This window comes from Sprattus sprattus (assembly GCF_963457725.1).
Source record: "Sprattus sprattus genome assembly, chromosome: 14".
NCBI classification, from domain to species: domain Eukaryota; kingdom Metazoa; phylum Chordata; class Actinopteri; order Clupeiformes; family Clupeidae; genus Sprattus; species Sprattus sprattus.
Window position 1 is genome coordinate 32143761 of NC_137912.1, and position 144179 is coordinate 32287939.

General features: G+C 40.0%; 3 protein-coding genes across 3 annotated transcripts; all 3 read right to left on the reverse strand.

Annotated features, from left to right (window-relative positions):
• Nucleotides 1-6283: 6283 nt before the first annotated feature.
• Nucleotides 6284-54405, reverse strand: LOC308375226 (neurocalcin-delta A). Its single transcript, XM_080851318.1, has 4 exons — nucleotides 54293-54405; nucleotides 10497-10891; nucleotides 9854-9959; nucleotides 6284-6421 (listed from the first exon to the last, which is right to left on the reverse strand). The coding sequence occupies exons 2-4, from the start codon at nucleotides 10872-10874 to the stop codon at nucleotides 6324-6326; spliced, it is 582 nt and encodes a 193-aa protein (XP_080707444.1). The 5' UTR covers nucleotides 10875-10891; nucleotides 54293-54405; the 3' UTR covers nucleotides 6284-6323.
• A 1778-nt stretch (nucleotides 54406-56183) lies between these two features.
• On the reverse strand, nucleotides 56184-79269 carry cep76 (centrosomal protein 76). The gene is made up of 12 exons (XM_080851553.1): nucleotides 79115-79269; nucleotides 78747-78908; nucleotides 78590-78659; nucleotides 78239-78463; nucleotides 77852-78037; nucleotides 77307-77404; nucleotides 74310-74438; nucleotides 73274-73462; nucleotides 72123-72289; nucleotides 68103-68433; nucleotides 57188-57405; nucleotides 56184-56672 (listed from the first exon to the last, which is right to left on the reverse strand). Exons 1-12 carry the CDS (start codon nucleotides 79175-79177, stop codon nucleotides 56534-56536), a joined length of 1977 nt encoding a protein of 658 aa, XP_080707679.1. The 5' UTR covers nucleotides 79178-79269; the 3' UTR covers nucleotides 56184-56533.
• An 18993-nt stretch (nucleotides 79270-98262) lies between these two features.
• On the reverse strand, nucleotides 98263-121896 carry proser3 (proline and serine rich 3). The gene is made up of 9 exons (XM_080850892.1): nucleotides 121838-121896; nucleotides 112444-112517; nucleotides 112205-112338; nucleotides 107389-107597; nucleotides 106664-107166; nucleotides 105089-105230; nucleotides 101564-101735; nucleotides 99924-100005; nucleotides 98263-99811 (listed from the first exon to the last, which is right to left on the reverse strand). Exons 2-9 carry the CDS (start codon nucleotides 112476-112478, stop codon nucleotides 99763-99765), a joined length of 1326 nt encoding a protein of 441 aa, XP_080707018.1. The 5' UTR covers nucleotides 112479-112517; nucleotides 121838-121896; the 3' UTR covers nucleotides 98263-99762.
• Nucleotides 121897-144179: the final 22283 nt, after the last annotated feature.

Genomic DNA, 144179 nt, shown 5'->3' on the forward strand with positions numbered 1-144179 from the left:
TCAAGTGCAGTTATATTGGAAGCTCATTCTGTGAATGCGTTAAAAACAATAACGAATAAATCCTGTAATTTAACCGTTAACGCTTTATTTTTCACAGCTCTAATTAGTGTGCTTGCCCGAAGGGAAGCACAGTATTGTTATCGTCAAGTTTTCTTTATTTATTTATTCTCCCCGTTTTTCTTGCAGCTAACTACTCCTCGCCCGTTTGAGCTAGAGACGCCATTCAAACACCGAAATGTACGGCTCGATCAGGTGCAAGCCGCTATGACTTTTCGTGGCGGTACCCCTTGCCACTCCTTTTTTATTCCTCTTTTTCATCCCCTTTTTTCTCCATAGACTTGCATGGCAGAGCTCTGCCATTATGACATCATAATAGGGTCATTAAACTGGCTTGCAGCTGTGCTTCTCACTGACGCCTCCGCCAAATCCAAGGAACCGCATTTTCTCTGTCCCTCTCAATTCAACTTTGAAAAAGAATAAGAGGAACCGTATTTCTCTGTCCCTCTCAATTCACCTTTGAGAAAGAATAAGAGTAACTACAGTTTCTAACCTAGCTACCGTATTTCCACTTCGTTAAGGTGAGTTGAATGGCAGCATTTTCAGTGTACTGACTGAAATTTTAATGGAAACTGATAGTTAGCCGTAGCAGCTAACATATAAATTAACGTTACGTTAACGTTGGAGACGCCATTTTCCTTAATTCAAGTTGTGAAGTAAACCTTTGAAGTAATTCATGAATTTAGTTGTGTGGATATAGTGAGCTAAGGCTTGTATTCCACCTACGGTAACGTTAGCTGTGTTAAGCAGAGCTATCCTAGCTGTGTTAAGCAGCTGTAACATCTGAGTACGGGGCTATAGGCTAACTAACACTACGTAACGGGAGTATCCACTGGCAGTTTCAGCTAGCCGTAACGGGGGATAATTTTCCTTAATTCAAGTTGTTAAGTAAACCTGTGAAGTAATTCATGAATTTAGTTGTGTGGATATAGTGAGCTAAAGCTTGTATTCCTACTACGGTAACGTGAGCTATCCTAGCTGTGCGGGGCTATGTAAAAGTTGCTTATACTGAAAGAATCGTTAACTTGTTGTGGCCGATAGCGTGAGTTAACATTAACCCGTGTCCTGGGAGTAATGATTCATGAGAGACCTTGAATCATTAGGTTAACTGAAAAACGTTTGAGGATGTAGCTGTTGTAGTGTGCTCAGTTTTCGAAAACTAGACTGAAACTAAGAAGGATAACTATGACTAAATGTGACTAAAACTAATATGCACTGAATCTAAAATAGCTGCTGAATCTAAAATAGCTGCCAAAATGAACACTGAGATGTATTAATTTTGGCAGCTATTTTAGATTCAGTCTTAAGACAAAAATGCATATTAGTTTTAGTCACATTTAGTCATAGTTATCCTTCTTAGTTTCAGAAGAGGTTTTTCATGGTTGCTAGCTCTAATCAGATGTACTATAGGCTTATAAGAGAAGACTAACTTTTTATGCCAACGAACACCAATAACTAGAGCTAATTTGACAGACTATAAACCAATGTGATACACGTGCTCTCTAGCTATACAGTAAAAGTGTTGCTTACGTTTGATACTAGACCTACAGTCTAACTCTAACTGCATTAAGTCTAACATATAGGCCTATCTTACAATAAACTTTAAGTAAAGCTGGCTATGTAACCGCATTCATTCCAATATTGTTGCAGAGATGTTTCCTTTTACCAAGATAGCAATTTCAACAATTCACTTAGCTCAGTAAGTCAGTATAACGAAACTCTGAGATACCCTCATATGTCTAAACGTCAGTGGAGCCAAAATATAATGGTTGAGCTTGGTTGCTTGCTAAAATATATTGGAAGAAGGCCCCACTTCACTGATTGAGTAGATGTAAATACATGTTAATTCATAGGCACTTGTTCTCTCTGTCACAGAGCAAGCACACTCTCGCAGTTCGTTCACGAAACGCATTCTAGTTATTATACTTATTCAAATCCGAGGATGTCTGTAGAATTGATGTAAAAGCAATCACCAATGATCTCACAAATTCCGAAATTCATTCCCTTTAGAAAGATCTGCCCGATTTACGACTGCTATTTGGCGTTCTTAAATTGTGGTCAAAGTTAGGAACGAATCCCAGATGAGAAAACTTTAATGAATGCCAGAGTTGTCCCGGAAACTTCATAAGTTCAGCTAAGAGTTCAATTCAATTCAATTCAGTTCAATTCAGAGCCTGAACCCCCTTAGTGCAAGCACAATGGCAACAGGGGCAAGAAAAAACTCCATTAGTTAGGAAGAAACCTTAAGCAGAACCACGGCACATAAGGGGGGACCCATCTGCTTGAGGTCGGCCGGGTGGAGATAGGAAGGGGAGAAGGGGGTTGGTTGTGTGGCAGAAGGGGAAGGGAAACAACAGGGGTTGTACACAGCCAGCACGAGGCCGATTAATATGAGGTATAAGCAGCCCACAAGAGGAGAGGTGAAAGTTAAACAATGCAGGGGGCGAGGACAGTCTCTTGTAGGGTTAGGGTTAGGGTAAGGGCGAGGACAGTCTCTTGGAGTTATTAAACAGGACCTTTAACCTAACCCTAACCCTAACCCTGACCCTAACCCATTCATATGACGTATAAGCAGCCCACAAGAGTAGAGGTGAAAGTTAAACAATGCAGGGGGCGAGGACAGTCTCTTGTAGGGTTAGGGTTAGGGTTAGGGCGAGGACAGTCTCTTGGAGTTATTAAACAGGACCTTTTATGCTTTGCTGGTTCATCCCTTTCCTCCAAGATGATGCACTCTTGGAACGCAATTCGTATTACCCACACAGCTGACCAATCAGGGCTGGAGCTCTAACAGGGCATTTCAAACAAAGGGCGACTACAGATAATAATGTGATTTTGGAACATTGAAGCATGTAGATCTATTCTAGTAGACCCTAAAAATAACATTGAAAATGAACAGTATAGGTCCTCTTAAAAATACATTATTTTGTACTTGTAACTGTTACATCTTCCCTTTCAAACAAACATGACACAGGCTAGTTTATCTTGTGCACATAACAATTGGGAGATTTAATCAATACTTGACAGGATACCCACTACAGAGTACAAGGTTTCAAATCTAAAAAACAGGACCATACAAACTCTACAAAAGATAACAATTACAAACATTTTGTTAAACAAATGACTATTGTACAATGTACAGTTCTATAATACTGTTTCATATTTGGCACCAGATGATGTGTGTAATACAGAATTATACCAGATATTTCAAATAATAAAACAAAAGCATACACAATAAAATCACTATAGTTTCTGATCTGTTCTTTTGTCATGCTCTTTCAAAGTTACACAAGCACCAGCTCAAAATAGATCATTCATATTTGTCCAATTGAGACCATCAGAATATTTAATATCTAGTCTCTCAGTCACAATATATACAGTTGTATGCATACGTTTGGGCACCAAAGTTTGCACACTCAAGGGCAGAATACATATTTTGTTAAAATGGAAAGAATCAAGTATACCCCCTGAATCAAACAGTCATATACTCACATATTCAAAAATATTCAAATGTGTATGCACATTAGACTTGTTAGGACTCGGAAGGATGGTGAACACTGAATGGTCCGCTCATGACTGATTCATTCTTGAACTCTTCAAACATGGGTCACTTAGCAACTGAACTCTGAACTCTTCAAACATGGGTTCCTCTAAGCAACTGACAGAATGGCCAAAAAGCAGCACAGAGGTCAGTCAAAGCATCTCTGTCTTGCCATGACCAAAGACCTAAATGTTATTAAGAAATGGCTGTGAAGGGTAACTATGATCGTCAAGGTGAGATTTGGAAGACTAAGAAAACTGCATTGGATAAGCCAGGAATAGATCAGAAAAAGAAATGTCATGTCATTTTCACAGGGAAGCCCAAAGTTTAGCATACAACCGTATGTACGACATTATCCCCTAAAGAGTTAAATTGGTGATATAGAGTTGGTGTGCAGAAATTTGCCTGTTTTTTGAGAAAACATCAGGACATATCTGAAAAGTAGTGGCCATGGGAAATATCTGGCAATGAAAGAACAAAAATGAAAATGAATTGGCATGTATCAGAGATATACTGGTACTAAATGCAAATGTATTTCGATCTTGGCTCTTTAGAAGCAGTGCTCAACCCTTTATATATGTTTAAAGGATTACAATAAAACTTGTGTTGAATTCTTTTCATAAACAATGTCAGATGAAAATACTCTATTTTGACAAGATATTTGTGACCACCAAAGCAGGTTCTGCTTTAACGTTTCACTGTGTCATGTTTCGCTGTGAAACAATAACCCCCCCCCCCTTTCAAATATAGGGGCTGTCATTTGTTTTTGCTGTTTTGCTGCCAATTTTCCCAGCAAACTGGTTGGGATTCTGAGATAGTGATGTTGAAGAGTGACATGTCAGCATATTAACCTCCTTTACAATCAAAACCATTCAACATCTCCTTCTGTTACTTTACAAAAGCAAACCTGCAAAAAGAAAATTTCAATAGCACATGCAGCACATGCAGCACCACAAATGAAGGTGATTTTGTCTCTTCTAGGTGTCCTCTGGTTTGCATACCAACATCTGATTACAACAAATTAGCATGAGCACACATTTACAACCATACAAACTCACATGAGTTCGCATCCTCAAATTATTTCAATACATACTTCAGTTTTCATACTTAAAAATAGTATGTTTAGTATGGATAAAAACATCCGGTGTTTTGCCTAAGCATGTGTTCTCAGCATCTTTACTAGAATCACAATGTCACATTCTTCAGACAGGATATCTAAGGCTATATTTACACTCTATGGTAAATGTAACCCAATTCCAACTTTTTGCTCACAAATGGCACAAATCCGATGAGTCATGCCAGTGTAAACAGGACAAAAGAGCATGGCTTGAATATCTCAATATCTGCTGTGCCACATTCACATGAGGTAATGAATTGGATAGAAATCGAATAACTGCTCATGCAATTGTATATCCACAGACAGGAATTTATAAAGTACACGGAATTCCTATGTCATTTGTGTCAGTGGTAGAACAAGCTTTTCTATGTGTATGAATAACTGCTTCTGCAACATTTAAAATGTTTCCCTTCACAATTTATGGTTTGTCACATTTGTCACATCAAGGTTTTCTATACCACTACTGACAACTTGCCCTCTATCCATGGACATCATTCGCAATGAGGTTTCAGAAATCATTGCTACCCACTCCCAGGAAAAAACTAGGAGTTTCTTTCTCTTGTGCTGCAACATTTAAGAAATGCACTGTTTGTTACCTACAACTTGCAAACCAACCAACTTGATGAATGTTACTCCTGATTTTGGCTTTTGTGTCGTTTTTGTTATAACCCCCTTATGTCCAACCAGTGCCATCTAAAACATTTGAGCACGTATGGATGTTTCAAGGGTCAGTTTGGACTTGTATGAAAATAGAAATCACCTTTGAGTCACTCATTTTAGTGGGTGCACCAAGGCGGTCTAAAAAAAATCAGATAGAGGCAAAACATCCGCCTTGTAAACATTACCTAAGAGTCTGTGAAAAAATTCTCTCCATTTTATAATCCCTACAAATCTACTGCTTTCTCTGCATCTACAACACATACTCATGTAGGGTCATGGGAGTATACTAATGTAGCTGACTGAACAGACTTCATTAAGGCATTGACACATACAAGATATACATACGTTTGCTGGACCACATCGCTAATTTCCTAATCTATCCCTGCCTCGATACCAAAAAGCTTGTAATCCTTAGCTGGAGTCTTTGCATTTGACCATTATATGCTTAACTGTAAGGCCTTCTTTCCTTTTCTGTTTATACTTCCTTTACCATTATATGCTTAACTGTAAGGCCTTCTTTCCTTTTCTGTTTATACTTCCTTCGTAACATTTCATCTCAAAACAATTCCTATAAAGTCACCTTGTTAGACTAGACTAAAAACTCATCAGGCGACTTGGTTGGCGCTTCTAATCTTCAACAGTGCTTGGCTGTCATTCACATTCATCTAAGGATCCCATTCTAGAGTGTAAACACAGCCAGTTAGCTTTGGCTAAAAGCATGTCTTCATGAGTGTGTCTTAAGGTTTGCAAGTTGTAACACAAAGAAAAAGTTTGTGTCCATTAGAGTGCAGTTGGCCGAGACCCAGACATAGGCATAGACAGACTTGAGGGACAGCCCTCAGTTATACAGTCTGGAGAGAAGAGAGGTATAGCAGTTTTAACAACTGAAATAAAATACATAAATACATTTTAGAATTTGGGGTGAAGGACGTCTGAGATGAGGCCTCCTTATCAGAACTGGCCAGCACTGCTGGGGTCACACTGCAGCAGCCGCACAATGGATGGGTCACTCTTCGCTCCCTTAATGAACTCTTCCAGAGAAAGTTTGCCTGAGAAAACACACAAAATATAATGTTCAGTCTCTGGTTATGTCATTATAATAGGGAAAACATCACAAAGGGGACGGAAGTTCTGCCTTTTGAGAGAAAAAGCTCATGAACGTGAATGATATGAAAACAACCAATGAAGGGCACAACAGGTTTTGTGGTCATGAGATCTTTCTTAGGCTGCATACAACTGAACAGAAACTCTCCTAATCACAGCCTGGTCATTGAGGGGTACCCCCCGTACCCCCCCCCCCCCCCCCCCCCCCCCCACACACACACACACACACACATATGAAGCTTTGAGGGCCCATCATTATCAATCATACATTGGGGTTGAAACTTCATGAATCAAGTCACATTGGTTTTACTACTTAAAAATCAAGAAAGATAATAATACATAAGTATAGGTCTCTCTTCAAATAGGGAAATCAAAATGACCTTATAGTGCACAAAGAACAGACCATGTGAAAAAAAAAACATAAAGACAAACGACAATTCGCCAGACCACATCATTTGGTGAAGGCTAATGGACTCAATTATCTTAAATCTATTAATCTAATGAAAAATGAAAACATAGCTATGCAAACACATCTTTGTGTTTAACTGCACTCCTGTATTCCGATATCCTTATCTTTTAGTGTCGTACATCAACCTGTCTCAAAGCTTAAAAGATGAATCAACGGGACAGACATCAAAATATACAATATACAGCACGGAAAAAATTAAGAGACCACTTTAAAATGATCAGTTTATCTGGTTTTACTATGTATTGGTATGAGTTAAAGCAAAGTTAACATTTTAGTTTTATTCTATAAATTACTGACAACATTTCTACCAAATTTCAAATAAAAATATTGTCATTTAGAGCATTTATTTGCAGAAAAATGACAATTGGTCAAAATAGCAAAATAAATGGAATGTTTTCAGATCTCGAATAATGCAAAGAAAACAATTTCATATACACTGTAGATTCTTAAACTACACAATACTAATGCTTTAACTTAGGAAGAGATCAGAAATCAATATCTGGAAACACTGCATCTTTTTTGTTATTTTGACCAATTGTCATTTTTCTGCAAATAATGCTCTAAATGACAGTATTTTTATTTGAATTTCAGTAGAAATGTTGTCAGTAGTTTATAGAATGAAACAAAAGTGTACATTTTACTCAAACACATACCAATAAATAGTAAAAAAAGAAAAACTGATAATTTTTTAAAAGTGGTCTCTTAATGTTTTCCGCGGCTGTATAATATGTGCACACAACAACATATCAGGGTACAATACAACACACATCACATTTCATTGAGATTCAAATCTGTAAAAGATCCCTGTGAAAGAGTGAAAGTGAAAATCTTATTCCTGAGTGACACTGGAGGATCTAGCAAGAGATACCACTTATTCTTTAACTCAAATGATATTATTTACTTTATTGATGATGGGAATTTCGTAAAAAAAAAAATTGAACAGACAGAGCTTACTTTTCTTCCATATTTTCCCGACTATAAACCGCACAGTAAATAAACCACATGACAAAATTTGATGTCATTTTATAAAACAAACAGGTATCTTGATCACGCAGTTTCTATAATGTTCCATGAAGTGTGTGAAGCTGCAAGGAGAGGGTGTCCCATCCCATGGCATTTTGTTCTACGTGTCAGGATGATGGAACATTGAATAAACTGGGGTTCATACACATGTGCAGTGGTGTCAAAAGTAAACACATTCGTTACTTAAGTAAAAGTATTGATACTGGAGTTTAAAAATACTCTGGTAAAAGTTGAAGTATTGACGTAACCTCTTTACTCAAGTAAAAGTAAAAAAGTACAGGCTCTAAAATGTACTTAAAGTATAAAAGTAAAAAGTAAAAAAAAAAAAAAAAAAACATTTAAAGATAAACTAGTTCGACTTAATATAATTGACACGACTGTGAGAAAAAAGAAGCTTAATTTAATAGCTGATGAGTGCTACATGGAGCCCAAGACATGGTAAAAAACTTTATTGGAATTCAAGTAGACCTCCACCCCATTTGCACATTCGTCTCTCATCAAGGGCCTTTGCAACTAGGTTCATAGTCTTCGCATATTCTGCCAGAAATTCAAGCTTGACAGGAGTCAAATAAAAAACTCAAAATGTCATATTTATTTCATGGAACACTTTCAATTCAATAACAAACCAATTATGTAATGCTAATCATCTGTAATGAGGGTTAGTAAATATACTGTAGCCTATAGTGTTTTAAAGCTTTTCAATTCAAAGTGAAAGATATAGTTCAGCTTTAAAAATTAAAAGGGGCAGGTACATACATGGGTATTTTTAGTGCACTGTAAACAGCTGTAATGGCCTTGTTGTACTTGTTCCCTTAATTTGTTTTGCTTTGATTTTTAGAAAGTTACCGAGTTACACTGTATAATGTAAAAACCCCATTATTGTAACTGAAAAATATGTCTGAGGATTTGCACGGTGTCTGAGCCACCTATCTAATGTAAGCATGCTACTAGCTGTTAGCAATTCCTACGTGGTTCTTGGGTTCGAAAAGTTTGCACCGCATGATCCTTTTTGCACCCGACGATTTCGAACAATTCTTTGAGGTAGGGCCAGGGATGTGGACGGTTTTGCTGTTCTCCATCGCCACTACTGTCTAGCGTCTTCAGACCCTTCAGACATCTTTCTGTGCCATCTTTCTCTGACACTGCCATTGACGCGCGTTGTATCATTTGTTCGCCTCCGTTGTCTTGTTTGCGTCATGCGTAAAGAAGATGGATAGCCCTAACCAATGAGTGTTATGGGTTTCTATGCTTCATCCAATTACGCTGGATAATCAGTATCAGTATCTGGATTGCGCCATTGAACTGTATTGGATGGCGCACATTTGAAACTTTTAAAAACAAAACCGGAACCAAGAGTAACAAGCCTGATTTAAAAATGTAAGGAGTAGAAAGTACAGATAATTGTGTTAAAATGTAAGGAGTAGAAGTAAAAAGTTGCCATAAAAATAAATACTCGAGTAAAGTAAAAATACCTAAAAATTATACTTAAGTACAGTAACGAAGTATTTGTACTTCGTTACTTGACACCTCTGCACATGAGTGACCTACACACCTGTTTGTTTTATAAAATGACATCAAATATTGTCATGTGGTTTATAAACCGTGCGGTTTATAATCGAGAAAATATGGTAGACAGGTAAGGTCTGTCTGTTTAAAAATAAATAAATGAAATTCACTTCAGAGATCAATAAAGTACATAATATCCTATCAATTATTGCGGTATTCAGTCCTCATGACAAGAACAGCACGATGAGAAATTTGGACACACAGACTGCATTTTCTTCACAGGTTGATAAATCACCCTCAACCTACAATGTCTCTTTGGTAAGTGCTAATAAGGTTCAGTTCAGATATAGGAAGAAAAGTTCAAAGAGAAAGCTTTTACCATCTCGATTTGTGTCCATCTGTCTGAAGATTTTCTCTGTTCGCTTCTCTGGTGTTGATTCATCTTCTGGCATCTTCATTACAGAGGACACCATCTTGTAGATGGCCTGTCACAGAATTATTTGAAAAGAGTTGAAAAAGCTATTCAAATTATAGCTAAAGGGAAAAATATTGTTTACAAGATTTTTTTCATTGCCCCAATAGTCTGTTAAGTTTTATTAGAGTATAGTTGTTTTATTTTATTATTAACTATTGTCAGTGATGTCCTATTGTTTGTACTTTATGAATTATATTTTATCATAGGTATGTATGTACACAAAATGTAGTGTTTGCTGCTATCCACAGTTTGGGCTAACTGTCGTAGGTCTTGGGACGCACCTCTGGCAGATAGTGGGGCACCGCTGTGTGGAGTTGTTGTACAATTGCAACTTAATGTCTATAAAACAAAACTGTACTGCATAAAAATCCTTCTATAAAAAGATGGTATGTCTATATATATATCCAATATCCGCCTTGTAACAGTAAATCTTTTTTGTGTGGTTTAGAAATCTATTTCCAATCTAATCTATCTGTGCAACACAGAATTCCCAAGAACATCGTAACACATGAACTTTTTGTATGAAAGCAAACATTCATATTGATACCTGTACAATTTCCAGCATCTCCGACTTGCTGATATACCCATTGCCATCCAGATCGTACATACTGAAAGCCCATTTCAACTTCTGCTCCAGCTTTCCGCGTGATGTCACACTCAGAGCAATGATGAACTCCCGGAAGTCTATTGTGCCATCGCCATTAGCATCAAAGGTGCGAAACACATGTTCAGCAAACTTAGAGGCATCTCCATAAGGGAAAAAGTTGCCATAGATCTTCTTGAACTCTTCCATGGAGAGATTTCCACTGGGGCAGTCCCTCAGAAAACCCTTGTACCATTCTTGGATCTCATGCTCAGTGAAGTCGGTACTTTCCAACAGGTCCTGCATCATTTCAGGCCGCAGCTTGCTGTTTTGTTTCCCCATGATGATCTCTGGTCGAACTACAGGATAAAAAAAAAAAAAAAACATCGTCATACCACTTATACAATAACTACAGGTTAAGTCTTCAAATGTCAGATTCAATCCAACCAGATAAAGCAAACTTGATTTCATTCTGGTAATGGAAGTTTTGAAATAAAGGTGGATTCCCCCAATGGCCTGTAACACTTCCAACAAGAACTGAATGAACCTTCATGTTAATAGCCAGCCCAAAATGAATCTGGTCTTTCACATTGTCTCCACTATCCTCAGCCTTAATGAAATCAGTAGAGTGACACTGTAGATGCAATTCGTTTTAGAATTGCCAAAGAATTGATTGTGGAAGAACTTTATCCTACTATTCTAGAGCAGCAGAGTTTAAAGATCTGGTGGTTAAAACTAGGAATCAAGTTCTGAACGTATGAAAGAAACACAGGGATACTACCGAGTACATAGGTGGAGGGGCCAAGTCTGGAGCAGGTGTGAAATGGTGCCACCTTGTGCCAGAGGACATTTCTTAAGTATCGTTCTTTTCACACAAACATCGATAACTTGCAAACAAAACACACAACATTCATTCACGTCTATAGCACAGATATGCAGGCAATACTGTATATCATGTTTGTGGAATTGTGTTGTCTGGAGCATGCACACATGTTAACAGGTCGAAGCATGTACAAGACTGATGTTAACCATGCATGCCATGTATTGCTTGTTCTGTGCTATTCTTAATTTGTTTGTTTGTTTGTTCAAACTGTTTGTCCGGAAAGGCCTGCTGGCTGCTTTAGATTAAAAATCATGCCGCTTCCATTTTGTGTGTGTTACTAATACTCATGGGGTCACAGGGAGCGGTGTTTCAGTGTAGTCTATTTGATATGCAGGTATGCACCCCGCGTTCATCCAAGTGGTCCAAGTGGTCCAACCTCCAATAGCACCATAACAAACCAAAGCTAGATAGTAAATGATCACACAAAGATGCTCAGAGATGAAAAGCTTGGCATGCATGGTTAACATCAGTCTTGTGTCCTTTGTGTTAGTGAAAGTATTAGTGTATTTATCTAAACGTTCTTTGAATTGGTCCTGTAGCAGTCCGTGTTGGACACAGTCCTGGAGCTGTGAAGTTGTCTACAATTCTTTTGTTGTGGGGTGAAGACACTAGCTGGTTTGCATGTTCACTTTACTAGATATCGCAGCAAGACAGTATAGCTCATGAAGATTCAAGTCATTCATTGAATTCTCATAAAGACCTTCAGACCATTCAGACAAAAAGTTGTTCAGGAAATATATTTCACCAAGTTAGGCCTGTTGACACTGGCAGCATTGTGTGTGCATGACTGCAGCAGCTGGGTTGCGTGTCTATTCACACTGCCCAAGGTGCTGCTGCGGCGCTGCTCCTGCCAGCCCTATCTTTCTGCATTCAGTTGGAGTTTGTCAATACTCAATCAGTTTGGCATCATCCATTGCTGACGAGTCTTCCAAAAAGTTAAGACCGGTTGTTACCAGAAATCAGTCACATGAATTGTATTATCCTCTTTCAGAGCGAGGGCAAGCGAGAAAGAGCAAAAAAACTACTGCCCATCTAATGTTCTGTTACCTTATCATACCACTTGACAAATATAATTTCACTTGACCAATAGTGCAGATATCAAACCTGCTTATATAATGTTGCTGGTATGTCAATATGAGTATTAAAACATCTTTTAATTGTCTCCTTTCGCTGAGAATAGCTTACTTATGCTTACCTCACGCATGAAAAATAGGTTACAGGGCGAAACTCTACATGACTCATGCTGCAGCGGCTTGAAACGCACCTGAGACACGCGTCTCATTCATGCAGTGTGCATGCTGCGACCTGTTAACATGTGTGTATGCTGCGACCTGTTAACATGTGTGTATGCTGCGACCTGTTAACATGTGTGCATGCTGCGACCTGTTAACATGTGTGTATGCTGCGACCTGTTAACATGTGTGCATGCTTCGACCTGTTAACATGTGTGTATGCTCCGACCTGTTAACATGTGTGTATGCTGCGACCTGTTAACATGTGTGTATGCTGCGACCTGTTAACATGTGTGCATGCTCCGACCTGTTAACATGCGTGTATGCTGCGACCTGTTAACATGCGTGTATGCTGCGACCTGTTAACACGCGTGCATGCTGCGACCTGTTAACATGTGTGCATTCTTCGACCTGTTAACATGCGTGCATTCTCCGACCTGTTAACATGCGTGCATGCTGCGACCTGTTAACATGTGTGCATGCTTCGACCTGTTAACATGTGTGCATGCTTCGACCTGTTAACATGTGTGCATGCTTCGACCTGTTAACATGCGTGTATGCTTCGACCTGTAAACATGGGGGCCTAAATGAAAATCAACAGGTGACCAACAGATGCAGTTGCCACGCACATCAAGCAGGCCTTAGCCATCAATCGAAATTCAAGGTGTGGCCCATAATGAACAATATCCTGTGATGTAAAGGTAAAAATTTGACAAGACTTACAGTCATATGCATCATAAATGAGTACACCCCATCTGAAAATGTGGGGTTTCTATGTAATGCAATGTTTGCACTGCAACAGTGGTTGATCAACTACCAACTAAACAGGAAAATTGGAATTTCTTGTTAAAATGATAAAAGGGCATGTTGCAAAAATTAGCACACTTCTCTCTTATCTGTTTTGACTTCAACTCTCAGACACTCTGTTTTGACTTCAACTCTCAGAGACTCTGTTTTGACTTCAACACTCAGACACTCTGTTTTGACCTCAACACTCAGATTTGTAGGATTCAGAGTCATTCTAATTCAATTTGGAGCACTCATGCCATCCCAAATGTATGGTGTTGCACTACAATGAGAAGGGCATTATCCCTCGCAGTGAAAAAGGATATATGGGTAGTATGAGTGTGGGGGTATCATGCTTTGAGATCAATATTCATGCACTTTCTTTCAAGGCCAGAATTGCATTATTAAGGAAGGCAAAGGTGAAAATGATGCAGTGGCCAAGTAGGCCTATACCACATGATTTCAACTCTATTTAACTGATTGGGAATTTTAAAGAGAACATTTCAGCAGCACTCTCTCTAAAACATCAAGGCACTGATGTTGCTCATCCTCAAAGAGTGGAACCGGCTAGACACGGCAGTATGTTGCTTAGTGTCAAGAAGGGTCAATGAACTTGCCTAATTTACTACTTTCAGTTATTAATATTGTTCTGTGTCTGAAGTACGTATATGTTTACTATATTTCAATGTTGTCTTTGTAACAGGTCCTTCAGTAATACCTGATTAAATTTACTGATGGAGGTGTAAGGAATGACAATAGGAACACAGGGTTGTAAAGTAAAAACGTTTGGTGTATTTGTAGGGATTGGTGTATTTATATTTTCAGTTAGGTTCAAAGGGATGGATTTCACTGGGTTTCATCATCTTTCAATTATTTGCGAATCACAAAACATATCTTCATGTTTAAGGTGGGTGTATGCTTTAATGCTGTACAGTGTGTACTTATATGTATATAACATATTGTGTTTCCAATGTTCTTATTATGTGTTTTTGTCATTTTTGTTCTATTTGAATAGCTGCTGTAACACTACAATTTGCCCTTGGGTAAAATAAAGGTCTGTTTGTCCATCTATATGTCTGTCTAGGTGTAAAATTAAAAAAATGACATTTTCCATTTGAAAAATATATAGATAAGACCAATCCTATATGACTCCCACACAACCACAAACTCTCCCTTGCCTAAACCCACACTCAATATAAATACACAAGCACTGGGACACAGCTCTCAAGCTTGAATAGGACAGATGATAGGACAGACAACACATGAAAGCAGCTGTGGAAGGACTAATCGCCTCCTACACACACATTCTGTCAGTGACCACCCTGTACATTTGAACAAGATGAGCACTGAGACTTGCATCACGACCAGGTGGATACCCTCGGGATGCTATATCATTTTCCTCCACCAGAGTGCAATATCGCTTCAAACAGGCTCCTGCATGCTGTGTTTGTATACATACCCTCACAATTCTCTATAGGAACTATGCTGTGTTTGTTTCCATATAAATACCCTCACAATTTTCTATAGGAACTATGCTGTGTTTGTTTCTATATAAATACCCTCACAATTCTCTATAGGAACTATGCTGTGTTTATATAAATACCCTCACAATTCTCTATAGGAACTATGCTGTGTTTATATAAATACCCTCACAATTCTCTATAGGAACTATGCTGTGTTTATATAAATACCCTCACAATTCTCTATAGTCACTGTTAGAATTATGAACTGGACGTAGAATTATGAACTGGACGCTTTTCAACCCCCCATCAAGCTGCATAAAGAGTGTTCACTGAGTGTTTTGAACGTCCACTATGAAGTTTGATGTGGGGGGGGGCTATTTGGTTATGTTGATTAAGCAATGGTGTACAGTATCTCCTCGTGTTCCTCTGCATCTTTCATCATGCACTTCAGGTGTTAGGCATTTGCTCATAATTCCTTCTGAATTCAATCACTCGTTTACAAGTCTACAAGCATGCTTGTTTTGCACAATAGAGACCACTACCAACAAGAACCTTGCTTGTTGACTGCTTATTGAAATGGGTAAGCATCTTTATGAGAACACATACGCATGTTGACCAGAAGCAGGAAGAACATCCGTTGAAAATGACTCTTGGGGTGAAGCCCCTCTTTCATGATATGTGTTGCTGACATCATTCGACACAATATTAACCAGCAGAAAACTGTGCTTGAATCTCCAAGCCCCAAGGGACTGAGTGCATTTCCCTCTTATTTCCTGTCTTCTTTTGGAGCAGCAGTGGGTGTGCCTGCGTGTATGTGGGGGATGGGGAAGGGGGGTTAAAGATAGCCGGGGAGGTCACGTAAGTGTGTATAAGACGGGAAAAAGAGGAAGAGCGAGCCATCTCCCCCAAGGGAATGGCAATCTACATCATCTCCATGTCTGTTTGTTTATTTAAACTGGCTGCAGAGGGACACAACAGCAGCCTACTTTCTAAGCTTGCAAATGACTGTCACCAACACAAACACCAATTTGTGAATCGGTTAATATGTCATCAACAGACGATAACCACGTTTGCTTTCTTTTGTTATTTTGTAGATTTCTTTTTGACAAAATCAGCTTAACAAGACAAGCCTTACCTCTTTGCTGATTTGTTGGTTGATGTGTTCAACAATCCATAACCTGATTGTTAATGTTCTGGCTGTAGAAGCTTCAACAGTGAAATAAAACAGAAACAGGGAGGTATAGCAACAGGCTGCAAGACTCATCAAAGTCCACAAGATTCTTCTAGACTCTCTCTCAGCAGCTGAAGAGCAGAACTCTGCCTCCACCCCCTCACACACTCGAACGTCAGAGCCCCACGGTCACATGAAAAGAAGCAGCAAGTCTGCGTTGCCTTGGAAACAGGAGCACTGTGCTGTAGTGATTTCAATGGGTTATCTGTCACACTGAAAAAAAAACTCTAAACCTTGACTAAATAAGAGTGGGATGTTTAAAGAGAAAAATGAAAAAAGACTGATGAACATGGGAATTTCTAATTATGTCAGATTATGGCTTCTTAGACGAATAAACAGCTCATTATAACAGCAGTTGTCAACAAAGGCTTTTATTGGATTAGCAGACTGCAAAAAATCACAAATTTTGCCGTAGAGATGTGAAGACTTCAAATGTGGCCGAATAACCTAATCCCAAATGAATGAACCGTAGACCAAAAAGAGTGTGTGAACTAAATGCTCACACACTCAAGTAAGGATAGGGCAATACTGATGTGTGCCAAAATAAATGTAGAATCTCACATGCAGCCTAAATACATACTAAATACACAAAAGCAAATCGCCGAGATTACATTGAGAAAACACAGAAGCTTTCTGCTGGCAAATGACTGAGCATTAAGTGCTTCAGCCCTTGTGATATTGAAACAATGCCATCAAAAAGGGTGCATGACATTCGATGTTACTGGGTAACTGATACACATTGATACTCTACCCTTAGTTTTGCAGAGCTGGATGCGCATACACACCCCATACTGCTATACACATCTAAAGAATGGAGGTATATGGTCAGATGGTGGATGAACTCAATTCATACATGCTATGTGCTTAAAGTGGTGCTTTTGTCAAGAACTCAGTAAATAAAGCTCAGAAAAGCTGCAAAACAGCATCTTGTGCAATCACGGGTTTGTTTTCAAATCAACTGCCATCTGAGTGTGTACACATTCTTGGTGTGTAGATGGGATACTGGTAAAGATACTCTTACTCTCAATGTAGGAAAAACTCAACTGACTCACCAGTCATTCAACTAAAAACCAACCCCAAAACACAGCTTTTAAAATGACTCTCATATAGAATTTTAAGCAGTGTTCCCCACTTACTTTCATGAAATGGGAATCCAGAGCATAGGTAGTTCTATTCAGTATTCAGTAGAATAATCTACATTCCTCTCCACAGAATAGAGAGACCTTAGGGGTCATCATATAGTAGGCAAACCCCCTGGCCCTCTCTCCTCTTCCTCCTCCCCCACTACTCTCTCTCCTCTCTCTCCTCCCCCACTACTCTCTCTCCTCCTCCTCCACTGTGGGAGGAACAATGGCTTTTGTTGAATTCTATCTGCCAGCCCAGCTGCATGTAGGGGCCCCAATGTGGCCCCTGAATATGGAAGGGAGACTGAAGAAAGACCAAAGTGATAGAACTGGAAATACTGCTATCCTGTTCACTTTGGATGTGTTCTCTGTCTGTCTCTCACTGAGGTCCAAATGCAAATGACATGTGACCCCCCTCCTCCCCCTCTTCCTGCTAGAACCCTCTGTAACTTGGTATCAACCCCCTCCCCCCCCTAGGTGAACCCCTCACTGTTCTCCCCCCCTTTCTGTCACCTAAAGGGTGTGGCCCTCCCCTCTCCCTTTGTAATGTAACCTGAACTGTATAAATGCCAACACATTTCTGCTAGGTAAGGTAGACCTTTCTTGAACCAACAGCTGAGAGGGGTCTCCACGCTGAAATACAACCTCCAGAAAACTGACTCTGCCTCCGGTCCATTCTTCAACTTTAGCGTGCTGTGCTTATTAATATTCTAACAGATGGTCCTTCGAGACAGAGTATTAACTCTCAGAATCAGCAAAAGAATACGAGCCAACGCTTCAAAAACGGGAGACGGGTAAGCGAATTACGCTAATTCTATGTGCAGAATTTTTGAGAGTGAGAGACAGAGAAAATTGTGTGTGTGAAGTGAGAGACTGTGTGCGAGAGAGAGAAAGAGAGAGAGAGTGAGTCAGAGACAACATTTGTAGTTTATATATGAAGAGTTTGGTTCCAAAACGCGATAAACGCCATTTTTGAATAAATTGAGTTCTCACCTAAATCAATATTGTATTTTGTCGGTATTGAAAAGTCCATATTCGATTTTAGGCAAAACGCGATATCCGCCGAGTTATTGTACCTTGTTTTCTCCCTTTCTTTCCAAACCGCGACAAACGCCAGTCTCCCTTCTCTGCAGAATGCTATACATCCGCTAAACCAATCACAGCGCTCCATTCCACGCGCACCATTCCATGTAAACAGTAGACGTGGCTCACTGAATGCAGCTGTCATCCTAGTGCTAGTCATCTTCTTGATAAACCGACAATTATTACTTATCAAACAATACAACATGAATCAATTTGACGGAATGGATGAACCTGTAATGGTTTCTGGGGTGGGGAAAAAACGTAAGCCATCAAAAGCAAATCATCAACGCAAAAAAAAAAAAGAAAATGAGGCACTCGGGAGGAGGCAAAATGCCGGCAGTTACCTGTTCTCACAAGAAGGCCACTAGCTTCTGTCACGCAGACACATTGACTCCAGGGGATCTATTGAAAAACTTTCAATCTTTTTATTCAGCATCTAGCAAAGTCGAGCAGGATCAAGTTATTTAACAGCTGATCTCTGTCAAAAAAGTTCAGCGGCGACGTCCAAAGGTTGGCAACAGCGACATTCAGAAGGATAGGGAGATCACTAATGAATATAATTTGCTGACCGAAGATCACCCGACAAAGATTCCTGTCTGCAAGGCCACCTTTTGCAGCGTATTGGGTGAGTTTCATTTAGATTTTTATGAATTATATTATTCATACACGACTTTTGTTTCACACGCATTGGTGTTTCCATGGCAACAGTCTTAATAGCTTACCGCTGCCCCTCAGAGCAGAGAGGGACAGCGGAGAATGTAGAAACGCCACTGCTCTGATGTATTGCTTGGGCACAAATGTCCTAGCCTAGTTGGCTGGTCATAAGCCATTGCTATTTGATAAATAACAAGTTTACTGCAAGTTGAATGAATGCAGATAAGTAGGTTGTAGCCTAAGTAGGTAGGCCTATAGGTTTTCCTTTTTAAATGTATGAATGACTGCCATTTAGTTGTCTGATGCACTGCTTAATCACAAATGTCCTTGTTGGAGATGTCTAATGTCATTGTGAATGGATTCTGTGAATTAATAAATTAAGCAATGGATGAATTAATGAATAAATATGTAGATAGATAGATACATAAATAAAAAAATACAAGACATACAGTAGGCTACATACTACAAACACACCTACATACAAACAAATAAATGGAATTTTTCTGTCATTGCAGGTATTGGCAAGGATCGTGTGTCTCGAGTGGCAAGGTATTATGCACTCAATGCCACAGCCAGACCAGAACTCAGGGGTGGTGCTCGCAAGGTGGCAGAAAGTGATGCCAAGAAGCAGCTTGTGATGGAACACATCAAAACATTTACATGTAGGGCCAGCCATTATGGAAGACGGGGAGCACCAGGCCGTAAATATTTTCCCAGTGACCTCAGCGTGCAAAGAATGCACAAGCTATTTGAACAACAAGATCACGATGTCATCAGCTACTCACTGTATTACACTCTTTTCAGACAGCACTTTAACCTTGGGTTTGGGCATCCTGCAACAGATGCCTGTTCGTCATGTGCCAGGTTTCAGACGAGAGTTAAGGACCCCAGCTTGACTGAAGAAGAGAAGCGAAGTGAGTCTGCATCCTTCATTCTACACAGGAGACGAGCACGGGTGTTCTACGATTTACTGGGGAAGGTAGATCATGATGCAGTGACTGTGTGCTTCGACATGATGCAGAATTTGCTACTCCCTAGAACCCCCATAGGTCAGGCATACTACTCAAGACAGCTTCACATGTATGTCTTTGGTGTTGTTACTCACCATGGGAAGGGAAGTAGGCAAGTAGTGGAGGATGTCAATCTGTACAATTGGATGGAGCATGAGAACAGGAAAGGTAGCAACATGACTGCTTCAGCTCTGGACCACTGTTTACATCAACAGTTGAGTGGTGCTCTTGGCCGCGCTCAGAGGCTGCGCTTGTTCAGCGATTCTTGCTTTGGTCAGAACAAGAACATCAACCTGCTGTCCATTAGGGTGCATCATTTGCCCCAATGTTGGAAATTGAACTTGTACCCAAATTTAAAATGTGACAATACTAATGAAAAGAAAATCTGTGGAATATTTGCTGGATTGAATAATGTCTAAGGGGTCCACCAAGCCTCTAAAGTTGTTACCTATACGGACATAGGGAAAAATCAGTTATTCTCAAGTAACTTAAAAAATAATGCATTTAGCCCTATGGTGTCAATGAAAGTTGATTATAAATGTGGCTATTACGCATCTTTTGATACCGGTTTTATATCACTTGCTTCATTGGTTTTTGTGATATTGCATTTTTGTCTAAATTTTCTGCATTTTGTCATCGCAATATCCATAAAAACCAGAGGTGAAGGTAGTCTCGGTGTCATAAAAATAGAACAGAACAGTTTACTTGTCCGTCAGGTCGCCAGTTGTTCAAGTGTTCTCAAAGGATTTCAGTTTATACAACAACAGTCAACAGGTCAGGTCAGGTCGCCAGGTGTACAACAACAGTCAACAGACTTGAGTTTCATTAACTGGCTTTCACTGGTTGCAGTCTTTTCAGCTTGAAGTATCTTTACGTCTTACATCTTGTCACACAATTATCTTACATAGTCCAGATATTGTATCCTGTGGTACTTGTCAGTACTTTGTCACTATGGCAGATAAGCCATTGCAAGAAGAAAGATGGCAAAGCAAATATCAACATCCAACAAGGACAACTGGGAACCTCCTAAGATGCTTACTGTCCATTGGGACCCAAAGTTAACACCATCTGTGATGACACCAAACAAGTCTGGAGAGAGGTTAGCAGTATCTGTAGGGAACACCCATGACAGCAAACTTCTGGGCGTGCCCTTTTACACACCTGGCAGTGGTCGAGGCTGTGGAATCATTATCAGTGAGCTGACATGCAACCTGCTGGAAGAATGTGTGCAGACAGAGTGGTCAACATTGCCTTTGACACCACAGCATCCAACACAGGCCATTTATCTGCAGCCTGCATCAGCATCCAGGAGAAGGTGGGTCGCGCTCTCTGGTGGTCAGCCTGCAGGCATCATGTTGGTGAAGTTGTGCTGGACCATGTCTTCACAGACCTCAAGATTGAAGTATCTAAATCCCCAGAGGTGGCTCTCTTTTCAAGGTTTAAGAAGAATTTCTCTCTCTTACGTGAGAGACAACCACAGGACTTGTGCAGATTAGATGTGACATCTTATTCTGTGGCAGCCCGGAAGGTGATTCACAATCTACAGAATGATGTGGTTCAAGTTGCCCAAGCAAGTCTTCAGGAAAAGCGTGATGACTACCTGGAATTCGTAGAGCTGTGCCTAGTATTCCTAGATGCATATCCAGAGGAGAGACCATTCTCTTTCAAGCAACCAGGTACTATGCACCGGGCTCGCTGGATGGCCAAGGTGTTATATTCAATCAAGATCTCTCTGCTCCAGGATGAAATTGCTCAGCTCCCAACTGGCAAGATCACCTCCAGACATCAGTCTGACAAAGTTAGAGACTTTGTCACTTTTGTGACACTTCTCTATTCATCTTGGTGGCTGCAGTGTTCCGTGGCCATTGATGCACCATGGAACGACCTGCAGTTCTTCAAGAACTTACTTGAATATTCACATGTGTCAGCTGTGATCTCAAAGAGTGCAGTGAAGGCTTTCGGGAGACACCTGTGGTACCTCACAGCTGAGATGGTACCACTAGCCCTCTTCAGCAACAAGGTACCTGCAGAGCACAAGAGATCCCTAGCCAATAGCTTGTTGGCTGTCAAGCTATCTGGCTCCTGCACACACCCAACTGATAGAAATGGCTCCGGTTTCGGTAAACCAAAGTTTCCAGGAAAGATCACACAAAAAACAACTCTGGCAGACCTAGTGGGACCTGATGCATGCATGGTATCTCTTCCATATTCTATTTCCTCACCACTCATGTCTCAACCTGGCCTGCTCACCCAGCCTACAAGGAAGCCTTGATTAACTTGGAAGCCATGAATGTTGTCAATGACAGTGCAGAGCGTAATATAAAACTCAGCACAGACTTCATCACCTCTGCAAGAGGAGAAGAACATTACCAGAATGTTATGCAGGTGGTGGAAGCAGACAGAAAGGAAACACCAAATCTGAGAGATAAAGTGTGATGTTCTTTAAAATTGATTTATGTATCAACATTTTCATTCATGTATTTAAGATAGGACCTACTATTTGTTGCTTTTCCTGCAAAAAGTTATTTTGATTAGTTTCTATTTCATAAATGTTTATTGTTTAGTGTTCACTGTTTAGGATTGTTTGCTTTTCTGTTGGTACAGAAGTTATAGTAATATAGTAAGGATTTCTGAATTATCATAATAAATTATGCATTCTCAACCCCTTGTAAAGTTCTGACTGCCAGAGTGTACTTAGCTATTAAGTATTCTATATGTTCTCATTGATGTTTGTATTGAAACCTATTCATGAGTTTCCTCAGTGTTATTGTGGAAATTTCTGGCAAGGGCAATTTTCAATGCGTTTTGAAAGAAAAATGTACTTGATATTGTCATATCTCGGAAAGTTATGACGATAGAGACATACAACTGGCACCAAAAGATGCGCAATGTCCATATTTATATTCAACTTTTATTAACATTATAGGGCTAAATCCATTATTTGTGGCGTTATTTCAGAAAAACTGATAATTTCAGCCTAGCTTTATGGGCGTTGTTAGTAGGAAACTTCAGACCCTCGGTGGACCCCTTAGATATTCATGGAATTTGATACAATTTCTCATGGAAGTTTATTTTAGTAAGTGTAAAAAAATGAGTCTAGGTACAGATTGATTTTCAAAAGATTTGAAAAAAGTGGGGCAAATGATGCACCCTATTGTCCATGCTGTTTTCCTTTATGAAGGAGGCCTTACCAAGAATCAGTGCCGAGTAGGGATGCAACGGTTTTCGGTATTTTAGCGAACCGTTCGGTTCGCCCTGTTCGGTTTCGGTTGACCCAGGTGAACCGCGATATTACGGTATGGGTGACATTAAACTTTTAATTTAATATGTGGTTATAATGAATGCACGCATGTATTGGGCGATAGCCATGACTGCTTGGGACCCAGGGGATGAGTTCTGCGCTCCACAACCATGCAACAACCAATCAGAATTGTACTGACTTTCCCAAGAGCCAATCAGCGCTCTGAATGCAGACACTGGAGATCCATGTGAGGAGAAACGAAACTTTCCCTGTTGCAGCACGATCATGGCGAGTCAACAAGAAAAGGAGAAAATACAATTTGAAGAGGCACCGTCATCTTACAAATCAGCTGTATGGGAACATTTTGGGTTCAGTGTGGAGTATGATGACAAAGGGAAAAAGATCGTCGGCAAGCATAGCACGGTGTGCAAGCATTGCTTTACTACGATCGCCTACTCCACAGGTAATACATCCAACATGTTGAGCCACTTGCCCCGTCATCACCCGGCTGTAACTAAGTGGAGCAGCACGGTTTGTCGCCGAAAACACAACCATCCATTGCTGCAGCATTTCAGCAACAATATGCTTAAAATTCCGAAAAACACAAGGCAATAACCAACTCAATGGGCGTCTTCATGGGGATAGACATGCAGTCCTATTCAGTAGTTTTAGGCACGGGATTCCGTCACATGATAAAGACCATTGATCCTCGTTTTAATATCCCCTCCCGCACGCATTTTAGCAGCAAAATAATTTCAGAACTGTACGAAGTGACTAGGAGAGAGGAGGTTTGTTCTGTTGTTCTTTAAGGGTGTATTTATAACAGTTAAGTATTTTCTAGGGTTTAAGTGTGTGAATGACAATGTTTATTGAATAATGTCAATGTTTACATTTCACATTACTTTACAGTATACTGCATTTTACTATATTTAATATTGCCTGTTTTTGACAGAAGGCCAGAATAGTGTTCCTTGTTTAAAATACATTTTGTGATTTGACTTAACATGTGCCCTTTTTACATTTAATTGCATCTTGCATTGTCTCTGCAAGTGTGAGTAGAAGCACCTTGTTGACTTGCAATAGAAAAGACAAATACAACCTAATGCGTGTTAGCGGCAGGATAATATTGATATATCGAAACCGAACCGTTACCGTGGCCCAAAAACCGTGATACAAACCGAACCGTGGCCACACTGTACCGTTGCATCCCTAGTGCCGAGTATGTGTTTCCTAACTATCCTAAGCCGCCAAACAGGAAGTGAGCTCATATCTCGGCAACCCTGTAATGTATCAAAACCAAACTTGGTACATGGACTGCTGACCCCATCTGGGGGACAATCAATACATTTGGTGACCTTTGACCTTAATTTAATCCAAAACACTAAAAAGTTTGCACAGGTCGCGAATTTGATCCGATCTTCACCAAAATTGGCACGGACTTTCTAAAGACCATGCTTTATCAGTAGATTGCGTTCTGAAAGCATTCGCCTTCAACAGCCAATCGAATTTGGCCGATTCGCTGCATGAACCCTCCATTGCTGCTTGCAGCTATATTTATTATTATTATTATTATTATTATTATGTTTTCTATATTTAATTCAGGCTGCTGAGTTTGGCAACTTTTTGATATGATTTTTTTGTACAGTCTGAAGTACTGTGCGTTTTGTGCGAACATGTTGTGAATCTGTGCCCCCTTAGGTGCAGCTCACCTGTTACCCTTCACCCTAAAAAGCATCCATTCTGGTGTTCACACTATACACTGATCATGGCTTAGGCCCAAACGCGTCTGTAGATAAACTGTTCAAAATAAATAAGCAATGAGACAAGCTTGCGAGTGCGTTTTTTTGTACTTTAAGCATCTTAAACATCCAATAACATCCTAAAAGAATCCTCTCACCCAGGCCACCACCTGTTTACTCTCCTACCCTCAGGCAGACGGTACAGATCCTCTAGAGCAAGGACCACACGTCTTAGGAACAGTTTTTTCCCTACGGCCATCAGAACACTAAATACATGCATTAAACTTTCACTTTATTGACTGCAAGTCACACATAACATCTCTGTTTTTATTATTATGTGTACTGTTGTTGTATTGTTGTATATATATATATATATATATATAAGTACTTTAATCTATTCCACTGCACTTTGTTGTACTCTTAATATTTATATATATTTGTATGCTATTCCTACCGTTTTTAGATATGTAATATTGTTGTGTTATATGTTGTCCCTCGTCGCACCAACAGGAGAAGCACTCCAAATTTAGTTGTATGCAAATACAATGACAATAAAGGCTTTTCTATTCTATTCTTATGGCCACACCGTTAGCGTCTTATGGTCACTTCCTAGGTTAAAGGAATAATGCCTGATACCTACATCATTCTTTGTAAGAAAGCTATTAAAGAGAGATTTGAGAAGAATTAGGTATATGCAAGCAAATCCACAATCTTGGCATTTCATGCTTAGTCATGCTGAAAAATCAATTATATTTCACACCATTGATGCCTTCTTCCCTCTTTCCATGTCATTATCCCCAGTGCAAAATGATCCATGACCAGACAGCAGCTGGTCAGGCATGCTGTTGGGCGTCTCCTCTTAAATACGAGTTATTACAAAAGTTATAACAAAACAACCTGAATGATAAAACATATGAATAATTATTTAACATAAAATAATGTCCAAATGTTTCCTTAAAACCATACCTAAATTAGTTGCCATTTCTAGCAACATGGTAGTGCAGATTTGTGCGAATAAAACTTGTTTGAGTCTGATATAGAAACGTAAATAGTTAAAAATTATGAATAGCCTCCATGTAAATACATAGGAATATTATTTCTACTATACACATGGAAAAGTTACATCCATTTGCATGATGGCAAGAATCAGGATAGAGTGCTTTCTGTCATCGTTCTCTATAAAACATCTTAATAGACTTTGATGTGTGATCTGTGGGGGGCTAGAGGAGAGCTGGACTGTGGGGCAGCTGCCATGCTATTCTGAGCAAATGTACTTTGGGCTTTAGGGAGGGCTTTTCCACAGGAGGTCCCAGTGGGGATCATCCAAGATCATACCCACTGACTCAACTGACCATTTACTGCTTCCTGTAACTGCTCCAGGGGATTAAGAGAGTCATACACAGCAGCAGGGGCCCTTAGATTGTGTGCTGACAGGGGTCATTGGTGCTTTGTGTAACCACTGACCTTCATGCCACCCTACCAGCCAGTTACTCTGGAGCCATACCTCTGTCCTTCACTCAAGTTAAATAAGGACTTAAAAAGTCCTTTGTTTGGCTGTTTCCATACTTGTCCACACCCAATGTTAATCAATCCTCATAGTCACTGCTCACACAAGTCTTTTCTGACATTACATTATTTATTTATGTTTTCAGCAGAGCATATGAGGAGCCATACCCACTCTAGCTAATAGTGCAGGGTTTTTCCTGCATAGAGAAAATGTAGGCGCGCGCCTAAGCAGTTTTGCCAAGCGCCTATAAGGCAAAAAAAGTGCCTTATACTTAAACATCTTCTAAACATCATATATGCATCACGCATGCAATGCCTGTCAGGGAATAGGTTCTCAATAATATGTTTCAAGAGTCCTACAGCCGAATCATCGTCCTGTTTTGATCAGTAAACGAGTTGATAAGTGTGTTTTCTTCTTGGCTGATTAATACGCAATACGCTGTGAGTTGCGCGAATGGACAGAGCGGCAAGCTGCCAATCACTCAATCTGCGTATGCATCCTATCCTGACTGTCAGTTGTCGGTGATTTTGAGCATAACATTCCATTTTCGGTATTCATGGCTTTCAATTTAATAAAAAATATCTGCTATGTTGAGGACCTAATTGATTTGTCTATCCGTTTGAACGAGTAACAGTAGACCGCGGGACCTCGGGAGAGGCAGACAACCGCATTCGTTTATCAATGAAAGCTCAGCTTTCAGGAGATTAGTGTTGCATCTCGAATATAATTCAGGGCTCTCAAGTGACACGCATTGAGCGTGACAGTCACTCATTTCGGTCTTTAATCACGCACTCCCGCCACACATCGTATTTCTCACGCTGAAAAAAACTCTAGGCTATCTAATGTGCCGGAGCACGCAAACATGACCTGGCCGCGCTGCCCTCACCATGGAGGAATTAAGCACGTCTCCCCGAATCCCCTGTAGTTCTGCCGTGAGGTGCCACTTATGAGCCAATCAAAAAAAAAGAAATGGGCTACACAATAGCCAATCAGAAAAACCATATATTTTGTATCTGTTGTATCTGGGTAAAATTTAAGCCAGCAACCAATGAAAATAAAGCATCCTGGAATTGCGCGCGATTGATCTTCTTTAATGTTACGACAAATTCACAATGGTTGGACACAAGCCATGACAACTTGACTGCAGTTAGAGACTATTTCCCAGATAATTACCATCGGTTTTTAATGAGTGTTTGTAGCCAACACACTTTTAGGCTACACCCTGCCTTTTCACTATAGCTTTGACTCTGAACTTCGTTAATAGGCTTTAATAGATTTGAGTTGGCCTATTAAAAATATATGTAGCCTAAAATGACCGTGAACTTGTTAAATAATTTTACCTAGGGCACCAAAAGGCAGAGGGTGAAATGTTCACAGGCTGGTTGTGACCTCTGTACCTGACTTTAAAATAAAATTAAAAAAATAATATTTTTCCGCAATTGAGTCCTCCTTGGTTTACACACATCAGCACTTTACCATAGCCACCATTATTTCTGAAATGGTGAAAAAAAACTACATAGATATCTACTAATAAGATGTCACGTTAACACAGTCTGTGCACGCAAAGCGCGCAATTTTTTTGGGGGGGCAGCACCGAAGACCCATTTTGACCCAGGAAAAACCCTGTAGTGGCTAGGAAAAGAAGCAGTAGCATGGATTGAGAGGATGCCAAAAGTACCTTTTATGCATTTGTCACAATTACAGCCTGGCATAGGCTTGTCCCCAGTTTGAAATGACAATTTTGTGCTTGAAACTTGATCATTGACAACAATTACAAAGTGTACTGCATTGCAGTTGACCGCTTCATCCCTAACAAGGGCTTGCATCATTTTGGTTCATAGGCCCCAAGTAGGATGAAATGTCTTATTATGTACAACTTTCCCAGCTCCAAAACACCCTCAGACAATCCTATTTCCTCCACCATGCTTGACAGATTGCTTCAAGTACTTCTCTAGCCTCTTTTCATATGTTCTACGCCTCATGAAGATTTGTCACCTGAAGTTAGATTTGTCTGTCCATAAAGTTGTTTCAATTATCTTCCACTCAGTGTTTTCATTAGGTCTAGGCAATAAAACAATAGCAATAGACACTTCCTCGACAGCCTTAAGAAAATAGTTAGATAAAAGTTTTGATGAATTTGATTGGTTAAACACAGCTTCGTGAAGCACGGTGAATACGTGATGTTTGGTTGCACTAACAAACCTCAAAAGAGCTCCCACCCTGACTCACAATTAGATCACTTGATTCATTTGCGTGCTACAAATGATCAATAGGGAATGAACAATAAAAGTTGTCATGAGTTATTATAATGATAATATAGATAGAATATGATTTATTATAATGATAAAGAGAATAGGATTTAGTATACCGGTAATGAGAGATAGAGAAATGAAATGAGTTGCTATGGTCAGATATTGCTGTCTGTAGCGTAGGGTAGAGTAACAGCCTCAAATAAACCTACATTTGTATGATCGTTTTTATAGCCATAAAAGGGAATCTACTGTAATGACAATCAAGAGAGAGATTCATCAAAAACAGATTGGATGTAGAAAATTAGTTCCCGTATCCCATAATAGCTGCAGATAGATGGAGAAGGTAGACTACCATAGTTGACAAAGCTAAAACTAGGCTACGCTGTAGCCTATATGAGGTTGACCATGACTATGGCCAGAGACTATAATAAACGGTGTGCACTGTGGCACTTTGGAGAGAGTGAAACACATTTGCCTAATTTTAGCCTGTGTGTACCAATCACACAGTTGCAGAGCTTATATAACCTAACCCTAACCTATGGGCTATAACAGCATAACAAGATAAAGAGTGTATCCTATAAATGATCTCCTAGTGTGGTATTCAAATACTCAAACTTACTCATCCAGTTCCCCCTCAGATAGTGAGGTAGTAGATCAAGCTGTAGCTCCATATCACATTATGGTTCACTGTGCTTGAAATGTAAAGCTTGGTAAGAAATGTATTTTTTTAAATGCTCCTGTTCTTTCCATATCTCCACTCACACATGCTCAAGTGGAAACGTTTCTCTTCTACCAATTAGTTCCAAATGGCATGGCTCGCCTCAAAATAAAGGAATAATACTTGGACCGGAGTACAGTTTTGTTTACAATTTACTTTCTACTGCGTGGTATTTTTCAAACCGTAACTTTTTTTGTCAGTGTATTATTTGGAAGAAAAAGCCTGTAAGGTTTATGGCAACACTATTATCGCGTATTATCGAGTGTGACTTTTTTAACAGATACAATATTGTGGTACGTACGTTTCAGTATTTTCTGAAATGTGCATGTATAAGGAACAATATGAGCTCCACTGTATAACTATGTTAGGAATGTATTTAAAAAGTTTGGATAAATACGCATAATATAAAAATATCGATTATTAATTGAAGACAATAAATGTCTTTGAATACAATACTTAATGTGGAGTAACTGCTACATATAGGCGTAGAAGTATCAACATTTATAATAGGACAGGAGTATACAATACAATAATAACTAGAATGCGTTTCGTGAACGAACTGCGAGAGTGTGCTTGCTCTGTTGCGGCCATGACCGAGAGAACAAGTGCCTTGGAGTTGGGGCAGGTGTCAGCTCTCCAGCTCTCCCTGCTGGATGAGCATGCACAAATGAGTATGCATGACTGAGTATGCATGAGTGAGTAAACATGAGTGAGTATGCATGAGTGAGTATGCACGAGTGAGTATGCATGAGTGAGTATGCATGAGTGAGTATGCATGAGCGAGTATGCATGAGCGAGTATGCATGAGCGAGTAAACATGAGTGAGTATGCATGAGTGAGTATGCATGAGTGAGTAAACATGAGTGAGTATGCACGAGTGAGTAAACATGAGTGAGTATGCATGAGTGAGTATGCATGAGTGAGTATGCATGAGTGAGTAAACATGAGTGAGTAAGCATGAGTGAGTATGCATGAGTGAGTATGCATGAGTGAGTATGCATGAGTGAGTATGCATGAGTGAGTATGCATGAGTGAGTAAACATGAGTGAGTACCCATGAGTGAGTAAACATGAGTGAGTAAACATGAGTGAGTATGCATGAGTAAGTATGCATGAGTGAGTATGCACGAGTGAGTATGCACGAGTGAGTATGCATGAGTCAGTAGAGCCCTGGTATGGAAGGTGTCTCTTAATATTCCTAGTTATACAGTTGAATGGAGAGGGACAGAGAGAGAAGAGGAGCCGTGCGCAGGTGTCAGTGAGAGTTGTCAGTGAAGCACAGGTGCAAGCCAGTTTAATGACCCTATTATGATGTCATAATGGCACAGAGTTCTGCCATGCAAGTCTATGAAAAGGTGATGGAAAAGGTGATGGAAAAAGAGGAATAAAAAAGGAGTGGCAAGGAGTACCGCCACGAAAAGATATAGCAGGTTGCACCGGATCGGGCCGGACGTTTCGGTGTTTGAATGGCGTCTCAATCTCAATCGGGTGAGGAGTAGTTAGCTGCAAGAAAAACGGAGAATAAATAAAGAAAACTTGACAACAACAATACTGTGCTTCCCTTCGGGCAAGCACACTAATTAGTTTATCAGCAATCATCGGGGTCCAAGATAATTGTCCGAACTGCCCCAAGTTGCAAAAGGTTTAATGATTTGACTGCTTTAACAGGTGATAGAAGACCAATTGAATTTTGAAAATGATACATAAGGATTTAAAGTAAAAAACTAATTTTGAGGATTAAGATATTGAAATGTGTCAGTTGTCGGTGCTCAATATGGAAGAAACTCTTAATGTTTCTGCATTGAACATTATTCACTTGGTGACTCTACTCCACAAACGAGTCGTGATGAGCCAGGCCCATGCACCTCCTAGGTCAACTCGTCATTCACATTTTGTATTATTTTGATAAAATGGTTGTCGAGCTATTGCCCCAAAAGTGCTTTCAGCCTACCCACCTTTAGGGGGCGCTAGCATGAAGGAACTCCCCCACCTAGGGACACAAACCTTAGGCCGAATCTCAATACTTCCCCTTGCCCCTTATCTTCCCCCTTACCCTTGAAGTTGCGCGTTCATGTGAGAGCTAGTTGTGTCTCAATACCCAATTTGATCAAGATTAAGGGATAAGATTGAGGGCTATATGGCCCTTGGATTTAAGATGATCGGAGAGCTTACTTGCTCCTCCAAGGGCCATCCCAGAGCACACAGCGAAACCAGCTAGGGAATTTTCGAAAAAACATGGCTGCTTGAAGCGAGGAATATTTTACATGAATAAAGCTATCTACCCAACTTTTTATATGTTTATATGTTCGGTTTGATCTGAAATGTGCTACACGAACGATGCAGAGTATTGTAGGTCTTAACTGAAGCTTTCAGACAGTAGTTTTAGGTTACAGCTAGCGCGTATGCCACCACTCCATTGGATTATATGGTAGCTTGCTTGGACTAGCCTGACTCCATGCATGTGTACAGATAACTTTATTATCCACGAATTACGTTTGATATCTGTGAATGACAGCACTTGCTTTGGAGACATCGATCCGTGCTTTACATGTACCGTCCACAAAACAATTACGACAGTCTAGTTTTGTGCTCTATACAGTCGTATATATTTGCAACCATAATTGAAACTTTTTTTAAATCGCTAGTTTCATAGCTCATACAGTCACGCATGTCTACAGATAACTTATCCGCAAATTCCGTTTGATATCTGTGAATGACAGCACTTGCTTGAAGACATCGACCTGTGCTTTACATGTACCATCCTGTATTATCCAGGGACGCCAAGTGACGTACCCGAAACCGAGTGGCGTCTCATTTCATAGGGGAACGTTTTCAGCCCTTGGCCCTTACACTTGCAAGTGCTAGGGTCAAGACAAAGACAAAGACAAAGAAAAAGGGGCAAGGGGAAGAATTGAGATTCGGTCTTATATTCGTATCAACCATGTGGGGCTACAATCATCTAACTTCATTTGGATGGGTGAAGTCTAAGTATATGATATTGTTGTGTCAAAATTATTTTTTTTGCAATAATTTTAATTCTAATTATACTATGGAAGCAAGCCAAGTAGTTCATGCAAAATCCTTTCCACATGAGAAACAATTCTCATACCATGACACACCTCTCTCACATGGACACAAAGAGAAAGGGACTAGAAGTATTGAAAAACATGGGAATCTCTGAGCCTCACACCCATCAAAGCCATGGGAACTAGCACAGCACTGCACTGACCAGACTATACATAGAAACTCTCTAATTTACTTACATTTCTATAGATGATATTCCCGAGGTACACAAACATTCCAAAGCAACCAATATTGTAACTGTTTACAGGCAGCATCAGAGTTTAACAATATGCCCTTTTCTGCTAAAACAGGACATTTCAGATCTAAAATGTAGGGAGCATATAAACAAATACACATATAAACATACCCAATCACATGTATTCCTTTCTTTTGATTTGATTTTTTTTCAGTTTGTTTATTTACACCAAAAACTGTTTCTTACATTAACAGGAGATAGAAGGTGTCACAATTTCAAATTATATTTACAAACAGATACCAATCAAATGAAAAGAAGCTGGAAGAGTGCTGGCTCGATCGGTCAAAAAATTAGTTTTCTTTAAAATGACAATATTAATAATAGAGATTCATGATAGTTATAAAGGTCATTAAGTTCTATGTGGCCCCCTGTCAGTGCTTGGCCCTTGGAATAGTCCTTAGAAGCCTCCGTGTGGGAAACTACGCTTTGGGTCATAATCTTACTGGGAGACAGCTGGACGAAACTAGGGCTGAATGATTAAATGCATTTGCGATTAAATTGCAATATGATAAAACGCAATTTTCTAACCGCAACGTCAGCGATTACAAAGTGGTCTTAAAAAAAAAAAAAAAAAATAATAATAAATATATATATATAATATATATATTTTTTTAAGATGGTACATTTTGCACACAGTGTTTAAAGCAGCACAACGGATCAATTGCTAATAGCTAGCGAGATGCTAGTGGCTCAAACTAGCGAAATCTCTTCAAATGTGCTTTGTGTACTTTGACACTATGACAAACTAGTTGGTCAACAACTGTCCTAACACAGTCAAACATCAAGCAAGTGCAACACAAGACAAAGCAAGACGGCAAATAAGCTACTTACTAGTTCGGTAGACAGTAAAAACCAGGCGGCTTCAGGCAAACCTATATAACGCAGTCATTTGCCTATGGACCCAGATATGGCAATGGCACGGAGGCGATTCTCCATGTTAAAAGTCATTGTAGCGCCCCAATTTTTTTCAAAGCTGTTTAAGTTAAAACTGCTTATCCTAACAAAACTAACATTTTAAACCCCCAAAAAGCTGCCTCCGTCACAGGTACTTTTTTGATGATACATTCAGGTTTTTTTGTGGAGGGAAAACCACATATTGACTTCAATTTTAAACAGACTCACGAGCATGAGCATACACTTCAACACTACCTAGGGACTTAGTGATGCCATCTGATGCCCTTTTATGAAGCTCAAGGAGAAGAAGGGGTCAAAGAAATAGAAGTTTCCTATGACTATTTTTGAAACTCACTGCATCAGCATGGGCATTTGTGTTATATGATATTACAAATGCAACAACAAAGGGCCCTCACCCCCTATAACATACCTCCACAGACCACTGAGAACTATGGCATCTGTCTACATCAATCAAGGTTTACAACCTGCCACTGATTCTCACCATGCATGGAAAGCCTGTGTCTGATTGTAAAGAACAAGCAAAGCCCTCACTGCCCATAATGTAGCCAAGGCCAGCAGATGTGGAAATCTGCAATAGTACTTAGTAGGCTTAGAGGGAGGAGTAGAGGGAGGGATTTTGCATGCGGACCCTCAAACAATACTCACTGAACACCTGACTTGCCAAGCCATGGATAGTGATATGAAGACTCAACTCCAACTTTGCTTCTCTACAACCTCCACTTTTTGGGGTTTTCTCAAGAGTTTAAACCTAGTTACAGGGCTTTGTTCCAATTCATCTATAAGGCCTAGCCTAATAGATGTGGGAGAAAATATTTTGTAGGCATGATATATGGATATGGTGGTGCAAAGTATGTAATACTGTGATTTGTATTGGTGGCCAAGCAGCGAATAATTTATTATTATTATACATCTTCTTCTGCAATGGAAGTCTATGGCAGCCCCTAGAACCGCATGGTCGAAAGTTGTGAAATTTGGCACACTTATTGGGACCAGTTCTCTCATCAATTTCACCAAGTTTCATGTCTCCCACTCAAATCCTCTAGCGCCACCAATGGGTCAAAGTTGAAGATGTGTTTATACATGTTACTTTTGAACCATATGCTGCATTTTCCAGTACGAGGTATCTTTTGATTCCCTGGATCAAGACGAGTTGAACGTACTCCATAATATCATAAACAATTATATAGATTCTCAAGCTATTGTAAATGTTCAGGAAAAGTGTTTTTCGCTACTCCTCCTTCAATTCTTGACGAATTTTCTTCAAAATTGCCACAAATCATCTTCAGACCAAGCCTCACAAAAGTCATCCCCTGGCGTTTTGATTTTCGCAACCGTTTGTTAGTTACAGTCAATCAAATTGATGTGGCCAAATTGATTTGGCTGCCATTTTGAATGAATGAATATTTCGTTTTTGGTGAATATCAAATAGTCACCAAATTTGGCACACTCTTTGGGACCAGTCCTCTTATCAATAGCACCAATTTTCATGTCTCCCATTTGATCCCTCTAGCGCCACCAATGGGTCAAAGTTGAAGATGTGTTTACAGACGTTACTTTTGAAGCGCATGGTCAAAAGTTGTGAAATTTGGCACACTCTTTGGTACCAGTCCCCTCATCATTTCCACCAAGTTTCATGTCTCCCATTCAAACCCTCTAGGGCCACCAATGGCTCAAAGTTGAAGATGTGTTTACACACTTTACTTTTGAGCCATTTGCCGCATTTCCCAAAATGAGGTGTCATTGGATTCCCTGGATCAAGACGAGTTCAACACACTCTATGACATCATACCCAGTTATATAGATTCTCCGCTATTTAGAATGTTTAGGAAAAGCGTTTTTTAGCTACTCCTCCTACAATTCTTGTAGAATATTCACATTCATATTCGCAAAAGCTATCCCCTGGCGTTTTTTGGAACAGATTACCTTCAGACCTCAATCACCTCGACTTGTCAAAATAGGACTGAATTGCAGCTGTTTAAACTATTTAAACTTGGTCCAAATTTGACAACCATTGCCACAGGAAAAACCGCTTGTATTTTGAAACAGTAACTGAACTCTGTGATTTCCATCACCGACAATAGCTCACTAGGTAAATTAGTTGGTGATTGGTGTCCTGTAGTTGGCAGCCTCATCGGTTCGAATCCAGCCTCTGCTGAGTATATCAAAAGCCTCTTCTGAGTGAATGGAAGGCTTCTTCTGGGTCATCTGACCAGCTTGGGCACCACATCGCTGCTTGCAGCTATATTTTTATTTCTGTTTGTCTATTCTTCCTATGAAGTCAATAAGATAGCACAATGTCTTGTTACCGTGCCAACATGGCTGCAGAGACCTCCAGCATACAAACCGTAATACATGGGAGAAATCACTCACTCGCAATACTTCGCCGTATCATAAAATGTAAAGATTCACAATAAGCTGAATCATGGCCCAAATATCGTGATATTATCGTATTGTCGCCTCAATTCTCTCCCGTAAGGCCTAAATCACAGTTAAACTTCCAATTAATACAGACGATATTTAATCTTGGGATACAATCAAAATTCTTCTACTTTTTTAATTTCCTAAAACTTTAATTTTGTGAAGAACCTACGCTTTGTAACTCATCTCAAACTACTGGTCCAATGATTAGTAAACCTGACTGGAATATACTGTTAATGGAAATAGAGTGAGCATGTATCATGAATATACTGTAAATGGAAATAGAGTGAGCATTTTTCATGAATATACTGTTTGAGGGTCCACATGCAAAATCCCTCCCTCTAATCAAGCCTCCTAAGTATTATTGCAGATTTTCACATGCTGGCCTTGGCTACATTATGGGCAGTGAGGGCTTTGATTTTTCTTTTCTTCTTTTTTTTGCTATGATGCATATATATATATATATATATTTTCCTGTGGTTAGGGATGCATCGATACCGATACCAGTATCGGGTATCGGGTCGATACTTTGTTAAAATACTCGTACTCGTTTTAAATTACCGATACCAAAAACGATACCCAGTGTTGCGTCTTAACGCGTGTGTTTTCTTCTCCTCTACTGTCTATGCCTGCCAGGTGTGAGAGCACCGAGTTGCATAGAGGCTAAGAGCGGTATTGCAGACAGATAAGTTGAGGTTGAACTTGCAGTTTAAATCAATTCAATAACAGCTTGGATACGATGTGTGGAGGTGGCTTGCGTAAGCTAACCGTTTCGCTAGAGATTTTAAACTTAACACGTACGACCTCCAGTAAAGGTAAGTGCTATCTTCGGCAATTTTATGTTTTGCAGTTAACTTAGAACTGCTGTTACATAGGCAAAGTGTAGGGGCTAGCCTACTGTCTGTCTTTAGCGACGCTGCGCCTAAAACATATTATTGCCATTTGCTACGGTTGATTTACGGGGACGGGTATGTATTTGTTTTCTCCTCTTTTACCCGGACGCATTTAGGTCTCGAAAGGAGGACATGTGAGGGTAAAAGAGGACGTCTGCCTTGTCTTGTGTTTCAGGAATCTTGTTGACTTGCTAGTTTGTCAAACACCCGCTAGCAAGTAGCCGCTAGCAAGACATCCCGTTAGCGATGTTAGCAAGGTTGTTTTAACACTCTTGGACATTGATGCTAGTATTACGTTTTTTTTTCGTTTTTCCGCCTGATGCTAATATTAAGTGCTCTTGCGTTAACTTATTTGCAATGTTATTGTGATAGGGAAGTTGTTTGCAACCTAGCCAACATAGCTAACACAGTCACACATCAGGCAAGTGTCAATTTGGCTGCAAGAACGTAGCCCAGTTCATTGTCAACATTAAACTCTAGTAAGAAATCGCTAGGGCGTTGCTGCCTTAACGGCGATTTGGACTCATTTTAAGATAAATTATGACAGGAGTAAGGCACAGTGTAAGATCTGCACTGTTACAGTGTCGAGGGGCGGAAAGGAAAGTACTTCGTTTGACACAAGCAATTTGATTAAACATCTGAAGACGCACCATAGTGCTAAGCACACAAAGTTCACTCATGCCAGTGGCGCAAGAGACCAAAGCAACCAATCTTTACTGACGTCTTTCAAAAGAAAAAAACGCGCATGCACACAGACAGAGAGAGAGAGAGAAGGGGAGGAAGAGAGTTGTTGATCCTTTTGTAACTGAACTGTGCTCATGTTCTTATTCAGGATAGTTCTGTTCACTTTTTGTTAAGCAGACTGTGTTATTAACTATGCAGCAAATTAAATTGCCATCTGTCTATATTTACATTTTGTCTAATGTTATGATATTGATTTTTTTTGTTTAAACCAGAAAGCTCTGTTTATTTTTGGCTTGGGATAGCCTTCTGTTAATGTTGTACTATAGGCTTGACATAACCTGCAGAGGATAAAATAAAATCTTTCATGGAAACCAAATCTTGGAAGTATCGGTATCGGTACTCGGTATCGGCAAGTACACAAATAAAAATACTCGTACTCGTATCGGTTTGTAAAAAAGTGGTATCGGTGCATCCCTACCTGTGGTATCAAGAATGGTTGAATATCATTGGTACTGCTATCAGCTACTAAATATCTGGTATTGTGACATCCCTAGATCAAAGTATCAATAATGTTCTCTATGCCTACAAGGTGACCACCTCATATCCCTGGTTACTCCCTCATCAAGAGCAGCTTTCATAAATCAGCCTTTACCCTGCATAAGGTTCATATTCCTGAGAGGGTTTCCCCCCAACCCCACACGCCTGGGGCATGCCTGTGTGATCTCTGTTAGGATTAGAAGGCAGCTGATGAGTTTAGGGATAGGCGTAAGTGTCAGAGGAAAGAAGAATATATCCACGTGGGAGGTTGCACAATCCCAAAATAGGGATGCCCAAACAGGGATGCACAAACAGTATCAGCCATTAAAGGATTACTATTCAATACCATCAGCTGCCCAGCATGAATCTTGCCGAAGCTGAGAAGAGTTTGTTTAGTGTAGAATCTCGAACCCAATCTTTGAACCCCGTCATTACACCAATGTGATACAAGCCTTGTAATAAGCCTTAAAAATAAAATAGAAAATATTTCCGATTAATGCACTGACAAATAACATGACTGTTGAGATAAATTAGATAAATATTCAGGTATGTCACAGCACCATTAGGACAGGGTAAACACCCACCCTATTGTGGTCCTATTTACATGCTAAAGACTTTGTCATTACTTGTGGCTCTAAGTGAGGAGCTAGATCACATGGGAGAAAGTTCATTGTAGACCACTCAAGTCTCATTATTAGGTTTCCTCCGTCAGGGTCAAAGTTGGACTTGTGTTAACACACGCAACTTTTGAACCGTATGACCGATTTTCAAAAATGAGGTACCATTGGATTCCCTGGATCAAGACAAATTCCGACAAAAACCTTTGAAAGCCTACTCCACCTACAATTTTTCAAAATCACCAGAGATGATCTTCAGACCGAGCTTCACAAAAGTTATCGAAAATAATTTTGATCCTCACAACCATTTGTCCGGTACAGCCACTCAAATTCAGCAGAAAAGCCGCCAAACAGGAACAGGAACATCTTAGCAAATATTTGAGATATCAACACCAAATTTGGTATGTCACGTGGAAGACACTACAACATGTTTCCATGTTTCCAACTTCATATCTTCAAAAATGATTGATATAAAGCAAATTGATATTATAACGCTTTACACATCCGTAGGTCAAAAAGTGATACTCTGATTCAATCACAAGTTCATATGAAGACACTTGAGGATGTTCAGTACACAAATCTGAAAAAAAGTTGACTGTAGGATGAAAAGCAAAATGTTTTGTGAATATTTGAAACACACATGCTTGGCTAATTGCTAGGGTGATTGTCAATGTAAAGTCTCCCTCTGCTCCTCCGCGCCTGCTCCAAATTCTCACACACACAAAAGGACAGGGTCCCTTGACCGAGCAAGCACACACACAACATTTAAGGAAATTGTGGGATGACCAAACCCCCACTGACTCTTAGCTTGAAGCCAAGGCCCTTGTGGATCTTCACAGTATTGCATTTGAAATGTAATATCCCATTGCTAAGTCTGCAGCATGGATTTTTCTATACGGTGACAAATTGTCAAAAAAATAAATGTTTCCCTGGTTTGCAATGTTTGGAGGAAACCGCCATTGCTGCTTGCAGCTACATTTATACTAATTATTTGTGGTAGTACATATGGAATTTCATTGAAAGAGGTCCACATTCACTCTCAAGTGTGTAAATGGAGATATGGAGAGAGAGAGTTTTTTTTTCTTACTCAACTTTTAAATTCCAGGAACTGGATGAGTAGGTTTAAATATTTCTCATTTCAAACTAGATATACATTTGCATATTATATTATTCTCTTCCCCTGTGAAAAGGCTTTGTGTGGGTTGGGGAGGGGTGTTAACAGCCCCCCTTCTGCCTATGCATGGTTCAAGGCCATTAGTGACGAGGTCATAAGGGTCCGATGGCCATTTATTTGTTCGTATGAAGGGAGTGACTAAGAGCATTTGCAATCTCTGCACCAACTGATTTTGCAACTGCATTGTGGAAGCACACAAAAGTTTTGAGTTTGCGATATTTGCAAAGCATCAGTCATGCAAGAAGGTTTGAATGCCTCACATTGAATAGCACTTAAGTATAAGCAATGGGCCAAATTTAGTTTGAAAACACCAGAATGTCAGATATAGGCAAAAAGCCATTTTTGGGCACCCCTAGCTCAAACGTCATGAGCACATCAGCTCAACTTTCACCTGTTGGTGTCTCTAAAGTGCTTAAAGAGGGTGATACAAATATATAAATATCTTCATGCACTCATGTTTTTATGCTCATTCTAAATAATAATTATTATTGTCAGTTATTAAAATTAGCATGACACAGTGAGAGAATTTTAACATTTTCCCTGTGTACGTCCTAAATAGATTATATTAAATTAGTATGAGCCGATATGTTAGCCTAATAAATGTGTCATTTTTCAACTGAAGCAAATGATGTCTTTTCCCTTTATTTTCATCTTGGAGTATACCAGAATGCTACATTTACATGTAAAAATCACAAACAGTTCTAGGGGGTGTGAGTGGGTACAGGGGTTTGGTTTGTCACCTTTGTCAGCCCCTCTATGTGAGATAGTACTATTAATATTAATGTTCATTTTGCACAAATATGTAATACATTTAGGTGTAAGGGGGCCTTAGCCTTTAACTAGCTACGACTTTGCACTATACGTATATATAATATAATTGTTTTGTGACACTCCATCACTGTTATTATGCTAATTTGAATAATAATTTGTATTTTTATGCACTAAATTCTAGTTTTTATGTTTATTTGATGTCTTTTGTTAAGTGGATCACTTTGCATGCTTTTTCTTAGTGCACGTACTGTTTGCTGTTAAGCACTTTAAGCTGCATTCTTTAGTATGGAAGGTGCTATATGAATAAAGTGCATTATTCTTATTAAAACGTTTTCTTATCTAGCTATTTAGCATAGAAAGGAAACACAACTTTAGCTGCAAAGTAATGAATCTGTATTGACAAAAGGTCAATAGCGCCACCCACCCTTGACCCTTCTCAAACAATGTTAAAACTGTGGCCAAGCAGTGAACTGCAACCAGTCTAAGTTACAGTGCAACTCTACAAATATTGGCACCCTTAGTGAATGTGACCAAAACAGGATATGAAAAAATATGTCTTTGCTGTTTATCCTCTTGGTCTTTCACTCAAAATATTCACAAAAATCTTACCATTTCATTGGATTAAAATTATTGAAAGAATTATTATTTTTTTTGACATTTAATACATATTATTCTCCAAAACAGCTGTGCCACAATTATTGGCACACCTTAATTTGATGTTTTGAGCAGCCTCTCTTTGCCAAGAGCACGGCTCATAGGCCCTGTCCTAATTATCTTCCCTTCACCCTACCACTAAATGGAAGTGTCCTTCACTGGGGAGTGCCCCTTCACCACGGAGTGAGTTGTGTTAGGGATTGAAATCTTTACCTGTGACATGGGACAACGTTAACGTTACTCAGCTACTCTCATAGAGACGTTCATTTGTGAAAGACAGACTTTTTACTAACAATCATATTCTACTCAACTGTAAGGAATATTATTTTGCATAATGATCAGCTAGATATCCTGATGTGTTTCACATTTTCTTTAAAGTTATTTGCGAAGATATACTTACATTTGTAAACTTCTTTTTCTACACTGGCAGCCATCTTTCTTCAAAATGTTTGGAGTCAGTCGGTTACCAAGCAGTTCGCAAGGCATCCTGGTAAATGTAATCTTTCCCTTCAGCTGAGTCTGCCTCTGGTCGCACTCCGTTTGAAGGGGTAGTTTGAAGGGGTAGTTTGAAGGGTTGAACAACACTTCCCCTTCCGTCTAAAAAGAATTGGGACACCCTACCCCTTCACGCGAATGCGCAAACGAAGGGGAAGGGCGACGTGCTAGGGTGAAGTGGTAGTATTGAGACAGAGCCTTAGTCTTCTCCTATAATGCGTGATGATATTGGTGAACACATGGCATGAGATCTGAGACCATTCCTACATACAGTATCTCTCCAGATTCTGAGGTCAACGCAGTAGGCTCGGCTTCAGCTCTTCCCACAGATTTTCTATGGGGTTTAGGTCGGGGGACTGTGATGGCCATGGCAAAACCTTTCTGAGGTCGGTGAACAATTTTTGTGTTGATGTTGAGGTTTGCTTCGGATCATTGTCCTGCTGGAAGGTCCAACCACTGCCCATTTTAAGCTTCCTAGAGGGGGCTGTTAGTCAAATACAAGCAGATATTAAATGAAAACCTGTCCATGATACCATGTATCCTAACAAGATGTCGAGGGCCTTTGGAAGAAAAACAGTCCCACCATATCAAAGATCTGCCACCATACTTAACAGTGGGTATGAGGTGCTTTTCTGTATGGCTATCTTTCTGTAGCCTATATCAGGGTTTTTCCTGCATAGAGAAAATGTAGGCGCGCGCCTAAGCCGTTTTCCTGAACGCCTATGAAAAATCCCAAGCGCCTAAAGGCAAAAAAAAAAAGTCTGCGATAAAAAAAAAACTGTCCTCCAATTCAGCTTAATGGTGTTTTAAGCGCTCACGTTGAATTCAAGCAGCAGATCCCGCCTCCTACCCCCTCAGCCAATCATTGAACAGAGGCTTCTCCAAGTTTGCCAGACGTTAGTCACTTTAATTTTTTGTATAAAGCAACTAGCAAGCAGTTGCCTACATTATCTTAAAAAAACAATACTTTGATAGTAGGCTTTAAGTTTTATTTAAGCAGTATGTGCGTGAACCTATATATCCTATGTGTGATGGTAAGACTAATATTAATGCCATATATACAATAACTGATTTATGAGAGCTATCCAAAGACTGGTGGCTGCCGATTTAGCAGTCAACCTACCTTACTCTGTACGTTTAGATGCTTTACAGGTAGCTGTAAGCCATTAGATGCCTGGGAAATATTTAGTATCTATAAAACCCAGCTCACCTTTATCTTTTTAACCAGATTTTTAAACAGGTCGCGATCAACAGGCTCAATAGGTACAATAGGCTACCTTGGTTAAAAATCGAATTACGGTAGTCATGCTAGCATTGCGCTAAATAATTAGGCAGCTAACATTAATAAGTGGTGTTTACATAAAGTCACTTATTGTATATGGCATAAATATTATTCTAAAACACCTTCACTAGTTGTTTTAAGCAGATTTGTGAGCAATTCATCACGTATGCAATGCACGTCAGCGAATATGTTCTGAATAGTATGTTTCAAGTAGGCTACAGCCAAACTCTCGTTCTGTTTTGATCAATAGTAATCGAGTTGATAAGTCTGATCTATACGCAACTGTGAGGTGCGCGAATGGACAGAGCCAATCACTTAATTACTCAACCTGCGGATGCATCCTGACTTCATCAGTCGGCGGTTTCAATATTCATGGCTTTCAATTTATTAAAATATCTGCTATGTTGAGAACTTACACAGGTGTAGGCTATTACTTGATTTGTCTACGCGTTTAAACGAGTACCAGTAGAATGCGGGGCCTCGGGAAGGCAGACAACAGCATTGGTTTTGAAAGCTCAACTCGTTTGTGTTGCATCTCGAATATAATAATATTAATATTATTATTGATAAACCGGTGCGGTTGAAAACTGTCGTTCCACTGCGAGGACCAGCCCGACGTACACGAATACACCTGTACAAATGCACATTACATTTCCACTCAAAATACTGTCAAAAGTTTGATTATTGATTTCCAACGCAGCCTCCATTGGTGAAAATAATGGTATGTAGGTTTGTGAATAGTAATAATAGATAAACTTGACTTTCATAATTCGTGTGTTCCGTTTCTGACCACTGGTTAGTTCTAGATTCTATTGATATAGATTTCAGTAGTAAACCTTGATCTTGAATCTTTGAACCATACATGATAGCACCATGGGGCTTGGACTATTGTCAATATATTAGCCTATCTATTTTAATTTAAAGTGGAAGCAAAATGATAGCCTCCATTTTTTTGATAGCGCCAATTTTTTTTTGGGAGCACCGAAGAGCCATTTTAACCCAGGAAAAACCCTGGCCTATATGCCAAACCCACCATTGAAGTTTGTTGCCAAAAAGCTTTATTTTGGTCTCATCTGACCATATAACTCGGTCCCATTGAAAGTCTGACTTACATTTGGCAAACTGTATGCGCTTTAAAATGTTGTTGATAGACAGTAGGGCTGAACGATTAATCACATTAGCGATTAAATCTCGATATGGTAAAACGCAATTTTCTAACCGCAACGTCCGCGATTACAACGTGGTGTAAAAATTATTATTTTTATTTTTTTGAAGATGGAACATTTTGCACACAGTGATTAAAGCAGGATAACGGATCAATTGCTAATCGCTAAAGAGATACTAGAGGCTCAAACTAGCAAAATATCTTGAAATGTGCTTACTTTGACACTATGACCAACTAGTTAGTAAACAACTGTCCTAACACAGCCAAACATCAAGCCAGTGCAAGACAAGACAAGACGAATAGTTCGGCAGACAGTAAAAAACTGTTTGTGTTTATACTTAAAACTTTAAATTACTTAAATGCACAGTGGCAAAGCCACCGATTTGTTTCTGTAATGAGCAGTTAAATACAAATGTAAAATGAGGGAAAGATTATTTCACACTTAATGTATCTAATATTGTGTTGGTCATATTTAAATCATTCAGTACATTTTGTTGGAAAAAAAGAGGATAAAATGAAAAAAAAAATCGCATATCGAATCGCAATCGCAATATTTTGAGGAAAAATCAACTAACCTCTGCAATACTCAACTAACCTCTGCAATACTCCAGCTGTGACCCTTTGAGATTATTTTGCCAGCGAACCATCCTCCTCACGGTGCGTGGGGTCAAATAACAGACAGGTCTTTTTCCGGGCTGATTCCATTAATCTCCTGACGCTTTGAACTTCTTAAGTATTGCCCTGATTGTGGAAATGGGTATTTTCAACTGTTAAGATATTTTCTTATATCCTTTTCCGGATTTCTGCAGCTCAACCTTTTGTCGCACTTAGACACTGTGTTCTTTTGTCATTCCATTCTTGACGAATGGACTTAGGGTATTTGGCCTGTGTCACCTCATATGTATGATACCCAAGTGAAACAGGAAGTCAGGGTTGACCACTTAAGATTTTAATTCAAACAGGTGAACTAAAAAATTGGTAATGACAGATAATATACTTCAGTTAGATTTTAATAATAAGATTTTCTAGGGTTAGGGTTAATAATTGTGGCACCCATGTTTTGGAGAAAAATATTTGATTTAATGTCAAAAAAAAAATAAAAATCTTTCAATAATAATGATTTTTGTGAATATTTTGAGTTAAAGACCAAGAGGATAAACAGCAGACACATTTTTTTATAGGCTGTTTTCCCATATTCACTAAGGGTGCCAATAATTGTGGAGGGCACTGTCAATAGAATGATGAGACAAAGGCCCTGTTTGAAATGGGTTAAAATGCTGTCTAACGAATGGCGTTCTGACTGATTCTGACCGGAGCGCGGGCCAAAATAATTTGCAGGCCCAAAATTGGGCAGCCTAGCACTAGAGAATAGTATTATACAAAACGGGTATACATGTAAAAGGTTCGCAATGGTGTGTTTATTGAAATTTGCAGTGAGATTTTAAGTAACATGTAACACTCATTTAGCAACCTGATTATTATCTACTTACTCATGACAATGAAATGGAGTAATGTTTTAGGAGTGACTTCTTGTTTTACCACAAGTTTTCTGCTCCATTACTCTCCTTACCCTTGTAATAGTAACCTTACAAGCACACTGTATACTGAACACACTGTATAGGGAATCCAATGGAACCTCATTTTTGAAAATCGGTCATACGGTTCAAAAGTTGCGTGTGTTAACACAAGTCCAACTTTGACCTGTTGGTGGCACTAGAGTGGTCTAATGAGAGCCATGAAACTTGGTGTGAATAAAGAAGGGACTGTCCTTAATGAGTGTGCCAAATTTCACAAAAAGTTACCATATGGTTCTAGGGGCTGCCATTGACTCCCATGGTACAAGAATTCAAATAATAATAATACTAACGATAACAATAGGTCCTTACGGAGGAAACCTAATAATAATACCCACAATAACAATAGGTTACCTCCTGACGGAGGAAACCTAAAAAGCTTTGCAGGTGGGCGCGAGCCTGAGGCCAGGTACTGTCTGGCACACCGTCACTGCTGACAGTTAACTTGCCTGGAAGATGCCAGAAAGTGCAAAACAAAGCTTGACCGGAGCAGAGAAAGTGATTGTAACCCCCAAAACTAGTGATTTGGGGATTTTGGTCAGTTGACGGTAAACTTGTTGAGCCTACAGCTAAAGTAGTGTTTACACTATGTAAGCTAGAGTAAGCTTAGCATTCAACAACTAGCAACTTGAGGCTACATCTCCAAAATGTGCACCCAAATGAATATGGCATAATATGTGGAACTTCAGCAAAACAGCCACGTCTGGATACATATTTTGTTAAGTTCGTTGTCTGCGCACGACAGGAGGCCTGCACGCAAAAATATATGTCGTTCAGTTGCAAGGACATGAGGCCGATCACTGTGGTTGATGGGAAAGGCTTCAGGGAGTTCTGTGTAGCACTGGAACCAAGGTACCGTGCGTACAGTATACACCAATAGAATCGTATAATTTTATAACAGGGTGTGCCTCATTTATTTAACGTTAACAGAAACATTACTAGTGTGGGCTAGTCGCGACTGTAGTGACGGTAAATTCCATGAATAAAATAGACTAGATACAACAGCTTCATGCACTGGTTTGAATATTTGCCGTTTCATGCCAAGGAAAAGTTCCATGTTTACCACAGCTCGCTCGGGGCGTTCAATGTCGGTTCTATACTGTAAAACTTAAATTAATGTTAATAATATTTGTTTCAATCTCTGAATGAAGCCTGCCATATTTGGGACAAGAATCGCAACCTTAAATTGCTCGCTCAAAATCTTGATCAGCACTCAGCATTTGTTTATTGTTGTCGTTCATTTAAAAGGCACCCAGTGCAACTTTATGTAAACATTCAATGAAAAATAAACATTCAATTTCTAGTCTTTTTTACACGTAGTAAGTTTCAATAACTGACATAGCGATTGCTGACATAGCGATTGCTAACATAAAGAAAAACCTGCAACACAGCGTGGTCATGGCGAGCGGAGGAACAGAAAAACTTGAACGCCCCACATTTAAATCCCCTGTTTGGGAGCATTTTGGCTTCCCTGTCAAATTGAATGCAGAAGGAAAGAGGTTGGTGGATAAAACCGTGACGGTGTGTAGGCAGTAGCACTGTGGCACAAGAAAGCCATACAACATGCAGTGGAAACACATCGAGCACGGCCACGCATTTACAGCGACATCACCCCGGTGTTTCACTGACAGGAGTGAAACCGAAAGCGGCTCAACAACCGCTCATCACCGCGGCATTTAAGCAGCCCCTTTCTACACAATCAGACCGGGCTAAAGCAATCACAAGTGTTAAAGGCACCCAGTGCAACTTTATGTAAACATTCAATGAAAAATAAACATTCAATTTCTAGTCTTTTTTACACGTAGTAAGTTTCAATAACTCCATACCATTACATACCGACATTCAAGGAGCAAAGATGAGACGTCGTTGTGTGGTGAGAACTGATAGAAAATCGATAACAACAACAATCGCCGCCATTTTCTTTATTTTTTTTAACCTGCAATAAATAAAGCAGGCTTCCAGTCAATGGAAAAATGGCTTCTCCCCACCGGCGATTGTTGTTGTTTACGATTTTCTATCAGTTCTCACCACACAACGACGTCTCATCTTTGCTCCTTGAATGTCGATATGTAATGGTATGGCGTTATTGAAACTTACTACGTCTAAAAAATAGTAGAAATTGAATGTTTATTTTTCATTGAATGTTTACATAAAGTTGCACTGGGTGCCTTTAATAAACAAAAAGACAAAACATGTTTATTTGTCTTGTCTATTTTTTTTATTTTTTTTTGCTGATCCGAAAAATGATCCGATCCGTGACTCTGATCCGAGGAACGATCCGAACCGTGAGTTTTTTGGTCCGTTGCACCCCTAGTAGGTAATATGTTGTTAAATATGTTTAAACTTAAATAAATTACCTATATAAGTAGTTATGTCTCGTTGTATTAATTATTGTCCTGTTATTGACGTGCCTAATGCGCAACCAGAGATTCAAATATGTTCGAATATATATGTTTTTTTAAATGGAATATTCGAACGTCATTTCTGAGCAATTTTGACAGCCCTACTTGTGTCAGAGATAAAGATCTTGCTTTCAATGTGCATAAGCAGCGAAAGGTTTACATTCAGTGCGGTTACATGGACATGGCTTAGTCGGACTGAAATAGAATGATCCTTTCTTTTAAACACCTTAATTCGAATAATTGAGGTCCGACTACAATCTGATCTACACCCCGAGATAACTCGGTCCGGTTCGGTTGTTAAACGGACATCGCGCGCATGAAAACGGTGTATTGGACTATGAACTGTGCTATGTTCCGTTTCCATACCTCCATGAGTATACTTATACGCAGTTCACAGTACACAGTACACACTTACTAGGTACGCAGATTCTCAGCAGGTGAGTGTTGTTCCAAATCTAATACTCCGTGGTGCACTTACCGGAAATTAACTACAGTCCCGGGTGGGGGGATAGCCAGCTGCTTAGCATAACTGCCATTCAGAACCAATGGTAATGCTACCAAGCTAGGCTAGCTAGGTATGCTAACTGTCGGTATACATCGTTAAAAACCACCAAAATACTCATGTCCCTGGCTTTAATTTGAGAATGGCATGTTAGTAGTACATTTAATATCAGTACAGTTGTTTAATTACTGCTGATATTGACATTTACGGTCTGTAGCCTTGTGGTCTACTGACTCTGCTATCGTAGCCACCGTAGCCATTATGTCCGCCATTGAATTCTAAATAAAACGAAAAGCTCTGCCTGGCTCCGTCTCTTCCGCTACGTAGACAAGATGGCGGCCGTTGAGAATGGAAAGTGTACCCTGGTTCCACACTCAGCGTTTTGTCCGTTATGAGTACACATACGGGTCCTTTGGGCATACTTCTTTTCGCCGCGATCAAAATCGGAACACCCTACATACTCAACCTAAGGATGGTAGGTGGGTCAATATCACTATAAGGTGCCTTTGAGACCTACCCATTTCTAAAAAAAAAAGTTGAGATTTTCATATTTATTTTATTAAGTAGATGTTATGTTGTAAGAAATGCATGTTGGTCAAGCTCCCACACTTTTTATGAATTATCTGTAAGCAGACACTGTACATGAAAATGGCAATATGTCCACCCTGTCATGGACAAATTCAAAGGCTTGCTGACAGGGTGGACAATGACAGGGTGGACATTTTTGGCTAATGTTAGCATTTAATGAGCACATGGTGGACCTTCAGTTAGCAACATGATTCAGTTAGCAAGGTGACATTGTACTGTTTTACAAATATATTTTGAATTTCTGAAAAGTTTTTATATTAATTGATATTTCACTATGACAGGGTGGACATGATAAGCTCCGACTACACACAATAACGTCCGACTACACACATACTGTGATGAACATTAAGAAATATAAGTGTAAATACTTAATCTGCAACAAGCCACTGTTTCAGCCTTGATTGAAGAAAGATAAAATGATGGTAGTGATGTCACTGAAGACATCAGGTTTTTTTTTTTAAAGGGCCAGTTACAACATAATGACAGGGTGGACACCGACTTGAGGGACACGTATTAACACTAGCAGTGGTGGTCCGTCAGGGCCTTCAAGGCCTTCTCTGCTGGCCTAAACATCATCAGAAAATAAATGTAATAAAATAAATTTAATTTTAATATTTTCTTTTCATAAATATGTATTAAATTATTCCCCATAGTCCATTATCTTCATTTCATAGCTTCCAGCGTTGTTAATTTATGTTAGAGCTTTCATCCAATCATATTTCAGCTATCATGTGTTGCTACGCTCCGAGGAATCTTCCCCGAGAACAGAAATCTTCCCTGAGGCCTTCAGAATTCACATTGAAGGCCCGTGTACATCTGATTGGTTATCACAACTGGCTGTTTCAGTTCACTTAAGTTGAATGAACTGAAACAGACAGTTGTGACAACCAATCAGATTTCGAGTTGGCGACACTGGGCCTTCTAGAAGGCCCGGAAGATTTATTTCCTCGCGTTGAACGTGACACGTAAACGTCCTTTGATTGGACACTGAGGCAGACCGGTGCAGTGCTTCAGTGCTCAGTTTAGCTGGCTAATGCGAAAACGACGTACATCGGTTTCAATGCTTATTATGCTAGTTGTTTCAATTGGTTAGACTAAATATAATAACATTAACCAACTCAAATAAACTAGTTTACACTAACTTGATAATTCCAGTTTTTGATACAATTACAACGCCATTTTCAAGACGGAACTTTCAAGAAAAACTGGATATCGTGAGGATGGGAAGTTTAATGAAACTGCTTTGCAGGTGGGACAATGCGATGTTTAGTGGACAAACTTGTTACAGCTCACGGCTACTTTCGGTGGACTTAATAAAACTTTGTAGACTAATCCCTGAAAATCGCCTTTTATTTTAAAGTTGTGACAGTAATATCCAAGCGATCGTAACTGAGAGTTTACTACTCTTAATGTATTGTTAATACGGGTGTATTGATTTTAAATGCTCCGGAAATATTAATAAAGTCTGTTGTACTCGACTATGTTAAGGTGATGCAATGCTCACTTATACTGCCTTTCTGTATAAATATAATGGTTCGAGAGCCATGGCGTCATCATAATGATGGTATTAGGAGGTGGATTCACACAGTTTAACATCGTGTAGGACATCGCTGAAGGCCTAGTCGTGAAATGCACGGACCGCCACTGAACACTAAGGATGCACCGATACCGATACCAGTATCGGGTATCGGGTCGATACTTTGTTAAAATACTCGTACTCGTTTTAAATTACCGATACCAAAAACCGATACCCAGTTTTGCGTCTTAACGCGTGTGTTTTCTTCTCCTCTACTGTCTATGCCTGCCAGGTGTGAGAACGGCGAGTTGCATAGAGGCCGAGAGCGGTATTGCAGACAGATAAGTTGAGGTTGAACTTGCAGTTTAAATTAATTCAATAACAGCTTGGATAGATGTGTGGAGGTGGCTTGCGTAAGCTAACGGTTTCGCTAGAGATTTTAAACTTAACACGTACGACCTCCAGTAAAGGTAAGTGCTATCTTCGGCTATTTTATGTTTTGCAGTTAACTTAGAACTGCTGTTACATAGGCAAAGTGTAGGGGCTAGCCTACTGTCTTTAGCGACGCTGCGCCTATAACATATTATTGCCATTTGCTACGGTTGATTGACGGGGACGGGAATGTATTTGTTTTCTCCTCTTTTACCCGGACGCATTTAGGTCTCGAAAGGAGGACATGTGAGGGTAAAAGAGGACGTCTGTCTTGTCTTGTGTTTCAGTAATCTTGTTGACTTTGTCATAAACACCCGCTAGCAAGTAGCCGCTAGCAAGACATCCCGTTAGCGATGTTAGCAAGGTTGTTTTAACACTCTTGGACATTGATGCTAGTATTTCGTTTTTTTTTCCGTTTTTCCACCTGATGCTAATATTAAGTGCTTTTGCGTTAACTTCTTTGCGATGTTATTGTGATAGCTATGTTGGCTAGGTTGCAAACAACTTCCCTAACACAGTCAAACTTCAGGCAAGTGTCAATTTGGCTGCAAGAACGTAGCCCAGTTCATTGTCAACATTAAACTCTAGTAAGAAATCGCTATACCGTTGTGCTGTCTTAACGGCGATTTGGACTCATTTTAAGATAAATGATGACAGGAGTAAGGCACAGTGTAAGATCTGCACTGTTACAGTGTCGAGGGGCGGAAAGAAAAGTACTTCGTTTGACACAAGCAATTTGATTAAACATCTGAAGACGCACCATAGTGCTAAGCACACAAAGTTCACTCATGCCAGTGGCTTAAATGACCAAGCAACCAATCTTTACTGACGTCTTTCAAAAGAAAAAAACACGCACGCACACAGACAGAGAGAGAGAGAGAGAGAAGGGGAGGAAGAGAGTTGTTGATCCTTTTGTAACTGAACTGTGCTCATGTTCTTATCATCCAGGATATTTCTGTTCACTTTTTGTAAAGCAGCCTGTGTTGTTAACTATGCAGCAAAATAAATTGCCATCTGTCTATATTTAAATTTTGTCTAATTTGATGATATTGACTTTTTTTTTTTTTTTTTTTTTAAACCAGAAAGCTCTTTATTTTTGGCTTGGGATAGCCTTCTGTTAATGTTGTACTATAGGCTTGACATAACCTGCAGAGGATAAAATAAAATCTTTCATGGAAACCAAATCTTGGAAGTATCGGTATCGGTACTCGGTATCGGCAAGTACACAAATAAAAATACTCGTACTCGTATCGGTTTGTAAAAAAGTGGTATCGGTGCATCCCTAATTAACACGTATTAAATACTTAATATTTATATTAAATATCTGTTGAAAACAACTAGAAATACCCATTTATGAAAGTTCTTGTCAATACTAATGAGACCATGAAAAAAGTATTTTGTTTAATTTCATGACTTATTACACTCATAGTTGCTTCCACTATTGTGTGAGGGACATGGCAAAATCGCCTACGCACACTTAAAGAAAGTAGTAAAAATTAATAAAAAAGAACTCCTGGATGGTAAATATAGTATAGATGTATGTATTAATGGTTGTACATTGGTAATAAAAACTCAAAACATAATTATTTTACATTAAATTGAAAATAAAAGTGTGATTCTGACTGGGACCTTGAAAGGCACTTTATAATGATAATGAGTAATGACCCAGGTACGGAGGGTATGGATAACGGAACAGAGCTCTGAACTTTGTGTCTTTGCGCATGCTTGAGATCCTGCCGCCCTCCCCCTCCCAGGTTGTGACCCGGAAGTCAAAAGAGACAGACATGTATGTCTACACAAGAGGTCCGAAGATATGAGCACCTTTACAACCCCTACTGTAGAAAACGATTACAGGCATCACTAAATGAGGTGCCATGTCAGAGACTGGAAGAAGAGAAAGCTAAACTGTACAGACATTTTCTACAGGTTCAGTGGAAGATCCCTTTAATGTAACAAATGTTAATTGATGTTGATGGGGACACTAATGGTAGCCTAGAAACATACATCTTTCAATCATGATTTTTTTTTTTCATGATACAAGCTTCCGGCTCTTCCGCCTTGGTCAAACTTTCTGTTTGGGAGAGGTAGGGGTACAAACGTTGTAATACACTGCCCTCAATCTGTTTGGAGTGGTGAGTATGAAATAGTTAAGCTCGCTAGCCGACATCTAGTCATGCTTACATTTAGCTTCTTGAATGGGTGTTACAAGGAAATGTATGATGAATGTCTTTTTTAGTTTTTTAGTACTAGCCTAAATATGTGTTTGTGATTTGAATTCTGATTGAGAGCGAGCGGTACATTGATCTACGTTTCACACCTGTAGAGGTACTCTACACATATCAAAACCAAAGTCCATTAATATTAAACATGTATTATTTAAGGTTATATGGGAACATGTTTTGAATGTGGCGGAGAAGATGTCAACAGGCCGCGATTTGCCAACCTAACCAAGATTAATACCATCATCAAGTGATGGCTAGCTATGCCTTTGTCTTTTATGAAAGCTTTATTTTTCGAAGCCGAAGGATATAAAATAAGCTCTTCGGTCCCACTAGTAATAGAAGTGAACAACTTAGTGTACAACGACGACACAAAGGCCGGAACTTTGTATTCCCGTCGAATGTGATTAAAATTTGGTTTAACACCGAAACACCGCTGCACGTATATTGCAAAGACTTCAGGCTGTAGGTATATGGGAAAGACTAGGGGTATTTACAAACGCTTCAGCAAAGGCAATCTACAGCTCACGGTTGATAATACAACAAATAGCCTACTAATGCCAACGTTAATAGCTGGTAGGCTACAAGTGCACAACCAACTGCATGGAATCCTGAATGAATCACAACTGATCTGTGCAAATGCTTCAAGCATAGTTTAGTTTTGAAGCTTAAGAAACTTACCGCGTAAACAATGTCGTCGGAATGTTGTGAGTATCAGGCGTTGTTGTGAGTTTCAGGCGTTGTAAGCTGAAATATATTCACAGAAAACTTTACACCAACAAGTTACAAGGTAAAGCAACTGAACCGTATGCCATAGGCACATACAGAGGAGACAGTTGATGACGTACCATGATTGTGGACCAGTTTAAGGAGGAGCATATCCCAAAAAAAACATTAGCCTTCTATCATGACATCTGCTGGCCATCTTAAACAAATCACAAAAAAACATAAAAACAGAGATGTGAACATCAGTTGAACGAGAATAAGGTATCAGATTAGGCCTACTTTTAATTTCCTTCAAATGACATTAAAAAAAAAACTATTCAAAAAAACCGAAACGTCTCAATTGACATATTTACGTGGAAATCAAAAAGTGACATTGTACTTATACGATTACAAATGTTTCTTCGTCAGAATTCCAAAAAGTATACCTAGGCTACCACTGTGGCTAACATTAAATGTAAAAACATAATTTTTGGCACAGTCACCGTCTATAAACCGCTTGTTTGAATAGAAAATGGCTGTCAAAAACAACAGTCGCAATGTTACAAAGGGAAAACACAAAAGGAATTTCCAACCTCGGCAGCTCAAATTTGAATTAAAAACATTCCGACGACATTGTTTACGCGGTAAGTTTCTTGTTATAGACATTTGAACTAAGTTGACTATTTTACTTTTGACCTTTAAAGCACTAAATGGGCTGCCACCAAACCACAAACCTTTTAAGACACTGGGCCCTAGTTTGAGGGTGAAAACAGGTGGTTGAAATGACAGTGCATGTGCACTCTTGCACAATGCTTCAAAGAGAGCAGTAAAGGTTTTAAGTGGAAAATTATTCCATAATAGTGTCTATAACACTATGGAAAGGCTGGCTAACTGGATATGAATAACCCAAAGTCTTTGGCTGGACATCTGAGTGTGTGTGTGCGTGTGCATGAGTGTTCAAAGTCTTTCTCCTGCTCTCACAGGGCGATGCCAGTCAGACCTCATTCTGGCGGGAGTGAGAAGAGTGATTTTAAAATCTTTTGGTACACCAGCTTACCCAAAGAAAGAATTTTGTTGAGCTGTTGCTATGTAATAATCTTCCACTTGAAACCAGACATCCAAAATGTCAATGCACATGTTTTGTAAGTTGCAGGCAACCACCATATCCAGTTAGCCAGCCTTTCCATAGTGTTATAGACATTTGAACTAAGTGAGGGTTGGCACGAGTTCAGGTGCATGACATGTAGTGCGGCCCCAATTATTTCCGAAAGAAAGAATTTTGTTGAGTTGTTGCTATGTAATAATTTTCCACTTAAAACCAGACATCCAAAATGTCAATGCACATGTTTTGCAAGTGAGATGTCCCCCACTTCAAGGGTTGTGTCCAACTAGGTCTGATTAGACCAATTTGGCTTAAAGGGTGCCTCCTTTCTTCAGAGGGGCGTCAAAGAAGGGGTGCTTGCCTGCTGTTGGGTTGAGCAAATTATGCATAGACTGAGTTGATGGTTCAGAGATTTGACGTAGTTTTTATTTCACCTATTCCAGTCAGCCTACATCCCAACACGTTATTAAAGTTTATGCCTTTGTAACCTGTACTTTGTATAGTATAATTTCCTCTCTAGTACAGCCAACTATTTTAAGATTATATTTCCTGTAAAGTGTCTTATTCTAACTAAATAATAAAGATTATTTCACTGTACATTTGTCATTGTGATCTCTTGGTGTGGTGTGCTGTAGTGTAGAGGCAGCGCCACCCTCTGGTCACAAGGAAACTGCACAGTTTCTGCGTGTGAAGTGTTTGAGCCAGCTATTGGTCACACTTGTCTAAAATGACTCTCATGTATTGTGCCAACTGTGAGCCTCCAGAGTTCGGATGGCATTTCGACATGCCATTCTTTTGTCATATTTGTTTTTCCTGTTTTCTTTGCACGTGTTTCAAAAGACATCATTGACAAATAAGGCCTACAAAAAATAACTATGATGACATTTTATGCTGTAAGGTTTGCTGTTTCAGTTGTATGTTTTGACAATCTGGCCACAATATACGCATTAATACTTAATGTTTTTATTATACAAACTTATTGACATCAAAAACTCACTAAAAAAACATCCATGTGTAAATGTATTTATAAAATAAAGGCATACAGAGAAAATACAAACAAACTGAGCTAGCCTTTAAAATGGATGTCAACGACGAATGTTACAGTTCTGGTCGCATCACAGAACAGACTGGTACTTGCAGGCATACATGACCCAAGTAGCACAGGTTGACTCAGGATAGGCAAACACCCGGACTCGCACTGCCAACCGCACTTGGTCTCCACGACAACAAACTATCTCCTCACAGAAATGTGACCTGTTCAAAAAGACAGCATTCATTTTATGGATTGTCTTATAAACAGAAGAGTCAATTCCACTAATCATCAAATGTTTTTGCACAGGCCAGGTTTTTACTGCTTTTTCAATTTTGTTCTTGTAAAGCACTGAAAAGCTGATGAGTGAACAATCAATGATGAATGTCCATTACATTAGAATAAAAGAGTATTTAGAAACGTATATAAGAGCCACCAGTTTGGGAAATAGAAAAGTGCGTTAGAAATTTGTGCACAGCTTAATGAATGCCTATTTGTGTCCAGAGCCAGACTGAACTAAACTTTTCAGAGGCAACTTTCCAACATTACAGCACATGACAAGAATACAAATGAGAAAGAAGAGAAAACAAACAACAGGAATTCAGACTTCAGAGTGTAAAAAAAAATCACTTCCAATAAAATCACATTTTTAGTTCTCACCAAATATAATGTACATTTCTTTTATTTTACGTTTGAATACACTGAAGCCTGCTAACATGATGCACAGAAGGTTACGTACCTGAGGCTGGTAGCAAAAGCGCGATGTGCATTATGGTGCAGGAATTGGATAGGGAATCCTTTAAAAGTGTGGCCATCAGGGACCGCTCTCCTCACAGCATCCTGGAACTCCTCATTGCCACACGAGACACCTGTGCATCGCTCAAGCTCGTAAGCTACCAGTGCTGAAGAGAGCAGGTATGACAGGTTGTCGTCCCACACTGTGGCCAAACCCAGGTCCTGCGACACATATAATATCATTGCAATATCAGTGCATTGGTGTACTTATCAATAACATGTAATATCATTTCAATATCAGTGCATGCTTGTACTAATCAACACATGTAATATCATTTCAATATCAGTGCATGGCTGTACTAATCAATAACATGTATCAGTGCATGGGTGTACTAATCAATAACATGTAATCTCAGTGCATGGGTGTGTGACGGACCGAGCCTCAGTTGCCGTCGAAAATGTGTGGGTTTGGCCCGAAAGCTCAGAGACAGAGTGAGGGTTCAAATATAAAGTTTTATTAGGTTTCAAAATACCCAGGAGAACTGCTAAGTCTCACAAATATATGGAGGACAAAGAGCAACAGTCTCCAACAGTCTCACCTGCTCAGCCTCTAAATGGAGTAGAGGACAATATTCAGCAGTACAAAGCTAAATTAAAAAATACCTGCTTAGCCTCTAAAGGTAGTAGAGGTCAATCTCAGCAGTCAAAAAGGTTATACTGTACATACCTGACAAGACAAGACTAACTGAACTAGACAGAACACTGAACATATATGGCGGCCAGCACCATTTCCACACACTGGGGTAGACACAAAAACCAAACAATTCCACAATGACAAAACAGACCCTGAGACGCAAACATAGTATATCCTCACTATCATCAATCAAATAAATAACTATGTAATACATAAATAATGTCTCAAAGGTTTGTTAAAAACCACCTTATCCAAGTGGTATGGCCCCTGCCAGTCTTAGCAATTAGCAGTGTCCATGAGGTTGATCCATTTGTAAGCAGTGGTATGAGTGTTTGTGTGTGCGTGTGTACGTGCAAACCATGTCTGTTGGGTGCGCTGGTTGCAAATATGGGGCAGGAGTGTGCGGTTCATGTGTGGTCGCTCCACGACCGTCACAGGGTGTACTAATCAATAACATGTAGTATCAGTGCATGGGTGTACTAATCAATAACATGTAGTATCAGTGCATGGGTGTACTAATCAATAACATGTAATATCAGTGCATGGGTGTACTAATCAATAACATGAAGTATCAGTGCATGTGTGTTCTATTCAATAACATGTATCAGTGCATGGGTGTACTAATCAATAACATGTAGTATCAGTGCATGGGTGTACTAATCAATAACATGTAGTATCAGTGCATGGGTGTACTAATCAATAACATGTAGTATCAGTACATGGGTGTACTAATCAATAACATTAATGTAGTGGCTAAAAGTTCCCTTCTTTTGGTTAGTATGTAGTTCTTATCATATTCTTAAATTAACCACTCTTAGACGGAAAGAAAACGAGTCTACGCGTGTACTGTGTTTCAACAACGGTAGAAAACTGTGTTCGCTCCGTCTTTTACTGATGTTTCAGAATTTTCAGAAACAAACTCGAGCTTCTTATGGGCTTATATGACAAGCTAGCAATTAGTGATGGGATTTTCGGCTCCTTTGCGAGATGCGGCTCTAATGGCTCTTCTAACTGTGGAGAGCCGGCTCTTTCGGCTCCCAAACGGCTCCCCATACACATGTTTTACATTATTAATTAATTAATAGCTTAAACCTAATTTTATAACATTTTGTTTCATTATTGACATTGTTAAGCACTTATGAGTAAAAATGCAGCATTACAATGCTTTATGAATAAAACCTTTATTATAGCCAATTAAATTATCACAAAATAGCACCACTTCCAAAAAAATAACTTGAAAAAATGTAACAGTTAAATATAAATACAAACACCCACCACAATACAAAAAAGTAGGCAATCTACGAGTCTGACGTAGCATTAAAATGAGTCCAGATTTTGCTCTGTTTTCTGTCACCACTCATTATCACACAGGCCTATTCAATTGTCCCTTGCGCGACTTTTCACGTCTTGCGTGCGTCGGCCCCTTTTTCTACACTTGCGTCATTTTTTACGTAAGGTCTTACGCGAGCCTCGCAGCCTGCATTCTACTATCAACGAATGTTACGAGATGAGGTTACTAAAATATTCTGCATGTCTACTCAATTTTACAGTGCTTCCCAAGTAAAGGTTTGAAAAGAAATTCAAGCTTCAGACTTTCTGTTAGGGAACCTGTTATCTATCTGCAGAGCAAATGCCAGGCTCATACAAAAACATTAACGTGAATTAATTGATGCTAATACCTAGCGCGGTCTCTATAGGATTTCCCATATACGTTAGCATTAAGCTAACGTATTTTCTACCACAGTAAAACATGCAATACTATGTGATTGTTTTAAAAAAAGGATGTTACGTGATGAGATTACTAGTCTGCATGTCTGCTCAGTTTAACAGTGCTACCCAAGCAAAGGTTTTAAAATAACTTCAAGCTTCAGACTTTCTGTTAGGGAAACAGCTTTCTATCTGCCAAGCAAATGGCAGGCTTATGACAACACGCGCAAGCATGAACTGTGCACTGAGTACATTTTGCGTTACAGAGACAGCGAGGCACCGCCGGAGAAAAAGAACGTAAAACAGAGCACAAGCACAGCGACAGGGAGGCGGAGAGAGCGAAAAACTGAAGAAAAAAAAACGGCTCCCAAATAGGATCTTAAAACGGCTCCCATCGTAGAGCCGGTTCCAATCGTTCACTTCAAAGAGCCGGCTCTTTGAGCCGGATCGTTCGCGACCGACACATCACTACTAGCAATAGCACTTTTTCAAATGTCCTGAGTGGCCAACGGCAAGTAGCACGTCTTGAAAGTTCTAATATGTTTTCCTTTTTTACTTCGCAACGTTACTTGGCTACGTTGATTACAATGACATATCATCCTTATTTCGCCAGCAAGATCTTTAAATAGGCTTATCAGTTCATTCAATGGTTCTTTGGGTACTCATCCATCATCATAGAAGTCGTCTGGAAATCCGGTCGGCTGCAGTTGTAATTGCCGCTAGCTAATGCTTCAGCTGGCTAGCTTCCTTCATCAACTGGTGTCCAGAGCAACGCAGCTTTCCTCGGCTTCCGATGATCCTCTCTCGCCTTCGGCGACAGTTTTCTACTTAATATAGTGGCTTAAAGTACCATTCTTTTGGTCAGTATGTAGTTGTTATCATATTCTTAAAATTAACCACTCTTAGACGGAAAGAAAATGAGTCTACGCGTGTGCTGTGTTTCAACAACGGTAGAAAACTGTGTTCGCTCCGTCTTTTACTGGTATTCTGACAGTGCAACAAAGTGACAGTTGATACATCAAAAACAAACAGTTGATACATTGATTCGCGAGCTTGTTACGTCACAGCTCACCGCTGGTTATTCCAAACAATGCAACCTCTGATTATTCCAAACAATGCAATGCATGAGCACTAAACATATTTTAAACTGAAATGCAAACTATAAATACAAATATGCTATCACTATAATTAACAATCACTAAATATGAATCTAAATGATATAATGTCTAAATTTGAACAACAATATGCCGGCCCCTAATTGCTCATCCTGGGGGTGACGATTACCTAACTACACTAAAATAAATGTCTACATTCTAAGATTCTTCCATCTCAAGCAGGAGACACAACTTATTAATGTTAAGTGTTGGTCTTCGTTTTTACAAGGACCCGACGGACGAACCCTTTGGCATCTGGGATTGTCTTCTCCACTTTTCCCATTAACCAGGACCCTCTTGGAGCCCTCTCATCCACGATGAGTACGACGTCTCCCTCCTTCACATTCCTCTTCTTCTCCAGCCACTTCTGCCTTTCTTGCAGGAGGGGCAAGTATTCTCTGGACCAACGCTTCCAGAAGATGTCGGAGATATACTGCACTTGCCTCCATCTTTGTTTGGTGTATAGACCCTCCTTCTGAAAAACACGTCTGGAGGGAGTGCTGTTTTTCCCTTGAGAAAGAGAAGATGATTCGGTGTCAGTGGCTCGAGGTCATCCACATCATCGCATGACTTGGTAAGGGGTCTGCTGTTGATCACTGCTTCTACTTCACTCATCACGGTTTGCAGACATTCGTCGTTGAGTGATTGAGAAGGTTGGTAAGTATCTTCCATACTGTTCTTATCTGTTGCTCCCAGACACCACCGTGGTGAGACAGCAGTAGGGTTGAAGATCCAAGTGAGCCTCAGAGATCTGGGACTGGTTCCATTCTTTCATCGCCCGGCGGATCTCGTGTTCTGTAGCTACCAGATTCGTTCCATTATCGGATCTCATCACCTCGATTTGTCCTCTTCTGGCTATGAAACGTCTCACTGCGTTCCGTCGGTGTCGAGAGAGTGTGCAATTTGTCTGTGGACTGCTCTGACTGTAAGGCAAGTAAACAAGACTCCATAACGCTTTACTTGCACTCGTCCACGCTTTGCTTCAAAGGGGCCGAAAAAGTCTACACCAATGTTAGTGAATGGTGGATGGTCAGGCAGTAGACGATCAAGCGGTAGATTCGCCAATTTCTGTTCACTCACAGCTTGACTCTTCCGGCATTTGACACACTTTGAAAGCACACTTCTCACCGCTGCATTTCCTTTACATATCCAGACCCTTTGTCTCAGCTGAGCAAGGGTATGGTTTCTTCCTCCATGTCCGATTTCCTTATGAGTGTTCCTGATGATCAAGGTCGTGATGTGGTGATCCTTGGCCAGGATAAATGGATGCTTTGTGTGTTCTGGCAAGGCTGCCTGGGGCAATCTTCCACCAACCCGGAGAACTCTATCGTGAAGCTGGATCCCTTCCTTCAAGATGGAGCTGCTTCTCTTGATCTTTTCACCTTTCTGCAGAGCGTTTGGTTTGAGAGGTTTGACTTTGGCGGAATGAATGATCACAGTTTCTGCTCTTCTGATATCCTTGACAGACAAATGGGTTCCTTTCAGGGTAGATTTCGATTTCTGCATGTGGTTTTTAACTGTCTTGATTTTAGCATCTGGACTCTCTGAAGACTGGGCTTGAGACTGTTGGTTCTTCCTTGTTTCGCACAGACTTGAGTGACTTTGAGGTCCATCCGAAGCTCTTGCTTCATGAGCTTATCCATTTTCACCACAATGGTAGCCGCGGTTAGCTCAAGGCGTGGAATAGTGACTGGTTTAAGCGGCGTCACTCAGGATTTTCCTAGAAGAAATGAGCAGTGGACTTGACCGTGGCTGTTCTCGATGCGGAGGTAGGTGACAATGCCATAGCCCTTCTCGCTAGCGTCAGAGAAATGGTGCAGCTGTGCTGACATCACTGGACCAAATCCCTCTGGCTTGATGCACCTTCTGACGGAAAAGCTGGTAAACTGGCTCAGATCAGACAGCCAGGCGAACCATCTGTTTGCCACGTCTTTTGGAATTTCTTCATCCCAGGTCAGTTTCATTTGACAGAATCTCTGGACGATGGTCTTCGCTAGAAAAATTAACGGTGACAGGAATCCAAGGGGGTTGTATATAGAGCTTATGGCCGAGAGGATACCCCGTCTGTTGATGGGCATGCTCTTCACATGGACCCGGAACTTGAAGGAATCTGATTCTATGCACCAGTCCACTCCAAGGGCCCTTTCCATGGGTAGTTCATCCTTGTCCAGGTCTAGATTCTTGATCTCCTTTGCTCTTTCTTGTTCGGGAAGTGATGACAGAACTTCGCGGCTGTTGCTTGACCACTTAGTCAAGCGGAATCCTCCACTCTCACACAGTGCAATGAGGTCCTTTGTCAAAGCTGTGGCCTTCTTCTCGTTGGAGGTCGAGACCAGGCTGTCATCGACATAGAAGTGGTCTAGGACTGTAGCTACTGCTTCAGGTGATGACCTGTCTTTTCCATCCTCTGCAGTCCGTCTTAGAGCGTAGTTGGCGCAGCTCGGGCTCGACTTGGCCCCGAACAAATGGACCACCATCTTGTACCTAGCAGAGGCTGGCTCAGATCTCCCTGTGGCCACCAGAGGAATCGTAGAAGATCAGAGTCCTCATCAGGGACTCTTACTTGATGATACATCGCTTCAATGTCAGAGATGAGTGCAATGTGTTCATGTCGAAACCTCGTCAAGACTCCAACCAGACCATTAGTGAGGTCCGGGCCCTGTAACAGTTCCTCGTTCAGTGACTTCCCCTGAAACGAAGCGGCACAATCAAAACCAACCCGCAGCTTTCCCTTTTGTGGATGGGTCACGCCGTGATGGGGAACGTACCATACTCTGCCGTCGTTGCGATTGCGCTCGTCTTCAGGAACTTTCACTGCGTAACCTTTGTTCAGCAGGTCTGACATGAAGGTATTGTAGTCATCGTGGAAGCTGGAGTTCTTAGCGAGTTTCCTTTTCAGGTTAGATGCCCGTTGCTCGGCAACACATCTGTTGTTTGACATTACTACATTTTTGTTTCTGAGAGGCATCCCAATGCTGTAGTGCCCATTGACTTTCTTGATTGTCTTGGTCACAGACTTCATGAACTGAACGTCTTCTCGTGACATTTCTGATTTCTCTTCACAGGCTTGCTCAGGATAGTCGTGGTTGTATTGCTGCAGCAGCATGCTGTCCACGCCAGTGACTGAGATTGTGTTGACTGATGCCCTTTGACTGCAGTGACTTGACTTGAATTGTCTTGACTTCATGTTTCTTGAGAGGGCCATTAACGACCCACCCGAGTGTTGTCTTTACTGCGTAAGGCCCATCATCCTGGCTGTGGATTATCTTCCACGGCTCCATCGCAGAATGAGCGTTCATTCAAGTGAGTATGTCAACATCTGCGTCGATCTGTGGTAACCGTACTTCTTTACGCAGATACGGCCATCTTTCTAAGTCCTTCTCAACAGGAACGTTGTCCTTAGTTACAGGTATGTCTGTGTGGGTGTAGACATCTGGCAGGCTGGCAGGCTTATTTTTCTCTGTCAGACCGCACACTTCCAGATCTGAGAGCACGTAGCAGGACACAGGGTTCTCCTGGCCCATAGTACGGAGCAGCAATCGAGTCTTCTTGCCATGGATGCCAAGCTGTCTCATCAACCTTTCGGAGCAAAACTTAGCGGAACCATGAAGTCCATGAAGGCATACGTCTCTTTTGTTGTGTTGCTCCTCCTGGATTTGATTCGCACAGGCACGATAGACAGGATGCTGTCATTGCCTCCGGCCCCGGTGACTGCCGTAACTTCACTCCTAGCTGGGGCATCTTTTTGTTCAGCTGAGTGTCTGCTGGCAGAGCATTGACCTTTCTCCTGCTTGACGTTCTCTTGGCCGGTGTTCTCGGCCCTTTGGCTGTGAAGCAGGCTTGGGTGTTTCTTGCTGCAGATTTCACAGGTGGCTCTCCGAACAGTGGGTCTGAAGTTATCCTAGCTTGTCTGTTGATGTACGTTGTTAGATCAGAGAACTTTGCTCTTCTTCCTTCCCTTTCTTGTATGTCGAAAGCTATGACTCTCCAACTTTCACGAAGTCTGAAAGGCAACTTTGAGAGGACGATCCGAAGGTTGCTCGGGCTGTTCATCTCCTCGAGGTATTCCATGTTCTTCATGACATTGTTACATCCGGTGAGAAAGATGGAGAAGCTGTGAAGTGATTTGGCATCTTCTGCTTTGACTTGAGGCCATTTTAGAGCCTTGTCAACATAGGCTGCAGCTATTTTGTACTCGTTGCCATAGTGATAGGTCAAGAGCCTTCTCGCTTCATTGTAGCCTTGTTGTGCGCTCATGTGTTGGCAACTTCTCACAAGTTCTCTTGGTTCACAGCTGGTGAATTGCTCTAGATAGTACAAGCGGTCTTCATCGTTGTCTGTACGGCTGTGGATGATGTGCTCAAAAGCCTTCAAGAATGGCAGGAACTCGAAAGGATCGCCACTGAGCACAGGGACTTCTCGTTGAGGTAAGTTGGCTAGTCTCTGTTGTGTGACTAACATCTCTGTGATATCCTTCTGTTTCAATATCACTTTGCCAAGTTCAATCTGCGTTCCATTGGAATTTGTACTTACGAAATTGTTGTTGTTGTTTTCTTCCTTTACTTGCACATAAGACTGGTGAGCAGTTCGAAAGTGAGAAGCACTGTTGTATTGGCTAACTCGAAGACTGCTGGTCAAGTTTGGTCTGACATCTGGAGTATGATGTTCGATGGTTGCTGCTGTAGGCATGTTCTTGAAGAGGTAGGAATTCATTCCGTCGTTGACCATGTTATCATACTCTTCCAAAACTTGTAGCTTTGCTGTTGACTCTGCGATAGCAGTCTCGACATCTAGTTCCTCCATTTGAGCCTTCAACTGAATATGCTTGGCTTTCATTTGAGCCTCCAACTGAATCTGATTGGCATTCATTTGAGCCTCTTCCAACCTCAGTGCCCGTTTCTTCTTATGTGCGGCTGCGCGTGCGAGTAGGGCTGCGCGGTTAACTTCCCCTTTTCTACGCAGAGATGAAGCAGTAGATGACACTGTGGATGACTTTGAATGTCTACTGCTTGCAGTGACTGAACTGTATTTTTCTCGTCGTCTGGATCCACATATTCAATGACAGACTCACCTTGCTGTGTCGTCGCGCCAGTCATGTTTTCAGAAACAGCCTGTTCATAAGCGGGGTTGGAGTGCCGTCTTGCTTCTATTATCCAAAGCTCTATATAAGTCAAAAAGTTCTCATACTTCATAAAGTTTGGCTCACTCCAATACTGCTGATCAGCTTTCCTTTCTTCGTCTGATAACAGTTCACTTACTGTATTATTCACTTCAATAAAATCATTCAGAAATTTGGAGTAATCACTGAGATGAATCTTTTCCACTAAAAGTGCATTAGAATCATTTATCATGAGGTTTTCAAGTTCCTCTGCTTTGGAGACAAGGCGTGCTAATATATGTTTCTTAAGTTTCATTTGTTCATCACATTTCTGTTGTAGGGCCTTTGTGGTCAACTTGATCTTTCTTTTTTTGTCTACCTCCACATTGCCTTCCATCCTGGTTTCATCCAAATCAGACATTTTAAATTGGCTACTAATGTTAGACAAGTCTCTTATAGCAAGCTCTTGCAAACTTCTGAAATCCGGTTTAACAGTCCTTTCACCTCAAAACATGTAAATGCTTTCCAGAGAAAGATTCCAGGGCTGTCTTAATTTTCAGAAACAAACTCGAGCTTCTTATGGGCTTATATGACAAGCTAGCAATAGCACTTTTTCAAATGTCCTGAGTGGCCAACGGCAAGTAGCACGTCTTGAAAGTTCTAATATGTTTTCCTTTTTTACTTCACAACGTTACTTGGCTACGTTGATTACAATGACATAATCATCCTTATTTCGCCAGCAAGATCTTTAAATAGGCTTATCAGTTCATTCAATGGTTCTTTGGGTACTCATCCATCATCATAGAAGTCATCTGGAAATCCGGTCGGCTGCAGTTGTAATCGCCGCTAGCTAATGCTTCAGCTGGCTAGCTTCCTTCATCAACTGGTGTCCAGAGCAACGCAGCTTTCCTCGGCTTCCGATGATCCTCTCTCGCCTTTGGCGACAGTTTTCTTCTTAATGTAGTGGCTAAAAGTTCCCTTCTTTTGGTCAGTATGTAGTTGTTATCATATTCTTAAATTAACCACTCTTAGACGGAAAGAAAACGAGTCTAAGCGTGTATGTACTGTGTTTCAACAACGGTAGAAAACTGTGTTCGCTCCGTCTTTTACTGGTATTCTGACAGTGCAACAAAGTGACAGTTGATACATCAAAAACAAACAGCTGATACATAGATTTGCAAGCTCGTTACGTCACAGCTCACCTCTGGTTATTCCAAACAATGCAACCTCTGATTATTCCAAACAATGCAATGCATGAGCACTAAACATATTTTAAACTGAAATGCAAACTATAAATACAAATATGCTATCACTATAATTAACAATCACTAAATATGAATCTAAATTATATAATGTCTAAATTTGAACAACAATATGCAAATGGCACTAACATGTAGTATCAGTGCATGGGTGTACTAATCAATAACATGTATTATCAGTGCATGGGTGTACTAATCAATAACATGTAGTATCAGTGCATGGGTGTACTAATCAATAACATGTAGTATCAGTGCATGGGTGTACTAATCAATAACATGTAGTATCAGTGCATGGGTGTACTAATCAATAACATGTAGATTCAGTGCATGGGTGTACTAATCAATAACATGTAGTATCAGTGCATGGGTGTACTTATCAATAACATGTAGTATCAGTGCATGGGTGTACTAATCAATAACATGTAGTATCAGTGCATGGGTTTTCTAATCAATAACATGTAGTATCAGTGCATGGGTGTACTAATCAATAACATGTAGTATCAGTGCATGGGTTTTCTAATCAATAACATGTAGTATCAGTGCATGGGTTTTCTAATCAATAACATGTAGTATCAGTGCATGGGTTTTCAAATCAATAACATGTAGTATCAGTGCATGGGTTTTCTAATCAATAACATGTAGTATCAGTGCATGGGTTTTCTAATCAATAACATGTAGTATCAGTGCATGGGTGTACTAATCAATAACATGTAGTATCAGTGCATGGGTTTTCTAATCAATAACATGTAGTATCAGTGCATGGGTGTACTAATCAATAACATGTAGTATCAGTGCATGGGTGTACTAATCAATAACATGTAGTATCAGTGCATGGGTGTACTAATCAATAACATGTAGTATCAGTGCATGGGTTTTCTAATCAATAACATGTAGTATCAGTGCATGGGTTTTCTAATCAATAACATGTAGTATCAGTGCATGGGTGTAATCAGCCATTTCACCCAGTGCTGTGCATTGCTTTCCCCCTTGTGATGTGTGCTGCCTACCTTCCTGTGCTCAGCCAACACATGCCGCAGCTCCAGCTCCATCTGATTACTAGCCTGGGCTGGATCAAGTGAGGACGCGCAGAGGGCGGGGACTGGAGGTAGGGAGGTTGTGGATCCAGAGGCACACACAGAGTTCAGTGCCTCCTCACTCATAGCCTTCCAGCAAGAGTTGTCTTGAAAGTCAAAAACACACAACTGGACAGAATCTGTAGGTTGGCAGTTTGCCAGGAAGGTCTTGTGGTTAAAGACACAGCCAATCGTCTGATAGGGGTAGGACGGTTTAGGCTGGGGTGTCAGATGATCATCTGGATCAATTGGCCGATGGAGGTACCTGAGGAATGACGAACATTGGTTATGGAGGGAGATGTTGAGAAAATAAACACATAAACAAACACACAAACACACATAATATACAATGTCAGTCAAAAGCCTGGATACACCTTCTCATTCAGTGTTTTTTCTTTATTTTTATATTTTTTTACATTCTAGATTCATACTACACATCAGAACTATGAAAGAACACATATGGATGTTTGTAGTAAACAAAAGGGGTGTTTTAAAAATAAATAAATAACAATATTCTGGTTTGTTTGAGTCTTCAAAGTAGACACCGTTTGCTTTGATGACAGCTATGCACACTCTTGACATTCTCTCAATCAAATTCATGAGGTTGTCATGTGGTTTTCAATTAAAAGGTGTGCTGTGTCAAAGAGTTCATTTGTGGAATGTCTTGCCTTCTTCATGTGTTTGGGACCATCAGTTGTGTTGTACAGAGGTAGGGTTGGTATACAGTGAATAGCCCTATTACCATTACTACTGTACTAATCCATATTATGGCAAGAACCACTCAACTAAGTAGAGTAACATCAGTCCATCATTACTTTAAGACATGAAGGTCAGTCAATGAAAATGTCCGGAAAATGTCAAGAACCTTAAATGTATCCTCAAGTGCAGTCACCAAAACCATGAAATGCTATGATAAAACTGACTGTCATGAGGAAGGCCAAGGACAGGAAGAGCAAGAGTTACCTCTGCTGCAGAGGATAAGTTCATTGCAGTGAACAGCCTCAGAGACCACCATTAACAGCACCTCAGATTAGAGCCCACATAAAAGCTTCACAAAGATCAAATAGCAGACAGATCTCTAGGGTTAGTCATCAACTGACTCAGGCCTTCATGGTCCAATTGCTGAAAAGAAGCCACTACTGAGGAGGATGACAAGAAGAACAGATTTGTTTGGGCCAATAAACCCTAGGAATGGACATTAGACCAGTGGAAATCTATACTTTGTCCAAAAATTTCAAGGCACACTTATCCAGCATGGCTACCATAGCATTCTGCAGCGACATGCCATCCCATCTGGTTTGCACTTAGTTGGATCATCTTTTGTTTTCAAGAGCACAATAACCCCAAACAGACCTCAAGGCTATGCAATGGTTATTGGACCAAAAAGGAGAGTGATGGAGTGCTGCGTCAGATGACCTGGCCTTCACACTCACCTGACCTAACCCCAATTGAGATGGTTTGGGATGATTTGAACCGCAGAATGAAGATAAAGCAGCCGACAAGTGCTCAGCACCTCTGGGAACTCTTTCAAGACTGTTTGAAAACCATTCCAGGTGACTACCTCATGAAACTGATAAAGAGAATGCCGAGAGTGTACAAAGCGATCAAAGCAAATGGTGGCTACTTTGAAGAATCTAAAATATGAAACAAATTCTGGATCGTTTAACACTTTTTGGTTCTTACATAAATCCATAAGTGTTCTTTTATAGTTTTGGTGTCCATTAATGCAGTGGTTCTCAACCGGGGGTACGCGTACGCTATTTTTCAAAGATATATTAAAAATTACCATCCATTCAAAAATCCTTCGAAAATAGTTATTATACAGCTCTTCAGAATGTTCCAAAAGATGGTGTGTATGGGCCATATGTGGGTTAAATGTCTACGTTTGCAGGTCTGCAATTTCTTGATATTCACCGCTGAGAAAAGTTTATGACCGCTGTCATTGGCAGCGGGTTTTGTGCTTCTAATTAACATCTTTCATATCATTCTGCAAGTAGTCTGGTCATTTACCGTAATGGAAAGTCATTGTAATTTGAAGTCAGAAGGTGGTTTGCTACACATTTGCGTGAATAACTATTTTTGCTTAACGGAAATCATGAAATGGCATCAAAATCATTAAAAAGAGGTATTTCGGAGGAATGCAAGTATCTGTATAATAAGCGGGATAATGTATAGTCCGTTGGTCATTATCTTAATGAGCCTGTTGTCGCCGCCTCTGTGAAAACATGGGAGCTGAACACACACAACTGCTGCTGCACACAGAAGTGTGCTGGCTCTCTCTCGAGGGGGGGAATACTCAACCGGCTGTTGGAATTACGATCTGAAGTACTCACCTTTCTGATTGAGCACAGATCTCCCCATGCCACCTTGTTCCAGGACACAGACTGGCTTGGAAATATGTGCTTTCTGGCAGATGTATTAGCAAACTGAACGAACTGAATATGTCTGCAGGGATAGGACACCAGCATTTTAAACCTGTATGACAAGGTAGATGGCTTCCTGAAGAAAGCAGAGCTGTGGAGAAGTGCCTCTGCACTGGGGATTTCACCTGCTTTCCTCAGGTGGATGATTTTCTCTCTATTGAGGATGTGGACAGAGCTCCAGTCAAGTTGGTCATCATGGGACATTTGACCAACTTGATTCAAGATTTTCATTCCTACTTTTCTGACATGGAGGAGAAATCTACACCGCTGGATTGGGTGAGAAACCCATTTCTCTTGTGGCCTCCAGATGAAGTTTGCCACATCCACACTCACACAGTTCTGTGTGTGAAGGAGGGGCACCCTGACCTGGGACAGAAAGCTTTGGGGCAGCTACTACCCTTCGCCTCCACATATTTATGTGAGACCTCCTTCTCTGCAATGACTGCGATCAAAACAAAGCAGAGAAAAAGACTGTAGCTGGAGAAGAGCTTGATCACAGCATTTGCCTCCCTGCCACCAAGACTGACAAAGATTTTCAGTGAAGCACAAGCAAAAGTTTCTAACTAAAATGTAATTGCAAACGCACTCAGTTCAATGCAACAATGTTGTATGTACAATCAGACAATGATGGCATAGTGCTGTGTACTGTATTACATACTTTTTTCAATCAAAAATGCTTTGCACTGGTTAGGGGGTACTTGGCTGAAAACATTATTCACAGGGAGTACATCACTGAAAAATGGTTGAGAACCACTGCATTAATGTTAGCTCAAGCTTGAGCTCTTCCATTTTGAGGCAAACAGTAATGATGTCTTTTAAAAATGTAAAAATGTGCTACTTGTAGCATTTCAAATGTTTCCCTTCATAATTGAAAATTGGTAATGAATTACTCATTATTAAGGGTTTCAGTCCAACTCTTGAGAACTCCAACTTGATCCATTCATGTCCATTTGCACATTTTGCAGCCTGCCACTAAGATCAGAGGGGTATTCGTCGTACGTGGTTTAGTGATAAACCTGGATAAGTTAACTCAGAGTAAGTGGTAAACATCCCAATAAAAGAACCCCCATTGGTTCATTCTCCTAGCAAAACAAGGTCAAAGGGCTCTTCTATTAGGAGGTTTACCACTTACTCCGAGATAACTTATCCAGGTTTGTCACTTATTCACGTACGACAAACACCCCCCAGTTCTTTACGCAAATAGAGCTTTTAGATTTAAGGTGTTGTGTAGCATCATATTACTTGTGAGTTCAAGTTACAATTAAATTCTGTTATGATAAGTGAACGGACATCTTGCGGAATAATATGAGATGTCATTCAGAAGCATAAAACCCAATGCCAATGGTAGTGGTCATTATAGAGAAATATTGGACTTCCGAACCTTAGGGTGGCCCATTCAAATCAATGGAATATTCTGAAGAGCCATATAATAAAACAAATTACTACAGCCCATTCACATACAGAAACAACACAGTGTCACAGTCAGTAGGCTGTCTGTCCTGTATCACAGCTGTCTGAGTGTTTACCTTACCTGTTAGCAGTCAGGCTTTCCCAAAAGGTGACCGAGCCATCTGTGCCACAGGTCATGACCCACACATGAGGAGTGTGTTTTGCCTTGGTGCCGACACATACGTAGGCATCCAGGCCAAAACCTAGGAGCAGGCTGCACAAGAGGGTAGCATGGTCCTCACAGTCTCCCTGAGAAGAGGCATACATGTCATCAGCTTAAATGCTTCAACACAGCAAGATGTAGACTGCAGGGCAATCTGCAATGTTCTCATATGTGTAAAGGCCATGGATGGTGAGCATTCTAAACGGTAAAAACGGTACCAAATAAGTTTAAGTGTTTTCTTTGATACCGTGGGGAAACTGTGTCACAACCATGTAATGGAGTTAGTGCCTCACTTTTGTCACATAGATAAAAGTCCATAGCAGTATTGAAAGGGAGGCTAACTGAATGTGCGCACTTGAATAACCCTGTTCTATACCATGAGTCTATTAATTGACATATGTGTGTGTGTGTGTGTGTGAGTGTCTCTCTCTCTCCCGCTCTCATGGGGCATTGACCCAATTCTGGCAGGAGTACGAAGCGATTAAGAAGGGGGGATTTCATCTTCTCACTGCATATGTGCAGTGAAAACCAAAAATGTCAAAGCTATTAAACAAACTTAATTTCCCACTGTAGCTAGGGTTGATCATTAGTACAACGGTCCTCTCACACATCTATTTCAGCACACTTTTGCTAAAGATAGTAGATAATGGTATTAGGTTAATGTTTTGGCAATTCATTTTTAAAAGGTATTTGTCATTTGATTAGCTTTACCTGAATGTTCACTTTAAATTAGTACACTACATTTGCATGGTTAAAATGCTTGAAATAACGGTGTACTATTATACTGGATGACTTGACAGCATATTGCCATCGTTATATTAAGAACATAAACACCTGATGGGTTTTGCGCTGCTTAAACTGGGCTGAGCAGCACATCTATGACATCACACAATGCACAAATCTGCCTTCCATGTTCTAATTACAGCCTTAGATTAGAGTTGGATTTCATGGCCATCAGTGTTTTCCTGCCTTTAAGACTTCTCAAAAACATTCATATAGTGTAGGTATTACACATGAATCAAATGTAGATGGTTGTTCCATGGAGGAAGCGATAGTGTGAGAAGTCAGACCTTGTTCCTGCACAGGAAAGCCATCATAGTACACCACTGCTCACGGTAGCTGCCACCGCCAACCATAGGTGCCCTTTCCTGGGCCAGTAGGCTTACGAAACGGGCTGCCTGCCGTGGAGATTCTAAAAGCCGACCTCCCCGAAGAACACATACATAAGAGGCGACGGGTCGATTTATGCCATTTTCATCCTGTAATACACAATTACAATGGCATATACCAACAAGAGAAACTTGAGACAAACACATAGCTGCATGCATGACAAGCTCAAAAAAAACTACCGGTAGCTCAATTAATTGTCACTTACTTGAAAAACAAACAGCTTATCAATGAACTCTTCATTTTTTAATTTCTGAATTTAAACCATTGTAAGAACACACATATTCTAAATGTTCTTCAATTCTTTAATAAGGCTACTGTAACATTAGCCTACACAATGCATGCATCCAAGCCAATACTATGGGGCAAAAAGCTAACGCTAGCCAGCATTCAGATTACGAGTGTGTGGTTTATTCTAAAACTGATGAACATATTTTGTTTGCTGAAAGGCTAGCCTACACATCAGTGTCTCCTGCTTCAGGCCTACCAGGGATTCAGACATTCTGAAGTCCTGACTCAGACATACACAAATGATCATATCAATGTATGAAACTCTAGTCCATTGTAGCGCTTTTATAGACAGTACTGTGCACAAGTTTTAAGCATGTCTGAAAAAAGGCTGTAAAGTCAGATGATTTCAATATTACTTGAATAGTTTTACCTTTCAATCAACATAAAAAGTGAATATAAAAGAATATTAAATAGGCATACTAATATAAAAGAACAAATAACTGATAAGACCAATCCTTTTGTAGAAGTACTGCCTGAAAGTACAAAATTATTGCTCTCAGAGAGTGACAAATATCTTCAAACAGAAACACAAAACTAAGATACACAACAGCCAGCATGTAGCCCTCCACACCCACCTGAGCAAAGATCTTCAAACAGAAACACAAAACTAAGATACACAACAGCCAGCATTTAGCCCTCCACACCCACCTGAGCAAAGATCTTCACAAGCTTGTTCTGATGGGATGGGCCAATCTCTAGAAATTCCCTCCACCACTGCTTAGCATACACTAGAAATAAGCGTTCCTTTTCCGCAGTCTTCTGCCTCTCCAGAGATTGCTGAAGAAAAAGGTATTCCAAGTATTTATGGAATAAGAGCAAAAACCATCCTTCAACCATCCTTGTATAAGTTAAACCAGAGGTGGCTTAAATGAATATCTTATTTGTGGTTCAACCGTCCTTGTATTAGTTAATATCAGAGGTGGCTTAAATGAATATCTTATTTGTGGGTAGAAGCCGTGTATTTTGTTACACGTCCTGACGAATGGTTACATAATCCGTCCATGTGAGTGTGTCCATTGCAACAACATGAAACATGAAATCACTCCAAGCAATATACTGTACATTTGCTGACCTTAATAAGATGCTATTTGTTATTACTTGAGGTTATTTCAATAATTGCCATTTTAAGCTTGGCCTACCATTTTCTGGGAGCGATGAGGGACAGGTGGGGCTTTACCCCAGATGTTAAACACCCTTTTAGTCAGGGGTCTAAACTCAGGCACACGGGCCAATTCCGGCCCCCCAAGCGATTCCATCCGGCCCGCAGTTTCCTCAGAATTTTGCAAAAAGTTCCATTGATTTAAATGGGCCACCCCAACGTTTACCGCTGCCATTCGCAACGGGTTTTGTGCTTCTAATTCACGTCTTTCTTATCATTCCGCAAGTAGTCCAGTCATTTAACATAATGGAAACTGAATTGATGTCAGCAAGTAATGCGTTGCTAAGCAACACTTTAAAGATCTATCTGTGTTAAGAACTATTATGTCTTTGCGGAAGTCACGAAATGGCAACAAAATCATTTAAAATAGGTATTTTGGGGAATGTCTTCTATCGTTATTGACAAGTGCCCGAATAATAAACGGGATTATGTATAGTCCAGTGGTCATTATCAGAAAATAAATCTAGCTGCGAGTCAAAGGCAAAAGTTTCAGTGCCTATTCTGTGGCTCTGGAGTACGGTCATGAATGATAATGCTTAGCTGGCGATTTTTTTTCACGGTGTTAACATCCACCAGTTTGAAGTGACAGAGGATTTGTGTAAGAACAATACAAGGCCATACCACAGCCAAGGATGTATTTGAGCAACTGTGGGACGCAATGGAGCATAATGGTCTGTCATTGAAGTTGCTCCTAGGAATAATACATTTATTTTATAAAATACAAATATTTAGTTTTCTGCTTTGTTTTGGTTGTTTGCAGCCTTGTTACCAACTATACAAAAGTGGTGCAGTACAGAATTTGCTTTGAAATGTGCATTTATGAAGGACAAATATAGATGTAGTTGTTGATGAAGACATTATCCCACTATTACTGCTGTATATGTAAGTCATGGGCTATCAATGGGACAAAGTGATCCTAAAGAGCAACTTTAACAAACACCTTTATCCAAAGAGCATCTTGCATTGCCCCAGAATTGAAACTCAGGTCAGCTACTTGTTATTCAACAACACTAACCATTGTACCACTGATCACACATGGTAGATTTGCCAACTCAAAAGTGGCATCTACAGTACTGTGATAGGCAAGCCAACAGATACAAATAATACGGCCCCCCAATGACCAGACTGGACGCTCATCGGCCCCTGTAATTTGAGTTTGAGACCCCTGCTTTAAGTGTACAGACGACAGAATCACAAAGTATTGTCCTTAACATTTTAGGAAACCTATGGATCTTTCCTATTTAGTGGTGTTTGAGTAAATTACCTTGGTTTATTGATTCAAAATATCGGGAGGGACTGAAGTTTATGAGAATCAAAATGTGGGAAAGGTAGAAGGTAGTTACTTTAAAACCACCTAACACTGAAATATGGCATAACAACAACATCTCAAGGTTAGAGTATTTGGGACTAGAAGCACTAAGTTTTGCCAATACAGCAGCTACTTTTGGCCTCTGACACTTAGCAGTCCATATTAGTGTCAGACTTCTCAAATTGGTTTTACCAATATCAATGCAAATGCACTCTCTCGCCATCATGGCCTTTGACAGGAAGAACTGTAAATGTGTCCATCAACGCCTGGAAGTGATTAAACCTCCCAGCTGGTGACATGCTGTCCCCTCCAGCCCATTCAAGCCTCTGATTCAAACGGTGTCAGGCGTTCATGTTTGGGTATAGTTGCTAGCTGCTGTGCATCCCCAGTCCTCCTTCCAAGCATGACGATTGCCTGCATGTTTTGCAAGATACTTGCCACTACCGATGTCTATTGAGACAGATAAACTTGTGGTTTATTACGGTCTCTGCCTTTTGGTGAAGTCTTACAACTATTGCTCGTTGACTGATCTTTTTTTTTTTTGAGTGGCTGAATATTTTGGTTGCATTTCGTCACCTATGCGATGGATAATTTGGACAGTACAGCATGGACACAGAATCAAAGGTCTCTAACATTAAGCTCCAGGAGACTGAAGTGATCTGAATAAGCCCTGTCGTTCTTAGCAAAGGGATGACCGGTTCTGCTGTGGTGACCTGCAGACAAAAGGCATTTGGTTTACCATAGATTTCCTCAATGTCTGGATGTGCGTTCAATTTACTCCAATTTGTTAAAAATGCAGGAATCTCAATTGTGCAGTGTGGTTTGACCCGCTGTGAGTGACATTATATTTTACAGATAGCGGGGTACTACCTCAGCTGCACGTTTTGCAGCCCAATCTACCTCATCTACACACTAGCCAAGGATATCCCTCCTAACCACCACATCTGATTCTGTAGACCTATTACACTGCACAAAATAGTAGAGACAGAGGACTTGGCCCACAATGTTACTTGAGATAATGACTGTACAAACTGTTTTTAAAGTGTAACTGTCTCCCCTCAACACAAGGCCATATGAAGACAATACACCTAAATAGTGTGTAGATATTAGACGTTTATTTTACGCTCCTTTATTTCAGACCAATATTTAGTGTTTTCATACCAAATCTGGTCCTTACCTGAGTATCAATGACATCAATAGACAGGTGGTCCACCAGAGGGGGATAGAGCTCCAGCTTCACATTAAGAACTCCAACTGGCACTTTGCACTCATTCCCTGCAGCCCCCACACACAAATACAAAAAGACAGTCATTTAGCTGTTAACAGAAGCCAGTTCAAACAATTCAGACAAAATCATTGAAAGCCGTTTTATAAAGGTAGTATTTTGTAAAGTATAATTACAGTACTAACAAAAAAAGCTGTTCAGACCACAATCTGAAATACATATCATTGAGTCAAATTCAAAAGCTGGCAATACTTGAAGAGCAGTTACTGACTAAGGTGACTAGACTACTGAAATTAAAATGGATTTCTAAGGATTTTTTTGGCTGTTTTTAAATCATTGTTAAAAACTGAGACATTCCCAAAGACATTTCCAGCTGGGCATTGGTCACCAAAAACGGGGACTGTCTCTGGCAAATGGGGCCATCTGGTCACCCAACCACTGACTGTCACACAGTCTCATTTTGGTGGTGATTAGGGTTCTTGTCAAATGATTCTCACCAACTCCAAGAAGCTCAATGGCAATGCTGGTCCTTCCGTGGGGACCACAAAGCACCGTTCGCCAGTCCAAGAAGTGTGAGGACACGAGCACAGTTTCCCCTGATGTTTCTGTTTTGATAAGCACCATGTGGATGGGATCACACATGGAGAGCATTGTGGAACACTCAGCCATTTTGTTTCCATTACCTGGGAAAACATCCATAAACTACATGAATACTACAATAAAATGCCTTTATATAGTATTTATGCTTTAAATAGTAGCAAGCTTGCCGGGCACATCACTGTGAGAGTATTTTTATTTGTTTTGCTTTACATTCACAATTTTTTTAAATGTCTTTTGTTATATCAGGACAAAATACAGCACACCTTAGAAAAACTACATCCTACCTGTTGCACCTTGATGGACTTCTAATAAAAAGCCCTCTTGTAGATTTGGTTCACAGGCGCAAGGTACAGGTTTGGAACGAAAGCGCTGGTTACGGAAGTTCACACAGAGTGTTAAGGTAGACCAGATCACACCAGGACTTTTTTCCGGCTCCTGCAAATGCTCAAGAAAAGCCTTTCCTCCCAGGACTTGTACATACAGGTATCTTCTTTTGGGGTCAATGTTAACTGACAAGAGGAAAGAAATCTCGTAAATCATCCAAAATCCATACTTAATGAGTCTGTACAGTAAATAAAATGAAAACCAATTGCCTCGCAGTTTATGATGCGGTGCGCAGTTTATGGTTTACTCACTTTTCTCGGCATGAGTCACACTGAAGTTTTCAGGCTTGCTTGAGCGCTTCTCTGAAATCTCGGTTTCTGTCTAGTGAAACAAAAACAATAAGGCTGTTGATGGGAGAGGTAGGATGATGTAGTTTGTATTAGGACGTATCTAGGCAACTAGCTTTACCACGCTGCCAAGGTGTAACGTTAAGTCCTTCATAACATCATCTACGATTCCCCTCTGCTGCAAAACAAGCATTAATTCCTCTTCGGATCCAAGACGCCGTCCAGGATCAAACCCCTCTCTTGGTTCTGCCAGTATATCACGTAACTTGTCATGGATATTCAGCTGATGGACAGATGGGACATCCACATTAGCGTTCCAGTTACGTTCTACAAACTTAGCAGCTAAGTATTTAGTCCAACATTGCTATTAAGTCATCTGGTTAATCAATGGACAACAAACTTAATCTCATATTTCCAATAAACGATCTCATAATTCCAAGTAGGCTACTCATGCAATCCTGTAATTTAAGATTGGCCAACGTTGTTCACCTTAACTAAATGATCGCGGATTTTCCGTCTCAGATCAGATGCGTTATCGGTCGGTAGAGACATAGCTTGATGTAAGCCTGACCTCAGCGGAAAACTCCAGTAGTAGCCTAGATACTTTATCTAACATCAATCTACAAAACTACTGAACTCCAGCGGGTTGCGGATTTATCGGATGCCTGAAAGTGCCATACCGGAAGTGACGTAGTGTTTCTGCGTGTCAGTATGCTAGCTAGGCTATTTGCAGATTCTGTTCCGTTTTTCTCAATGATGGTCAATTATTAGTAGTTAAAGAAGCACCATTTCAATCTTTTAGATTTCGTTTCAGTATTTTAAAGTGAATAAGCTGTGGGATCCCAAGAACAGTGAACCCTCCACCCAGTGGTGGACGAAGTAAACCAATTGTGTACTTGAGTAAAAGTACAGTTACATTGCATTGAATATTACTCAAGTAAAAGTAAAAGTATTCACCTCATTTTTTTACTTGAGTAGAAGTACAAAAGTATCTGCCTTCAAAAATACTTAAGTATTAAAAGTAAAAGTTTTTTTTTTTTTTTTTTAACTGTCACATCAAAACCCCTACTTGAACAGGTGAACAATGCTTTACATTTGCCTAATCAAACCCAAAATACTCAAAACTATATTATCTTTTAGTAAGACCAAGTGGTTTTGAAGCAACAACACAAAAAGCATTCCTTCAAGTTTCATTATTTTATTTTCCATTCATTTCACTTGTCATAAACAGAGTAGTCATAGGAATGAATTGCGAAGTTCACTTCGCTTGGCCATGAATTCGACTGTGTCCCCGGCGTTAACGTTTGGTGAGGGAGGCTGTATTAAACTGGCACTTAGCATCTCCACAGATAATTTGGGTGCTAGCATATTGCTTTGGATAAAAGCACCTGTTAATGTAATGTATTTCAATGTAATATAATCAACCGGGGCATATTTATAACCACTCTGTTAGTAGTAGTCATGTAATGGCGAACTTACATTGATGTGCTTTTTTAAATTTGATGGCGAGTTCCAGAATGCCGACAGCGTAGTGTTCTTAATGCAGAGGCGACACTTGAAGTAATAGGACTCTTTTTTCTTTTCGATGAATTGAAACAATTCGGCTAAATAAGGCCAGGGGTGTTGGGCACCAACTTCTGTTTCATCCGATGATGCTGCAGTCAGCTCCTCAGCCATTTACCTGACAAATAATATTAATAATCTCTAGGAGTAAGAACTCTCAATGACCACAAGCACGTACACCACCTTATGCTTCCAGCTCCAGCGTGACTTTGCAATTCTTCAATCAGGAGGACACCTGGTGTTAACTTCAGCAGATAATCGCGCGCTGTGCGCTGCCGATGATTGGTTATAGTCGCGATACACTTTGACCTTTTGGTATTTTATTAAAAATAAAAAAGGAACGAGTAAGGAACGAGTGTTTCTGTAAATGTAAAGAAGTGAAAAGTAATAATTTTCGCTTTAAATGTAGTGAAGTAAAAGTATAAAGTCTTACCAAATAAATGTACTTGAGTAAAGTACAGATACATGGAAATGTTACTTAAGTACAGTAACGAATTACATGTACTTTGTTACTGTCCACCACTGCCTCCACCCGGCGATCACATTCCATTCCATCAGTTGTTAAAGTCCTGGCAACATTTGCAAATATTGGCCTCCGGATCATTTCAAACAGTTAGCATCTGCAGTTGGTATATCTCTCAGCCTTCACTCAGCCAAATATTCACCCAGGTAGCCTAGGGCTGGGCGATATGGGAAAAAGTTATATTTCGATTTTTTTCCCCAAAAAAAATTTCGATTTCGATTTTATATCACGATATGAACAAAATCACCATTTTTGTATAATTTTTTTTTATTTTCTGGTAAAAAAGAAAATGTAATGCACAAATACATTCTGGTGCATTTTACCATGTTTTTCTCTGAGATGTAAATCATGTTATCCGCATATCAAATTCACAATTGATATAGGTTTGGTAGCCTGATAATTATGTTGGCTACATTCAAATTGACCACCTCATTAAAGTATGACTGTTCCGGTCAGAAATGGCCAAATGTGTATTGAAACCCATAGTCTTTAAGGGCTCAGATACACATACGCGTTTTTGTAAAAACGCGACGCTAGGAAATACATTGATTCCTATGGTACGGCGCGCTTTCACGCAAAGCGCCCCGTACCATAGGAATCAATGCATTTCCTAGCGTCGCGTTTTTACAAAAACGCGTATGTGTATCTGAGCCCTAACGGTGGGTGTCCACGGGGCGACAAATCGTGTCGCTCTCATTGGGATAGAATGGAAGCGTCTTGTTGCCTGCCGACAACGGCTGAGGAAAAAGTCGGCTCTCCTGGCTGCAGAAAGTTGGGGATTTTTTAACTCTATGCAAATGAAGGCGACTTGCTGCCTGCTGAGAGCCAATCAGTTCGGCGTGTGGGTGATTTGGAAGTCAGCGTAGCTCATAGGGGCGGGAGTAATCAAACATTTTGAACAAAGATGGCGGACATCGGGACTCATTTACCGGGACATATTTTATGTGAATAAAGGTTATCTACACGACTTGTATACGTCTAATCGACTCGGTTTGTTGTTTATATGCTACACGAATGCTGTGAGGTCAAACATAATATTGTAGGTCTTAAATTAAGCTCTAATTAAGCTCTCAACTATTAGTTAGCTTGCCGCTAATACTTTGACCGAAACCCCATTGAAAAGCCATTGTAGCTAGCTAGCTGCTAAATATGTTACAATACCATGTTTTCGTGATTGAACTGGCTGATATATATGGTTTAGATAGAATAAATTCACAAATTACAAATTAAAGTAATCAGCGCAACATCTTAACTGAACTATTACTGTTAGCTTGCCGCAAAAACCCATTGTAATTAGTGGCTAGCTAGCGAGCTGCTAATAAGTTTCATATACTTGGAACATTTGCTACAGCCAAACTGAATTTTCTGACCACGCCCCCCAGGCAACTAAACGCATACCGACTAAACGCAAGACATGTCGCCCCGTGGACACCCACCGTAAGGATGGAAGCTGCCAGAAGTAAACGGTTAATGTAGGGGAAATAGTTTTCATACATGGCAAAGCTTGACAGCATGCCCAGCACACCAATGTTCATTTTATTAATTGTGGCAATGGCATTGACATCATCTTTCGTGTGTGAGTCAAAGAGAGGTATACAAGTGAGTGACACATAAAAAAAAAAAAAAATCTTCTTTGGTGAGTGTGTGTTTAGTCGCTGCTGTCGTTAGAAAAACTGCCATTAGCTAGCTAACGTTAACGACAGATTAGCTCACGGTTGTTATGGCAATAACAATACGATTATAGCCAGATAATGTTCATTAGGTGGTCCTTAATTGTCCACTACAGGTAAAACTTGGGCAACTCTGACTTACTTTCCTCTTCTTCGGAAAAAAAAATCCGTATGTCCATTTCTGTGGTCTGCTTCTAGCGCGACGCTCCGATCAAATCAGAGAATGAATGAACATGAATGACAGTTGAATCTGCGTGCGTGATGAGGCTGCGTAGTACACCAGGAAAACGCGGAGTGGATTTATATTGCTGTTGGTATTCCCCACTGATAAAGTGGAACGGATTTAATTGTGAAGCAATGGAAAGAATAATGGACTAGTAGACCAGCAGTCACGCACGCACTATTTTGACTGCAAAAGTGGGGGGGTCGAAACGATTTGTTTTGAAAAGTGAGGGGGTCTTGTCCCCCCCCCAATTACATTGTCGCGACGCCCATGGGTTACGTGCGGCGCTGTATTCGCGGGTCTGTGAAAACATTGATTTTTCTTTTTTTTGAAGGCGCCGTCTAATCGAACGTCTCATTTAACACTTCCAACCCCAAGGGCTTTTTTTGACTCTGTTAGGTAGTTTGCCATGCCTCAGTGGCGTGCACAGACATTTTGGGGGGCAGGTGCTCAGACCAAAAAAAAGGGCACCCATCGCCAAAATGATTTATAAAATTAAAAATAATAATACATAAATAAATAAATATATAAACACAGAAGGATATTTTCTCCCTCATTTGCTTTTCTAGTTGATGGCCTGATCCAAGATAAAAGGGAGCTGCTACCCTGAGCTGCTTGCTGCAGTTCCCTGTACTTATTCTGTACTGTTTTCTGACAGAATTGAAGCATAAGTAGCATTACACTAATATTATACCACAACATACCTCACCAGACTAGCTCAACTTAAGAACTACCTCACATTTCAATAATAACGATTATTATTATTTTAAATTAAACAAAACTAGTGAACTTGTCTATCTTGTAGAACAGTAAAACTGCCTGCCTGCCTCTCTCCCTCTTCCTCTTCATTAAACATGACTGTAATGAGCAGGTTTTGCTATGTAATGAGTGCGCGTGCGTGAGTGTTCAGACTTGAAGTTATACCTAGTAAATGGTCAACCTTATCCCTTGGTCTCTGGTCCATTCATTACTTATATAAGTACTATAAAGTACAAGACAATGACAAACGTTGGTAAACAGCTGGACAAGGACTTGAAATCACGGATTTCGTGAGTTTTTTGTTTGCTTCTTTTTTAGGAAACGTCGGACCAGTTGCAACGTAATGTTTTCATCTGCGCTAATGTTGTGGTTAATTTATCACCAAACAACGTCGGGGGATTGCACAAACACCGTCATTACCTGTTTGTCTGATGCTGCGGGTCAGAGAAGAAGTTTAGGCCTGGCGGTCAACACTGCATGAGCACTAGAAGGAGGAGGGAGGGGCGCGGCGGGGCTTGTGAGCGCCGGCGAGCATGTCGGGGCGAAATTTTCACATGAACTCAAATACATGCCCCGTCAGATATCAAAACACATTCTGGTGGAATTGATGGCAGAAAGAGTAATTTTGATACTGAAATATTTAAAAAAAGAAAAAAATGGGCTCCAGCAGAAAGGGCACTTTTCTTATCCAGGGCAAAAGGGCAGGTGCTTGAGCACCACTAGGGGTCTATCTGTGCACGTCCCTGCCATGCCTGATATTTTTGTATATTTTATCTAACTAAAACCCATGAGGCAAAAGTGGCATTTATGATTATATTCTAGAACAACTCAGCAATAATACAATGAGAGTAAAAGGATTGTAGTAAAACAAAGTTTTGTATTAAAATGAAATATAAAGACACTAAAATGAAATCTAGTTTTAGAGGTGCTCAAACTTTGTACAAAAACACATTGTAAGTATTTTGGAAGTTTTCTTTTTTACTCTGAACCTTGTAAACAAAGGTGTTTGCTCCAAAAAGGTGAGTTTAGCATTCAAAAAGTGTGTGTGGTTTCTATACTTATTATAAGTAATATAGAAAGTGACACTTTTCTTCACTTAGACCACTATGCATATTGATGAGAGAGGTGTGAACATTCTGGGACACCTTGGTCAAAAGACAATGGCCAGCACGTAATGGCCCTGGAATGTCTTTGTGGCCCTCTACCCCCTTCAGGTTTTCTTGACACATCATGAACCAATGGTGATCACTGAATTACCATTCCCTTATCATATGAATAGTTGTAATTTGCTAATGGGAGGGTCAAAACCTCCCTCAGATGCTGAAATGTGCAAAGGATAAGTTATACTCTCCTTACAAAGTGATTATTTAAACTTTAGTTTCAAACTGTATATATTTAAAAAGAAACAGGTTCAAGGTTGCTGTGGGTGTTAGTTTTATGTTTGTAGGACAAAAACTTGCGGAGATTTTTAATTCTATTAATAAAAATACCACCAAGTGCCCCACGGGGCCCCTTCGTTTTGGAAGGGTTAAAACCGTAGAAAAAAATTACATCGCGATTAAAATCGAAATCGGAAAATCGCCCAGCCCTAAGGTAGCCTACTCGACGCGTTGCTATGGCGCACAGGTCAATATACATTTCCCCACTACGATAGCTGAAATTAAACTTTCCGAACGTAATTGGAGCCATTGATCGCACCCACATGCAAACAGTCCCACCTTCAATCCACGAACACCTTTACCGAAACAGAAAGCATACATATTCAATGAATGTCCAGGTCATATGATGCCAACATGACCATTAGTAACGTGGTAGCCAAATACCCTGGATCTGATGACAGTTTTATCTTCCGGAATAGTGCCATCTATCCATTATTGAGCGACGGTGATTTTAGAGAGGCCTGGCTACTTGGGAAATGTATTTGTTTCAGTGGGGATATATTGTAGTGAACCCATGTCCCTTGTAGAACTTATTAATCTCGCCATGTACACATCTATTTATATTGTTATAATAGGCAGTTTATGCATTAATGCCACCAATAGCATATTCTTTATAATCGTGTTCTTTTAAACATCTCGCTGTAGGTGATGGCGGGCAGAACAACAATATAACCTTGTGCCCATTGAATCAGGTTCAGTGATTGAGCGACATGAACCAATATATCTATCTCCTCTTCGCTGAACCTTAGTTGTTTCTTCCTCGAATCTCCATGGTGCCAGTAACTTGCAGGCGATTTCTCCCGTCTTTTAACGGTGTGCTAAATAATGATTGTCCAGCGCGGATCTGGTTTGATGAATACCACGGAAAATGCAGAAAAACACTGTGCGTTAATGTGTGCCTGGCAAAGGCGCAGATTAAGCTGCGGTCGCAATGTTAGTAAATCAGGCCCTAAAGGGCGGAGTAAGCACAGAGTACCCAGCGCGGATCTGGTTTGATAAATACCACGGAAAATGCGCAAAAACACTGTGCGTTAATGTGCAGATTAAAAGCTGCTGTCGCAATGTTAGTAAATCAGGCCCTAAGTAACATAGAGAGAAAACTTTTGGTTGTACCCCACGTTGGTCATTAACACTTGAATATACATACGACTCAATGAAATCGGTTGAGAAATGTAAACGCTATAGTGCTTTTTATCCAGAAAAGCTGCAGCTCCACCATTCACTTGCGTTTGTTTACAGGCAAGTCATCACCGCCTCAAGATGGCGGCCAGTTGAAAGTATACTGAAAGTATGTTACACTTCCTGAACCCCCTGTGTATGGCGTCATATGACGCCGATATGGCACTTTCAGGCAAAGATATAGATAAAGGCTAGATAACTTGCCCGCGTTTCTGGCCGACGGAGTCGAACGTCCGCACATGGCAGCCATTTTGCGTCAGTATAGCTCGCTCACCCTTAACATTGTGTTGGTAGTGGTACATACTTTTTTAATAACCAGAACTTGCTCGATTTTCAAACGGGTTGGTTTGTTGTAAACGTAAGATATTTCTTATGACACTGCATACTGATGAAAAATTATAAACATGGGATAGGTGCAATAAATACACATGCACAAGCTATTTATGTTAAATCAATATCTAGGCTACTAAAACTCAGCATACAGAATGGCAACAGGAGATAACTATTATTATCACCTTTATAAAAGCAATATTACTGATATAATAAAATAAAGGTGATCCCACGGGTTCTCGTTTCAAGGGAACGTTCAATAGAGTAGGCTGCACAAAAGTCTGGCATCTTCATTGGCAATAAAGTCAGCAATTTCCTGTTGAATCATAATGTAAGATGTTTAACAAACCAACCCGATTGGGAATCATGTGCAACTTCAGTTTTATTATGTGCAACATAATTTTCAGTCATATTGAAAAGAAAGAACAATAATGCCTCGCCAATTGATGTAAATTGACTGATACACAATAGCCGTGATACACAATTAAGCTGCACATTTCAACATGTTCAAGCATCCAGAATTATTACCAAGGTAATGACGTTTGTAAATCAAGTCATTTGTAAATCCGTCAAGATTTCCGCGAGATAAGAGTGTAAACGATTGTGAAGATCACTGACGTTACCTAACGTACCACTGATCCCTCCCGGAAGCTATACTGTCTATAAATGGCCTCCTGTGCGGTCATTCAAGAGTCCGCCGTAATACATCTAGCCTTTAGAAAAGATATCTATGCTTTCAGGCATCTGATAAATCCGCAACCACTCCAGAGAGCCGCGTGAAACTTGCCTAAATAGAGTTCCGTTCTGCTAGCGACGATCATAGACATAGGGTGTGTACCAATGGCCTTAAAATGCCTCCATCCTTCCTTCCTTCCCGGGAAGTAAAACGAAACGAGGAAGTAAAACAAGTTTGTTGTATCAAATTAAAGTTTTTTATTTTTATTTTTACAATAAACAGCCCTGTAAATCGACTGGGCAATATAAAAACCTTTTTTATAGAACTAGTTTTTGCTGCATTTATCATAATGATCAGGAAAATTGTTGAAAGCGTGTTTGAAAGCTATAGTAGCCTATTTGTCATTATAAAGTCTGAGTCTGTCTACTCGCTATATTTTATATCATTGTTTATAATAGTATTTTGTTATCTGTGCATTATATTAACTTGTTTTAAAACAAGGTGAGATATAGTGAGTTTCTTTTAAACGTACAGGATACTTTGTAGCTGAAAACTGACAGTTAACATTATTTCGTTTGAATAGGCCTAGTTTAGAAATAATGTATTTGATCCGTGCACTTGCATTATAAAAGCAAAACATGATTACAAAAACATAGGCTATGACCATAGTATAAATATTTGGTACTGAAGTTACTTTAAAACGGTTGTAAGATACCATTGCCTAGGCAGGCCTATGTATAAGATTGAAAAAAAAATGAACCTTTAATAACCAGGACTACTTCATGAAAGCACAGGTTTTTTCACTTGGCGTTGTACCCATGTTGTGCCCTGCATTCTGGTGGTTTGTGGGCCCCAAAGTCATTGATAGGGGCGGCCTACTGGAGATGGACAACATTGGTTACATTCTGTGAAGCAAAGACATAGCTGAAGGTCCGACCCCAGGACATTTTGGTTTAAGTAGATGTTAATTCCTGCATTCTAGCTGTTTTTTGGGTGGTATGCTAAATATGTGCAAAACTTGAACTTGTTCTGATTCATGTTCATCTGATCATGACTTGTAGGGCCTTCCAGACTTGAGCTGAACATTCAACCAGAAAACTATTGTTGTGCCTCAACGACTGTCTTTGTACCACAATATAGCCTAATTAATAGACCTGTGTTTAAAATGTAACCAAGGTAAGTTGATTGACATTTTGATTACAATGGTATTCAACTAATTCTTAACCGAAACCTAACCTATATTGTTAATAATTGTATTCTTAGGAACACTTAATGATTTATGTTCAGCAAAAAATGACACAAGATTAGTTAGGGAGAAATATTTTTCATTATTCAAAGCCTTCCACCACGCATTCCATCAAACTAATAAAGTACAACAAATAAAGTGCTTAAACAGTAGCCTCTTAAAGCAATACAATGACAAAAATATGACAAAAATAACTACAAATGAGGTATTAGATGCAGATCAGAAGTTGGTTAGTCTCTTTCTAAGATCTGTGGGCAAGGTGGTACTGGCCTGTGGCCTTCTTGGAGGCTGAAAGCTGAAAACACCCTCTCATCATCTGCATTCGAATGGGGCAACACCAGAACCAGCTTGGTGACGGCAGCAAGCCCGTCAAATTCTTTGGCTCCTGTCACCTATGGAAAATGAACCAAGAAAAAAATGGAAAAACATACCATATTTTTTCTTTTGATTAATACTGTAAGTGTACTGTAATAAAGTTCAGATAAAACATTCATAGTTTTCATCATGTATGACACAATATATCAGGGATTCTTGAGACAAGGGACACAATGGGTTTTTAATTTCTAAAAATAAAAAGTTGATTTTTCCTAAATATATTTATATATCATAGTTGTCCCAGGTGTTGGCCTTTTTATGCAATACAATCTCCCAGGTTTAACATTTTTAACCATTTTGTCATGTTTGCCGGACAAGCCTGGGATTTTGTCAACACCATAAGACACCAAGAAACATTAAAACAATGTATTTTGAATAAACTTATAGCAGTATTTTGACTTTTGGAGGTTATTTTAAGTTGTGTTATTCTATCCATGTTTTTAAACAAATACATTTACTTTAAAATATTTATATGATCAAGCTGCAGATTATTATAACTAGGGAAATATACATTTACAAATGTATGTTTTATTCTCAAAAACAAACAATGAGTCAGAAATACAGGTATTACAAATGTATTTAGGAAATGCAGTGTTTTTATTGAGATAATCTGAGACAATGTAATAAAATGTCTTTTTAACAACAAAAATGAAGAGAAAACTCATCTTATGGAGTTGACGCACAACAGAAATTATGATATTCATGAAATTTTAAATACACAGAAGATATATTATTAAAATAGGCAGTAATGACACTACAATAGTAATGTATAAAATGTAATTAAATGGGCATATGGTACATTTAAGTCCCATTTGTCAACACCATAAGGTAAGTCGTCAACACCATAAGACAAAATGTCTTATGGTGTTGACGTCTAATGGAGTCTTACGGTGTTGACGAAATCTTCTATTTTTCATCATAACATGTGATTTCTTTGCAGAAGCCATCTTGTTTTTCACTAGCTGCATGTGGCCTCAACAATAAAGTTAGATTACACTTTTATTTCTTAATAAAATCACATAAACCTTGAATTTTATCGTCCACGGTGTTGACACTCTATGGTTGTGACATAGCTAGTTTTATAAAAGAAGATAATTCAGGAAAAAATTTGAAATATTTACTAACCAGAGCAGTGGCCTCATGAGCAGCGTTCTGTGAGCAACTATAGTCAAATGAGCTCGAGCAACTTCCGGTTACGATTTTTAAAAATAAAAGCGCCTTATTAACCCCGTGTTTCTTTAACTGTCAGAAATATAAATTTTATAGGAACATCAAAATGGGTTAAAAACGATTCACTGATGTTAAAAAAGTATGATTTTCTTGTTTAAATATATGAAACACTGACTAAACAGGACATTTTCAATTATTATAGTAAGAAACAGTAAAACACACCACAATCTGCTAATAAAAGAATTATACCTTCATTATAGTTGGTTGACCATGTTCAGTACACTGTAAAGAAAGGGTAAAATATGTTTAACAGTAATTGTTCTGGTCATTCACTGTGAAATAACACTTGACACACAGATCACACAGGTGAAAAAGGATTATCTCCAATGCCAGGGTATTGCCATGTGACACGTATCACACTTTGCTGAAGAAACTAAAGATTGTGTCTCCATAAAAGGGGGGTGGAATATGTTCAGGACACTCCAAACATTAAATAAAATGTGAGAAGTAATTGAGATTTACGTCCCTGAATGATCCACCATGCTTCAAACATAGGCGATCAGACAGGCAAAAATGCATCATTTTCAATGGCAGGGCCATGTGACACATATCACACTTTGCTGAAGAAACTAAAGATTGTGTCTCAATAAAAGGGGGGTGGAATATGTTCAGGACACTCCAAACATTAAATGAAATGTGAGAAGTAGTTGAGATTTACGTCACTGATTGATCCAGAATTCTTTAAATATAGGCCTACAAACAGGCGGAAATGCATTAACTTTAATGGCAGGACCATATGACACATATCACACTTTGCTGAAGAAACTAAAGATTGTGTCTCAATGAAAGGGGGGTGGAATATGTTCAGGACACTCCAAACATTAAATGAAATGTGAGAAGTAGTTGAGATTTACGTCACTGATTGATCCAGAATTCTTTAAATATAGGCCTACAAACAGGCGAAAATGCATTAACTTTAATGGCAGGACCATATGACACATATCACACTTTGTTGAAGAAACTAAAGATTGTGTCTCAATGAAAGGGGGGTGGAATATGTTCAGGACACTCCAAACATTAAATAAAATGTGAGAAGTAGTTGAGATTTACGTCACTGATTGATCCAGAATTCTTTAAATATAGGCCTACAAACAGGCGAAAATGCAATATCTTTTATGGCAGGGCCATATGACACATATCACACTTTGCTGAAGAAACTAAAGATTGTGTCTCAATGAAAGGGGGGTGGAATATGTTCAGGACACTCCAAACATTAAATGAAATGTGAGAAGTAGTTGAGATTTACGTCACTGATTGATCCACAATACTTTAAACATAGGCCTACAAACAGGCGAAAATGCAATATCTTTTATGGCAGGGCCATATGACACATATCACACTTTGCTGAAGAAACTAAAGATTGTGTCTCAACAAAAGGGGGGTGGAATATGTTCAGGACACTCCAAACATTAAATGAAATGTGAGAAGTAGTTGAGATTTACGTCACTGATTGATCCAGAATTCTTTAAATATAGGCCTACAAACAGGCGAAAATGCTTTATTTTCAATTGCAGAAATATTGACAAATATTTTTGTTTTAAATGTTCAAAGTTTAATGACATATATTGAGAAAATTAGAACGACAACCCACAATCAGCCTACACACAATGTCATCACCATTTATTGCACTTCAATGGAAACAAGATATAATAGTTACTGTACCTTTAAATTATTAGTTATGATTTGAATTTTTTGGGTGGGTGTGGTCTGGGGGGGGGGGGGGGGGGGGGTATGTACAGTATGTACAGTACAGTTTCAACAACTGTCATTTTACACATTGCTGTGCTGAGAACAACTTTCCTTTGCTAAGCAAAATGCAGTTTGGAGACAGGCATAGTGTGCACTTCTGGCCACGGTCAGAAGTGACAGGGCGGTTCCACAAAACCATGTTTCCACTGGAAAGATCCGACAAAAAGGTAGGCTTTTAAGCTTTTCAATATTTCTGTCTATTCTTAGTTTGCTAAGCTATTAATTAGTTAGCCTATGGATGATGTTTAACCTGTCATTAGACATGAGGTCGGTAGCAGTGTAGCATGGGATATTTGAGCTTATCACATATTATTCCTTTTTTTTTTTTTTTACATTTAATTTAGTTTGTTCTTGTCTTCGGAGATAGCCATCTACGGAGCATAGTAGATGGCTATGTCCATATGCCCAAAGGCTGCATTGACTTTGGCTTTGATAGCACCCCTGGTGCACCTGCTGCTGTGCTAAGGCAGCAGTTGCAAGCGTGCTGTCCACCCTGGGAGCCAAGCATGGTCTGCATAATGGCACCAGGGAACATGTCTAGCTGCACTGTTACAGAGGCAGGGCTAGAATTCAAAAAGTTACTTAAGACTGCTCTGTACCAGTGGCCCAAAGTAAGTATGGTTATCAATTGTTTTTTATCACTATAAGTACAGAAGTTATATTTAATAACAGCTAATCACATGCTCACGCTGGGTCAAGTCTTCACATACATTCTACCACATAATGCATTTGCAAATATAATAACTGCAGAATCTACCCATGTGTTTTACATTTCCTTATTATACATTACACATTATCATTACAGTTAGTCAAATGTGATATTACCCATACTCACTTATTATTTTGTACGGAAACATCTGTACAGGTGTTTGTTTTGGATTTCCCACCAAGACTCAATGATGATGGTGATATCCAAGAGCTGCTGCGACAGGAGTATAACCGCATTAGTGTGGCCCTTGGGGTTAGGTATCTGTCCATTTATAACCATTTTCCCACAGGGTCCCATGAGCTGTGGTGCAAAGATGGGGTGAGCAAACATGCCTCTTTTCAATAAAAAAAATGTATCTACCTGAATACTTCTGTAAGTGTGTAAACAAGTTATTTACCTTGCCTAAAAGGTATGGTGTGTGGTTACCATGTTTCTTAGGCCTCCATTAATTGCTTCCTCCTAGGTTCACCTCAGTGACAACCATGGCATGCTTAGATTGGTTGACCTATTATGGATTGCGTCCTATAATCTGCTGGAGGAAAGCAAAATTGCTCAAACTGTTCAAAAACCAAGAGCTCCTACTCCTGCTCCAAGGCAAGTTCATGTGTCTGACATGAAAAAAGACTGCGTTGACCAGGGGTGTCAAACTCATTTTAGTTAAGGGGCCACATACTGCCCTCTTTGATCTCAAGAGGGCCAGACGAGTAAAATAATATTTTTATAGAAATGCAATTAATGTCTGTATTCTCACACTTAGCAAAGTCATCCGGCGGGCCGAGATGGACCTCCGGGTGGGCCCGATCTGGCCTGCGCGCCGTATCTTTGACACCCCTGGTGTCAATTCTTGTACCACAAAGCAGTGGTTGAAGAAGTCTGTGGGAGAGGAGAGAGGTGTGGAAAGGCAGGAGAGAGGATTAGTGAGAGAGGAGAGAGGTGTGGAAAGGTGGGAGAGAGTGATGGGGAGAGAGGAGAGAGGTGTGGAAAGGCAGGAGAGAGTGCTAGTGAGAGAGGAGAGAGGTGTGGAAAGGTGGGAGAGAGTGATGGGGAGAGAGGAGAGAGGTGTGGAAAGGCAGGAGAGAGTGCTAGAAAGAGAGGAGAGAGGTGTGGAAAGGTGGAGAAGAGTGATGGGGAGAGAGGAGAGAGGTGTGGAAAGGTGGGAGAGGAGAGAGGTGTGGAAAGGTGGGAGAGAGTGATGGAGAGAGAGGAGAGAGAAGTGGTGAGAGAGGAGAGAGAATTGGTGAGAGGTGTGGAAAGGTGGGAAAGAGTGCTAGTGAGAGAGGAGAGAGGTGTGGAAAGGCAGGAGAGAGTGATGGGGAGAGAGGCGAGAGCTGTGGGAAGAGGGGAGAGAGTGATGGGGAGAGAGGAGAGAGGTGTGGGAAGAGGGGGGAGAGTGATGGTGAGAGAGGAGAGAGTGATGGGGAGAGAGGAGAGGGGTGTGGAGGAGAGAGGTGTGGGAAGAAGGGAGAGAGTGATGGAGAGAGGTGTGGTGAGAGAGGAGAGAGGTGTGGAGGAGAACAGACTTGAGGGGGCAAAACATGAAATTCAGTTAGATGGGAAACTGTATGGCGGAGGGGAGCCTGAAGTATTTAATGTTGCACCTTTCAAGAACACTGAACATAAAAAGTTGAAAGGAAAAAAAGCACAATGCCTTAATTACAATAGGATAGCACTGGCAATTTATTCTCTGTCAAATGGTAAAGTAAATGAAAGTTTAACATCCCATTTTTGGACTGAGGTTGCTAAAGCTATTAATTGGCCCTATGAAAGACCAAAAGCTCAAAGTTGTAGTGTGAAGCTACTTAGTACAATTTGGAGATGTAATAGGGGTGATATACAACAGTTAGTGAAGAGTATACATAGCCAAAAAGAAAATAACTCTAAGATTTCTTTAACCACCACCAGGGACACATCAGGTATACAATCTGAGGCTGGTCAATCATTAGATGACATGGAATCACTATCAGTAGATATGAGGGCAGATAGTCCATTGAGTGCTGTGGCAAGTCAGTCAGTAGGTGTTATGGAATCAAAACCAGTATGTATGACAGAAGACAGTCCACTACCAGGCACGAAATCAGAAGTACTAAATTATGCAGTTGATATAAATAGGAGTTTAATCACTGAGAGTTCTCTGACATGTATCTCATCAGAAGAGGCATCATTTCAACCATTTGTAACTGGGACTCCTAAAGATACACAGTTTGTTCTCACTGATGAGGAGTGGACTTGGGTCCAAAAGGGAAAGGGGGGCAGACACTTCAGGGGATATATACAGGTGCATCTCAATATATTAGAATATCATCAAAAAGTTGATTTATTTCAGTAATTCTATTCAAAAAGTTAAACTCATTTTTTTTAAATAGGTTCATTACACACAGACTGATATATTTTAAGTGATTATTTCTTTTAAATTTGATGATTATAACCGACAGCTAATGAAAACCCCAAATTCAGTATCTCAGAAAATTAGAATATTACTGAAGACCAATAGAAAAAAGGATTTTTAACACAGAAATGTTGGACTAGTGAAAAGGATGAACATGTACAGCACTCAATACTTGGTCTGGGCTCCCTTTGCATGAATTACTGAAGCAATGCGGCGTCGCATGAAGTCAATCAGTCTGTGGCACTACTGAGGTGTTATGGAAGACCATGTTGCTCTTATAGTGGCCTTCAGCTCTTCTGCGTTGTTGGGTCTATTGTCTTGCATCTTCCTTTTCACAATACCCTATAGAATCTATGGGTTTTAGGTCAGGCGAGTTTGCTGGCCAATCAATCACAGGGATACCATGGTCCTTAAACCAGGTACTGGGACCTTTGGAAGTGGGTGCAGGCGCCAAGTCCTGATGGAAAATGAAATCCGCATCTCCATAGGATGGTCAGCAGAGGGAAGCATGAAGTGCTCTAAAACAGACGGCTGCGCTGACCTTGGACCTGAGAAAACACAATGGACTAACACCAGCAAATGACATGGCACCCCAAACCATCATTCACTGTGGAAACTTTACACTGGACCTCAAGAAACTTGGATCCTGTGCCTCTCCTCTCTTCCTCCAGACTCTGGGACCTTGATTTCCAAATGAAATGCAAAATGTACTTTCATCTGAAAAGAGAACTTTGGACCACTGACCAACTGTGCAGTCCTTTTTGTCCATAGCCCAGGTGAGACGCCTCTGACGTCTCCGGTTCAAGAGTGGCTTGACACAGGAATGTGACAGTTGAAGCCCATGTCCTGGATACGTCTGTGTGTGTAGGCTCGTGAAGCACTGACTCCAGCTGCAGTCCACTCCTTGTGAATCTCCCTTGAATGGGCTTTGTTTCACAATCCTCTCAAGGCTGCGGTTATACCTGTTGCTTGTGCACCTTTTTCTACCACATTTTTTCCTTCCATTCAACTTCCCATTAATGTGCTTGGATACAGCACTATGTGAACAGCCAGCTTCTTTAGCAATGACCTTTTGTGACTTACCCTCCTTGTGCAGGGTGTCAATGATCGTCTTCTGGACAACTGTCAAGTCAGCAGTCTTCCCCATGACGCTGTAGCCTACTGAACTAGACTGAGAGACCATTTAAAGACTCAGGAAGTCTTTGCCGGTGTTTTGAGTTAATTAGATGATTAGAGTGTGACACCATGTGTCTTCAATATTGAACTTTTTCACAATATTCTAATTTTCTGAGATACTGAATTTTGGGTTTTCATTAGCTGTCAGTTATAATAATCAAAATTAAAAGAAACAAACACTTGAAATAGATCAGTCTGTGTGTACACAATCTATATAATATATGAGTTTCACTTTTTGAATAGAATTACTGAAATAAATCAACTTTTTGATGATATTCTAATTTATTGAGATGCACCTGTATGGGAGAGTGTTTTTGCAGAGAAATTAAAAGACTCAAATCCATACTGTGTACTTATGTTCAGAAACCATTCTTTTAGTACAGCAAAAATGAGACAAAGAAACACCAGATTCCTTACTATTAATGGCTATTGTGCAAATACCTCATGCAAAATGCAAGTTAAAATTACAACCACGGATTCAAATAAGCCACAGTTTAATGTGTCATATACAGGAAAAATAGAACATTTGGGGGACAAACTGGCAGTCAGGCCATTTAGAATGCCAGAGAGAAGGCCAATAGCTGAATCATTACAAAGTACAACTGCATACACACTTTACAATAATTTATTAGGAAGGGCGAATTTAAAGTCGTTGGCATCATACAACAGGAGTGGAATAGGGACTAGTTCCTCTATACTCAGGAAAATGAAATGGGAAGGACACCAGAGCTCATTCAATAACACTGATGAGGTAATATCGTTACAGATAATAAAGACTAAATTGTGTAATGAGGATGTACGTAACAAGCACATTAAAGGTTTTGTACAGCTCATTCAAGTGAGTCCTTTAAAAGTTATTTGTTTTACAGAGGGTGGGATCAGATTGTGGCATGACATGACCCAATCAACATGTGCGTTTTGGGAAGCAACTGGAGGATTTGTTTTAAGCAAACTTACAAGCAAAAGAATTCTTTATTATGAAATTGTTCTGGCAACACCTTCAGCACCATTTCTGTCTACACCAGTAGCTTTTATGATTACAGAGGAACACAATCAAAGATCTTTAGAACATTTTCTGAGAACAATTAGAGAATATGAATGGACAATATTTAAAAGTAACTCGCAGCCCATACAAATGAATAGTGACCGATCAGCTGTCTTACTGAATGCATCTCTTAAAGTTTTTAATAATGAATCCATGGAAATGTATTTGAAGCGTTGTTGGAGAATCGTTAATGGCTTGGCCAAAGACGATGAGTTAAAATGTACTTTATTGAGAACATGCAAGAGTCACTTAATGCGACAAGCAAGTGAAGTGTGCAAAAAACAATACACAGGTAAAGACAGCAGGTATATGGTAGGCATGTACATATTCAGTGTATTATTAAATTCCAAAAATATGCAAGACGTAATTGCTCATATTTACGATGTCTGCATAGTTCTTGGAAGTGAGTACAGCTCGAGTGCAGTTGAGGAAGGCATTGGTAAAATCAAAACTAGTGTGCTAAAGTTAAATGACAGTGAACATTTTGAAAAAGCTGAAGATAACGTACTTGACAGCTATGAGGACATTTCAGGAAACAAAAAATCGCCATTTTTTAAATGTTTTCAAGTAATTCGTTCCCAAGCCAAATTAAACATACCTGAACAAGGTAGCGTAAAAAATAAGTATTATGGTCCAATGTTACTAGAAAAACGTTTTAATAACTTTTTACCTGTAATTCCGCTTTGGAGTGACCTTATGTCAGGGAACCTATCCAGATATTCCCCCAAAATATCTTTGCCTTCCTCAACTGCACACCAACAAATCCACATCCATTTCTGAAGTCACATTTAAAAACACCAAAAGATTATTTTTTAACAGTGAGAAAAACAGAATCGACAGATGCATTGAAGAGTTGTATGTTTTATATAAAGCTAGGGAAAGATAGTTTTGTGAAAAACTGAATATACAAATGAACAAATATAAACGCAATATAAATGTAGAAGCTGAGGAGAGTTGGCAAAAGAAGCTCTCAACAGTCAACACCCAAGCATTTAAAAAGATCTTTTTCAAAGAGCACCAAACAGACAATCCAATATCTTTAGTTTGAATAAAACCAATGCAAAGGTCACAGGTAGCTATGGATTCATTGATAAGGATATTTTTTTAAATATATGTATGACATTTTTTTTAAATATATATATGAAATTTCAAAATTGCTGGTTAAATGCCACTGTCCAGGCATTTCTTAATCTGTACAGTGTCCATTCTACACTTGGGTCTGTGGAGCCAGATAGGATTGATTCACCCTCTGGTCTGAGTGAGAATGAACCCTATCCAAATGTTTTTGTTACATTCACTAGTATACCAAGTAAAAATGCCCAGAATAAGTAACCTAGGCTACATTCTAAGAATGTTATAATCAATTGTAAACTAAATGATATTTATAACTTCTAGTGAATCACTTTTTGAAAATCCAGTGATAAAACTAGAATGCCATTTATTTTAGATGAACCTCTGCTGCTTCTGATAATGAACATAGCTTGATTTCATTACCAACAATTGAAATTAAACGTGCATTAGCTAGCTCTCTAACATTATTCCCCTAATTAAATTTGTAAAGCAAAGGTTTGGACGTTGGTGAAAAAACTTTACAGATAAAACTATCTTCAATTTTGAAGGTACAGTATGTAGGATTTAGTGGCATCTAGTGGTGAGACTGCAAATTGCAACCAACCAAATACTTCTCCCTTTCCAAGTGTGTAGCAGAAGCTTCAGCGGCTGCCGTGCCATAAAAACGCTCTAGTGCCAGTGTTGGGATTCCTCGGTTCAGGGCTACAGTAGAAAACATGTGGCTGAGGAGCCGCTCCCTGTGTGGAGATACCAAGGGCTCATTCTACTGTAACCAAAACACAATCATTGGTGAGTTACAGGTGAATATTCACTCATGAAAATTGAATAAACAATTCTATATTTCATTCTGCAGATAAATCACCCTAAATCCTACATACTGCCCCCTTTCAATCAATCGATTCCAGAAATGACATTGTGGGGCTGGTGGCGATCTCTTTAAGTTGGTGAACATTGCCTTGTGTTAATCCAGTCAGCTCCAGGAGTGCTGTGATCTCAGTGGAACCTTGGACCAGGTCATGCCCAGGAAAAAGCAACAAGCACGCCTCATGAGGACTGTATACAAAGGACTATCAGATCAAGAGTTACTTCGTCTTTAGATGACAAGTATATGCAACATTGGTATATCAGTCACCATCTCAATCATTTTCTAAAAACCACAACGCACACACCCCATCGGCAACAACACCTTTAGTGGCGTGTCTGGAGAAGCGATGAGGATAATGGTTTTCCTTCAGATCGTAGCCATCGAGTATCTACTTAGGACACTGCTATGTAGTTGTGTCTTCAGTCATGGGAAGACTTCAGGCAGTAGTTACCGGTAAGTTGCCTGCCACCTTCAGACTGGAACTTTACTATTCATTGCAACCAAACTGAGGAGCCCCAACTACACAATGGTTTCCTACTAATTGGATGTGAGCGATATCTATTTTAAAACTTCAAAGTTATAAGGTAAGAAATTATTGTTTTTTGATGGCTACTGAACATACAACTCAGTTTGAACTGATGATGTGAAGTTAACTTTAATGAAAATATACAAAGCTTTGACTACCGTTTACTTAACTATAATAATAATTCCACCTCCACAAAACAGCATGTCTGAAATGAAATCACTGACTCTTACATTTCTTTGTTGCTTGTATTAAGTTTTTCCACAATCGTCTTTAATATAAACAACCAAATTAAACATCTACTCAGGTATTACAAAATGTTAATCTTCAACATTCATAATTGATTTACAATAAGTTGAAATCATACAGGATTGCGTGTATTTGGAGAGATTTTGAGATTTCAGAGGGGTTGTTTTTCATGCCATGCTTCAAGCAACATATCCATCTCACTAAGAAAAAAAACAAAAACATTTTAAGAAGATTACAACAACACTGAACACAAACACAAATATTTGTTTTCAGAGAATAAGAAAAGTGAAGTGAATGTGTTGTGTATGTTACCATATGCGGTGCTTCACACTGCCTCTCTGCTCTCGTAGTACCAGCAGCAAGGGGTCCTCTTCAAACTCCAGCTCATCTGAATCTACCACAGCATATCCTCATGAGACCATGGCAAACAATCCATCAAATAAACAATCATTTGTTCATGTAATTGATGTTCCAGTTCAATATCAATGAGAAAAATAGTTTCAGATCAGAAGAGAGTAGGATGTAGGCGTCTTGATTTGGTCTGGTCTGGTCTGGTTCTCAGACTTTTCACAGAATGGTCATTCCATGCTAAATCACATCGCCCCTCACTTTTTCTCCAACTTTTCATCATGTGTGATCTTGGTAGTGTGCTTTAAATAGTTATCATACTGGAATATTCTATTTATTTGAAGCTTCTGAAGGCAGGGTGTCATCTTGTGAGCCATGGTGTCATCTATAAATGTCATGAACCCTTTTTAAAGCCCTTATCATCACACTCCCATGGGGTGGGGGGCATTGTGTCGTGGTCAGCTCTGCTCTGCTTGCCTAGAAGTAAACCTCAGTGCACGCCAATGATCTATTGAGAGCAAGAGGATCTGTTCACAGGGCCAGGGCACTAAAAGAGTTTCATGGAACTATGTGGTACATCAAACTCTGAAGCCAGCAGAGAGAAAAGTCATCTTTCCGCTATATACCTTTACAACATGTTGGGGAAGGAAAAAGAAAAACCTACCGACAATGGATGGATTGCTTCTAACATCTTCAAGCTTAGCCATATGGCTTAAGTGGTTATTATTCACAGCTTCCTACTTATACCTAAACCACCCCACCAGAAAATGCTAATAATGCTTGTCCAGTCAGAAAATCTAGCAGGGTAAACGATTCTAAACCAGACCGGTTGGCAGTGCCAGGCAATTCTTCTAGCATAAAATCAGCATTTCAAGCCAAATACTAACATATTAAGCCAAATACTAAAGGCCTTTTCATACTATAGTGAAAATAGACTCCTCATTGTCAACATCACTGTAAGAAATACTTCTGTCATCAAAGTCGTCACTGTAGGTAGTTCAGTGTTTTCATTAGCACAACTAACAAAAAATAGTGAAATGACACTTCTACTTGCATAGGAAAACAAGTCCAACCTAGTTTTCATGGTTTGAGGGTTTGAGGCATTTCTGATGAAATCAAGGTAGCATGCATAGTGATAGTATTTGAAAATTCAATGTAGTCCACAGAAGTCAAAAGTTATCTAATGTTAAGTGTAAGGCTTCCTGTGTATTCTGGAAGTAACCCTAACCCTAACCCAGTTCCTGTATGCCTTGATCACTGTGGGAGAGTTTACACCCCGGCCAGGGCCTCCCCATGAATATATATTATCCTAGCCATTCTGCATTCAGGTAACCACCCCCTTACTATCCTAAGTTAAATACAGAGAATCTCTTAACAGTCAGTCAGTGAAATGTGACGAGGTGGAACTATCTTTAGTGAAACCTGGTCTCGTCTCTCTCCTCTGTTGCGCAGCACCGTAAAGATTAAAGCCTGAATTATTTGACATTCCATATTCACTTGACTGAGTGTCTTAGAATTAGGATAAATCTCTATCCATTTAAGGCATATAGTATGAAACAGTCCTGAACCTAAAAACATGATGTATAGGTAAAAGTACAGCTCACCCTCTGCCTCCTTGAGAAGCTTAGTAATGATCTCTGAAGGTCTCTGCAGGCTATGAGGATTGGTAAAGGTCTGTGGTGGAAATGATTGAGTATGTTCACAAGAGTCAGTGAGGCTTGACATTCTGGAGGTGTCTGCTGATCCCGAATCAGGAAAAAGAACTTCCGAGACCACCTATGGAGGCAGAAGAAAAGGAATGAAAAAACATGGAAGACTGGATACAAGCCGTGTAAATATCACTGCAAATAGTATAGGATATCCATCGAGTGACCACTTTATTAGGTACACCCTTGCACCTGCTCTTGTGGCAGCAACTCAATGCAGAAAATCATTCATTCATGGTTGAGTTGAGGTAAAGTTGATATTGAGACCAAAAATCTGAATGGGGAAGTAGTACAAGAAAGGCTGCTTGAACTTCCATAGACTTTTTACACTGAAGCCTACACAATTTTAAGCAGCCTTTGCTTTGGTGTTTTTTTCCCTGTCTAAGGGAAATCCCATGTTGTTAGTATATCTAGTCACCAGTAGCCTTGTATTACTCAAATGAATCCCTTATGTCCACTTTCTCCCATTGATCCAATTGAAATATTTAACAAAACAAACAAGAGTAAAACAAAGTGTGAAAAAAAATGTATTTTGTGTCAACATATGATATTTTTGCACTTTTCTTTTGATTGTCCTGGTGATTTTAATTCTAATCATTAATGATACACATACAGTTATGAAACATAATTGTATATCTTGAGGTACACAGCAGAGTTTGCGTGATTGTGTCTCAAGTGATTGTAGTATAACAACACCTGTGTCTGGAAGGTCCCAAAGCTTTATGGAAGAGAGCCACTGTTGAAAAAAACTCATATCAAATATCCACTACAGTTCGCCAAAAGGAATGTGGGAGGCTCCATGGTCAAGTGTAAGAAGGTTCTGTGGTCTGATGAGACTAAAAGTTGAGCTTTTTTTCAACAATGGCTCTCTTCCATAAAGCTTTTATTGGTGAATAACCCGAGCAACAGTTGTTGTATGCAGTCTCTTCCATCTCAGCTGCTGAAGCTTCAGAGTAGTCATAGGTGTCTTGGTGGCCTCACTCACTTGTCTCCTTCTTGCACGGTCACTCAGTTTGTGAGAACGGCCTGCTCATAGAAAATGATCGCGCTGCTGTGGCTACGGTCACAGGTACGGTACTTACGAAACAATAGCAGAGCTGTGCACACCTCGCCAAATGCTGATGTTACCGAGTGGTTATCAACAATCAGAGTTTTGCTATCTGTTTCACTGATGATTGCTGAGAGATCGCTGCTTTAAAGCAGGACCTGAACTATAGGAGTTGCTCTGGAAACACGGGCGCAAAGTCCCTGTCATGGTGGTCAGACAAAACTTTTGCCTTTCCAAACAGTTCATCATCTCCTGCGAGTTGAAGGGTACTGGAGTGTAAACCATAGGAGACATGGCAGGTTGCTTGCATACTAGTGAATCTTTGGGAAAGCTGGCTGATTATGAAGACTAGCTTTAGCTATTTTCCGACTCCATCCTGCAAAATAGTTTTCAATATCTAACCTGGCGGCTGCCTTAGCCTATAGGCCTATACGTGCATTTTATGACGTTTAATAGCCATGTCTAAATGCATTCCATTAGGCTATACCAGACATTACACGTTAGGTGATTAGCCTACCCTGGTGGCTCATTGCTGTTGGGCTGGTATGGGGGTCAGATGTAGCGTCCTCCTGCACACTCCGCCACAAATCCAATTGAAGATAATTTTGGCAGCTTTGCCACCCTTTCTTCCTGCTATTTACGTCCGTGTCGTTTCCTGCAGACACTTTAAAAGGCATGGGGTAGCCTACTTATAGCTTACTCAATACGCACTGCAACACAACACAGGATGGGAAACAATCGCAACATGTGTGGGTGAATCTTTGACATCAATTTTACCCAGACATCCTTGCTGTTTTTCGATGGCAATATTACTTAATAAAAACGAGTTTTGTTTCATTCAGCAAAAGGCAAATGAGGCTAAATTAATTATTTGATGTGGTCAAGACTGACTATTGTTAAAATGTTTATTGGGCAGGTGATAGCTCATAATTATGAATAACTGACACCATAATTGAGAAATGTTTGCGAATTAATGGCACTGGATAGATTACACTGTTGCATGCTTATCAAGGGGCCCGCCAGCTCTTCAACTAGAAAACATTCATGACACGTCTGCGATGAGATCGGGGACGGGCCCCCTTTCGCCACGGGCCCTAGTGCAGCTGCACTCCCTGCACTCCCTATAGTTACGCCACTGGCTGTTTGTGTAGCCTACTGTCTAGCATTAACGTTACTTCAGAGGTACAGTACGTGAAGGACAAAGCCCTCAACAATAGCCTACATTTGTTGTTTGTAATAAAACCATGAAATTGGAAGCAATTGTAAACCATGAAACATCCAGGATCCACACCATTGCATTGTGGTCTCCCAAGCTCAGCCTCTCAATAAAGCACAGGCGTGTTCTTTGGTCTCAATGGTGTAAGGGTAGCCAGGAATACTGGTAACTGAATACTGACCAATGAATGGACCAGGTGTTGGTAATACTACAATCACTTGAGACACATTCACTGCACAATGATCCCCATTTCACTTATTGTGAGACTTCTAGCACCAATTGGAAGGACATCTGTTGAATTAGGTCAGTCACTTTAAAATAGGGTGAATCATGCAATGCAATCACTTATTTTACATTACATATTTTAATTTAATTGACATTACTGTGTAGAAATCTGTTTTCACTTTGACATTAAAGAGGGCTTTTTTGTCAATAAAGCCAACCTATATTGACCATGATTGATTTATTAAAGCAATAAAAGGGTAAAACATCCAAGGGGGTGAATACTTATGCAAAATGCACTGTATACTAATGCCTGGATACCAGCCCGAACTCCGCCCACAAAAAAAATTGGACGGGAAGTTCGGTCTGGCTCGTCGGCCGTTGGGGAGAAATTTTTCCTGGTAGAAAACAGTACAGCCAATCAAAGTGCCAGGGCGGGCTTTATACGATGATGGACAGATGATGAACAGTAACGTAATCAACTACGTCACCAAAGAGCGCTCAGTTCAAGTTCGTGTTCAACAAACATGGCTGCCGCTGGAGAGCTAATATGTGTAGATTCTGCCATTGAGTCGGTTTTAGAAGACCTCGACAGCCCCTTAACTTTGAAAGAGGAACAAAGAAACGCAATCAAGGCATTTGTAGATCGTAAAGATGTTTTTGCCGTCCTTCCTACGGGATCCGGTAAAAGTTTAATGTATCAGATGGTCATAGTACGTTGCTCTGATTAGTTCTAGGTATCCAATTGAGCGAAGAGGCATTTTCTTTCCTGGTTCGTTGAAACACGCCCCATAATCACAACTCAATGGAGCAGACTCAGACTCATATTCTGACTAGAATTATGAGTATGACATCGTCAGGCTACTGTATACATGGAAAATGATGGAAATGGAGAATTCATAGGAAAAGCGTCCCTTAAATGACATGTCATACTGACCATTCCAAGAGTGCTGTGTACGGGAGAGAAAGGTAAAGCCAAAGCTTCCCGTCTTCTTTCCTTGCCATGCCTCTTGCCATCTAGACCTCCTCCTCCCACCACAGGGTCAGGCCTGGCTGCATAATCCACGCGCCGCCCATGTCTAAAACACAACACAGCAGTGTGGCTTTCATTCAATAATAAGCAGGCATTGATTTAACTGGACAGATATTAACAATGCTGTCCTCAGTCTGTACCAAATAAAATATGGGTGGTAGTAACTGCAGGCCTGCAGAAATTAAACCAATTGAATCTATAAACCACGGTTAATAGTAGAGAAATAACGGTAAAATGTATCGCGCATCATTCCATTGTTCAAACCCGTTTTCAATCCAAGATTGAAATCCTGCTCAAGAAGAGTGAGAGGTTGTGATTTTTAATATGAACATAAACATAGCACAAAAAGTAAGGACATTTGTGTTTGGTAGATTATTTCTTTGTTGTAACAATGCTTCTTGGCAATAAATCTTATACCGTTGGAAAGCCTGTTTATTTCCCTTTTAAATGGTGCCACATTTGTAAGGAACATGCATTTGGGGGATGAGCAGCAGAGCTGAGTATGTGGGTTGCGCCCATGAATAATGTGCCAAATCTTCTCTGCCTGGTCACACAAGGCTTGTCATCATTGGAGGCAATCTCAGAGTGATATCGAAATGAGATTCTGCAACCAGTGGCATTCCCATATTTCCACAGTTTGGGACCGTACTCTATCCTCAAAGACGACAACGCTCGCCCCAACAGTGCGGGGTTTATCAGAGACTACCTCCAGAATTTGGGAGTGGAGAGGATGGAATGGCCTGCCAGCAGTCCTGACCTCAACCCCATTGAACACTTGTGGGATCAGCTTGGACGTGCTGTTTGTGCCAGGGTGACCAACAGAACTATGTTGGCTGACTTGCTGACTACGTTGGCTGACTTGCGACAAATACTGGTTGAAGAATGGGATGCCATCCCACAGCAGTGTGTGACCAGGCTGGTGACCATCATGATGACAGGCATGACAGGCTGTGGCTGTGTATGGTTCTTCCACATGCTACTGAGGCTCCTGTTTGTTAAATTAAAACATTGTTAAATTGCCAATATGTCTTGACTCTTCAATCTCCAATCCACCAAACACCAAACAAGAGTCAATGGCAGAATAAGCTGTTTGGTATTGTCAGAGAGGATTTGACAATTTTTTCATGGTCTCAAGCCACATATTCAGCTCTGCTGCTCATCCCGCAAATGCATGTTCCTAACAAATGTGACACCATTTAAAAAGGAAATAAACAGGCCTTCCAACAGCATAAGTTTTATTGCCAAGAAGCATTGTAACAACAAAGAAATAATCTACCAATTTTTGGAAAACATTGTCTGTGTATCTTTAAAGCAGGCATTTTTCATGATAATTTAAGTATATGAAGTTAATTTCTTTATTTGTTTTTGTTCATAAACTACAAAGTCCTATTTGGAATTGTATAAATATGATTTCATAGTTATATATCACGGATATACTTATATAAACACCTGCAGGACACAATCCTGAAACCTACCTACCTGGAACCCTTTTCTTTACTTGAGGAAGTGGCATTTCTTTTCTTTCCCATCTCAGCCTCTGTTCCTTCCCCCTGTGACATTGCACTTTTTGCTCCTTTCCCACTCTTCCTAGAGACAAGACGGCGGTGTCCCTCTTTGTTTTCAGGGAGGTGCTGATGAAGGGATAAATGGAGATTGTTGCGCTGGTTGTCTAAGGCATTTTGGAAGCTGAGCTGGTCTGATGCTAATTGTGCGCACAAGTCAGGATCAGTGGAACTCTTCTTCCGCTGCTGCCTACTCTCCTTGGGCAATAATATGGGAGAGCTTTGGAGAGGGCATGGCAGGACACCGTTGAAGGGGGATGTGTGTGGAGAGATGTGGTGCTTAGGCTGGAACGCTGACAAACTGGGCTGTGGAAGAGTAAAGGGAAGAGAGGGGTCCTGAGCATGTGCTTCTGGTGGGGCACGAGTGAAGGTGCCGTTGACTGATCTTGAGAGGTCCCTGATTGGCAAGTTATTTTGAGTCTGAAAAAAAAAAGGAATTTTACAGTCTGTTGGAAATATATCAAACCTTTGTTTCTTTTAACCAAATCTTTTTGTAATTGTGTATCTTTTTTTATGACCACTATGTAACTGAAATAAAAGAGGTCACAAGTTGTAGTTAAAGTGGTTTGAGGAAGGCATACATAAGAAATGACAACCCTGGTATAAGGAATGTTAAATGACAAAATCTGAATAAATTCAAACCATTTGTTGTTGAAGGCTGCTGCCGAGAGAGCTGTGAGGGACGGAGCGTTGGAGAAGAGACTGAAGCTGATGGCCTGACTGCTCCATCTTCCTCCTGAGACGCCACTGGAACAGGATATCATCCTCTGGATTCACACGTGAAGCAGAATAGCCAACTACTGAAGGTTGTGTGGGTGCCAGATGTTTGGAGAAGGTGAAGTTTGTAATGGCTTGTGGACAAGTGAGTAGATGAGGGGAATCCAGAATGACATGAAAAGGATAAGAGAAAGGAACATTAAAAACATAACTGTTAACAGGATGAGAAAAACAACGCTCAGAAAAGCACAATACTACAGCAACATCCAGAGATGTATTCTGGGTGTTTATTAAGCACAGTTATTCTCAAGTGGAGCTGAAATAACAACACATGGTAACACATGGAGATGCCAAGTAGAACCAATGTCTCCCTGAGTCATTCCATGGAGATCCATAGAGTGTGTGAAAGAGGAGTCAGTTTGTATGCTGTGAATTAGCTCCGTAAAAAACTGTGTAAAAAACCCTAGGAGAAAATGAAAAGGGTTTTGAAACACATCAACTAAATAAGGCCTGTGGTAGTTACAGAATGTCTTGAGAGCAGTGGGGTCGGAGCGTGTTTGACCTGGGGGGGGGGGGGGGGACCAAGCGGGGTGGTGTCAATAAGGTAATATGAGGTCCAAAACCTACACATCTGATATGGACTTGGCAAACCAACCCAACATTGCAATGGTAGCAATACTTAGAAACTCTGCTGGAGCATTTTGAAACTACGTAATGCCAGGAAGATCTGACATCCAACAGAAAAGCATGCTTTTTATCAAAGAATCATTGCTCTGTTCCCACTTGACTACAAAAAAATATAAAAATAGATATTTTTCATGCGGTATGGTTTTGTGTTGGGATCCACCGATATTGCTGCCCCCCCCCCCCCCATCCAAGGCCCCTGCTTGAGAGACCCTGCATTCAATTCTGTTCAATAAAAGGCATGTGTATGCATGTGTCCTCTCCATATGGACTTTAGACACATTATGTCTTTGAAATAGTACATTGGTAGCAACTACAAGCCAACAGTTAAAAAAAAAAAGTTGTTTCACTCGCACCTTATTTTCGCATATTTTTTCATAGGAATTATTTCTTTGGATTTAGGAAGCATTAAAATGCTAACACAATAACCTACTTGCTTGCAGCTGACTTTCACACTCTATTGGGGTGTGTGTATGGCATTCTTAAGCAATAAGGTTCGAAAGGCAGTACTGTATCGTCAATAATGTACTTGTTCGAGGGAGTTGTTAGGCCCGACGTGCAGCGGAGTACCTTATTGCTTTTACAACACGGTTGCCAGCGACATTATAAATATTACTTAAAATTAAATTATAAACAGTAAGCTGCCTTTCAGCACAAAAAAGTTGTAGCCACCAAACATTGTGTATCGCATTTCAGTAGCCTTGAGATGATTTGGATATCGCCACTAATTGTGCATCTGTGGAAAACGTTTCTCATGTCCCCTTCATCTCTGATGATCTGATGACCACTGTTGTTCTCTGCTGGTGGCTAGTTGTTGGAAGTGCCTTCTCCAGCAGGCTTAAAAATGACAACTAAAGTAATTTGCTATGGAGTAATGATGGGAGCGTTGCTCTCAATCCTTTACATAGGGAATGTATTTCACGTTTGTGTAGAACCTATTTAGAATGGCTGACCTTACATAAAACGGCAGTGAAAAAGCCCAGAGACTCGTTTTACTCATTAGCAGCGAGGCTAGCTAGCTAGCTGTTTCAAAGGATTTTTGGTTAAAGCGTTAGCAACAACCTAAAACATAATATTCGAGAGCTACAATCAGTCAAGACCTACAATACTCTACAACATTCGTGTAGCACATTAACAACTAACCGAGTGAATGTAGACATATAAAAAGTCTTGTAGATAGCTTAATTCACATAAAATACTTCCCACTAACAGGCTCCCAAGACGACGCCATCTTGGTTCGATTTCGAATATACTGTTATTTTGAGTGCGCAGTGATATGGAACGCTCAGGTAAATGTAAACAGGTCGTACAGTACCTTTATCGCTGATTAAAGCACACCCCGGAACTCACTCTCAGAATGCATGATTTCATCTACCCGTGTTATTATACTGAAAAACACACTGTATTACTAGGGCCAATAGTTTTCCGCGTCAAAAAAAAGCAAATTCCATGTCACAGTTTGGGTGATTCTGTGTTTTCCGCGTCAAAAAAAAAAACTGCCGTAAAATGCCTTTCCGCACGTTAACTGTATGAAAAACTCTCTGTTGATAGTGATGTTGCCTAGCAACGCTGTCTGCGTGCGTGCGTGCAGCAGCTCCCTCAGTGACGTTCAGTTTGTCGCTAATTTAGTGGCCAAGTAGTTGACCGTACTGTGCCTTATACATTTCCAATGCTTTAATCATCATTGTTTGACCTGTATGTGAGGCATTATGTGCATACCTAATGAAAGTAAGGGTTTTCATGAGGTTGCTACTGTGATAAATCGTGTATTAAATACCAAATTTTGGGCTACCTGCTAGTGCTATTAGTAGTGGTTAGCATGCTAAGCGGAGATTTAGCTATGTTCTGTTCTTATGTGGATACGCTTTAATAAAGATGGGTTCAATTCTGTTAAGATTTCGACTGGATGAGATATGAATGAGATCCATGTTGCCTAGTGTAATGTCCACTATTATATGTATCTAGTAATATTAGTTGTGTAATTCACCCTTCGCTAAGCCCCGCCCACCTTAACTACTGTTGCTACGCCTGACAAGCTTTCGTACCTGGCATATCAATCTCAATGATAAGTGCCGTTATCTGACGTCCTCAGAGAGATAATAACTAATTTCTGGAGTTCAGGGGAGATCTCTGAAAGAACGAGGCAAAAGGGGCTTCAGTATGCTTTTGAGGGATACATACATGATATCTGCGCGAAGTCAGACAATGGGAAAATACATATTGAAACCTCCGGCAACCCCCATGATGCTCCCACGTAGGAACTGACACAGGGAGAGCAGCAATCGGATTGGGGAAGTCGTGTGTCGGCCGTCATTTAACAAAATGCTAAAATATATTGAACAGTATGTCAAAACGAGCCTGCATCTTGTCTCTTACCATTTTATTTTACGTTAAAATGTACGCATTCTAAACAAAGAACCGTAATCATTTGCAAGCAATACTGAGATGAGTTAACTATCCGCTAGCTTGATAACATTAGCTTGTCCTCATGTTGGACACTTAACAAAGTGCCAAAATACATTCAACAGTATGTCAAACGCGAACAGTAGATATGTATCTTATAGTCTCATTTTACGTTAAAATATGTGCATTGTGAACAAAGGACCGTAATTATATGCAAGCAATACTGAGATGAGTTAGCTCGCTTGCTAACTTGTTGTAAGCAAATGTAAGTGTTCTTTGTAAACATTCAGCTGCGATTGGGGCCTCCCACACTTCTTTATCCACTCACGGCATTTCTCATATTGAGTTTTGGGAATGGAAAACCCTCCAAACTCTTTGGGTATCGGCTGTCGGTTTTGCACAACCCATAGGCACAGTGCTTCGGAATCTTCACTTTGCCAAAAGTTTGTCAGGTCCTCCGCGCTTAGTTACCCGTTGCTAAACTACGATTGGCCTGGGGCGGTTTTTGGGCGTGGCTTAGCGAAGGGTCAATTGTTATTGTGTAGCAATAACTCATGTTAATGTAATTCAGTGCAGTGCTAATGTCCCCATAAAGAAGACTGCTTTGGTAACTCAGTGAATAATACGTGCCCTTCTTAGATTGTTGTTTGCCAGCCATCAACAGAACAGAAGACTTAAAAAAATGTTGTTTTAAATGCGATTGGGAAGCTGAGCAAATGAACGTGACAACCGTTGAAAAGGGGGGCGTGGCCGGAGCAGAGTTCAGCGCAGACGTGACATTTTCTGACTGCTTTTGTTCTTCAATTAATGCTTGTTCATTGTTGCAATCGTTGTTGTGTTTATCTGAAAGAAATTCAGTCTTACAGGTTAAAATACAGGGGGTTTTGGGCGATTTTGTTTCCGTTTGAAAAGTTGCAATTCCGTTTTCAATGGTCAATTCCGTTTCAGATGGTCCATTTCGCGAAAAACTATTGGCCCTATATTACCAGATCGGGGCAGCCGTGGCCTACTGGTTAGGGTTTCAGGCCGGAAACCGTAGGGTGGCCGGTTCGATCCCAGACCAGTAGGAAGCATGTGGGCGTGGGAAGTGCTGCTCTCCCATGCCCACATCCACGGCTGAAGTGCCCTTGAGCAAGGCACCTAACCCCGATCACTGCTCCCCAGGCACCGCCAATGGCAGCTCACTGCTCCGGGTTAGTGTGTAACCTCACTTCACTGTGTGTGTGTGTCACTTCCCTGGATGGGTTAAATGCAGAGGTGAATTTCAGAGTGTGTGTGTCTACACCACCTCTGCCATAGAGAGGACTTTCACTTTTTTTTTTATCAAGTCTGGTCGAAAAATAGTCAAGTCAAATTTAAAGTAGGGTGCAGTGCTAATAGGAGAAGGGCTCTTTTAGTCTTGATTTCTCTTAACACAGCCAGCTAGCTTTTAGCAAGTATTTTGACCCTAGCTCACTAACAGTTAGTCAAAATACTTGCTAAAAGCTAGCTGGCTGTGTTAAGAGAAATCAAGACTAAAAGAGCCCTTCTCCTATTAGCACTGCACCCTACTTTAAATTTGACTTGACTATTTGTATTATACCACTAATCATGAGTCTGCAATGTATAGTAATACTAAATGCAGTCTGATTTTCAGAAACACACCAATGCTTACAAGGGTCTGAGTGGTGTAGGCTCCTCTCCAATGGCTGTCCAACTGGCTCACCTATGCTCTCCAAAGAGGAAATGTCAGAACCGCCGAGTCCCTCAGGGCTGACCAGGGGTGAAGCACTATTGAGGAAACGTGTGCTGACAAAAGAAAAACACAAGAGTAAGTCACAATTATAGCGTTTTCACTTCTATAGCTAGCATTGGATAAGACTTGCAGATGTTTGGTGGTGAATTCTTTTGTACCTCATATCCAGCAACCTTCTGTCTTTATCCTGCATCTTAAAACTCTCAGCTGAGTGAGAAGAGTTGGTCAGTCCCTGGGACACACACAAATAAAAGTCAATAGAATTATTGTGCTAACAATAATATGCATGGGGTGGTTATTGCAAATATACTATTACTAAGGACTGACTCTCCATTTACATACAATTATTCAAAAGTGATTTTTTTTTTTTAATGATTAATGTGAATTCATATACACTACCGTTCAAAAGTTTGGGGTCACTTAGAAATTACCTTATTTTTCAAAGAAAAGCACTGTTTTTTTTTCAAAGAAGATGACATTATATAATCAGAAATATACTCTTTACATTTTTTATGTGGTAAATGACTATTCTAGGTGGAAATATCTGGTTTTTAATGAAATATCTACATAGGTGTATAGAGGCCCATTTCCAGCAACTATCACTCTGGTGTTCTAATGGTACATTGTGTTTGCTAATCGCCTTAGAAGACTCATGGATGACTAGAAAACCCTTGTGCAATTATGTTAGCACAGCTGAAAACTGTTTTGCGAGTGAGAGAAGCTATAAAACTGGCCTTCATTTGAGCTGGATCAGTATCTGGAGCATCACATTTGTGGGTTTGGTTATACTCTCAAAATGGCTCAAAAAAGATAACTTTCTTGTGAAACTCGCCCGTCTATTCTTGTTCTTAGAAATGAAAGCTTTTCCATGTGAGAAATTGCGAAGAAACTTAACTTTTCCTACAACTTTGTGTACTACTCTCTTCAGAGAACAGCAGAAACGGGCTCTAACCAGAGCAGGAAGGGAAGTGGGAGGCCCCGGTACACAACTCAGCAAGAAGACAAGTATATTTGAGTGTTTAGTTTAAGAAATGGACGCCTCACAGGTCCTCAACAGGCAGCTTTTTAAATGGTGCCCGCAAAACGCCAGTGTCACCTTCTACAGTGAAGAGGCGACTCTTATAGGCAGATGCTGGATGAGTGCCTGACGCCATCTGTCAAGCATGATGGAGGTAATGTGATGGTCTAGGGCTGCTTTGGCGCTGGTAAAGTGGGAGATTTGTACAAGGTAAAAAGGATTTTAAATAGGGAAGGCTATCACTCATTTTGCAACTCCATGCCATATCCTGTGGACAGCGCTTGATTGGAGGCAATTTCCCCCTACAACAGGACAATGACCCAAAGCGCACCTCCAAATTATGCAAGAACTATATATGGAAGAAGCAGGCAGCTTGTATGCTGTCTGTAATGGAGTGGCCAGCGCAGTCACCAGATCTCAACCCCATTGAGCTGTTGTGGGAGCAGCTTGGCCGTATGGTACGCAAGAAGTGCCCATCAAGCCAATCCAACTTGTGGGAGGTGCTTCAAGAAGCGTGGGGTGAAAATTCTACAGATTACGTCAACAAATGAACAGCTAGAATGCCAAAGGTCTCCAATGTTGTAATTGCTGCAAATGGAGCCTTTTTTGACAAAAGCAAAGTTTGAAGAACAAAATTAATATTTCAAATAAAAATCATTATTTCCAACCTTGTCAATGTCTTGACTATATTTTCTATTCATTTTGCTACTCATTTGATAAATACAAGTGTGAGTTTTCGTGAAAAACATGAAATTGTCTGGGTGACCCCAAACTTTTGCACGGTAGTGTATCTAGCAAGGTAACACTCACCTGAATGTATTGTTAAGTACGTGATTTTTTTTTTCATTGGCCTACTGTTTATTAGACTATTATACTGAAAGGATAATATAAAAGTCAATTATCTCCTTTGAGTGCTAACTCCAGCACAACTACAGGCACTGAATGGGGTGCTACGTCAGAGACTGGAAGAAGAGAGTAATGTTCTACGTTTTATTTTACATTATAAAACGATTGGGCTCTATCGCGTTATTTAGCTGTTTCTGATTGGACGAGAGATGTTCCATGCTATAGATTATCCGTCAACATACCAACGGGGACTTTTCACAGCTAATAATAAATCACTCCGCGATGAAATATTCTATAGCACATTGATGAGAACCGTGAATTCAAAATTCTTATAATATCAAACCAAGACGTTGACAATGGAACAATTTTTTGTTGCGGAGAAACAATGGCGAAATAAACCATTTTTAATCAATAACTTCGTGTCCGGCCTCGGTGGCTATGGCCGAACAGCACCCGTGGGATTATCCCTTACCTACCCCACTCCCACTCGTGCTATATTGCTTAAGTTAATGAGGTTAACAGACAGACCCCTATAACAACAGTTCCAAGCCAGCCAGTGGCTAAAACAAGAGGCTTTCAAGTGCATGCTTGCTCCAGAAGATTCCATTCAGGGATGGAAATTATTGTTTTCTTTCACCAGACAATTCTATGTGCATTGTTGTTCCATAGGAATCCATGAATTTTGTGGTTGTTTTAACATAACTCAAATTTCAAATTTGGACCCAAAAAGTTTTGCAAAGTAAAATGGGGAAGAAAAAGGATCTCTCTGCTGCTGAAAAGCAGCAAATAGTGCAATACCTTGGTCAAGGTATCACAACATTGGATATTTCCAAAAGAATTGCACATGATCATCGGACGGGGAAGAAATTTGTCACTGATTCACAGCACAAGTGGGTTCGTTCAGACAAAGGCAAGATAAGGAATATTTCTGCCAAACAAATGCGTAGGGTCAAGAGAGCAGCCACTAAAATACCATTGAATAGCAGCAAACAGGTGTTTGAAGACGCTGGTGCCTCTGGAGTCTAGCGAACTTCAGGATGTAGGATGCTCAAGAGGTTTGCAAGTGTCCTTAAACCGTATTCGGCCACCCCTAAACCCAGCTCACAAGCAAAAAAGGTTGCAGTGGGCTCAGGACTACATAAATACTAACTTTCAATCTGTTTTGTTAACGGATGAGTACCGTGCAACCCTTGATGGTCCTGATGGATGGAGTAGTGGATGGTTGGTGAATGGCCACCATGTCCCAACAAGGCTAAGACGTCAACAAGGAGGTGGCGGAGTCATGTTTTGGGCCGGAATCATGGGGAGAGAGCTGGTAGGCCCCTTCAGGGTCTCGACGGTGTGAAAATGACCTTGGCAAAGTATGTAGAGTTTCTGACTGACCACTCATGGTGTGGCCACTCATGGTGTGGCCCCCATCTTACCCTGACCTTAACCCTATTGAGACCTTTGGAGCATCATCAAGCAAAAGATCTATGTGGGTGGAAGGCAGTTCACATCCAATCAGGTGATCTGGGAGGCTATTATGGCATCCTGATAAGACATTAAAGCAGAAACAATCAAAGAACTCATGAGTTCAATGGATGCCAGAATTGTGAAGTTCATATCAAAGAAGGGGTCCTATGTTAACATGTAACTTGACCTGTTAAGATGTTTTTGATTAAAACTTTTATTGATTTCAGTAAATATGGCCTCCTAATGCTGCAAATTCAACAAATGACAATTTTTAGTTCTTTACAACCTATACAATATCTTGAAACTCTGAGACTTTGAAACTCTGCATAATAATTTGGAACACTGCATTTTGAGTTTTTTATTTTTGAAAAAATACTGTTATCATTGGGAGGTTTGTTCAATACAATTTGAATTATACTCTAACAGTTGATGACTTAAAAATTATACTGACTGAATGTGCATTACTATTTTGGAAAATCTGAGCAAAGTGTAATTTGCATAATAATGTGGAACGTGGTGTAGTTGAGAGATAAAAAAAAAATAAAAATCACACGCATCAGACAGATTAACTAAATGAATATCGTTCTCCATTCTCTCAATACAATGATGATTCACTTCAAACTTGTAAAGCGGTTTCTGTGGGAGAGGGTTACTCCCTCTGGTATGGGCTTAGATTTGTCTCAAAAATAACTGCAAATGCACAGAGGGTATTCTACAAATATGCCTTGAGCTGTACACGTGTTATGCAATCCACAAATACAAATTTCCGATTTGTAACTTGTGTGTTGGTTTTTACAAATACATGTGTGTTTGTAAATATATAATTTTCCATTTGTAAAACAAAAAGACATTTGTGAAACTGAAAATTATGTTTGTGGAAAAAAAAAGGCATTTGTGAAACTGAAAAATATGTTACGAGAGCGGTGGCAGCAGTTTTACAACTCTATTGGAAGAGAGACTACAATCATTGATGTGTGGGGGATGATTAGGAGAATGGGTGGAATTAGAAGAGAATATTCGTTCCCAGTAATTTGATTCAACAATGAAATCAAGAGAACTGATGAGGAAAAGGCTGAAGCCCTGGTGAAGACGTTTGTCAGGGTCCATAGTGGGAACAATTTGTCTCCTGGGCCAAAGTGGCTAGGGAAGAAATGATAAGGGATCATCCTAGAGTCTTGGAGAAAAAGATTGAATCAGATGAAGCATTTAATTGGTTATTCTCTATGTTTGAGTGAAACGCGCCTTGGATGGTGTCAGAACTACCTCCCCTGGTAAAGATGAAATTGGTTATAAAATGGTAGGTAATGTATGCCCTCAAGCACAGATGGTCATTTTGAAATTGTATAACAGGATATGGGAAACAGGGACTCTTCCACTAGCATGGAATAATTCTGTGGTGGTGCCAATTGGGAAACCAGGGAAAGATAAGAATGAAGCAACAAGTTACAGGCCCATTGCCCTGACATCCAACTTATGTAAGTTATTGGAACATATGGTCATAGATAGACTAACTTACATAATTGAAGAGAGAGGTTTGATTAGTTATTGTCAGAGTTTCTGTAGGAAGGAAGGATGACAATGGATCCTGTGCTATGTTTGGAAGACACCATTAGAAAAGCTCAGACAAATAAAGAACAGGTTAGTGCAGTTTTCTTCGACATTTTAAAAGGCATATGATATGCTTTGGCGAGAAGGACTCCTTATCAAACTTGATGCTATGGGCATAAGGGGAAGAATGTATAACTGGATTATGGATTTTCTGATGAAAAGAACTATTGAAGTATGTGTTGGCCAGGCTCATTCTAATACATATCCTGTAGATAATGGAGTTCCTCAGAGTAGTGTGTGTAGTCCTCTGTTGTTCAGTATCATGATTAATGATATTTTTTCAGACATTGATGTAAACATTAGAAGGTCATTGTATGCAGATGATGGGGCAATGTGGGTAAAGGGTCGAAATACTGCTTTTATTTAAAACAAGCAAATTTGGCTGCCAGTGCGTTAAGCAAATTTGGCTTGTTAAGATTTCTTAAAATAAGTAATATTTGCTTGAAATGGGCAAAAATAACCTTACCAAGAAAGCACTAGGTAAGTACAATTTAGCTAGAAACAAGTCCAACTAGATTTTTTCAACTCAATATAATATAAGAGTAATAACACTAGGTTAGAAAAGCATTTTTGCAGTGTAGCTGTTAGTACAGTAGAAAAATGGGGCAACAAGTGGGGCTTCCACTTTTCAGTGGAGAAGACGCAGGTCATTTGTTTTACTAAGAAAAGGAAAATCTCTTCTGTGAAAATGAGTTTGTATGGGCAGTCACTCAAACAGGTTGAATTAGTACGGTTTTTAGGGGTTTGGATAGATTCTAAATTAACCTTTGGAGAACATATTCAGAGAGTTGTCACTAAATGTCAAAAGGCAGTAAATATACTAAGATGTTTAGCAGGGAACAACTGCGGTGCCAAGATGAGGTCATTGAAACAAGTATATATTGCATTTATTAAAGATACTATAGATTATGCATGTTTTGCGTACAGCTCAGCTGCGCAAACACATCTACTAAAGCTAGATGAGATACAAGCACAGGCCCATGAGTGTGCAGTGGGGCAATTAAGACCTCACCAATCCCAGCTCTTCAGGTAGAGGTTGGGGAGTTACCTTCATCATTAAGACGAAGACAGCTATCCATGGTATATTGGACAAATTTGCAGGGTCAAAAAAATATCCCATCCAGTAAAGCAGAGGTCAAATCCATCATCATTTCAAAACTGAACATAACATGACAGAGGCAGTGGGATGGGGAAACTAAAGGTCGTTTTCTCCATCCTCTCCAAAAACAGGTTCCCACCATAAGACAGGGCAGTTGGAGCCACAGAGAAGAGCAAGTCATTACAAGACTGAGGATAGGACACACTAGCCTTAATCATAACCTAAACATACTAGGTAGGTAAACACAAAACCGGATTCAGTGGTAAATGCAGGGAAAGAGAAACTGTCCCAACATGTCCTCTTAGAATGCCAAGCATATAATAGTCAGAATAGTAAATTACTAGAAGAAGTTATAAAACTTGGGCAGACCAGTTTGGCTCTTGAGGGATTACTTACTTTTTCTATTCTCAGACCATCAGCCTGGAGATTTGCTTTAGACCTCTAAAGAGAACAGGTCTTTTTGACAGAGTTTGAGTTATTCTTATTCATTTATTTTTCTTTTTCTTAGTTAAGTTTTCTTTTGCCATTGAAGCTCCACATCCGTACAGTAGGTGGCGGTAATGCTCCAAGATAGTTGCAAACTGCCAATAAAATTGAAAGAAGAAGAAGAAGAAGATGGCTTGATTCAGGAAGGGATTAACTATAGAATTAGGCTATACATTTCAATATAGATATAGAGGTAGTCCTGGTTGATATATGGGCAGATAAACTAGAACTAAAATCATTAACTATTATAATCCTTGTAAAAGGATTTTGAGAGAGACTCTAGACAGTTAGTAGGAGGGGGGAAATGGAAAGGTAATATTATGTAGCCTGGATACCAGCCTGAACTCCGCCCACAAATTTTTTGGTCTGGGAGATTCAGTCTGGAATTGAGCTAGTTGGGAGAGATTAAACGTCTCAGAAAAGTGATCTGAACAATCAAATTGTAAGGGCGGGCTTTATACATTGATGGACAGATGACCAACCAACGCTTGAGTTGATTAGATAGATAGAATACATCGAACAAAGATGGCGCCGTCTCGGGAGCTTAGTGGGACATATTTTATATGATTTAAGCTATCTACACAACTTTTTTAATGTCTACATTGACTCGGTTAGTTGTGCATGTGCAACACGAATCTTGCCGAGGATTGTAGGTTTTAACTGAAGCACTCTAGACCATTATTGATAGGTTATACTAACGCGTAGACAAAAAAACATTGAAACAAATGGTAGCTTCTAGCCTTGAGTGCTAATTAAGTAACGTGAGCAGGCATATGTCTCAACAGATATTGACAGCGCATTCATTTTGAAAGAGGAACAGAGAAACGCGATCAAGGCATTTGTCGATTGAAAAGATGTTTTTGCCGTCCTTCCTACGGGATCAGGTAAAAGTTTAATCTATCAGATCGTAATACTACGTTTCTCTGATTGGTTCTAGGTATCCAATTCAGCGAAGAGGAATTTTCTTTCCTGGTTCGTTGAAACACACCCCATAATCACAGCCCAATGGTTCAGTTTCAGACTCATATTCTGACTAGAATTATGAGTATGACATCGTCAGGCTAAATATTGTGTGGAGACTTTAATGCTCACAACACTCTGTGGGGAGGAATGAAAGTGGATGATAATGGGAGTACTATTGAGGAATTTATGGATGACAATAAGTTAGTTTGTTTAAATGATGGAAGATGCACTAGGTTTGATTCATATCATGGAACAGAGTCTGCATTAGATCTTATGATAGTATCTGATCAGATAGCAGGGGTAAGTCAGTGGGAGGTTAATGAAATTTCGCTTGGCAGTGATCATTATATCATCTGGGTTAGTGTTAGGAATCAAGATGTATTCATTGAGGATAATTGGTTTCCAAGATGGAAAATGAGGGAGGCGAACTGGGGGCTATATCATTTTAAGGTGAGTGGTAAACTGATGGAAATAGTATCAGATAGGAGTAGTGATGTTGATGAATTCAATTAAAAAATGACCAATATATTGTTTGAGGCAGCAGAGGAGGTTATTGGTAAATCTTCTGGCATGAGGAAAAGGAAAATGGTACCTTGGTGGTCAGAGGATTGCAAGGAAGCGGTTAAGTCCAGAAATAAAGCCTTAAGAAATGTAAAATCTAACCACTCATATACCAATTTTATGGATTTTAAAAGAGCATAGTCTATGGTAAAACGTGTGGTAAGAGAGGCTAAAAGGAAATATTGGCGTGAATTCTGTGGTTAGATAGGGGCAGAAGTTAAAGTAGGTGATGTTTGGAGCATGATAAAAAAGATGGGTGGCATTAGAAGGGAATTATCTATACCGGTGATAAAAGATATTGATGTAGAGGCGGTGAGTAATCAAAAGAAAGCCGAGATACTTGCAAAAGGGTTTGTCAAGGTTCATAGTTCAAAAAACTTAACAGAGGAAGAATTAGCTTGGAGAATTAAAGTAATAGAGGGAAGTAAAGGAATATTAGGGAAACAGGCAACTAGTGAGAGCATACTCGATAAAGAGTTTACCTTATATGAGCTAAGGAGAGCATTAAATGGGGCCAAGAATACTTCACCAGGGAAAGATGGTGTATGCTACAAAATGATTAAGGAGATAGATGACGTGGCTAAGTATGTAATTTTAAAACTGTATAATATGATTTGGGAACAAGGGAAATTGCCTTTGAGTTGGAAACACTCTGTAGTGATTCCAATTGGAAAACCAGGAAAGGACAGAACTGAAGTGAAAAGCTATAGGCCAATTGCATTAACATTTAATTTATGTAAGCTAATGGAAACAATGATTATGAGAAGGTTAATGTACGAGGGAGAAAAGAAAGGTTTATTCTCCAACCATCAGAGCAGGTTCGTATGCATGGAAAATATAATGAGGAAAGCACAAAATAACAAGGAGGTAATTGGCCACACTATTTGACATAGAAAAAGCATATGATATGCTATGGAAGGAGGGGTTGTTAATTAAGTTGAATAGGATGAGCATTGGTGGGAAGATGTTCAATTGGATCAGGGATTTCCTAAAAGGAAAGAGTTGGGGTTGATTTTTCCAAGACTTATCCTATAGAAAATGGTACACCTCAAGGAAGCGTATGTAGTCCAGTGCTATTCAATCTAATGATCAGTGATATTTTTGAACAAATAAAGGATGTAAAAGTCAACAAAGATTTATATGCTGATGATGGAGCTCTGTGGATAAGAGGGAGAAACATCGGAAACATTACTGATAAAATGCAACAAGCAATAAACAAGGTGGAGAAATGGGCACGTGAGTGGGGTTTTCTTTTATCGGTCGAAAAAACACAAATCATCTGTTTTTCAAAGAAAAGAATTAAGCCTAATGTACAAATTAAGCTCTACGGTCAAGTGTTGAAACAAGTCGACACAATTAGGTACCTGGGAGTCAGAAGGGGGTGAATGTAATTAAATGTTTAGCGGGGTACAACTGGGGAGCGTCAGGGACATCTGTAAAAAGAATTTATATAGCTCTGATAAGATCAGTCTTTGACTATGGATGTATTGTGTACAGATCCACATAAAAGACACACCTTAAAGTACTGGACAGAATGCAGGCCAAAAGTCTCAGAGTATGTTGTGGTGCATTCAGAACGTCTCCTGTACCAGCACTGCAAGTAGAGACAGGGGAAATGCCATTACACCTCAGGCGTCTGAAACTGAGTTTGGGTTATTGGGTCAATTTAAAAGGACATAGTCTATCTCATCCTACGAAAGAGGTCCTTAAAGAATGTTGGGAATATGGCAGGTCTCAGATCTGTAGTTTTGGATGGGATGCTAACAGATTAGCTAGCCAGTTGGGGATAGAGGAAATAGCATGCAGTAAGACCTTGCCTCTGTCAACAACCTCACCTTGGCTATTTGGTTCCCCTAGGGTGATAATAGAAACAAAAGACAATGTAGGGCAGTATCTAGGGAATATGTGCTACGACACTACAGACATTTATACAGATGCATCAAAAGATGGTGAGGGTAAGTCTGGCATTGGGGTATTTATACCAGAAACCGAAATATACATTAAAAAGAGGACTACGGATCATTTATCCATTTTTCCAGCTGAAATGGCAGCCATCATCATTGCGTTACAGTGGCTAGAAGAGGCTAGGCTCCCTAAGGCAATCATCTGTTCTGATTCCATGTCATCTCTCACAGCTATACAAAATGGAGATTCAGCATGTAGCCTAGACAGGATCTATTGAATTAGGTCAATCAAACCATATTTTCAATCAGTCAAAAAGGAAGGACAGTCCAGTTTGTGTGGGTTCCTGCTCATAAAGGTGTGAAAGGAAATGAGGAAGCAGACAAGCTGGCAAAAGAGGCAACGAAAGAAGAGGAGGTTCAATTAAGCATTACACTCAGTAAAGCAGAGATTAAGGTACTCATCAAACAAAAAATGAATTCAATGTGGCAGGCTGAATGGGATAAGGATGAAAAGGGGAGACATCTTTACAACATTCAAAAAGAGATTGTATGGAAAAAGAACAGTTACATAAGCAGACAGGAGGAGGTCTGGTTTAACAGACTGAGAATAGGACACACTGCTCTGAACAGCAATCTATATATCATTAACAAACATACATCAGGAAACTGTGAGGGTTGTGGAGTAAAAGAGGATGTTAAACATGTTTTGTTAAGTTGTGAGAGATTCTCTAGACAGAGGGAAAAAATGAAAAGGGCTGTTAGTGCAGCAAAGCAAGTCTTTTCATTGGAGACGTTATTGGGTGAGCCTAGAACAGGAAATATTACAAGTTCTGTTATATCATATATCAAAGAAACACAATTAGCAAACAGGATTTAGAATTTTTGTTTTTAGAATTTAGTTTAGTTTTAATTGTTTTGTTTTATTTTTTATTTTTATGATTTCGTTAAGTTTTCTTTAACGACCCCAATGATCTGCACCTCAGTCCAGTAGGTGGCGGTAATACACCTTGATTGTAAACCGCCATAAAACCTAACAGAAGAAGAAGAAGATGGCTTGGCAACAAGGGCAGTCACCAGGGGAGACACAGTACGTTTGGACAGACCGTCTTCTCAGTACGCGCCTCTAATTACTGGAATACCCCCTTGTCCCCCCTACCGATGTGAGGGAGTGCGCCATTATTTAGTGTTCAAAAACAAACATAAGAAATGAATATAACCAAACCTGCAACCATAATTAGGCCACTGCTTTACCAGAATGAGTGGACTACAGTAAGAGAAAAATTAGTTATACTTTATTTTCCTCCTGTCAAGGCGGTTATCACTAGGGCGTAAACTGGAATTATAGTTACCTGATGGGCCGTAATATGAGGCTACAAGACAGCACGAATATCCGAGAAGGGCGTCCAGGAACGTTGTTTATACAGGATATCCACGAGGTGTAAGTATCTGGCTTGCTAGCTAACAGCGTTCAGTGAGCAACGATAGTCAAATGAGCTCGAGCAACTTCCGGTTACGATTATTCAAAATAAAAGTCCCTTATTATCCCCGTGTCTCTTTAACAGTCAGAAATATGAATTCCTTAGTAACATCAAAATGGGTTAAAAACCATTCACTGATGTTACAAAATTATGATTTTCTTATTTAAATATAAGGAAAAAAACACACCACAATCTGCTGATAAAAGGATTATGTCTTCATTAAAGTTGGTTGAACATGTTCAGAACCCTGTAAAGAAAATGTAAAACATGTTTAGCAGTAATTATTCTGGTCATTCACTGTGAGAAAACACTTGACACACAGATCACATAGGTGAAAAAGGAGTATCTCCAATGCCAGGGTATTGCCATGTGACATGTAGCACACTTTGCTGATGAAACTAAAGATTGTGTCTCAATAAAAGTGGACTGGAATATGTTCAAGACACTCCAAACCTTAAATACAATGTGTGAAGTAGTTGTGATTTACGTCCCTGAATGCTCCACAATATTTTAAACATAGGCCTACACACAGGCGAAAAATGCATTATCTTCAATGGCAGGGCCATATGACACGTATCACACTTTGCTGATGAAACTAAAGATTGTATCTCAATGAAAGGGGGCTGGAATATTTTCAGGGCATTCCAAACATTAAATAAAATGTGTGAGGTAGTTGTGATTTACGTCCCTGAGTGCTCAACAATACTTTAAACACAGGCGAAAATGCATTATCTTCAATAGCAGGACCATATGACACGTATCACACTTTGCTGGTGAAACTAAAGATTGTGTGGCAATAACAGTGGGGTGGAATATGTTCAGGACACTCCAAACATTAAATAAAATGTGTGAAGTAGTTGTGATTTACGTCCCTGAATGCTCCACAATACTTTAAACAAAGGCGTAAACACGTATCACACTTTGCTGATGAAACTAAAGATTGTGTCTCAGTAAAAGTGGGGTGGGATATGTTCAGGACACTCCAAACATTAAATAAAATGTGTGAAGTAGTTGTGATTTACGTCTCTGAATGCTCCACAATACTTTAAACAATGGCGATCAGACAGGCGAAAATGCATTATCTTCAATGGAAATCTTCGGGTTGGCCACAGTGGTGGACGAAGTAAACAAACTACGTTCTTAAGTGAAAGTATAGCATGTGTAAAATATTATTCCAGTAAATGTCACATCTGTATGTCTGTGTTATCCTTAAACTCATATATCCTAATACCATTACAGGAACACAGTGGTGGAAGAAGGACTAACGTTAAGTACTTAAGTAAAAGTACAAGTACCCAGGAAAATGAAAGTAAAAGTACTACATCAACAATCCTACTTAAGTAAAAAGTAAAAAGTACTCACTTTTAAATTTACTTTAAAAGTAAAAGTAAAAGTACTCACGCAATGGGTTGTCTCTCAATGTCTAGGCTGTGCCATTTTGATAAAGAAATAGCGACTGGTAATAAAGGCCTCTACATATGTCACTACTAGTAATAATTATAAGCAACAACATTTGTTAATTGGAAAGGTTGATGTACTTATTGGGCCTATTGTCTGTAATACTGTTCACACTCTATCTTACAATTCTGCAGATGACAATTTATCTACCAGGGATTATTTGCAAAGTTAATACCATTAAGCCAAACAGACACAAATTTATATCTTTTAATCTTTTATTTAATTGTAAATGTGTAAAAAATGGAAATATGAAACATGGTAAACAAATGGAGTTCTTAACTGGTCAAGGCAGAGTTTTATGCTCTATTGATTGCAGAAAAGGAAAAAAAGCATATTGAGTAACCCAAGACTATAGGCATTAAGTTTGCATGCCAGGCAATAACCAGTCAATAAAAAAGGCAAATCTTTACATTAGCTTGACATTGCTAAACTACCAGCTTTATCTTACCACTACGTTAAATAAATAATCAAGGTACAATCGCGTTTTTTTTATGCTATTGCTGTATGTCAACATGTATTTTGCTAGATAACAGTATAAAAACATGTCAGTAACCGCATACGATATGCAAAAGTATAGACATTACCTTAGCATAGCAAGAACTCTGCATAACTCGACCTGTTTCTCCAAATTTGAAGGCGAATTTTGAAGTCTAGCAACTCCTTTTTTGAGGTAGACAGGAAACGCAGTGAAACCTCCACGAGTTATTCTTGGGGCCTCTGAACTTGAACATGTCCTCAGATGAGGCTGACTCTGAATCCATGCTGAAAAGTTGTTTGTTAGTCAGGCTGTTTGTCGAATGTTTAAGCAAAACAGGCAAGGCTACCGTAGTGCTGCTGCCAAATACACACTCTGCTGTCATTGGAGCTGATAGAGCCACCTGATTGGTTGAAACGTCCTAAATCAACGCAATCCATATTTTTGTGTAGGCAACAGTTTGGCGAAACTGTGTTCATAAAATGTAACGAATAACGACACATATTGTAGAAATGTAGCGGAGTAAATGTATAGATAATAGCTGCAAAATGTAACGAAGTAAAAGTAAAGAGTATGCACTATTATTTTTACTTAAGTAAAGTACAGATACGTAAAAATGTCAAAAAGTACAGTAACGAAGTAAAAATACTTCGTTACATTCCACCACTGCAGGAACAAGTTCCACACAATCAGAGAATGTAATGGAGTAAAAGGTACGAATTTTCATTTTGAAATGTAGTGGAGTTGTTTATTATGGAGGATTATCGGGGCCAAAACTAAATAAATAAATAAATAAATAAATGGTTAAATACTTGGATAAATACATAATTAGATAACAAAATGAATAAATGAGACACTAAATATATAAATGGTACATGTACTCGTGTGTGTATATATATATATATTTACGTTTTCATGTGTTCACATTTATTTATTTATACCTACATTTATTTATTTATACTTACATATATTTATTTATACTTACATTTATCCACGGTGTAACTTGCTTGCAGCAAAATAAATCCGTCATCCTCCGTCACCAAATCAGGGGGCGGGTTAAAGCCTCTGATTGGTGAATGAACAGTATTACACACCAGGCAGGCTCAACCAGTCGATCAGGCTCTATTCGATCCCGAATTTTGGCGTTTATGGATGCCAAGCGCCAGATTTAGTTTAATGAAAGTTATTGAGCATTATTTAAATAAATCAAGATACCAGAATGTCCCAGAAGACATTCCCTCAGCTGCTGCGTGAGGCTGCATCCTTAATTGAAGAGGCCCTCAACTCATCTACAACTAGTACTAGTAGTAGTATTTCTAGTAGTGTGATGAAATGTTGGGTTTAATGTGGCCTTACCCATGGGTGCACTGGCCGATCGAGTAGTAGTCGTAGCGCTGTCGTTACCCCATCACGTCTATCTCTTCTTCCATAGTTTGCATCAGGCTGCTATTAGGATGTTACGCTGTAGCATGGTTCTTATGTCCTCAGTTTTTGAATCACCAGTGATGAAGAAAGTGTTTTGTCCGTCTCTTCATAAACGGAGTGACTAAGAGTAAGACCACATTTACACATAGCCGGGTAATTACAGAATAGAGAATATTTCTGCCCCTCCGTTCAAAAATAACGTCGTACACACAAATTCGTTTTCAAAGTTTCTGTTTACATGAACCCGCATACGCCCCCAAGCGCCATCATAACTATGCCAAACCTGTAGGTTTGCATAAGTAGGCTGCTACTCCATTAAATTGGCTATGAATCCTAGATATGTGGATCCTTTACGTTTATTTGGCTACAACAGGTAGACAAGATGGAATGTAAAACTCGTAGTCCACTGGTGGAAGTGCAGGGGATACCATTGTTAAAGCCAATAGTCACACACTGGGGAAGGGTTGAGAGATTCAGTTATAGGGTTGAAAGAATGCAATTCTGCGTTTGCATTAACGTATAAATGAGCACTACCTTAACAGCATCCATGATTGCAAACTAACTGTAAACATAGGACGCTCACATGACGAATGCATTTTTAGGCGCATATGTGACGTTTGATAACCTAAAACTCCGTTTGACCCAGTGCACACGCAAAAACTGAGTTTTCCTGAAATCTCCACTTTGGCCGGAGTTTTTAGAAATGATCGTTTTCCCTGATAAAACCTCAGTTTTTTCTCGTAAATGAAAGGCCAAACCCGCATGAAAATACGTTTTCCCACCGTATAAACGGGGTCTAAGTTCAGTTGAGTTCTGGATTTTAATACGTTTATCAATCTGTAGATTGGGAGAGAAACCCAGACCTCTAACAATAAAAAACAACACAACACCAGGCTTAGGTCTCAATCATGTCTCTCTCCGTTCTGAAGGCCGGAGGACCATCTTTTATAGGGCACAATAATGTAAACATAGACAGTGACAGTCAAGCAGTAATGACGTTACAACAGTCTCAGAGAAAGAGACTCACAGCTCCCCAACACATGACAACGTTCAGACTAGAGAATAGTTGGAGCTCTCCTTTTAGTCATGACAAGGGACGTTTACCCATTACATTCTCCAGACCCCGAACATCTATACCCCTGACACAGACACAGTCTATTCTTATTAATACCTGATACCACTCTGCCGCATTTGTCGCTTGATAGTGCGCTTGGACACTCGAAAAAGGTTCGCAATATCTTGTATTTTCAGGCCAGAGAGTGCGAAGTGTTCAATTGTGCGGGCCGAAGATCAAACAGAGCCTACTCCAGGGTTTATCGCCTGTATCACTCAGCCTCATCTGCTACCATCTCGCTGAGGATCGTGAACACATTTTCATAAGATGTCTGTGTCAGTCAGGGCCGATATCGTTGATATAATCTCAGCGAAGCCCTCAATATGATTTAAAAAACAATGTGAATTGTCAGTTGCCTCCATCTCCTCAGCTACAGCCAACATTTCGACTACTGTAGCATGCAATATTCAATTTATTGAATCCACACCTGGTGCTGCCATCTTGAATTAGTCAAAAGCAGTCAATTCAAGTTGAACCACCAATCAGAGGCTTTAACCCGCCCCCTGACTTGGTGACGGGGGATGACGGATTTATTTTGCTGCAAGCAAGTTACACCGTGGATAAATGTAGGTATAAATAAATATATGTAAGTATAAATAAATAAATGTACGTATAAATAAATAAATGTGAACACATGAAAACGTAAATATATATATATACACACACGAGTATCTAATTTATTCATTTTGTTATCTAATTATGTATTTATCCAAGTATTTAACCATTCATTTATTTATTTATTTAGTTATTTATTTATTTAGTTTTGGCCCCGATAATCCTCCATAGTTTATAGCTGCTAGTAGATAGCCAAGTGCTGCATTAGCGTTGGCATCTGGTGGGATGTATACTGCTGTTACCACGGTAACGGAGAACTAACTTATTTCCACAGGGGCGGGAGGTTTCTCTTGTTCAGCCAGGCTCGTCTCATGCTCCATCTTCTCCATAGGTTCTTCCTCAACATCACAGACAGTCAGAGCTCTCTGATGAATGTCAAATATTTCTGTGACGGTGCACATACAGTATGTGACCGCCACGGCAGCATATGAGCTGCCTTCATTAAGGAACGGGATGCTAGTGTTTATCTTATGTGTGTGTAGTAGGCCTATGTTAAATGTACATGACTTTGTTTATTTACCGAATTTTTTGCTTGTGTGAGTTAACCCGAGTTTTTATGAAAATATTTAGGCTGCTGTATCATGTGTCGGCTGTGCCGTCACCAGGACATTGTTGACTACGATTTGAGTAGTGTGTTTTCCCAGGTATGGGACTGTTAGGCTAGTAGCCAAGTGTTTAAATAGGGCTGATTTGAGCCACAGGTGTTGGTGCCTGCTGATGATACACCTGCAGGTAATGATTGGCATGAGCCAATTGCAGGTTAGTGCCTAGGCTATTTAAACAAGCTTTTTGTTTGTTTCGGGAGAGTTGCCGTTTGATAAAGACGTAAGTCTTTGGAGCTCTCATCATGGACTAGTTTATGTGGTCCTTTTATTACTTAGACCACTGTTAATGTGCTTTTGTATATGTCGCTACCTTAGAATAATAAGGTTCCATCTGCGTTTCCAAAAGATGATTGGGCCACACATAGAACCTTATAACACCAAGTCTGAGAATAACTTTGTAGATAGAACCTTTTTGTTTTCAGAATAAAACACTCAAAATGTATATATTTAAAAAAAAAACTTCTTAAATAATGTTCATAAATGTTCATACATTATGCCAGAATAGGAATATGCAAAAAAACTCAATTTTGACAAAAATGTCAGATAGAACCTTATTATTCTAGGGTAGCGATGTGGCTAGGTTGTCCATTATATGTGATTATTACAAAGTTTATATTATTTATTTATTTTGTATTTTCATTGTTTTACTGCCTTATTGGCCGTCTTTGGATGGAATAAAATGCCCCATCTTTTCTATTAACTACATCTCCTGAGTCCTCCAATGAGACATCTTGCTCAAGACTGTAACGCTATCCCTACCTTTAACAATTTCATTATCGGAGCAGTCATCTAAAATGAATGTACTAGTGTTAATCCTCCAAAATGATAAATAATGGTTTAATCATATATAGAGGGCTGAGAAGTGTAGATTGATTTGATAACTGGTAAACATTATCATGTAACTAAAATAAGAAACTATTTATCAGAATCAGAATCAGATCAGAATCATGTTTATTGGCCAAGTACATTTTCATATACAAGGAATTTGTTGTGGTGTTTAGTTGCTCTCAATGTACTTTAACTGAAAATGTGCAATATATCACAACAGTTTAGGATCAAATAAATAAATATAATGTAATATAAATATAATAATAAATATAATACATTTTCAAGTGTTCATTAAGGTGACGACAAGGGGAAAAAAACTGTTCCTGTGTCTGGTGGTTTTGGTGTGCAGGGATCTGGAGCGCCTGCCAGAGGGGAGGAGCTGAAACAGATTATGTCCAGGGTGTGAGGGGTCTGCAATAATTTTCCCTGCCCGTTTCCTGGCTCTGGTGGTGTACATGTCCTGGATGGTGGGCAGGTCGGCACCAATGATGATTTCTGCTGATTTGACTGTCCGTTGTAGTCTGTTCCTGTCCAGTTTAGTGGCCGATCCAAACCAGACAGTGATAGATGAGCAGAGAACAGACTCAATGACTGCAGTGTAAAACTGGATCAGCAGCTCCTGAGGCAGGTTGTACTTCCTGAGCTGGCGCAGGAAGAACATCCGCTGCTGGGCCTTTTTGGTGACTGATCTAATGTTTGGCTCCCACTTCAGGTTCTGGGAGATTGTGGAACCCAGAAACCTGAAGGATTCCACGGCAGACACAGTGCAGTTCAGTATGGTGAGGGGGGGCAGTGATGGGGGGTTCCTCCTGAAGTCCACTATCATTTCAACAGTTTTGAGCGAGTTCAACTCCAGGTTGTAGCGACTGCACCACAGGGCGAGCTGTTCAACTTCCCTCCGGTATGCAGACTCATCTCCATCTCGGATGAGGCCGATGATTGTTGTGTCGTCTGCAAATTTCAGGAGCTGAACAGACGGGTCTCCTGAGGTGCAGTCATTTGTGTACAGGGAAAAGAGCAGCGGGGAGAGCACGCAACCCTGGGGAGCACCAGTGCTGACTGTCCTGGTGCTGGATGTTATTTCTCCCAGCCTTACCTGCTGCTTCCTGTCTGTCAGGAAGTTCCTGTCTGTCAGGAAATTTATGGCAGATTTGTGTATTCTCTATTTCACTTACGCTTCCCCATGTTGTCCTGGACCACTGGTATCCCTTCCAGGACCGAATCTTGCCATTTCTGGTTTGCCTCTGCAGGCTGCAGAAAGGGTAAAGGAAAAATATGATTAGTCATCCCTTCATTTACTATGGAATTACATGAATTCCTTCTATTATGTGTTCTCCATGTTCTTACTCAGGTTATTGGTCTTTGTGTTCCCACGATCCATGAGGTATCACGCAGTCTTGTCTGCACTTTCTTGCAGCTGAGAGGAGACAAAAACAACGGAACATCGGAAGCGAGAAGTGTTTGAAAGGGAGAGCAGAGCTGAATCATCTATCTATAAATCCAGGAATCTCTGTGTGTCAGTCTGTCTAGGGCGTGTCTCCCTGACGGTAGTTACGTTAGTTATGAGATTTCGCATATAGCTTACGCATGTCATGAACCTGTGCATCCTTGATTTTGAAGATTTTTGAAATCATAGTTGCGAGATATTTGTATTTTACCGTTTCCCGTAGGGACTAATGGGTTATCGTTTCCCTTAGCAAGTCCCACTGTGCACCGAAATGACGTCACAATCGAACATAAACGCGTAGCGGTATCAAAACTATCCTGCCTTCACTCAAAGTTCAGAATAGCTTTGGATACGATAAGGAGGTCCGCATTCAAATTCTTCTTGGTGAACAGATACAGACTTTTGCTCAGGTAATCTTAAGACAGTGATTGATTTTATCTATTTGTTTATTTTTAAGCTTCTTTATATTAAGTTTCAAAGTAATGTCTAGAGTTACAGTCATCTAACAGACAGGGAATAATTATCCATCAAAATATTCATATTGTTTATTAGTATAGCGTATTTTTACAGTACATTGCTGCACTTATTCGACTTACAACTTGGCAAACTCATTTCATAAGCATGGTTGAAATGTAACTGTGATTATAGCACTTATTCATGGCATATGCAAAACGCATGAATTTTAGCGACGTGAATTATGTCATAGTCATAGAACAGTCGTCGTCATAGATGTTACCCCAGCTGATGCGTATGGGCCTGGCATGTAACCAACTCTCATAACCATGTTAAGTAGTATATTGTAGTTTTATGTATTTGTATAAGAGTTAGCTTTCTATTCAACGTTGCCGGTTAGACCAGTGACCATGTGTCCATGGCATGCATCTACTGATGCAATGAGAGAGGTTTTCCGATGTATTAGTGTCCCGATGTATCTGTTATAATTCGTGTGTACTTTGTTTTCTCATTATTGCAATATTATAAACCTCAGTCTGCATTTACCCTGGCTGGGAGAGGCTGTCATTCCGAAGATACTGTGTGTGATCGCCTTTGCTCTGTGCTCATTAAACCTGTCAGAGTGTATGAATAAACGGCTGGGTGCCAATCAAAATCACAACGCAAGAGTGGAGTACTACACCACTACACCGCTTCACTTTCTCTCTGTCAATCTCACATACCACTCATTTTTTTCACCCATGCCCCAAACACACGCACGCAACCACCCATGTTTTAGTCAGACACTTGGAATTAGTTTGTGACTGACAATCCTTGAAAATACACTTAAGAACGTAGTAATAGCCTAGATACAGAACTCATCCAACCATTTAGATTGTTAGCCTACCAAGTAAGATGATAACCTTGACCAGTGTGAATTGAACCATCAATAACAGCGACCGACGTCTGCCAACACTACAGAATGCATAATTCCTACTGGCACTGCACCAGTAGCATTTAAATTGGCAGGTGCTGATCCAGTGGCTGTCCTACAGACTAGACTGAAAAATTCAAAATGAAGTCTAGCACCTAAACTAAGACAAAGAACTGGGAACATAAACTAAATATCTCACAGAGTCTCACTCTGGCTAATATGCATTATGACGCAGAACAAAGGTACACGGCTAGTGTGCCCAACAACACAGTCACGTTAATCCCGGTGTCGTATGCACGGCATAATGCAGTCCTGGAAGTCTGGAGTCATGGAACTGGCTGACGCGGAAGACAGCGGACAGGGCGATTGCTGGGCTGGACACCAGCGGACAGAGAGCTTTCACTTTGATTGGGGATCCGTTAACCCTGACGCATCAACGCATTTCAACGCATAGGTGTGACTGGTGTGTGAGGGAGGAGGAGTGTTGTGCATGGGGTTGTGTTGATAACAGAGACGTAATAGTGAGATTGACAGGTCAACAAACCAATCACGCCACTAGCAAGCTGTTTACCTTGTGGGTAGGAGCATGCTAACATTAGATAGGTGTCTCAGACACCCCGCAAATCCTATCAGACCTATTTTTCAGTTACAATAACTGAGTTTTTACATTGTACAGTGTGTATTTCTCGGTACCAATTATCGATTATCAATTCTAAACCAATAAAACAATTATCGATGCATTTCGACTTTTAAATCATTTGAGTTTGCTACTCAGAGTCTAAAATCACTTCGGTCCGTGTATCATCCGATCATTCAAGTAGGCTATTCCATTCAATCTGGCAAACGGAAAACGAAATAACGACTCAATGTTTTGTTTTCCCGTTTTTCTGTATGACCAAATACATGGGAATTGGTGTTTGTTTTCCTTTTTTTCAAAACAAAACAGAACAATTAATAAAGAGGGAAACCAAAACGAAATAATGCCTGTAATTTATTATTATTGTTTTTCTGTTTCCCCACACCCCCATGATCCTATGCGAAAGTTATCAGTGTTCGTCTAGGGAAGGCCTGTTGTTATAATGCAGAGCTGCCAAGCGTCACGCTTTGAGTGTGACAGTCACGCAATTTGACCCATTCTCACACCACACGCTACACTTGACATTTCTCATGTTATTTACCCATTCAATAGTCTATATTTTATTTCCATGAAAATAAACTTTGGTCCTCGTGGCTTCGAGTAACTCTGATTGACTGACCGAGATAACCAATCCGGCAGTCCTTTGTGCCCAAATCTAACCATGCCCATGCCCCGGTCAATGCCCCGGTCAAATCACGTATTGTTAATTTCTCACGGTCTGCTCCATGGTTCACTCATGAACTGAGGAAAATGAAAACAGCTGGGCGTGTCTTGGAAAGGCGATGCAGACACTCTGGGCTCACAGTCCATAAGCTGGCCTTCCGTGAGCATCAAAAGGCCTACTCAAATTCCCTTAAAGATGCTCGCTCACAGTTCTACTCCAGCCTAATAAATGAAAACCCTGGAAACTCTAAACAGCTTTTTTCCACCATAAAGCATCTCCTGAAACCACAACCATCCTCCTCAACTGAAGCTACAGAAGAGCAATGTAACAGCTTCATCGACTTTTTCAGATCAAAGGTCGACAGCATTCGCTCTGAGATGTCCAGCTCTCCATCTCTGCTTCCCTCTGACGCCAACACCCTATCTGCAAGTGTGCTGTCTCCCCTGCATCTTGCTGAGGTTCAGGAGAGCCATGTTGAGGAAATCATCAGGAAAATGAAACCCTGTACCTGTACCCTGGACCCCATTCCCACTGCTCTGCTCAAGTCACACATCCCCACTCTCAGTCCTCTCATCACCAAAATTGTCAACCTTTCCCTTCAGTCAGGCTGTGTCTCACCGGCTCTCAAGGTCGCTGTCATCCGTCCCCTTCTCAAGAAGCCCACCCTGGACCCGGAGGTCCTAGCCAACTACCGGCCTATCTCCAACCCTGCCTTCCTGTCCAAAGTGCTAGAGAAGGTAGTTGCTTCTCAACTTCAGGACCACCTCAAACACAACAACCTGTTTGAAAAATTCCAGTCAGGATTCCGTTCAGCCCACAGCACTGCAACCGCCTTGCTCAGGGTGACGAATGACCTGCTGATGACAGCCGATGCAGGATCACCCTCACTCCTCATCCTCCTGGATCTGACTGCTGCATTCGACACAGTGGATCACACAATCCTCCTAGAGCGCCTCCACACCACCATTGGACTGTCAGGCTCTGCACTCAAGTGGTTCCAGTCCTACCTATCTGGCAGAACTGAGTATGTCTCACTGGGAAGATGCAATTCCAGACAGCTCCCTGTCTCCTGTGGTGTTCCACAAGGGTCTGTCCTCGGCCCCATCCTCTTTATTATCTACATGCTCCCCCTCGGCTGTGTTGTCAGCAGACATGGGATGTCCTTCCACTGCTATGCCGATGACACACAGCTGTACATCAAAACTGCCCCAAGCCCCTCTGCTGCCATGTCATGTCTCACTGCCTGTCTTGGGGAGATAAAGGCATGGATGAGAAACAACTTCCTCCAGCTAAACAGCAGCAAAACCGAGGCCCTTCTTGTTGGCACTCCACACCAGGTTCAGTCATCCTCCATAACTCATCTCACCTTCGACAGTCAGGTCATACCCCTCTCCACCACAGTCACAAATCTAGGAGTTAGGTTTGACCCTCACCTCACCTTCAACGAACATATAAAGCATCTGTGCAAAATCTCCTTCTACCATCTCAAAAACATCGCCAAGCTCCGCCCCACTTTAACCCTGCCAGATGCTGAGAAGCTCGTCCACGCCTTCATGTCCTCAAGACTGGACTACTGCAATTCACTGTTCACTGGGATCACTGGCAGGAACATCCAAAAGCTGCAGTACATCCAGAACAGCGCTGCCAGGATCCTGATGAGAGTCAGGAAATACAACCACATAACCCCCATTTTACACTCACTGCACTGGCTCCCTGTCTCATCCCGCATTGACTACAAAGTCCTCCTACTCACCCACCAATGCATAAATGGTCATGCCCCCCCTTACCTGCAAGAACTCATCACCCCCCAAACATCAACCCGCCCCCTCAGATCCAATAACAGTCTGTCCCTGCAGATCCCAAACACCAGGCTACGCACCATGGGCGACCGGGCCTTCGCCGCTGCAGCCCCTCGACTGTGGAACAGCCTCCCGGACCACTTAAGGGCAACACAGACACTAGACTGTTTTAAGACTGGCCTAAAAACCTTTTTATTCATAAAGGCATTTCCTACTTTTTAAAAAATGTATATATTTTCTTAAACTGTCCTTTTGTCCTTTTGCACTCTGAGATTCTGCCTAGAATGAAGAGTGCATAACAAATAAAATGAATTATTATTATTATTATTATTAACCAACCACGGAAAGCACCACGCAATATAAACCAATCAGAAGCAACGTAAGGCGGGTCTTGACACAGGGGTGCAAACTTGTCACCTTTCGGCGAAATTCGTCGTTTTTTTCCCATTATAGTTTTATGAGTTAAATCGCAGAGACTATAACATCAGCTAGATCACTAGCTATCATTTAATGCAAATTGAAGTCTTCTATTTAGCAACCAGAAAACACAACTTAAGCTGCAATTTAAGTTTAATTTCTCCAAATCAGCTCACCAATAAAAAGAGGGCTTGTGTGTTTTTAAATTGACATAAAAAAAATACAGCTTCCAAACATTTTCAAAGCAATTTGACCTTGAATGTGAGTAGTTGATCATCTGCCCCGTCTTTTGATGCAATCATTTTAGCTCGGACATTGGTCGCCCATTATGTATTTATCACTTCAATGGATTGGAAGTCCACTTTCCAGGCTCTCGCAAGCCCCCTTCAGTGAGGCCGAGGTTACGTTTGCCTACCCTATGTGCTTTTTCACTGCGGTTTTATGACAGATCAGCAAGACTAAATAGGTTCTACACCGCAGTGAAAAAGCACATAGGGTAGGCAAACGTCTGGTTGCTAAATAGAAGAGTTCAATTTGCATTAAATGATAGCTAGTCATCTAGCTGACGTTATAGTCTCTGCGATTTAACTCATAAAACTATAATGGGGAAAGTTAGAAACCGCTCAGGTCGCTGTCATCAATGTGCAAGCTGCCAATTTAATGGTTATTTAAGATACTGCATCTGTAAAGTAGGCTACCAACTAAACTCCGCTGACGACCGTGTCTTTTATGTACATTTTTCGGCGTTTTCGCGCTAAGATTTTTCCAAAGGGACCGAGAAATAGACACTGTACTATCCGTTAACACCGTTATTGTAACCTATTTTGGCTTAAAAACGACAAGTTTGCACCCCTGTGTCAAGACCCGCCTTGCGTTGCTTCTGATTGGTTTATATTGCGTGGTGCCTTCCGTGGTTGGTTGGATTTGGGCAAAAAGGACTGCCGGATTGGTTATCTCGGTCAGTCAATCAGAGTTACTCGAAGCCACGAGGACCAAAGTTTATTATCATGAAAATAAAAATATAGACTATTGAATGGGTAAATAAGCGTGAGAAATGTCAAGTGTAGCGTGTGGTGTGAGAATGGGTCAAATTGCATGACTGTCACACTCAAAGCGTGGCGCTTGGCAGCTCTGCATTATAACAACAGGCCTTCCCTAGACGAACACTGGTAACTTTCGCATAGGAACATGGGGGTGTGGGGAAACAGAAAAACAATAATCATAAATTACAAGCATTATTTCGTTTTGGTTTCCCTCTTTATTATTTGTTCTGTTTTGTGTTGAAAAAAAGGAAAACAAACACCAATTCCCATTTATTTGGTCATACTGAAAAACGGGAAAACAAAACATTGAGTCGTTATTTCGTTTTCCGTTTGCCAGATTGAATGAAATACTTGAATGATCGGATGATACACGGACCGTGTTTGTTTTCCTTTTTTTCAACACAAAACAGAACAAATAATAAAGAGGGAAACCAAAACGAAATAATGCCTGTAATTTATGATTATTGTTTTTCTGTTTCCCCACACCGAGCTAAGGTCCAGTACGCGATCAGGCACAATTGACCTTTCCGCGACCACTCCCCAAAACGGTAACTGATCAATCATAGCATAGCAACGGTTACTAAGCTCGGGACCTCAGTCAAGCGAGCCATTTTGATGAATGGAAGTCAATGAGAGAGACGTCTGCTCGAGAAGAGAAAATGAAACGTTGTGCTTATGGAGTGTGTAATTCTGACAGTCGATATCCAAAAAGGCTGGAGGGAGGGGTAACATTTTATCCCTTCCCGAAACCCAAGACCCAGAGAGAGAAATGCCTGCTGTGGATCAAACAATGTAGACGACCCCCCCCCATCAGCTGAATGTCAGCAACGTAAACAGAAGCACCTACTTTGTTCCAAGAAGCTATGTCGCTAAAATCTGCCCACTGCATCGAAAACGTGAGAAAACCCTTGCTTAAAATACGATTCAGTTTTACCACCTTACATGTTTGCGTAGCGGTGACTGTGTAGATAATAGAACAAATAAACATAGCTGAAATGAACCTGTTAGCCTTAGCATTTGTCTGTCTACAAACACGGCATGTAATGTCGTGGTTGTAGCCTATATAAGCATATTGCAGACCCCTTTGCCTGCTTCGATCTGAGATCTTGCTGTTTTTCCAAAAAATGCTTATGATTTCTTTGGGTAGAGCTGAAATTGACACGGTTGAAAACATGTTGCCACCCCATTCATACCAATGCTGAGAACCTGGGAAACGTGAACGCTTGACTGATATACCAAACGTTGCTAAGGGGGGCGGAGTTTGCGGAAGGGTCAATTCGCCTGGGCGAGAGTCGCCATTTCGCGCGCTTCACTTAGCACGCAATCTATAGAGACAACTGCTCATTCAAATACAAACCAAATAGCTACATGTAACCTATTAACGTTGTTGAGACTCTTATTAAAGATCTTATTCATTCTCGTGGTCGGTAACAACAACAATAACAAAACATAGACAAATAGCCACACGGTCAAGCAATGTAATTTATTACGTTCTACGAATCCAACTGATACAAACATGTAGCCTACTGTTCGGGTAATAATTTACAGCAACTCTTGACTTCTATTGAAAGAGATTTAGAAATCCTCAAAACATGGTTTGATGTTAATAGATTGTCACTCAATAGAAAAAAAAACTGATTCATGGTCTTTGGAAATCGAAAAGAAATAGGTAAGGACATAAGTGATGCTGAACGAGTGACCGAGATAACATTTCTAGGAGTGGTCATTGACTATAAATTAACATGGAAACCACATGTTTATTATATCAAAGGAAAGATCTCTAAGATGATAGCAATTTTGTACAAATCAAGAAGCATGTTAACTATAAGACCTTACATAATTATTTACTGTTCACTTATTCTTCCCTACATATCATATTGTGTGGAAGTCTGGGGATTGACATATAAAACAACTGTCAATGAAATCATTATTTTACAAAAACGAGCCATAAGGATAATAAATAAGGTTGATCATTATGCACCCACTAACCCATTGTTTATGAAGTCATTTGTTATGAAATTTAATGATCTGGTATATTATAAAATAATGAAAATAATGAATCGAGCTAAATCAAACCAACTCCCAGTCAGCATACAAAGGTTTTTCTCATTTCAAGAGACAAAATATAATCTCAGAGATGTCTGTACATTTACTGTACCAAATGCCAAAAAATAAATTAAAAGGAGATGTATATCTGTTGTTGGAATTTCATTATGGAATGATGCTAACATAATCTTAAGAAAGTGTAAGACATTTTTTGTTTTCAAAGGGGATGGTAGCTAAAGCCATTTTTGAGGGCTACGAGTGTCCATAATGCAGGATTTTGTGCTGTTTATTTGGGATCTTGCTTCATTGCTCTTCTTGTGACTAACCTTTTGGAGGCAATTCTTTTGTTTGTTTTTTTATTTCCATTACATGTATTACTTGTAAAAAAAAAAAAAAATGCATATGTTGATGGGTAGCTTAAAATTGGTCAAACAGGCTTAAATACAAGCATTATGCTTCAGCTTGTGCCTTTTCAGTCACTTTGAATGTATTATTATTTGTGTTGAACTTGTTTGTTGATACTGTGTGTGACTGAATAAAAACATATATCAATATATGAATATCAACTTACATTACCACTGCACACTCACAACCTTACAGATAATGTATTGTATAGCATTTTTATTCAGTGTGATATGACAGCGCAAGATATATGGGGTTTGAGCAGTTGTAACATTGGCAGCAATAGTTGGTCATTAGTGCAGATATGATAGGTAGCAATAGAAGTTATGAATGAGTTAAGAGACATGATAAGATATAAGTACAATGAACATGAGGTAAGAGTCATGATATGATATAAGTACAATGCAACGGAATCTAACCAGAAAAACCATAGCAGAAGAGTGCAGAGTATTCTGCATAGTGGTAATATAAAAATAAATAGATGGGATGTATACAGTATGATATGACAGTACAAGATATATGGGGTATGAGCAGTATAACATTGGCAGCAATAGTTGGTCATTAGTGCAGATATGATACAGGTACAGGTGAAGGTAGCAATAGAGGTTATGAATGAGGTAAGAGACATGATAAGATATATAAGTACAATGAATATGAGGTAAGAGTCATGATATGATATAAGTACAATGAATATGAGGTAAGAGGCATGATATGACATAAATACAATGAATAGGGACAACAATTTTAAATAAATGATATGGTATAAGTACAATGCAACGGAATCTAACCAGAAGAACCATAGCAGAAGAGTGCAGAGTATTCTGCATAGTGGTAATATAAAAATAAATAGATGGGATGTATACAGTATGATATGACAGTACAAGATATATGGGGTATGAGCAGTAGTAACATTGGCAGCAATAGTTGGTCATTAGTGCAGATATGATACAGGTACAGGTGAAGGTAGCAATAGAGGTTATGAATGAGGTAAGAGACATGATAAGATATATAAGTACAATGAATATGAGGTAAGAGTCATGATATGATATAAGTACAATGAATATGAGGTAAGAGGCATGATATGACATAAATACAATGAATAGGGACAACAATTTTAAATAAGTAGATATAGATATGAATACACTATAAAATGTTAAGTGGCTGAACAAAAACCATCAAGGCGGCTCCTGGCCTTTTGTCTAGGTTGATGGGCCATCAGACCTGGTTCCTGGCTTTTTTGTGTCTTGGAACCAGAGCTATTACACTCTGATTGTTTGTTTTTGAAATAAATGACATGAAATGACATTGCTTGACCGTGAAGCTATTTGTCTCTGTTTTGTTACCGACTTTCAACCACGAGAATGAGTAAAATCTTCAATAAGAGTCTCAACAACGTTTATAGGCTACGTGTAGCTATTTGTTTTGTCTTTGTGAGTCAACAACATATATGTCTCATATGCGCCCGTCTCTGTGCAATTCAGATTGCGTGTCTTTGTGAGAATTGTCAACAACGTATATGTCTCATATGCGCCCGTCTCTGTGCAATTCAGATTGCGTCAAGTGAAGCGCGCTTCATTCACAAAGTGGCGAGTCTCGCCCACTCGCGGAGTGCCAAATCGCGTGAAGCGAAGTGGCGACTCTCGCCCACTCGAATTTTGCCTGATTCGCGTGAAGCGAAATGGCGACTCTCGCCCACGCGAATTGTGCCTATTCCCAGCTTTGGCCTTACCTGCCCACCCCCATGATCCTATGCGAAAGTTACCAGTGTTGCTAATAAGTTACAGATGCAGTATCTTAAATAACCATTAAATTGGCAGCTTGCACATTGATGACAGCACCCTGAGGGGTTTCTTACTTTCCCCATTATAGTTTTATGAGTTAAATCGCAGAGACTATAGCGTCAGCTAGATGACTAGCTATCATTTAATGCAAATTGAACTCTTCTATTTAGCAACCAGACGTTTGCCTACCCTATGTGCTTTTTCACTGCGGTGTAGAACCTATTTAGTCTTGCTGATCTGTCATAAAACCGCAGTGAAAAAGCACATAGGGTAGGCAAACGTAACCTCTGCCTCACTGAAGGGGGCGTGCGAGAGCCTGGAAAGTGGACTTCCAATCCATTGAAGTGATAAATACATAATGGGCGACCAATGCCCGAGCTAAAATGATTGCATCAAAAGACGGGGCAGATGATAACTCGATCAACTACTCACATTCAAGGTCAAATTCCTTCGAAAATGTTTGGAAGCTGTATTTTTTTATGTCAATTTAAAAACACACAAGCCCTCTTTTTATTGGTGAGCTGATTTTGAGAAATTAAACTTAAATTGCAGCTTAAGTTGTGTTTTCTGGTTGCTAAATAGAAGAGTTCAATTTGCATTAAATGATAGCTAGTGATCTAGCTGATGTTATAGTCTCTGCGATTTAACTCATAAAACTATAATGGGAAAAGTTAAAAACGTTGAATTTCGCCTAAAGGTGTCAAGTTTGCACCCCTGTGTCAAGACCCGCTTTACGTTGCTTCTGATTGCTTTATATTGCGTGGTGCCTTCCGTGGTTGGTTAGATTTGGGCACAAAGCACTGCCGGATGTGTAAAAATATTTACAAATAAATACAATTTTTTTAAATTACAAAATTACAAAATCGATTATAAACTTAAATCTTTTTTTTTTTTTTATTATTATTACAAAATCGATAATAAACTTTTCTGAATCGAGACAGAATCGTTTTAGAGAGAATAGAGAAAAATCGATTAATCGATTTTTTCCCCCCCACCCCTAATCTACGGAGTTTGGTCATGTGGCTCTCTTCCATAAAGCTTTGGTTGGTGAATAACCCAGGCAACAGTTGTTGTATGTAGAGTTTCTCCAATCTCAACTGCTGAAGCTTGAAACTCCTTCAGAGTAGTCATAGGTCTATTGGTGGCCTTTCTTGCTAGTCTCCTTCTTGCACGGTCACTCAGTTTGTGAGGACGGCCTGATCTAGGCAGATTTACACATGTGCCATAATCCATCCATTTCTTGATGATGGATTTAAAATAATTCCAGGGGATTTTAAGTGCCTTGGACATTTTTTTGTATCCTTCCCCTGACTTATACTTTTCAACAACCTTTTCTCTGAGTTGCTTAGAGTGATCTTGGGTCTTCATGGTGTAACAATAGCCAGGAATACTGTTGATATATCGCTAATTTTTAAGGATGTAAAGTTTAGTACTTGGTACATGGTATCACTCATTTTTAAGATTGATGGGGTGTGCAATAAGAATACTTATCAGACCGCAGACCGGCTAGAACGTCAATGCGCGGCTGGCATGACTACCCATTAGCCAATCAGAATGCTCGTACTGTCGTTGCCATATAATAATACTGAATACTGACCAGTGAATGGACCTTCCAGACACAGGTGTCGTTATACTACAATCACTTGAGACACATTCACTGCACACTGATCCCCATTTCACTAATTGTAAGACTTCGAGCACTAATTGGCTGGACCTCTGTTGAAATAGGTCAGTCTATTTAAAGGGGGTGAATACTTATGCAATCACTTATTTTCATTACATATTTTTATTTAATTAACATATCTGTGTAGAAATTTGTTTTCACTTTGACATTAAAGAGGGCTATTTTGTGATTTTTGTTGTGTCCAAAAAGCCAACTTATATTGACCATGACTGATTTATAAAACCAATAAAAGGGTAAAACATCCAAGGAGGTGAATACTTATGCAAGGCACTGTAGATCCCATGACCACCTGTTTACCACGATCAGTGAGGATGGACTATAAGAACAGTTTTTTCTGAGGACTCATCAGAATCCTAGGTTCTCCAGCGATTGGTTGACTCCAAAATATGTTGACTATTGCTGTATATTTGTGCCACAATTTACCAAGTAAAGGTCTCTTGATACAACAAACTTAATACTGGCGTATTTTCCAAGTCCTAAACCATCACGCAGAGAATACAAGATTTTCTCTAACAAGCTGAAAGGGCACTTTTCTCAAACTGGGCAAAAGGGCAGGTGCTTGAGCACCACTAGGGGTCTATCTGTGCAAGTTAGAGATGTGCGGTTGGCGGTCGCAGCCGTGGACTCCGCGGTTAAACCGCAGATCGGGCGGACAACGTGACAAAAAATA

Excerpts from the sequence above, each read along its gene's own strand:
- LOC308375226 (XM_080851318.1), bottom strand. The coding sequence starts at position 10,874 with ATGGGGAAACAAAACAGCAAGCTGCGGCCTGAAATGATGCAGGACCTG. Across the intron at positions 9,960-10,496 it reads AGATGCTGGAAATTGTACAG|GCCATCTACAAGATGGTGTC; the intron begins GTATCAATATGA and ends ATTCTGTGACAG. Across the intron at positions 6,422-9,853 it reads GATGGACACAAATCGAGATG|GCAAACTTTCTCTGGAAGAG; the intron begins GTAAAAGCTTTC and ends GTGTTTTCTCAG.
- proser3 (XM_080850892.1), bottom strand. The coding sequence starts at position 112,478 with ATGCAGGATAAAGACAGAAGGTTGCTGGATATGAG. Across the intron at positions 105,231-106,663 it reads AGTAAAGAAAAGGGTTCCAG|ACATGGGCGGCGCGTGGATT; the intron begins GTAGGTAGGTTT and ends GTTGTGTTTTAG. Across the intron at positions 100,006-101,563 it reads GCTTCTCAAGGAGGCAGAGG|ATTCAGATGAGCTGGAGTTT; the intron begins GTGAGCTGTACT and ends ATGCTGTGGTAG.
- cep76 (XM_080851553.1), bottom strand. The coding sequence starts at position 79,177 with ATGTCTCTACCGACCGATAACGCATCTGATCTGAGACGGAAAATCCGC. Across the intron at positions 68,434-72,122 it reads GAAAGCCTGACTGCTAACAG|GTACCTCCATCGGCCAATTG; the intron begins GTAAGGTAAACA and ends GTCATTCCTCAG. Across the intron at positions 57,406-68,102 it reads TGTTGGCTGAGCACAGGAAG|GACCTGGGTTTGGCCACAGT; the intron begins GTAGGCAGCACA and ends TATGTGTCGCAG.